The following is a 144,179-nucleotide window of genomic DNA, read 5'->3' as shown; positions in this document are numbered from 1 at the left end:
GAGTGACTTGGATAAGCAGAAATACATCTCTTTCCATGAGAAGAGAATTAGTATTACACTGTCAAAAGAACATAAAAATAGCTTCAAAACCTTTAAGGAAAGCATTACTTTTTTAAAGCAGATTTTAAATGACAGACAGAATGTACCAACACAGGCACTTTCCATAATCAGAAGTCCATGCACAAGATCTCCATGTTAATTTATTTAGCTGAGATAGCTACAGACTGCCTAGCATGTACATTTACATCAGACAGAAATTTAACATGAACTACACACTGAATAATTTTAAGTTCAGGTTTTTTTAAACAGACAATCTACCTATTAAAGGTGCAATGCATTTTACATATGGTAAGTAGTCTAGCCTTTACATTCTCCTTTATAACATAAAAGACTAAAAGGATAAATTTCAAAAGCAAATTAAAAAAGAACTCAGTTGTAACTCTGCACAAAGCTTTCAGATCCAAATGAGTTCTGAAAGAACAGCAAAAGGTTCAAGAATGTAACATTTTCAGTTTCACAAGCAGAGAAATGAAGATTAGAATCTTTTTCTCATACCATGCTACATGCTAGCTAACAGCCATGTGCAAATCTGAGCTAAAAGTTGAATATGGCAACTACAATACTCAAGAATGCTGCAAAGTAGACTTTCTGGAACAAAACCACCACGCATCTTAAGCATATAAAAGACCCAGTAAAAAATAATTTTCCTCTACACTTCAAGCTGTGTAATTTAAACTTAAAGAATCACTTCCCAAAGAAATAGAGCACGCTCAGGAATTTTAAAAGGTAAGTTACACCTAGAGGCACAGGCAGAAAGGTGTTCACTGAATATTTCGTGCTTAAAAATAAAAATCAAAATTGGGATTATAAAACCAAGACAAAGGGACACCATCAACCTAAAGTTAGTATTTCTGTCAGGTTTGGGGTTTTTTAATTCTCTTCTGCTGTATTTTTTTTTCCCTAGTGATCCCCTTAATGCTTAACATTAAGCATTACTTCCTCAAACTGATCAATCTTTTGCATACAGTTAATCATGCTGTTTCTAGGACATATACTTTTTATATCCCATACTGGAAAGGAATCCACTGAGAATCACTTAGAACTTCAGTCTTCAAAACGAATACAAGTAAGAGGACCAGGCATACTGTGTGGAAATTAATTTCAGTTCTGTGAAAGGACTTGATTTCAGGTTGATGATGCCCCTTTAACCATGCTTTAACCCTGAGAAAGAGTCACTGTAACTGCTAGCCACTCACCTTTGCCATTTCCTCCCCATCACCCTTCCAATAAACAAGTCAGAATAAGAATTAAGTTTAAAAGAAGACTTGATGTTTGATAAAACATGTACTCCACATATTAAAGAATTAGCTCAACTTTTCCCTTTACATGAACCAAAAACTGCTCTAGCGTTCACAACCTGGGTTTTATTTTTTGCTTATACATTGCACCTTTAACCTACTCAAAACTTCAAAAGACTTTGAATTCAACTTTCACAATATTCAAATATTTCCCCACCAGCAGCAGAGATGCTAGTGTTTACAAGGAAAAATGAAAGTCCTTTTAATCCCTTTTAGACCAAACCTACTACTTTTATCTTCACCTTTCAAACAAAAGGAGAGATTTAACAAACCTTATCAACTAGTCTATTACTCATTTCTTTCAGCAGAAAGAGGGACTGGGTTCTACTTGAAGACAGCTTCAAAGGGATAAACAACATTGTCAACCACGATCGTTTGCTTGAACAAAACCCCCACACTGTACTGCACAGTGCATTCATTTTAAAGCAGTGGTCTTGAAAGGGTTTAAAAGAGTGTCTAGTGAAAAGAATCTGAAAAGATTCTGTACTTACTCCTCGGCCTCGGCCTCTGCCTGTTGATGGTCCTCCAAAAGCATCATAGTTTCTGCTTCCAAATCCACTTTCAGGATAAGCAGGCGTTCCTCTCCCCCGAGAGCCTACAGGTGCAGGCTTCATATGGGGTGAAGAAAAACTGCTGTAGGAAGAGTAACTCTCTCTTCCTCTGTCCTCCATAAACCCAGGCCTCAATTTTGAACGGGAGTAAGGTGCTTCCCAGCTAGACCCGCCCTGGTTTCTACCTCCGAAAGAGTCAAGGCTATTCCGGTAGGAGTTGTCAAATCGACCACCATAACTACCTCCGAAGCGGCTTTGTTCGGGTTCATTATAACCATAGCCAGATCTGTACAGATCTCGCCCACCCAGAGAAGACCCGGAGTCGTAAGACTCATAAGGTCCAAACCTGGAAAAGTTGCACAGTGAGGAGAAAAAAAAGTAAGCTTACTAATGTTATACATTTCAAAAGACAAGTTATCAGTTGACATTTATCAACTAAAATCAATTCATTACTATACTGATCTGTACAGTTGTGTTATTGTTTAATCTTGATTAGGGCTGGGCAATTCACACTATGACCAGACAGAAAGCTATCTGAGCCATTTTTGCTACAAACAATTCTAAAGTTCAGTATACCTGAACTTTGTTTACTTAAATTTCCAGCAACATTTATTACTACAACATTATTGGAGCCCAGCCCTAGTCTCACAAAAAGAAATCACCTACAGACATTCAAAGCCTAGTCAAACTCCCCTTTCTTCAAAATCATACCCTCACAGTCTAACAGTTAAACAGCAGTTAAGAGGCAGCTTAGTTCTGAACTGAGAAAAAAAAAAAGAAAAAAAAAAGTTTTGGCTTTTTTAGTGGTACAGTTGTGAGTTCCAAGTATCCCACAGTTCTCACTGTAAAGGAAAAATACATATGCTCTTCTGTTCACATTTTTTCTTGCTGAAATTTTTTTTTCCCTATAAAATTCAGTCTCACATCAAAGAAGTTCATGGTCTTCAGTGTATCCAGCTTTCACTTGCAGACCATTAGGTCTAGCAACTCAAGACTTTGAAAGTCTCCCCAACGCATGCACAGCGGACACAAAAAGAGTCCCTGGAATTTCAGAGTAAAGCAAAAGGAGCTACAATCTTCAGCTATTTATCAAGAGTTTGCTTTGCCTGGGACATGGGCAGTGTCAGGCTAGAAATCAATATCTGTAACTGCTTGGAAGGGAAACACATTAGTGTCCCTGCAGGGTTATAACAGGGTGATTGAGCAGCTGGGAAAGACAATCCCCTAATTGATAAAATACAACCTACAAGAGACTCAACTTACTAACTGTATCTACAGTAAACTGAATGCCTTCATTTTAAAATCTGTTCATCACAGAAGACTCAAAGACACAGAGAAAATGACACTAGAAAAAGTCCATGCATAACAGGTTACATAGCAAGAGACACTTTGGTGTCCAAGTAGTCATTCAACCTCCATCATATGCAGATTACTATATGGTAGGTACGGCTCATTCCTCAGTCTCTGCTCAGACTTGCAAATCAATATTAATGTTCATTATTAAACAAGTTATACTTAACTAAATGCTTAATAGAACCAAGCAGCAAGACACAACACTTCTCCAGCCTCCCTCTTTAGTATTGTCCTTGCCCAGTGGCACCACAGTGACTACAGACAGGAACCACACAGTAATCTGGCAGCAGCCAGACAAAAATTCAAGGATGCACACAAGAAAACCATCAGATTATCTACGTTTTCTTCACATTTTATTGCCTCCAAGATAGAATCACTACTCTGAAATGCATGCTTCTTTGAATGCAATTTTAAGACCTAAATCAAATCAGCTGCTCCCTATTGTTTTCATCTGAAAGAGCAAATAGTACCCTAGCATTAAATACACAACTTTCAGACCACTGCATCAGAATTTTTAGTTTTAGAATATTCCATCAAACAAGGCAGCCCAGAACATGCACACAGTTTCAAGTGTAATCAGTACCTTCCAATGGAATAATCTGGACATGACTTTCAGATTCAATACCAAGACCACTTGAGCACTGCACATTTAAACCAAAGGACACATACCCTAAATGTTCCTTGAAAACGGAATGTTGATAGATTCAGTCTAAGACACTAAAGCAATTAGGTCTAGTCCGCTATGTCAGAAATGGTGTGTCAGGCCAATCAGCTGCAAATTGCTCAACAATACTGAAAAAAAACCTTTGCTATTTTCATTAAGACGCACTGTTCCGCTGTCAAACTTTCCCACAAAAATGCTGATTATTACAAGAATCTAGCACTTACAGTTTAGTATTTGCCAGTATTTATCAAACATGAAGACTTAAAATGAAAGTGTTCATACAAAATCATAACAACATGCCTCAGGAACACTTAAGTTAGAAGAATGATTTAAACGTAAATTGGATTTGATCGATTCTTGGGACAACTGAAGGATTATTTTACCTGTTACCACCACCACCACCTCCTCCGCCTCCACCTCCATGACTCTCCATCCCATAGGATTGGTTAAGGTAAGAGTCCATGGATCGTGGGCCACCATAGCCTCCATGCCCATAATCCCGGTCCATGTCTAAAAAAAGAGCAGAAAAATGTTTATAAAGAAAGCAAGTGAGAATTCTTATTAAGTAATCTAGCTTAAATTCTTAAGTAAGAGGTTTACTCATTGCCACAGTGCTTACAAACAAAATACAAAACTGACAGTTGCAAACAAATTTTGACACTATGATTAGAGAAGCCACGTGTCTTTGTCATCATCTGAGCACCTCCTGACTGGAATAAAGTTCCTAATTTTTCCCAATAGCAAGTAACTCAGGATTATTGTTCCATCAGTTGGAATCATCATTAATTAAGAGAATTAAATTAAGATACCTGATGTAGAATATGTCTGAAGTTGTAGAGAATTAAGAACACTTCCAACCCTTTCATAATACAAAGAGCTCAGAGGCTCTCTCTATCCAATGCCCCAAGAAACCTTTATTCTCACTGAGACCCTGGGTCAAGGTTACAAGCTGTCATGCTGCAGTGCAGTCTCTGTATATAGGCTAGAGTCAAACAAAAGAATTTTCTGCCACCTAGCACAAACAAAAATCCACCCAAATCAGCACTGAGCCACAGCTCACTAACTGCGCTAAGGTGCTGGTATTTCACAGTCAAATTGATGTCACTTCATGACATCTCAGCATCTTGTAATAAAGTCTGGCAAAAGAACCAACTTCCTCCTCAGCACTGGAAGGTCTACATAAAAATTCTGGGCAAATAATCACTCAAATTCAAAGCACTAAAACAATGCTGCAGATCTGCATAACGATTATGATCCACTGTCTTCCTGTAATGTACACAATCTGCACACTTCACTGGCATTCTGGAGAACAAAACTACTACCCAGTACCAACCAACACCAAGGTTTGGGTAATACCAAGAAAACCTGGCAAGTCAAGATTCACAGAAAAAGTAACACAGAGAAGGAATGAACACAGGAAGGATAAAAATAAAACCAAGTAGCTGTTTACTCTGACAAGAGAGAGTATTTTATACATTTCAGCATCTCCACATGTTAACCACTGATTTTTCCAGGACAATTAGCTCTCCTGAAGTCATAAGAAGTTGTCCTATTTAAAGAAATACAGTAACTTTCTGTGCATATCATTTCATGAAAATAACTGTAGTGCTGAAAATACACTGAAAATACATATATAAATGTAATCCCATTTGTACCTAGTTCCTGTTAGCACCAAGTCATTGTAATTTATTTTCTTGTATCTGTCAACAATTAAAATTCTGCAAATTATATTAAGATGACTGTATCACTTTTACATAGATATTCTTAGCATGCCTGAACAGAGACTCCAACACATAACGATCTACTGCTAATTTTTATTCTAATGATGATAATGATATCATCTAAAAAATGACAGAATTTTTATTCTAATGATGATAATGATATCAGCTAAAAAATTAAAGATGATACTTCTGGGAAAAGAAAAAAAACTAGAAGTCACGCTGTACCTTTTCATATTCTGAACATATACTAAAGATTTAAAAACCAAAGCACTAAAAAACCTTTTCAAAATACTAATCATGTAGCACCACCCATGATCAACCTAAATTGCAAAAAGTTACAGAAAAAAAAACTGATGAGGCTTCTAATAAAAACATCTAATGCTCCTCTCTGGTTCTTCTGAATAATCTGCCACCTAATCTAGTACATTACCCTCAAGACTGTATACATAAAGATGCAGACCAGCAAAGAGAGAAGATAGTCAACAAAATGAACTGAGTTTCACAGAAATTAAGATTGACCATGGGATCATCTAATCTCAGATCCAGGTTGTTAGGTTTTTTAATACAGGACAACTAATCAAAAGACATACATTCTGAAAACTGACATACCTGACTTGAAAGTACCCAATAATTTACCTTAGTTTCACTGGCTCCCTATTATCTACAGGCCCTAAGATGGCACAAAATCAGTGAGGTTAATAGTTGAGAACTGAATCAAGTCATCCAACAAGGAAGAACACAACATTCTGTCAAGATCCTTGCCACTACAATGCAATTCTACCACAGCACAGGAAGTAGGGACCAATGTTATGCATATGCCAGCAGCTCAGTATTGGAAAAACACAAAAACTTTTATGTACAAAGAACTCTTCTAAAAAGAGGTTTTAAAAGCGTCATTTTGAAATATATTTTTAGTCTAAAGTTTTTAGCATGAAAGCAAACACTAAAATACGATTTACAATCACAAGATAACTTCTGACTTCCACACTTGCTCACCACTCCTTACTCAGTTCATGTTATATAACATCAGCAGTCTTGCTACAGAGCTAGGCCAGTCCCTAAATCCACAAACCCCTGCCTTCAGGACATCAGCATCATCTCCTTCCTACCAGTAAACAATTTATTCATCCCTTTCCAGACTCACTGCCCTGCATTTACCTACATTATAATATACTCACATTTGAAAATGGTTAACACGGGATACAAAAGGTACAAAGACATGAAGAGGGATGATCACTTGAATGGTTTACAGCAAGAAACTGGAGGGAGCAAATGAAATTTAAAAGTAACAAGCTAAAGAAGGATCCAACTCACTTTTCACAAAACAGACATAAAAGTCCCAGAACCAAGCAACAAGTAGTAAGTTACTAATGATTAACAGGGATTTAAGACAGAATCTAGATAAATCAATTGATAAGAAATTCAAAGCATGTCAAACACAGACTATGACTGGGAAAGTCCTCAAGCTGCAAACCAGTGAAGGCATATAAATATACCAAAGGAGTATTTGTACTATTTGTTCCATGCCTCCAAACACAGAGTGACATACAGGACATTGGTGAGGTAGGACAGACACTTTTGACCTGATCTACTGAAGGTGACCTTATAATCTCCTTCCAACTATTTCATTAACTGTTCCACACTGCTGATCAGTTAACCTATCATTCCATCCACTGCCCTCTTGGTTCAGTCATCAGCTGCAAACTTTGCCAAAGATTCCTACATTTTATACTTCATGCCCAGAGCATGACAAAGAAACTGCATTCAACTTAAGAAGTACAGTATTTCTTCAGGTATTAAACTTTCCTCTCAAAGTATGTTCTTCAGACAGGCTTTATCCTTAAAAGGGGGAAACATACAAGATAACAGTAAATATTCATTTAGATAAAAGAAAATAGAAAGGACCTTAGTGTAGTAACTAATTAATAATCACTGCCACCACCAGAAGATATAGAGAAGTTTCCTGTCTGTGCAAACTCAATGTGAAATTGTTTCACATGCAGAGAGAACATGTATTTAAGCATTAGAGAAAAAACACGAGGAACTGCATTCCAGGGTCTTAAACCAAAAATTCAAATGAACAGTAGTTCATTTAAGTTTAAATAGTAACTGCATATTAAAGAAACCTTTGAAGAAATATATCTGTGTATCTATGAAAACCAATTAAAAATAAATTAAAAAACAGTGGTCCATATTCGCTCTTAAAGCTTAAAAACAAGAGAGTGAACCTGTGAGATGAAGGCTTTATCAAAGCATCTGAAACAAAGAATTTATTAACCAAATAAATCAGGTTTTGACATCTGCAGCTTCTTGCAAAAATACCCTGAGGATCAATGAGCCATTGAACGTAAGTAGGGAAATAGTTCTTTACAAGTTCTTCTATCTGGTTTTTAACTTATCAGTTGCATTGAAAAGAGGGGAGAAGAGCAACATCAAAGGTGAAAATAATATATTATCTCTAAATTTAAAAAATTGAATACTAAAACACAAGTTTAATTTAAAAATTAAAATGTTAACGTATATGTATTTCTTCAGATTAATAAAAAAAAAAAAAGCCATATTTCGTGGAGAGTTCATTTAAGATAGCTGCAAAATACATCTCAATAGCCAGTAAAGAAAAAGCAAATTTTTCCAAAGGAAGAGAACTACAAAGTAAACAAACAGTAGGTAAGACTCAGAATCTCTTGGTACAAAAAACTCAATTTTAAAGAAAAATATTCAGAGCAGAGAACATTGAAATCATTCACAGCATAAAGAAATAATTTTAAACAGTGAGCTCCATGTGAAGCAGATGAAAAGGCTAAGAAAATGAAAAAGATCTTGCAAAATAAATGATAAATTAAAAAAGCTAAATTTTGACTACCAGAAGCTTAAGGGTCTGCTGTGCAACAGGAAGCAGTATTCTTTCCAGGCACATCACATTTTCATAACACCATGTCTAGGTTGTTAGCATCACAACCTTGTCATTAGGCCATCCTCCCTTCCAGACTAAAAGGACAATAGCTGCAGTAACTAAAATATTAACATGAATATTTAATAATATTTCTGCTAACAATAGTAGCAATTTATTCCAAGCAGCATGTCAACTCTGGGCTCAAGCTGAGCCGTCAGGAAGGGACAATGGTGCAATTACAGGAGTCAGCAGACATACAACTGAAAGTGCTTCCCACTGGCTGAAAGTTTCCAACAGGAAGAACCCTGCCAAGAGCCCAAATGAAAACTAGGCAAAGATGAGAACTCCCAGCATCTACCCTCTGCTGCCTGTCTACTGAACCCCACAAAACAGCCTTCAGTCCCCTGTATAGAACCTGGGTAAAACAATTTTTATGCATGCCTTGCTCATGTACATAGAATGTATAAACAGTCATGGTAAGTTTCAAGCTGCATACATCATGATTAAACATCTGTAATAACTACAAATAACACAAAGCTTAATTAACACAAAGAAAGCTATTATTACAGAGGTACATGAAAGGAACATTCTAATTGTACACTACACATTTGATTAGTTACTTCCCCTACAATGAGCCTGGATTCACTTTAATATTTGTGTCATCAGACCTCAGAAAAGCAAGTTCTGGTTAACAGTTACAGTGAATATTCCAGTAAGATACTTAAACTGGCACTTAAGAATAACAATTCATTCTAAAAATCAAGTGGATATTTAATTAGTACTCAATACAGAAGATGAAAACACGAGGCTATATATTTATTTATTCACTATTAATTTTGCTATGCAAAAAGATAAACGCAAAATAATACAATTGGGGGAAAAAGCTAAGACTCGAGAAATGTGTAACAAAAATTACTACACTACAATTAAAGATGTATCTAATTCAACGTGTTATTTCCATATAACAGCTAGCAATGGTGTCAAGCGAAGCAACAGCAAGCACTTACTTGACAGGATCTGTAAACGTAGCTTGGATACAGTATCAGCAAAGCTTTTATATTAAGATCCTTTTAACACTTGCTTGCATGCTGGCAAGAGATGTCAAAACATTTCTTGAGTCTTTTCTAAACTCATAACTTTAATCATCTTACCAAAGTATGTGCACTCCGTTTTGGTTTATCTACATAGTATTTTTGACAGTGCAAAAAAAAGAGATAGATTTTGGTCTTGGCTTTGCATATTTTTTCTATACTCCTTTCCAAAGTGTTAGTTAAAGTAAACTTTAGGGGGTCAAAAAGTAAATAAAACCCAAGCAGTTACAGGTTCTGGTTTATATAAAAAAGGAAAACATCCTTCTTTTCAACAAAAACAGCACTCTGTAAGAATATACTGGTTTAGGTAAAAAAAAAAAAGCATAATCTTAAGAAAAGTCTGTATTTCTACCCCACCCCCCCATCCCCACTCCTTTATCTCACAATTTTTCATTTGGAACGTGCAGTTCATGTTGACATGCCCAAGATGAAAATCAAGTCTCACTCCCAGACAGTTACAACTCCTCCAGAAAACAACATGAGCACTTAAACCATGTCACGCACTTTAAAAAACCCGTTTCCTTTTTTGCTTTTGTTAACACTGATCGTTCAGCCCCAACTCTTTTTACAGGTTAGACGTATTTATAGCTCATACCTGAGACTGACCCACTGGGCATGTTCACACCACAATGCATGGGGGTATCTGGGAATCTCCAATCTCTGTCTTCAGCTGGAGAGGATGGGTCAGTGAGAATGACTTAGTGCTTAGCAAGAGCTGGAGGGGAGAGACAGGGAGCCGCAACAAGAGGCGGCTCTCTCTCCTGTCGGATCTCCAGGCTCCTGACACGACCCCCTCAAAGAGCTCGCCCCGAGCTCCCCCCGGCTCTGCCCGCGCCCCCCACCCACCGCCGCCCCCTCGCCCCCCGCTCGCCCCGCGCCCCCAGGGCGCCTCGCCCCGCGGAGCGCCGCCCCCGCCCGCGCTGCCCGCCCGCCCGCACCGCCCCCGGGGAGGGCCCTCCTCCCGCGCAGCCCTCCCGCCGCCGGCCGCCGCCGCAGCTCCCCCAGCCCGGCAGTGGCGGCGGGGGAGGAGGACGAGGACGTGGGTGAGGGGGGGTCCGTCCTACGTGTAACAAAGCGGTCGCTGCCATTTTGAGTCACGGCCGGGACCTGCAGCGGCGGCCGGGCCCTGCCCTTGCAGCGGGGGAGCGCCCTCACCTTCCCCGTAGTCCATGGCGGCGGCGGCGAGCGCTGCTGGCGGGAAGGTGGCGGCGGCTCCGGCGGCTCCCAATGGCGCCTTCCACCACAACGAGGCGAGGCGGGATCCGCGCACTGCACGCACTGCCACGGCGCGCGGCGATTGGCTCCGTCGGCGCGTCACGTGACTGGGCCGGCCTGCAGGGAGCCCGGGCCCGGACCCGCCGCGCACGGCGCCGCGCACGGGGCCTGGCTCGGCCGGGTCACGAGGGAGGCTGCGCGGCGGCCATTTTGAGGCCTGGCAGCCGCCATTTTGTGTTCTGGCGGCGGGCCCTGTCATGCTTGAGGTCGCTGCAGGACGAGTGGCGAGACATCCACACCGTCACCCTCCCACACACGCCCCGCGGGCCCTGGTGAAGTAGTTCAGAGTACGTTCCGCAGCAGTCAGGCAGTGCCCTCGGTGGCACCCCTGCAGCTGCACAGGCCTGGGCATGAGGTGCCCCATCCATGGGCCCGGCCCAGTGTGAGCCGCTGCTGTGTTACGCAAACCAAGCGGCTTTGCGAATAAACTGTTTAAGAAATGCCCTCTGTGATGCCCCCTTTGTTGGACCTAACACCACCGGTTTACCTAAGAAAGAAATTCTTTACTGCATGGATTGTATCACGGTCAGGTGTGAGGTGATCCTGCCCTTGGGGGAGGTTGGGACTAGATGATCCCTAAGATCCTTTCCAACCCCTTAACATTCTATGATTCAGTGAATCTGTGATGCATCAGTCCCCAGGCAAAGCATTTTGTGTCTGTAACAGGCTACACTGTAACACTCAAAATGGCTGATGTTAAACACAGACTTCATTTGAGGTTAGTTGTAAGGTAACACTGTGCTCCTCTACGCAGCTTGAAGATTTGAAGAAACAGACTTCGCCCAGACACATGATCATGAAAAAAATCCTCAACGATCTGTGTTAGATCACATGAGGAGTATGCCACTCCTTAGAGTTTCTTAATGTTTTATACAACCCTGAAATAAACAAAAAGAAAGGGTGGAAAAGAAAAAAGGAAAATACATGAGACGGTAATGAGCAGATCTGGTACATAAAACCTGGGAGAATGTCTCTGAGGACAGGCTGTGGGTGAACTTTCAGGCTGTAAAAGCGAGCAAAGCCACTCTCTCATGGGGTTTGATTTTGCGGGGAATCAGGGCGTCCTTCAGTCTTGGGTGGCAGTAAGAGTTTCTCGCCATGCTCGAAGTGGTAAAAGCTCCACTGCAGGCACGCGTGATTTCATTCCCCGCGGCGGAGAGCGCTCGGGTCACCGGGAGCCGGCTCCCGGCCGGGTGCAGTTGCTCCGGCCGGGCTCTGGAGGGCAGCAGAGGCGAGCGCATGGCCCCGCTCCGGCAGCGCCGCCATCCCCGCCAGGGGAGCCGGCCTTCGGCTTCACCGCCGGCTGCTCGGCCAAAGGTACCGTGTGCTCGGGCAGAGCCATGGCTCCGGTGCTTGGTTGTGTCCTCCGTTCTCTGTTCCATGCATATGAGCTGGTAATGAGCTCCAAGGCAGTCGGCTTGGTGAGTCATGTGAGCAGTCCGGGAGACAAGTGCTGGGAGACCCTGGAAGGATGTTTCCCGATGCACTCGTCCTTAGAAGCAGGATCAGGCTGTGTGCTGCCTGCATGCATGCTGGGGGTCTCTAAAGACCAAGACTGAGAATGGGCAGAAGCAGGTCCACGTCACCTAACACTCCTCATTCCTAGGAAATTATCAAAAGACATATTTTTGTGAATCTCTCCACTATTCTCCTAAAGAACATCAATTCTGTGACTAATCATCAGCAGAATTACTCATTAGAGTATACTAGACTACCGAGGGTCATGGGGTTAAGCCTGTATAGTTTATCATGTTAAAAACCTGTTTTCAAAAAGTCAGAAGCAGCCCCTGAAGACATGAGTGATCATTGAAATCAGCAGTTTCATAGGGACTTCAGAAGGTTCTGAATTGGGCCCATGCACATCATGTCAAGACTATTTGAAATTTGTATGCAGTTCTCCAGTGTTCCTGTGAAAACTACTGCTGTCCTGTGTGTCCCTTTCACAGTCTGAAGAACTTATTGACAACAGAGATGGTTGTTATGGGGACAGGCATCTGGCAAAGAAATGTGCAAAAGAGAACACCTGATTATGAAAAATTTGGTTTCATACAGAAGAGGAAAATATAGCCCTGAAAACATAGAGGTTTATTTGGGCTTAATGTCCCACACCCAGAAGCTCAAGGAGAAGAAACTGGATCTGGGGGCAGATCAAGACTGCAGCAGGTATAACATACAATTTTTTGGATTTAATACAAACAGGTCAGCAAAAGCGTATTATTTTAGACTTAATTATGATCAATGGGCCACTGTTGGTTTCAGACTTTTAAAAACAAAGACTCCTTCTTTCCTCCCTGCAGGACTCCAAAAAGGAAAAAAATCTAAGCTAAGCAAAGTAAAACAAAATGGAGACATAAGAAGAGAAGGGGAACAGACCAGCATTGTACTTCATTTGTTCTCAATGATCAAAACATGAATGTTTCAGTTCAGTGTAAAATCTCCCTGTACAATTACATTCTGCTCTTGTATTCATGTTCTAGTGTTTCCTTGGGTTTGTTTTCTCAGTTTTTTGGGGGTTTTTTGTAGATTCTTCAGAGCAGTACAGGGATAAGAGAACAATGAGTGATTTTTTCCAAGAACAAGCAGCAGCACAGTTACTGTGAAATGCAGTTCTTCTGCAGCTCAGTATCGTGACTACCCACACCCCCTCCTCCTCTTCCCAACTACTGTGTTTTCCTCTGCCCTTCCTTTTAAAGCTTTGTCTAAAACGTGAAGAAATTCTGTCTAATAACTATCAATTGCTGCTAACAGTGGTTAGCAACCAGGTACCAACAATTGTGGAGGCCTAACACTAACACAGTTTAATTGCAGTGGAGTTGATTTACATCTCACTGAAAATAAGAGAGAGGGTTCTTCTGGCCTTTGATGGAAGCTGTCTATTAACCCTGTTCAGAGCAGGTGTGGCTGACATAATGTTTAAACCTACAGGAGTACCTCTCTCCAACAGCACCTCTCTCCATTAAAGCAGTGTTCACAGCATGGCTATATATATGTATGTGTGTATATATATTTAACGTGGATGTCCACTGACACTTGACATTTTCAGGAAGTAGCCTTCTTTGCATTTTAGGATGATGGAGAGTAGGGCAGGAACATGAAAATTACAGTGATTCTTTCTAGAATGTGAAATCTAATCCCCTTTGTTTCTTTTTAGATATTAACATTGAAGCAGATCCTTCCATCCCAGCTTCACAGAAGAACCATGGTAACCATCCAGAGCCACACTGATTTCAGGGCTCTTATGTCTGTCATCACAGCATAAATCAGAGCCATAATATGGATTTCCAAAGCTCAAATATGCTCTCTGAATGCATATATTGAGAACACAATCATAAAAGATACCCTAAAATTCAGCAGGAGGGAGTGGAAACATCCTAATGCAGAAACTAATCATATTCTCCTTTCCTCCCGGGAAAAAAAACCACTTAGAATATAGATTAAAAGTCAACCAAACTTAACAAACTTCTTTATGCAGCTCCTTTAGAGGAAAGACTGTAAGCCTCCAAATGTGCTGTAACAGAGGCCTGCAGGAGCTTGCACGCTGGCTGGTCCTGCTGTAGCCTCCTCAGCATCCCACCGGCAGCAGTGGGAGCTTACCAGAGACAGTCATTGCTGTAACTCTTGGGCCACAGTAGAACACTGAAGTTAGGGTAACAGAACCCATCTCAGGTTTTGGGTTGGTTTTTGGCATGCTTGCCATTAACTGGTTAGTTGGGAATAGAGATAGGCTATCAGATTCATTATGACACAGCCCTAGAGGAGAAAGGATCTTTGCAGAACAACTTTCTAATAATTGTCAAATTATTACTGAAGTGCTTTACTTTTCTTGAATGAAAATACAAAAAAAAATAGCAATTATGCTTATTGCCTTTTATATTTACAACGTGCTTTTAATTTGCACTCCTTGATATCCAGCTCTAGTTATTATCTAAGCACACAGAAAAGTGCTCTAAGAGGTGTGTGGGGCTCTGGCCGGGCTCTTTGCCCTGTAGCCTCCACACTGGGAGGCAGAGCTGCATAGGTGCCCTGAGCAGAGACAGAACTGGAGCTGTCATTGCTCTTTCCCTCTCAGTCAGCCCACTTATGCCCTGGATCATTTCTTTCAGTTCCTTATTATGTGCCCATTTTCTCCCATGTTAGAGATGCCTGTGGCATAACCCTTCCTAATTATCTCTTTCCTTAAAAAGAAAAAAAAGCCAAACAAGACAACAAACTAACACAAACATACATATTCATTGTCAGTATTTTTCAAACCTTCTGTATTGGTAATTCTGTATCAGAAAGAGCAAAAACCCAGTTCCTTTTCTTTCATGCTGCAGTAGGCTGGATATGGGTTTCCTACAGGAACTGTTCACAGAGGTACAAGACTGCCCATGTGCCTGTGCTTCCTTCCTCAAAACTGCCATGGAGTCACAGAGACTTTTAAAATACATTTTAAAAGGTGGGGGGCAGGGGACAAAAAAGGTTGAGTTTGTATATCTATTTATACTTGCAGGCCACTTCTGAGCCTTTGCTCTTGAGTTTTATTCTTGGACTTTTCAGTGTGACTGACCAGTATTTTCCCCCGTTTTTAATTTATAGTTTTTATTGTTACTTAAAGCTCAAGTTTTCATGCTGTCTTGAGTCAGACTGCAGAGGTGTACAGCAAACACTATTGCAAGACTTGTGATAGAATCACCACAATGTCAGCATATGATTTGACATCACATTTCACTTTTTTTTTTTCTGTGTTTCCAAAGTAGTTCATGCCAGGAACAATTTCCACATGGCCCAATACATCATGCTATGAGAGTGCTCAGCATTTTTTCCCTTAAATTGTGTTATGTTGGTGAGTATTACTGAAGGACTAGAAGGGTCTTTCTTATAGTGCAGGAAGAGAAAATTGCCCTGTGTTTTTGCTGGGTCTTTGATACATGTAACAGTTTATTTCCAGGTTACTGACATTTTATAGGGAACTGCTGCACAGTATTATGAAAACAAGGTACATATGCAAAACCCTTCAAAAACTGTAAGAGAAGAAAACAGCTAGAACTTCTTTCTCACGCTGTATTCATGCTTACTTCCCATGCACTTCAAGGATGACAGAAGTTTCAGCAAACCCTTTACTGTTCAAGGCTTATAAAACTTACATATGCTGCACAGGTTTCTGAATACAGATTTTTGTATGTAGTGCAACATGAAAATTTAATGCTGAAAATAATGATTCTCTGTGCTTCCCATTTGTTTTGCTTGGAATTAATGTACAGTGAGGAGCCTCACATACAAATATTGCAGTTTCTGTGAAGTGTCTGATGATTACACACTCTGTTAGTTCAATAATTGTGCTGGTAAACTCACTTTGGAGTCTTGGTCTGGAGACAGGATAGGTTTATTCACTGCAAAAAGTGGCTGCTGTGCCACCCTCCATGTGTCAGCAGCCAGGGCAGCAGCTCTCAGGGTGTCAGAGATATGAGTGCCTTGGCACCGACGGAGGTTTCACATCCCTCCAGCTCTTCCCTGGGAAAGAAACTTCTCTTTATGGTCTGAAAATGACTTGTGCCCCGGTAACTCTACCTGCTCTGCTCTGCAGTGCAGCTCTGCCTGCCAGGAGACAGCTGCTTCTGCTGAGGCCAAAGCAGCTCATCCAGAAAATGATAAAAGCATCTGCTCATTAGCAGCTTTTCCTTCTTCCTCCTCTTGCACTTCACTTGTTACTCTGGGTCTCAAGTCCTGGCATGAATGTAGAGATGCTTGACAGAGCCTGAGCATATTCATCAGTATCAGTACTGCAGTATCTGTCAACATTTCCCCCATAATATTTGAGAGCATTTTGAAAACAGTGCTGGCTGTCTCTCAAAAATCCTTGTGAAACATGGATTTCACTCAGCTCTGTGCTCCAGGGTCATATATTTGTTGGGCACGTGGTTCCAGTGAGATTCATCATCTGTAGTCCCAGAAACACTTTAAGAGCAGATAACCACAACTATAGATCTTAATGTGAATGGACAATATGATTTTTCTGCACAGATGCACAACTTCCCCCTTTTTGAGGGCTTTTGAAAATCTCATTCTTTCATACAGTTTGTGTGCAGTCACACAAATAGCTGAATCAGCACTCCTGAAGGGAATTTCTGAGAGAGGGCAGGAGTGAGTATTGTGGTGATGGGGGATTCAAAGGCAGTTTTTCTCACCTAATTTTGCTACCAAGGGACATGTACTGCTAGGTTAATGGATTCACCCCCTTCACTGCTGAGATTCCCCTGCACAAATCCCAGAAGTATTTTAGGTAGCTCTGGGAGGGAACTGTGAAGATTTGTATTTTTACCTTCTAAGTGGTGTACATTAAGTATTCTGTGACAGAAAGGTCAGATCAGGATTCAAACAAAAAAGAGACACATACACTCCTGCCTCCTGTCAATGATTCTCACCGAGGTCAGTTGTGCCTGTCTGGGCACAACTGACCTGGGTTTTGTTATGGGCTCTGAACCAGATCTAACCTGTGGCTGAGATGCACCTCTCTTCCTTTTTCTTCCTCCTTTCACAGTAATGACTTCAGCAACTACAGGCAAACTAACAGCTACAGTGTGAGGGATATCTGTTTATGTATTTTTCTGTGAGAGGCAATAATCAAATGCAGACATATACATCTAACATAAAGTTAGGCCCAGAGACCCAGAACACCAGGGTTAGTGCTCCACGAAGCAATGGGCTTGCCTTGCCTCCCGCAGCATTCCTGCACACAAAATACCCAGTTTTGGAAATGTACATACCGTGGGCAAAGGCTCACACTGGCCCCAGGCACTCTGGCTGCTCAGCCCACGCCCACAAGCACAGGCCAGTTCAGGCTCCCTGTGGGGCAGAGTCCATGTGGGAGTTGGGAGTTGGCTGCCCCAGGAACTGATGCAGGCTAGGCTGGCCATAGCTTTATCCTTGTATTTCGTTCAAGGAATTCTTCCTGCATTGCACCAGTTCGGTGGAATTTGTATGCAGAGCAAAAGCTGCTCCACAACCACCTCAGAAAAGTGTGATTCATCAGATGGCATTTGAAAGGGACCATCCCAGTGTCTGTCCCCTGGAAAACCCCTGGATGTACCAGCAGAATTCTCTGGTGGCAGTGCTTCTGGAGGTGGAATCCTGTTCCGGTGGGCATTCCTAGCAGACACCCATACACTTATATTGTCTTTTCAGTGTATTACTAACAAACACTTTTAATATACTAATCCAGAACAGGCTTTCAGTATTACAGAAAAAAAAAAAGGAGTTTTGTGTTATTTCTGGAGGCTTATATAATTTTTTCCACTTTCTCCTTTCCTCTGGTCATCACATCCCTTTCCATAATTGCATTAAGATGTATAAACTCTCCAAGATATATACCAGGAGAAAGAGAGCAAAATCAGCAATAACAGAAAAAAACACCAAAATATCACTTTCCATCCAAGTTACACAAAAAAAATTAGCAAAATTCCTTGGCACCAGAAGCATGGGAAATCAGAGCCACCTACTAGCCAGTGAAGGTGGGGTTCCTGTGTGTACAGTCAGGGCTGTGCCAGCAATAGTAGGAGAGGTATTTTTACAGACATTTGAAGTAGAAAGTCTCAAGACCTTTGCTGACATCCATGTCACTGCAGGTTAAAGCAGTAAAAGGCAGCAGCACTGGAACTGTGCTGTGATCATACCCTGCCTTATCATGTAAGTTCAGCTCAAGAAAAAAGGCCAGAGATCTCCATGTGTATTTTAAAACACAGAAACCAAATCAACCTGTTGTTAAACATGGAACGCCTAGGAGACCAATTGTAGGATGTGGGGTTTTGGATTAAAACTTCATGTGTTCTTTGCCTGAGGATCTAAGTAAGAATAGGGAAAAAAGAAAATTAACATTGTTTATGAAGTCCTATAGCCCTGTCAGGTATGATTCCTTCAGCAAGTTAAAGAAATTTGTAAGGTGACCAAAACCAAGGCAGTTCCCAATCTGCTCAGGATTCCTCCAGCCTAATGAGGCTGTGCCAGAGCAACTATCTCTGCATGAACTCTCACCAGTTCCCTCCTGAAAGAAGACATACAAGCTATTAGTTTAAAGCTACTTTCCAGATGTTCTAAGTCACAAGAAAAGCAAAGCTATATATCAGCAACCATGGATATGGCATTGTCAATTCCAGCTCTTGGATTAAATCAATGCGCTCGCCATTCATGGGAATTGAATTGATGGGCTTGGATCTTTTCCCAGCAGGCCAGTGTCCTCTGCTCCGTGCCCCAGAATGAGTACACCATCTGGCTCTCCTCTTCAGCAAAACACACAGAGCAAAGCAAAGCAGTGACCTCCCTTCTGAGCTCTCTGTGTAGCTTTGGATCCAGGTGCCAGGGCAGGGCTGACCAGCCAAGTGCTCACTGCTATTTCCCTGGCTGAGCCAGATCAGCAAAGACAGGGGGACAACATAAAGATTGGACTTTCTTTTCAGCCCCAAGCATGTTTCTTTACTTGTAACTTGTGTAAATATTTATCCCCAAGTGGCACCTGAAGATCCACATTGTATACAGTGTATTTTCTCTTGGTATGCCTGGAAGAGTGAAAATCAATAAAACAAGGTTTCACTTGCAGGAGTGTGAAGCCACGGTCTATCCCCAATAAACCCGTACACAGTGCTTTACTACTTAGAGAACTGCACCAAAGTAAAAACACTGTAGGTACAAATCCTGATCCTAGAGCTTGTAAAAAGATACTTACAGAAGCTGAAGAACTGAGTTGTACAACCCTCGCAGCACTGAGCACTTGCCTGAGCATAACCAGCCCATTGAGAAGGCCTGGCACAGAAATGCTCCCCACAATTCAGTGGTTTCAGTAAAACAGCAAAATAGTTAATGAAGGATGGCAGCATTTCCAGAATGGCCCTGAATTTTAGAGCTTGGGTTTTTTCTGATAAAGTTAGAATAAATGTACAGTAACATCCTTTCAGGAAGAAAATGTTCCCCACATACTAATAGGAGGATGCAGTAGAATGGTTCCTTCAGATGAGAGGTTTTGCTCTAGATTTTATTAGGGAGGAAGAATTTAGCCAGAATTTTTCCTGTTCCAAATCAGCAGCAAAAAAAAAAAAAAAAAAAAAACCAAACCAAAAAAGAAAAAAAAAAAAAAAAGAAACCAAAACAAAACCCGTGGGGAAGAGAAAATAAAAACTGCAAATATTGTTGTCAAACTTTCAGCAGGTTGAAATCAGAGCTACCATGCACAATGGCTCAAGTCTGCAGTTTTCAAAAGAGGCATCTGGAAAAAAACAAGTTTCAATTAATTTAGAATGTGAAGCCAAAGGAATTCAGAACAAATATTTTGGTAAAAGAAAAAAGTCCTTCAATAGGGGTTAGAGCAGGAACAGTTCAGCCCTACCCCAGTTAGTGATGCAGCTCTGAGGAGCAACCCAGGTGTTTTAGGATTGTTTCACTGAAGTTCATTCAACGATATGCTTTGTATGACAGAGCTTCAGGAGGTGAGTGAAGAGGCAGAACAGCCCTGGGAACAGTCAGCACATTGAACTGCAGGACTTCTTTGCTTTCTGTGATGTGTTAGGACCAGTTCCAAACTCCTCATAATCATTGCATTAATCTTACAAGCTGTGCCTCACTTCAACGCTGCAACATTAGAAACAGGAAATTTCCATCCCCCTGGCCTTTGACAGCCACTTTGCCACTGCCTTTGTGCAAAATCTCATAGAAGGAAACAAGAGCTGCATCTCTAAATGGGCCTGCTCCAGGAGACAGTAAGTGTCTCTGTCTGCTCAGTCTGAAAAAACCTTTTCATTTTTAAATCAGCTCCAAAGAGCTCCGAAATGGTTGGCTCACTCTGCCCCAAGATCAGCACATCCCTCAGCACCCCCCAGCATGCAGGTGAGGTGGAGGAGCCCCACCTGGGCCCTTTTATGGACAGGCCTCTGGAGAGACAAAATCAGCAAAAGCCAGGAACCAGCCATCTATCCCTTCCTCTCCGTGTGTCAGACCAGAGGGACATGCCTGTCCTTAGTACAGATCAGGGACAATGGGGGCATCTGGCTGTCCCTTCTCCCCTCTGTGAGCAGGAGTAGAACTCAAATTTCCTCTGCCAGCAGTGACTGAAGTCCCATCCTTGTCTCCTGCACAGGAGCCCATGCTGGAGCCAGCCCTGGAAGGCCATACAAGCTCAGAACACTCGAGATGGAGCATCCTGCTAGAGCAGGGAGGAGAGGGGTCCTGCCAGGGAGGAGCCCCCAAACAGGGAGCATGTACCATTGTTTGGGTCTGTTTGTGTGACACAGTCAAAGCAGTATCTATCAAAGGCTGTGGGTTACACCAAGGAGTAAAGCTTCCCACCTCTGAGCAGGTGGTGCCTGTGTGCCCAGACGACACCGCTGGCTGGTCTGAAAAAAGCAAAATAAGTATGTACTCTGAAGGATGGACAAAGACAAGACAGAGAAGAACAGGGAATTTAGCTTTCCTGTCACAGAAAGTTATCTCAAGCAGCCTGTAATAAAAGTGTCATGATGGGGGAATTGAAGCCATGACTGAGGTTGGTGGCCATCCTGTGTGCCCTGCAGCATGAGCACGTTGTAGCTGTGGTGCCTCCTGATGGGAAGATGCTCTCCACCAGGGCATTTTGTGGGAGAACCTCCCTTCCTGACAGGAGTTGCTGCAGATCATAGGGAAATCAGGGCAAAAGCCAGGGCCTACCACAGCAGAGGTAGTTTCCATGCATTTGTTAATCTTCCCTTGAGTTCTCTCCCATGAATTTCCTTTGCATCCTCTTGAGACCAAGAAAACTTGTATCATCCCAAATATCCTGTAGCAAGGCATTTCACATTAAACCTCCTAAACAGCACCATGGCAAAATACTTTTGTACTAAAATGAGTGTTTAGAGTTGTTTTTCTTCCCCAGAATGTGTAATTCCCAGTTACTGACAGGAAGAGACACCCCTGCAGGCAGTGGGGCTGCTGGGGGCCAATGATCTTGGGGCTCAGGGCATTTTTAACCCAAGTCCCTGTAAACAGCCCAGCCCCACTACACATCACAGCATGAGGAATCCATCCCAGGCACCCCACCTGCTCCACTCTCATACAAGGAGGAGCAGCAGCTCACACTGAGGCCCATCAGCTGTTAAGCACTGGAAATGCTGTGGCCAGCAGGATAACAAGTAGAGAACCAGCATCTACACACTTTTTTCCACATCACACAGGACTGACATAGTTTTATAATATCCAATGCCTAGTCCAATGTGCATCTGTGCATCCTTTAAGCTTATTTGAACTCAAATCTTGCACAGAGCTAATCACACCATCACCACCATTTTGCTAATAATAGCAGCAACCCTCCAGGCTGTCAGGAGCACTGACTGCTGCCTAACAAAACCACAGCAATGCCGCATCTCTGAGGTCTCTCCATTACCAGCCCCTTCTTACCCTGGTGAGGAGAGAGCAGCAGAATGCTCATTTTTGGACCCTCAGAGCCCCAGAAAGGCTGTTCAGTCTTTCACAAGCCCTGCTGTCTGCTGCTAGGTGTTCTGGGGCACTCAGCAGCTAGAAGGCCTGTTAAAGAATGTTAAAAGCATTTAATTAAACAAATCTATTCAGAGTTAAAGATGTTGCTAAGGTTGATCAATGCAAGAAGAAACACAAACAAAGATCCACAGGCACAAGGACCTGTACATAGGACAATAACCCTGCCTGCCTTCCTCTGAAATTACCTTTCTCAGTGGGTGTAATTCTTCTGTGGGGCAACTCCTTCAGAGACAGCCTGGCTAGAAGCATACCTGCTGTTCTGGGATAGATGTGGCCAAGAGTCACTCGACTTCCTGGCAGGGAGGAGAAAGGCAGGTTTCAAACTATGCTGTAGCTGCTGTCTACATGATTATTTTACAGTCTTTTAATTACTTCAGTAAAATGTTTTAATTAAGCCCTCTTCTGCAGAGTTCTAGTTCAAAACTGCAGCCTGTCAGCTTTACTGGTCCTAAACATAAAGAAGAGGTCCGTGAGAGGGGGGCATGCTAAAGGGACATCCTTGGTGCAATGCCTGTGTGGACTCCTGGAGCTGACCTCTGTCTTGCAGACATGACACTGAATCACTGGGGTTTCAGATCAGCAGCACCTGGGGAAAATACCCCTGCTCTGGGTGAAGGCTGAAATCTGTGGTGAGAGGAACATGCACTCAGGCACAGATAGCTCTGAAGGATTGAGGAACATTCCCAAGTACAGTTATTCATCCACACGAGTGCTGACTCGCAGGGACAGCGCCACTGCACACACACTCAACTTTGAAGCCAATTTACTTAAGGAGATTTTAGTACAAAGACAGCTAGAAACCTGTCTCATTCTCCTGGGTCAGATCATGCTGGCATTTTCTTAGGTCTCAAATACACAAACTGATACTGACAGTGAGCAATTTCTAAACCAGCTGGCCTTTGCTTTTTGTTAAGCACATTTCACAGTTTCAAAAGCTTGAAACCTGAGGCTCTGAAAGGCACCTGGTTTCCAGCTCTGCTGTGCATTACAGCCCTACAGACCTGGATACACACTTGAGTCCCCACTTGAATATCCCCACAAGAATATCCTGTGGATGTAAACATCCACAGGATAGTCTTGCAGCTAGTGTGGGAAGAGCTCTACCATAAAACTCTCATTATAGGTAATAGCCTGGAGGGCTTGGAGACCAACCACTGCCTTCAGATGTATCCCCTGGACCTCAGAGAAGCCAAACAGCAAACGAGGGCAGCAGACCCTGTGCAACATCCTGCCACTGCCTTGACCAGCCCCCAGACCAAAGGCACCTTGCAAATGGCCTCAGAATTCCCTTCCTGTGGAGGGCACCAGGAAGTCATGGCCAGATGGAGGGCTGGGCAAACCAGACCTTGGGTGGCACTGTCACTCCTGGGGAGAGTCCTTCTGGCTGTGTGTCCATCCTCAGGGTCAGGGCTCTTCACTGGGAGGCCTCAGCCCACGTCCCACATGCAACACTACTTTTACCAAACTTGTTAAACAGAGGATAGAGAGGAGAGAAACAGGAGTTACAAATTACTGAAGGAAGAGGTTTAACCCAGGGCAGAGAAAAATGAGAAAGGTGGAGAAAAAGCACTCACTGCAGAACAGGCTGTGACAACCATCAGGAGTTCTCTGCATCCTCCCTGAACAGGGTTAGAAACACACAGCCCAATTTCCAACAAAGATATGGGAGGCTCTTGAGACACAAAACTGCAGGAGCCATGGGGATGCCTGTGGAAATGGCAGTTTAAGGATGTTAGGGCAACCCCTTCCTTGGAGGGCTGCAGAAGAACGTGGTTCCCCCAGCACTTCCATGGAGCAGCCGGGAGTGGGAGGCTGGGGGAGCTCCCAGCCGGCTGTGGCAGAGCTCTGCCCCGGCCGGTATCGCCTGCCAGCCAGAGCAGGGACAGTCCCTCCACGGGGGAAGCTGCAGCTCCCAGATTAGGCTCTGGCCCTGCCAGTGCCGGGGCTTCCCTGCAGGGCAGGGCTGCAGCTCCGGGCAGGGCCCTGCTGGGAGAAGTGCCAACACGAGCTTATCACAGACACTGGCGCTGAGCAGGAGAGGAAGGAGAGCATGTAAGCAGCCAGCTGCACAGGCACCCTGAGGCCCTGCTCTGAGAGGCAGAGGGGACAGATATCAGGAAATAAAATAGAGAAAAATGGCAAAGTCGTGCAGTGCCCTGAGAATTTGAACTTGCCTCTAGGCAGGAGCACTTGTAACTTGCGTTCCAGATTTTACACTTATCTTTCTGAAACTTCTGAAATTTCAAGCCAGATGTGGGGTCTCTACCTCTTCTCAGGACCATTTATTTCCACTCATTCTGAATTTCCTCCTATTATCACAATCCCCATTTTTCAGAAACATTGCATGTTTCATTCAACAGGATTCCCTCTATTTTGTGGTTAAGGGCACATTCTTTCTTGTATGGCATCTCCCACAGATGCCTCAGGAAGAGTAAGGTAAATCTGGCTTCCCCAGAAGAGTGAACCCTCCATGGGGTGCTGGCAGCAGCCACAACACCCAGACCCTCTCCCACCTCAGCTCTGCCAGAGCACCTCCAGCAATCCCCTCTGGGGTAAGCCTGCCTTCCCCAGGCCAGCAACGTTGGCTCCAGAGTTGCTGCAGTGTGGTGTTAGAAAAAATGGTTTTAAAATCCATTTTTACAAACCACGTGAAGCAGCAACAATACCCAGAACTGGTTAGCAGAACAGCAACATGTCCATGCGTTTATTCCTAATGGTCTACACAACCCAGTCCTAACTTGAAATTTTATTGTTTATGGGCACAGCATGTTCATTTTATGGGAACAGACCTGCTCTGTGCTGGAAGACTTCCTGCAAGCAACTGTGGTGTTAATTTAGAAGATGGCTTTCTTCCCAAATAGTCATCATTAAACCAATAACCCTGTGTTACCTCCAGCATCAAGGGGCAATGTGCTGTTGGAGGCAAGACAGAACAAAGGTCCCAGTGATAGTAATTGCAAAAGGGCTTAGAGGCTGTTCTCTTCAGGAAAGGGAGAGAGATGCAGCTGGCCAAACTCCAGGGTGTGTGGTTTTAAAGATCCTCACTTGAGTTGTATTGTGTTGATATGCAGCATTACAGAGCTCCCACTTCTGCACCCATGCCTGGCTATGTTACAGGAACTATTTTCAGCATCTCAGCCAGAAACATCTCTCATGATTTTTATCATGGAACGAGTGCGTGTTTGTAATCAGCTTGGAAAATCTGTTTCTTAATTCTAAAGCCTCATTTTGCTACAGAAACAACTGTACTCAGTGACACAGCGTACCCTTCCTTGAGCAGCATGGGGAATGATTTGCTGTCCTGGGAAATTGGTAACAGCATAAACCCACAGGGTTTTGCAAGCTCAGTGTTTGATGCCTTTGGTTTAAGTGCTGAACACGCTGTATAAGCACAAGCAGCCAGCCTGAACTGGGAACTCTTCTGTAGTGCTGAAATGCCAACCATTTGGGTAACGCTGTAAGCTAATCATTAGTTTGTGCAGTCATTTCATCAATTCACAGAGGGAGGCAAGGCATTAATGCCAGGATCAAAATCACTACAGAATTAGTCTCAAATCTTTCAAATTTGGTAATCGTAAGGATCAACTTGCATGTTCCTACAGCAAACTTGCTCAAGAAACTTTATTTAAATGCCTTCATAAAATGTCATTCTGAAAAAACAAAGCACCCAGGCTTTGCAAGGGCAAGGACATCAGTCTCTAGGCTAAGACAAGGCAGACCAGTCATGGATGCACTGCACTGTGGTTGGCCCTACTGTCACTGGAGAACAGAACTGTTTGCGCTCTATCTGTAACTGAACTGATGCAAGCTGTCCCTCAGGGCTTTTCTCAAAGGAATCCTAAACTTCAGTCTGCCCAAACTGCTCGGGATGCAACACATCCACATAGTCTGTTTGTCTGTACTTCTGCAAGCTAATAGGTCAATATATTTCTAACCATTTTGTTTGGCTTAAACAGAGTATTAGCAGTTCTCTTGCTGTGTTTCTTCAACACAGAAATGACTAAGTAAACAGCTTGCCTAGAGAGGGTAGAATTTCCATCACTGTCTAACCCATTCTAATATTGACAAACATCTGGCAGTAATGAGTTAGGGAACCTTATTTCTGCATGAGGCAGGGTGGCAGGCTTAAAGATATCCTGAGGTATCTTCCAGTCCTGCCCAGACTGATGATGATTTGCTGTCTAAATCAAATTGTGCTGGAATCACACATCAGAAACATCTTGACATGGCTCTGCTATGCAGCTAATGATAAGACTGCCTCTGCCTCTTGAATCTTCCTACATGACACAGTTTCTGCATGATTGTGTTTTTCACAATCATTCAAGCATTTTACCTCCCTCAACAAATCCACAGCTTACAGACAGGAAATGGTCAGCCTCCCTCCTTGCTCTGGACTGAAAAGCAGTGCCATGGTGGTTTGAGGCCATCTGTTGCTTAGAAAACAATCCCATCACACTGGTGACAGCTGCCCAGATGAGCTCCCCTCAGCCCAGCACCACTGTGCCCTGTGGCTCTGCTCCCCTCAGCTCACTGTGCCCTGTGGCTCTGCTATCAATACTGAGATCCCTCAGCAAATCTGAGACTTCAGTTCTCATGTTTAGCACCTCGCAGAGTCCCAACCCAAAGACCCAACAGAAGCCCCATTTGTCATGTTCACAACAAGCTGCAGCAGTTACACGTGGGACTGTCAGGGTTCCTGCTCAAATCCCTATCTGGAGAACCGAGAAGTCTGAAAGCCAGATCCTGTAAGAAATGTGAATGACAGTCAACACCACAGGTGTAGAAGCACCTGCACTGTTCAACGTGACTTTAAGTAAAGGAATCACAATCCAATCCACTGCTTTCATGTAACCATACAGCGCTGATTTCTCTGCACATCCATGCAAACACATATACAGCTATTTCTGTAAGATTTTTATTAAAAATGCAGTCCACAAAGCAGACCCCCCTACTCAGACATGATGTACAGTGCCTGGGCACCCTGCTTTGCTACCAGAGAGGGCAGCTCAGGACTGCAAAGCCGTTTATGTAGAAGCAAAGAGCCTTTCACGAGTGTCAGCATCTTCCATTACACCAAGAGGCTTCATGCCTGCCCAGAAATGCCATCGTTCAGTTTCCATCTTTGGAAGCAGTTTCCAAAAGGTCAATTTATTGGAAAACTAAAGGATCTTCACCAAAACAAGTTACAGTGGCAGAAGCAAACAGAATGGGCAATTTCCTACTTCCTCTCATTTGAACAAACACAGGTTTTTCTTCCAGGGCCATACATGTGTTCTGCACAATTTGATAGCCACATAAAAACATTTAGGTAGGTAATTTAGATTGTGTACATGAAAAAAAATCCGAAGTACTGCATTCTAGATAGAAACATTCTAGAGCAGCAACTCATACCTCTTCATACTTCTTAGAATACAGGCAGCACAGAACAAGTTCAGCATGAGGTACTTGAAATCAGAGCTTTTACTATGCAAACACACTTTTCACCCATTAAAAAAATAGATTAGAGGAAGATATAAACATCTTATTTATTAAATCAAATAGAAATGCAAAATATATTTCACATGCCTTACATGGAAAAGAGATGAACTTCCAAGACTTTAAAGCAAAACTGTGTCAGTTGACACGCAGGAAACAGGAACATTAATAAACAGTCACAAAGAGGAGGAAGGACTGGGGGGAGGTGACATGGGGGTGCTGGGAAGGTCCTCCCCACTCTAAGAAAGATCTCTTAAAAACAAGAATGGAGTTTATGCTAAGCAAGCGTTAGAAGTATGTTAATTTTAACATACACTTATTTTGGAGGAAATTGTCTAAAGACGTACAGTTGGCTACTAACTAGTCAAAACAGTGGTCTAAGTTATGTATACCATACTCATTAAGTGGACATGGGTTTAATTTTTGAGTATACCATCGTCATATGAATTAGACATGGGTTTATTTTTTTAACATCAGTAGGGCCAGCAGGAGAATCAGAAACACCAAAAACACCTTTTAAAAACTAGATCAATACACAGCCACATTCTGTGCGACTCTGCTATTAAAAAAGGGGGGGAAAAGATTAAAAATAGAACTATTTTTCTAAATATTTTAATCATTTTGTCATCCTCCAACTCCTCCTCCCTCCTACACACAATTTCTTGGAAACTGAAATGACACTCAACAGCAAATACAAAGCATACGCCAATAGTATAGTCCACAGTTTTTCTAAAGAGTCAATAGTCCAGCAATTTTAAAGTGATCTATGTGCAAAAAATAAACAAATGAAAGAGTTTCTTAAAAAAAGAAAAATCTGCTGCAGCCTTAACTTCTACATAAAATAAAAGAATCTGAGGATTTGCACTAAGTTTCCCAGTGGAGAACAGATCAGTAACTCCAAGTACTCTACCTAACCTGTGACTTGGTGTTGCAAAACTGTCAACATCCCAAGTTTACTACCTGCTGGCAAGTGGAAAACAGACTGTATCCCCATGAGAAATAGGAAAACCACTATTCATAAACTGGTCTTCTGAGATACATAAACATGTGGTGCAGGTATGTATTCAGAGACTGCTACCTACAGCTGAGAACAGTCCTCCCAGCATGACTAACAGTAAATTATTAACAATAAAATATGCAAAACTTCTAAGAGCAGTATTTGAAATGTTCCTGCCTGCTCAATGCCTCTAGGCCTAAACTATCCGCTCGTTAATAGTGGTGTAAGTCAGGGCAGCTCTGGTGAAGTTACAGTCGAAATCACTGTGCATGAGGATTTCTGTGTGAGAAGAACAGTCCCTTGCACTACAGACTAGTTCAGTCCTGACCACACTACAATAGGGAATTGTGTTTAAACCATGAGTAATCATGCAATCATCTCCCAGCATAGTACTTCTTTTCTGCACACACGGAATGTAAATGACTGAGATTTACAACTGATGATTTTGCAGATTTAATGGATTATATTTCTCTAAAGGTTCTGGCAATGCAAACTCAGTTAAAAAAACACCACCAAAAAGGCCAAAAAAAAACCAAAACAAAACCAACAAAAACCAAACCCAAGCTCACTGCTGTCTGCTGTTTTCTTTATTGGATGACTTATCTGGCACACAGTTAGGATTTCTAACAGTGAGTAAGTCTTCAAAGACATCAGATTAGTTGGGCTGGGTATGGTAAAGTCCAGGTGCGGAAGACACCACAATAGAGGATAAAGCTCAATCATGGTTGAGTGAAAAAGCAGATGTCATGTCTGTTATTAGTCTAGTAAATGGAGATGACGCCCCACATCCTTAGCGAGGGCGGTGAAACAGAACAATCACCAACTCATAAAACGCCTTGAATTTTCCAGATAAAAACTCAGAAGAGGAAAACATGAACAGTAAAGTCACTTGGTGTTTAATGGCTTTCAAAGTCACCTTCCAAAAGAGCTCAAACATCAAAACTATCTCCAACTTGAAAGCCACATGGCAATAGTCTCCCTTTTGCCACCCACTGCTGCATGGGACAGAGGAGCATTGTGGAGGCTGAGGGGGGACCAGCTGCAGGAAGGTGACCAGCCTTTGCCAGGGTGAAGGACTAGCACACAGGACCAGAGAAAGAATCTCACCCAAAAACACGAGGCCTTGAGGAGAATGAAGGCAAACACACTTGGCCTAATGCAAAACACAGAAGTACTGCAGCGTGTCCAGAGAAGAGCAGTGGAGCTGGAGAAGGGTCTGGAACACAAGTCCTGTTAGGACTGGCTGAGGGAGCTGGGGGTGTTGAGCCTGGAGAAAATGAGGCACAGGAGGGACCCTTATAGCTCCCTACAACTACCTGAAAGGACGGTGAGGTGGAGGTCAGTCTTTTCTCCCAGGTAACAAGCAATAGCACAAAAAGACACAAGCTGTGCTAAGACAGAACATTAGGAAATTTTTGTCACTGAAAGAGTGGTCAAACATTGGAATGGGCTGCCCAGGGAAGTGGTGGAATCACCATCCCCAGAGGCATTCAACAAAAGCACAGACATGGTGATTAGGGACATGGAGGACCTGGCAGTGTTAGGTTAATGGTTGGACTCGATGGTCTTACAGGTCTTTGCCAACCTAAATGATTCTATGAAACCACATGCCTTAATGCAGGAAAATGGTGGTTCTGGTGCAGCTCAAATCACAGCCAAACTGGTTTTATTTGCCAAGGATAGGTAAACTCTAACAACACAATTCAACCTGTGTTTCAAGTGCTGTTAGGCCCATACCACATACAACATTTAGCCTTGGTCTGTCTCCCCATAAAATGCACTAAAGTAAAACCAGACCTTAAGGAATAACTTGCATAGTAAGAAAAGGTCATCAATTTAATCATTTACTTTAAGCAGGCAAGCAAATTTGTAAACATTCAAAAGCGGCAGCATCCAAGTTACAAACAATTTAAGGAAAAAAGAATTGAGATTATTAAGGTTCTTTATCCTCTTGAAAATTTTGGAAATGAACTTTTAAAACACTGCAAACATTGAACACTCAGTTGCACTTCTAATCCTGCTAGTAATTCTGCCTTCCGAGGAATTCTGCTTTCTAAAACACATGATCTCACAGTTGCCATACTTTTTATCGTTTGCCATTTGGAAGTCAGCTACCAGAGCAATTCACCTCAGTCTAAATCCCATTAGGAAAGGGAATGCCTGTGTCTTGATTTAACACCTCTTTAACTTCTGAGGGTAAAGTGTCAAAGAGGTGATCTTCCACTACGAGCCCACTTTTCCTGAGAAGCTGACACTGCCCCAGTGTAGCTGGCAGACGGTCCAAGCAGTTTCCCTTCAGTTCCAGGTAAGTCAGCTGCAACAGCTGACTTACTTTATCTGGGATTGAGGTAATACAGTTTTGTCCCAGACTCAAAGTCCTCAATTTAACACATTTAAACAACTGTTTTGGCAAAACGTCGACTTTGTTTCCTGTGATGTGAAAATGCTGAAGATTTTGAAGCAAACCTATTTCCACTGGAATCACCGCAATTGAGTTGTAGCTTACATCCAAACACCGAAGTTTCTGTAAACTGAACACTGCGGCAGGTAAGGTTTCAAGTTTGTTATTGGAGAGGTAAAGAGACTCCAAATTCTTTATGTGAGTAATGGATGAAGGAATGCTGACTATTTTATTGTGCCACAGCTTTAAACAAGTCAATCTTTTTAGATGCTGGAAACTGATAATTTCTTCAATTGTGCGTATGCTATTTGACTTTAAATCCAGTTCCTGTAAGTTAGAGAGACTGAAGATGGCATGGGGAATTCTCTCCAGTTCACAGTTCTGCAGTTCCAACTCTGCAACATTTGTCATTTTCTTAAGGCTATTGAGTACCACAAGCTTAGTGCCATCATTATGAATGACTAGTTTTGTCAGATGTGGTGCTACATCTGTGATATTGGGGGGAATTTTGGTCAAATTGCTTTTCACGTGGAGAATTTTAAGGTGTCTCAACTCTCTAAGAGATTCAAGCCCTATCATTTTATTATTTTCAGAGTTCAAATTGCCTATCAAATACAATTCACGGAGGGTTTTGAGCAAATACACCCACGCAGGAATTTCTGCAACATCTGTGAATTTCACATGAAGGCATCTCAAGTGGTCCCGAAGGAAGCTGAAGGCAGTCTGCTCGACCTTCGCAGGGCAGTGGTACAGATGAAGCTCCTGAAGATTTGTCATCTGGGAAATTTTGGCTGTAATTTTCGCTTCAGGAATCAGCTCCAGTTTCAACACATCCAGATCTGTCAGATCAAACACTGCATCGGGGACTCCTGACAGCATGAAGAGATGCAGCTCCTGCTTGTCCTGGGCATTGCGGGAGACGTGTTGCCGAAGCTTTTCGTAAGTCCATTCATGGTTCAAACTAATCCCGCGCAGTTTGTTCTCGCTTACCTCCGACAAAAAGACACCAAATCGCTTCGAATACAGCTGGTCATACTGATCCACCATGTGCAAGAGAAACGCAAAATCATTTTTGACATCTGGGATATCGCTGAAGCTGCTCTCTTCTCTGACCTTCTCAAAAGAGTATTCTTTTAAAGGTATCCGGAACAGCCAGAAGAGCGTGTAAAGGCAGATAAAACCATAGACACAGATGAGGGAAATGTAGCTGATAAGCAGCTTCTTCAACATATAAGCCATGTTGTGTGTACATTCAAACTGTGTGTAGCCAATCAGGTGTTCCACCTTCGGGTTGCAGATGTGTTCGAAACTGATGGTGTTGACAAAGTTTGCGGTATAGCAGAGAATAAATATGAACTTGACAGTCTTGATGACAGTCTGGCCAACATAGAGCTTGTAAATCAGATCGCTGTCTTCCACATGAGCCCGGAACTTCCGGACTTTCTCAAACAGCGCCTTGGCTTGTTCTCCATCTTTCTTATCTAAAATTGTGACACTGGGAATCTCGATCATTGGCTTGTCGGCTGAAAATTTGAAGCCAGATTTGGTTATCATGGGAGTACTAGCACTTGGGCTTCCTTCATCACTGCTAGTGGAAACATACTTGGGCAGGGACTGGGCACCAGTTAACCTTTGTTTGTTCTCCTCAGAGTCCTCACATGCCGTTTCAGACAACGCTTTTGTAGTCCAAGGAGACTCAAAGCACTTTCCCAATATAGACACAAAATGCTCAATTTTTGAGCAAGTCTTGGGATACTTGAACCAAAAATTACTACTGACTATCAAAATAATAGTATGGATGAGAACAAGATAGGGAAAATACTTTGAGTACCAAGGAAGAGCCAAATGATAGCACATCTGGTTAATAAATACATATTGCTGAAAATCCAAATTTGTTTTACGGCCTGAGGAATCTTTCTGCTCCTTCTTCAGCTCTTGGTCTGATTCAGTGCGTGGATACTGAGAAGAGGTAGCTCTGCTCAGAGGAATGTCAGGTGTTACAGTAGGGGCAAAGGAAACAGTTCTCATTGATGCTTCTTCTTGACCAGTGGTTGTTTCAACAGTGGTGAAGTCAGCCTTCCCTGCTGTATCAGGCTGCACTCTTGAATTTACAGTAGACTGCAGAACTGGCAAACAGACCACCTGGTCTTTTGTCAGCTGCATGGTTCCAGCAAAAATGGCGACCATCAACATAACAACAGCGAGATAATCCATAAATACATCCCACCATGGTTTCAAGATACGGTAAGTTGGCTGGATGTCACTGAGCGATGCAACTTCTGCAAGGGTAAACATTCCTACAAGAGAACAAAGACAAAATCACTGTTGTTGACTGAGGACATTAATTTTACCATTTAAAAACAATCCCAGCTTGACATAAAACCTCAGCAGGTTTAGCTTTTTATGTTTTGTTGCCTGTCACAGATTGTCCATCATTCCACTTAACTGTTTTTCCAGAACCAAAACAATGAAGTATTTTAGTAAAACAGAAGGCTTCTCACTTCAGGCCACACCATGTTTATGTATCTTTGCCACTTCACAGCACTGAAGCCTGCTCTGTGCAAGTGAAATATCTGAAAGGTATAATACTGCAGCTGATATATTAATAAAAGGAAGAGCAACAATAGACTACAGAGCACAACATCCAATTCTGTAAAAATGATTGCTTGAGTCTGAGCACAAAAAATCCAGTACTAACAGTATTTTGTAGTACCTTGCATTTAAAGAGAATAGCATTTCTCTAAATACTTTGCAGTCTGCTCATGACTTGGACAGCACATTTTAGGTCTTGTTACGTCATCAGCAAGGTCTCTCTTTTCATCTAGCACAACACAGTATCTTCCACTCCTTCCTACTGAGCATCCACATGCCTTATCAGATTGATTGGCTCCTTTCCCTTTTAAGTATCACTGCAGCACAAGTGAAAGCCTTCCAGCCACTATGCGAACATTTGGCACAATCCTTTTTAGTAAACTTGGATGTTTTAAAAGAAAAAACAGTTGGACGGGGACTTGAGCAACCTGATCTAGTGAGTGGCATGCCTGCCCAGGGCAGGAGTGTTGGAACTAGATGCTATTTTTAGGAACCTTCCCACCCAAACCTTTTATTCTAAGATTGGACCAAATATTGGTACTGTATACATTTTTCTCCCCAAGAACAAACCCCACAACTCTTTCTTAATATAATAGGGAAAACATTTTTTCAGATATTATCACATCCTAGTGATCACAGGAAGTCAGTTAGTACAGGTAGGATAGGAGCTGACTGCAAGGCTTTCACTTTGTCTTAAACATCTGCATGTGAGACAAAGCAGCAAACTGACCACGGGAGAATCCAAACCTCTCTGCAGCTTTAAGCAACTTGCTTTGCTTTTTGTTTTGCGAAAATATGGAGGAATCAACTTATCAGATTAAAAAAAAAATAATAAGCTTCCTGCACAAGCAGGATGTGGTAAAATCATCATTTTGCCTGCTGAACGTGTGACTCAAATTTGCCATTTCTAAAGAAAAATATCTAGCTTGTGTGCACACATGCAGCTGGGAAGGAGACAGTATGTACACTGTCCCACAGAGTCTGTCTCCCTTTGCTTGGGAGAACAGCTTACCAGAGCACAAGGAGATCAAAGCAGGCAGTAACAAGATGTGTTAGATTTATTATTTTTAACTTGTAGCAGAACAATTCATACAGACCTTCACCTTACACATCATAAAGGACAGTGTCAGACGCAACGTATATACAGGTTGATAATTTCATTATTTCCAGATAACAGACATTTCTACACAGAACTTAAATACCAACAATTGCCTGTATGGTAGAAGCCATGCACTAGCACCCCTCTTTCCCCACACCAGTACAAGCAGCTCCCACATCTCGGTCTGTGGGAAAGGCCAGCACTTGTCTTTACTACCACAGAGCTCATGATCAAAGTGTCTCCTCCAATGCAGAGAGATACCCAGCCCCTGCCCTCCCACACTCCTCCCAGAAGCTTTTACCAGTCTTGCATACCAAGTCTAGGATCTGGTGGAGACAGCCAGAGAGGAAAGGACTTTATCTCACTGCAGCACTCATCTCTGTGCTCTTGGCAAAGCTGCCAAAACTTAAAAGTTAGGGCTGAGTTTCTCAGGGAACCAGCAGAAGGAGCTTCCAGTTCTCACTTTCTTGGGCAAATGAATGTCAAATACTCCTCCCTCATTAGAAGTTTTCGAGGTCTTACAGTCCCTCCCAGCTCCACAAGGACCTCCTTCCTGACAGGTTCCTGAACCTGCCCCCAATACACCTGCCCAGGGCTGCAGCTCCTACACAAAGTGTAGGTTGGTGAAGGACACCAACCAGTAACACACCCCAGCTATCAAAGCCTCGCAGTGCCTTACTTGGAAATTAGCTACAAACTCCCATCTTTAATGTCTTCCAGTGCTCTACCTGCACCGAGTCACAGCATGGACTGGAGTTGCTACCTTGGACATTTAAACAATAACAGTGTGCACCTGATCAGCATTAGTCATTTGTGCTAATGTGAGCAGATTGATATAAAAGGACCCTCCTAACTCCTAGGGCCCAGCTGCCTGTCACCTGCCCAGAACAGGAGAACCACAAAGCAACAGCAGAGGTGACTTTTTCCCCCGAATAGATTTTTTTTCTTTCTACGATGCTCTCTGGAAGGCATCCTCTCCATCTCCACGCTGTTTTCACTGTGCTCTCACCTACCTTGGCTGCCACAAGAACTCCTTGCCCAGCAGGGGCGTTCAGCAGGAGAGCACCAAGCCAAGGCAGACAAGGACGAGTCCCGTGGGCCAGCCGTGCCCACGCAGCCACGCATGGTGCAGGAGAGCACCGTGGGGAAGGAGGGGAAGGAGGAACCAGCTCCCTGCCGGAGCAAACAGGGGTAGGTAGCTGCTACTGCCTGCTCCTCTGGGGCTAGCCTTTCTCTCAACTTTGCACTAGCTAATTATGTGGGAATTACTTCACTGCGGTTTGGGGCACGGCCTCCAGAATTCCTTTCACAGAAAGAAGGTGATTTTTTTCTTCTGCCATGAGAACACGTGGATAAAGCATGAAAACCCAGGCACTGCAGACATGACTGCTCTGAACAACTGAAATAATGGAAGAGAAATGACAGAGCGCAAAGTGGTTCCAGCTGAAGACTTATAACGAACAGCGATAAAAGCAAAAGTGATTAACAATCACCTCTACCAGACACAAAATCAGTCCCAAAAAGGTTAGGAGACACAACCCAGCCTGAGTAATCCTCTTTGTGAGGCTGTAGGCAGCATGGTGTAACAGGAGCTTTACACCAAGAAGTCCCACATTCAGTGTTCTGAACGCATCTTTTCTTTCAAGTTACTGATACTCAGAGAAGAGCTCCTGTTTTGGCAGAGATTAGCAGTCATAAAACAAAAAACTCCTCTGTGGCACTACTAACACTGTCTCATAAAAGACCTTTTTCTAGCTAGCAAAAATCAGTTCTGAGAGCTGAAAACAGATTTGTCTCCTTACTTGTCCAAAATGTTTCGTGTTCTGAGTCTTAAAAAACAAAATGAAAAACTATAAACCTACACACAGTATAAGACACATTCTGACAGGGTGCAAATAAATTTGGTATTTTTTCTCTTAAATCCATCATAACATGTATTGGTGTTTGATTTTACTAAACTAATAACCACAGACGTTAACTTTTATTATATTTCTGCACACACTTAGAAATCAAACAATTAGGAGGCATTCAGAACAAGAGGACTGTACAGTATGGTAATGGGTTTGGATTCTCTTTATTCCTTTTGAATTTAAACTATTCAAAGCTTTTGAAACCTACTGTCTGGAACATTACTTAGAGTAGGTGGAGAGTATTTTCACTGCTAATTTTCAACTCCTTTTAAGAGTGACAAATTGGGCTTTGAGTTTCATTGTAAGTTACAGTGATAACCCTGTAAGGAAGTAAGGGAAAAAGAAAGAAAAAACAAAGATACAAATGTCAGTCTGTGTCTGGCAGGCAGAGCCTGCAAGACCCTGCCATAGATGGTCTCCCCTCAAAACCAGTCATGGCATGCTCTACTCACAACCCCAATGCAGAAAATGTCTGCAAGCAGATGGGTCAAACTAGAGGAACAGAGTCCTGGGCAGTTGAAATGTTAAAATACCTGATTTCTCATGTGAAAACACACACTTCTTTCAGCCCTTTTCAGGGCTTACAAGGCACCAAACGGACGGACCTGGAGGGCCAGCAGAACATGGGGCTTTGACATACCCAAGATTCAAAGAGATCCACACTAGAAAAGTGATATTTTTGAAGAGAAATTCTCATTTCCAATATGGAATATCAGGATAGACTCCTTTTTGAAATAGCACATTTTTGTTTAGTTTAAATAAGCATAGATTTTAATTCAAAGATATTGCAGTATGATCCTTAGGGCTGCACAGCTACATAAAGGCTTTAATTTTAACAAATAACATTTTTTCCTCCCAAACCCTGTCTCCAGGTCTGTTACATGGATGACATTCTAGGATATTATCAACTTCTTTTAGCTCCATCTATCACCTCTAGCTATCTCCTGGGTGTATTCTTTCACTGGAAACAAACAAAAATTTTTTAGTCTAAATAAATGCAACTGTTTAAGCACAGCTGTTTCTTGCTACCTTCTAAGATTTTAGGTGGAAAAACCTGTAGTTCTGAAAGTAGTGCAGAAGTGTGATTTGGGGCTCTAGAATTAAACCTTAGTTTATTTTGCACTTATACAAGTTACAGTGAAACTGGAATATAAGAGAAAAAAATTAACAATGACAATAGAATTGTCATAGGTCCACATCAAATCAGCAAGGGTAGCAACAAATTTAATAAATCATTCTTCTTAACAATTATAATTTCTTTAGTCTTAAAACAAAAGCTGTAATAGAAAGAGGTCAGAATGCGATTAGCCCGGTGAATTTCTGACACATTTCAGACTATAAATGCTGAAATACAAACTGGACATATTTGGGATATTTCCTAAGAAACTGCTCTAGCTTAAATACAGAAGTTAGCAGAAAAGGAAGCAGCAGATTGGTATGCCACTAATGTTTATTTACATCCTACTTCTTCCTGTACTTACAGATAAAAACTGTCTGGCCCTGGCCCTCCTGTCTTAAAAGCATATTTAAAGTTAAAGCAAATTCAAAGTCAGAACAAACAAATAAAAGGAGAAGTGTAGGACATGATACACTCATTTACTCTCAGGTTCCCAAGACTCCAAACAAGTCCACTTTGTTTCAGGAAACAAAAAGATTCTTGAATCCGCCTTGCTACTGCATCTGGTAAAGAATTTCCTAAAAAAACCTCAACATTTCTAGCTAAAAAGTGCTACCATGAACAAAATTGCTTTCTCCCTTCCCACAGGAAATTAAGGAGAAGAAAAGTTTTCCCATAACTAAAAGGCTTTGCTAGCTTGTTTTTGATCAAGTGACCATAAATTTAAATTTATTTCCACTGTATATTTTGTTGTCTCTTTCCACTAACCATTTCTACTTCTGCAATATCCTATTAAAGCAGACTATTAGACCATAATGTGATAAGAACAGAATATGAGATTCCTGTTACGCAGGACCCTGCCAGTATTAATTGTTCCACGGACAACCTGCAAAGGTCAAAAAGATGGCACTATCCTTTTTTTCCTCCCTCTTTTTCTTCTCCACAGAACCAAGCACAAGGAGCCCCAAGACCCTTGCGAAATAATGCACAAAGACATACAGGAAAGTCTACAAATCAGGTGAGGCATTCTGAGCATCCAGACACATCCATATCTGCATTGGTTATTCAGTTTCTGAGATGAGAAGTCTAAAAGAAACAGAAGGTTTAACCACCAGCAGGCTCTGTGATTGAGTAATAGAGGGAAAGTGCAGGTGGGAATACTACAACTATCCCTAGCCCGGTCTGCAGCTCCTCATAGCTTGGCTAAGAGGACTTAGCTCTCTGCTGCTTTATTTCCCAAGGGATTATTGTGCTTTACTCTACCTGAGCCCACTCCAGCTACACAACGAGCTGAAGGTACATCTGGGACTACAGCTCCTCCTCTGAACCAGCCTGCAAACCAACCCCCAAAATTCAGCTAAGCACGGATTTGTGCGCTGAGTGCCTCTATTGCCTAAGAAGTCCAGGAAACATTTCACTGGAAGACACAACACAGGTGTTTTTGTAGTATTACTCTACTATAGGAAATTTTTTGGTGCTACTACAGTAATGGAAGGGATTGCAGAACATTAACACCAGGATGGGGCTTATGTCATCACATACTTCCTGATCCATGCTTTTATTTCTGGAAAATCAAAACCAGATTTAATATAAAAAAAAACTGCATAGAAAAAAATTTCCATTATTGCTTTCCACCCAATCAGAATGACAAGAATTCCCACTCACTGTTTCTTCCCTAAACACCTGAGAGCAACCAAATCTACCTATTTGAAATTAATCTGCAAGATATAGTTTGGTTTATTTTTGTATGGCTACCCTGTAATGGATGATGACTGGATAAGGAAAAGCCATGAACACAAAGCTGAAAGGATATTTCCTATAGAGAAAAACATTTCAACTAAAGAACAAAAGTTCTATAATAGCTTTTAATTAAATAATAACTCATACACTCATTGTTTGAGAAACAAAAGCAACCAAACAAAATCCCCCACATCTAAGCCATCTCCCCCATGCCACTGCCCAAACTGCACAGCTATAATTTTGGACTTTCCCTCTCTCTCTACATGTCTATATTTTTATATACATAATATATATAATCTCTAATATAGTCTGTAAATACATTCTCCAGTTAAGGTAGCATCACCTTGATGAACAACATGAATCTCACTGACAGTAACTTGCAAAACAAAAAATTATCAAAATCTTATTTCTCTTAGACTGCATAAAGAAATATTAGGGTTCAGCAAGTTGGAGACAAAAATTAGATGCTTTACATAATGTCAAATTAATACCATTTACAAGAATTAAATCTATAAAAAACACTTTTTTCTTTTTTTAAAATCTTCAAAAATGGGCTCTTTCAGGTTGTGTAACGCTCTAACCTACTTTTAGATGCCGCTATTTAAGTGTTTACACTGAATCTTCCTTGTTTACCAGTTCTTTGAAGGTCTAGTGCCATACACCACTCCTACACAAATGGTTTTGTAATCAATGTGATATTTAAAAAAAGCAGTATTAGCAGCCATTATTTCCCTAACAATAAACTGTCAAATCTTACCTCATTCTTGCCTTGCTGTAAATGACCGGAAAGGTCTGTTTAAAGATGACTGTCAAAACAGGAGCCGTTTTTACATTTCTGAGTAGTTCCCCAAAGCATCCAATGATTATTAACACAATTAGCTCTGTATTTGCTGCACGCAAATTCTGTGTCTACAGAGCACAGAAAATTAATAACTTCTCACTTTGCCTAGTGCAGTACTACTGAGCATGCTCTTATAAAAGAGCTGCTTTGACAAGAAGTGCTAGCTTCAGGTTTTATTGACATTTATCCCCAGGCTTCAGAGTGCAGAGCAGGTGCCCAGTATACCTCAGAAAGCTCAGGGAGACCCAAAGCTGGATGTTCAGCAACACCACTCCATCCTTGCTTCTCACAGGTTAGCAGGGTCAGAGACCATGAAGGGCAGCAGAGAACAGATGGGAGAAGCAAACAAGACTTGAGAGAGTGGTCCTCTCTGGTAAAGAGATCAGGATTAGATGTGTACCAGCTGAAGTCAGTTAACCACATGTGATTTTACAGTTACAAAACAAACCACCTAGCAAGGCAACATCCAAGAAACCAGAAGAGGTGGCTAATGAGACACCAGCAGGGTGTATACTCAATTTAAGATGCTCTTCATACCTGTAAGCAACAGTCCATGAATGCACAGGCATTTCAGGGGCACAGCTGCCAGAACCAAAATCCTGCAGCAGACTGGCAAGGACCTGGCACAGAAAGGCAGAGAATATGCCTTGGATGTACCCTGCACATGCACTCCCATCCTTACACTGCTGCTGCAGCCCCTCTTATTTATGCAATGCCAATTCATCCTCCTTTTATCTGAGGCAGAACATTCCCAGCGATCAAAGTGATCAAAGTCGCAGAGCCTCGGCTGAGTAACCAAACCTGCTACAGCATTTTCTGTTTCACCTGGCCGGAGAGAAAAGACAGTGAGCAGACACTTTGTAACTCATTTCACAGAATTCCCAAAACAGCCAGACCAGTAATATTGAAAAGACAGCCCAACTTGTGTGTGCAGGAGTCCCAGTTTAACACCAAGCACTTTTACTCAAGTGCAGACACAACTGAAGCACATTTAATCTGCACTGGCATGGATGTACAATGCAATCAGAAGGTACACCATCCAATAAACTAACAGCTGCTTGAGCTCAAGTGTAAATATTTAATCCTTTTGCCATTTCTAAATCTGCTGTTCCCCTAACTTTTAGGCCATGAGGTTTCTGCAGTGTTTTCATGACCACTATCAGAAGTAGAGGAACACACAGTAAACATCTGGCACTTCTACTAACCAGAGCACTTTGGGAATTTATCAAGTTGCAAAAGCAAGCTGCACCAAAATAAAAGCACATCTGGTAACTCTTGTCCCTAGAGGCTGCTTTTTATCATTAAAAATAACCCAGCAATACAATTAAAAATAAATTTAAAGGATTGGAAGAGGAAAAAAGTAAAAAAAATATAACAAACTTTTATTTCCTTTTTAGTTTAGAAATCTGAAAAATAGAACAGTTAAAAATGGTTTACATCCAAGTTATTCAAATTTCCTCTTACATAAATAAATCCACATGGCTATAAAGCTTGTTACATGAAATTGCTTTATCTCAGAGACAGCACTCAAACTCATGCAAGTCCTCTGAAAAATACTCCTCTCTGATGCACAGCCACACACACTGCCAGTCTGTCTCCTCCTTCCAAATTCACTTAGAACTAGGGCAACTTCAAAGTGGTAAGAAATTGAACCTGACATACATGGAGCTGATAGTTTGGTGATCTTGAGCCAAAGAATGTAAAGACACAAATCTTATTACAGAATATATTAGTAGCTCTAACTACACACCCTAAATGTACCTGAAGAATAAGGAGGAATGCCTATCAAACAGAAGGAAACGTGTTGCTGAAGTTCACTTTACTGCAGATTTTAATAGCCCCTCTTCAGAGCAAAATGAAGTCTCCTTAGTACCTTAGCTCACGGTACTAAAGTTTTACCTTACTTAATTTCTAAACTGCATTCCCATCCATAGAAGCAGGTTTACTGAGTAACTGAAGTAAATGATTTTCAACGAATACTTTCTCCTTCCTTTTACTTCAATGGACATGTGAGCAACCTTGAACTGAACACTTACAGCATCCTCATGGAAATCCAGAGCCAAGAACAGACAAAAAGTTCCTTTAACTAAAGAACAGGCTCCATTGTTCCCTATCTTAGCCGGTTCATCTCTTCAGCCTGCAAACACAGTGACTCTCACTGGGTTACATGTTGAACAGGAGTTTCATAAAGATTTGCACACATACAAGCTACTGTATTTTCAAATATCTGCAGTGGCACTTTCATTATATCAATTAGCTAAAAGCAAACTAGGAAAGGTCATACTTAAATTAAAAACTTAAACAAATGACACATAAGCATCCACACAAATAAGTGCCCAGTGACACAAGAAGCTACATGTAAACACAAGCCTCCTACTCACACATCAGAGTTCCTGTTTCTGCCAAGAGCTCCTCTGTAGCAAGAGCAGTAGGAAGGTGCATTAAATGCAGCTGAGAATCAGGATATGAAAAAAACACACTCAAAGTCCATCTTTCCTTTTACCCACTCTGCTGCTTTGATGAAAAAATTAAAATGCTAGTTTACATCTCAACAAATAAGCTGCACCCTCAATTTTCAAATACACAGTCTCTCCACTCTCTATGGGACAACAGTTTAACTTTGTTCCTACTTAAATGTCACACAGCTTCTTTGATCCCCAGGGAGAAGGGGATACTTCCTCACTCAAGCCAAGGTCCAGCTGTAAAGCCCTGTCACAGAAACTACTGGAGGTACCAGCCAAGCAGCCCCTGCCACCCCCCAGCACATTGTCTGCCCCAACCAGGGCAGGCAGCACACAGCTCACAGCCTGCTGCCAACCCTACCTGCTCTTTATCACGCACAGAGATCTTCTACACCTCAGACATCCTGCCAGATGGGTAACAAGGATGACTTCTCACATAAAACTCTGATCAGCAGATGAAGGATGAGTTATTAATGTTACCACATTCCTGCCAAGCTTCCAATAGCTGAACCTCCAGTGGTTTCATGCCAGGAAAAATGCCTGCAGCTGAAGCAGCATTTATCCTCAAAGGGATTTATTTAAGTTTACTATAATTCTTTTTCCTCTTCTAAACTTAAGCTGCTTTCTGTAAGAGATAAGCTATTTGCTTAGTCCATCTAGTCCCATAATTGTTTGGTTCAGGGTGTGTACTTCAGTACTTTGACATAAAAAGAAATTGTGCTGCAACACATTTTTGGGGGCTCTTTTGAAATTTTGCTGATGAGTTCAGATCACCTCCTTCCTTTTTATGCTTTATTTTCTCAAAACATTGCCTTAAGACAAGAAAGAATGTTCCAAGACTTGCTGTCCTACCAGTAATTGCAGCATTCCTGCTCTAACAAGCAAGCTTTCAGCTCTCCAAAAACATTCAGTAAGGTTCCGTTGTATTGTTTGGTGCCATTCACCAGCACTAACAGATCCATACAACCTCCAATTTAAATATTTACTATTGCTATTATATTATGATTTGACTCAAATGCTCTAGCTGGAATTGTAACCTCTGCACTGAGGGCCCTCCAGCAGGGAGTGGGCAGACAACCCTTGCCCCTGAAGGCTCACAATCTAAAAGTGATTATTTGTTAGGCAATGATAAGCATTTGTGGCTGTAACATTCAAAGCAAAAAACCAAACTCCCTCAGGCTTCCAGAAAAAGATAAAAAAGCAGGATAACAGCCTGATTAAAGTATAATCAAATTTAACATTTTAATGCACTGCAATCTTTGAGAAGGCTTAACATTATGTCCCGATAAATTCCTTTACAATTACAGCATTCCTATACACTTAGCTATACTCCGTCCCACTGGTTTGAAGATGATGCTATCTCAAAAGTAAGGCACTAAATGTAATAGCTCTTGAAACCTACCTTTCCAGTGAAATGGACAATGAAGCTTTCCTTCCCAGTCAAATTCATCTTAAAATAGATAATGAAGCTGAGTGTACACTTTAAGTAAAATAAAAATACAGAAAGGAGACATTTACTCAATCCCATTTACAGACGATACCACTCCTGCTCCAGCACTCATGACTTTTCCATGATTACTCCACGCTTCCACACACACTTGCAATAAAGTTTTCAGCAGGCACCTTCACCCATGGACCATGTCACTGTCTGACTTTTACAGCCAACATCTGCTTGGATGGTGACATTGGAAAATCAGTGCAGAGGCAGCTTTTTTATTTGTCAGGCAGCTTCCCCTTATCCCAGGTGCTCTCCATTTGAACTCGTTTTAGCAAGTTTCACATCACTTAAGGGTAGCACAATAGCTGCTCCCCAGCTGCCACAGAAATAAAAACAGAGTGCCTTCTAACTGGGGGAAAACAAAACAATCAGGTTTTGTTGTTGCTGCTGTAAGCAATTTTCACATCCTTCAGCAGGCCCCAGCCAGGTCCCCAGGAGATTTCTGTGCAAGCATGAATAACCAGCAAGGCAAGTTCAGGACACAGCACTACATCATACTGACCAGAAAAAGGGTCCTTACCTTCTAAATCACCTTCTAGCCCTTCCACCAACATGCCAAGATCTCAAAAAAAAGTGGAAATGGAACGTCTGAGCTTGTGCAAGTACATCAGTGATTTCAGCACCCTGGCTCTCATTGTGACTTCCATCAAGCATAATGCAAGGCTTTCAGAAAGAGGTGCAATCCAGCCCTCTGACTGCCCTGGTGTCCTGAGCAGAACAAGAACCTGTCTCAAGGCAAACTCTTAACAACACGTGCAGCAGTATTTCCATAGGCATGTGTGATGGACTAGGCATCACCTATGCACAAAGCAGGGACAATGGAGCAAAAGAGTTTCTGTCTTGTAACACCACCAGAAAACACCAGTTTGGTGAGGTGGTGGTGGTGAGAGAGTGAACAACTACAGGGTTCTCCTCCCAGGCATGCAGAGATCTCCAGGCACTCACAGTGATCAGGTGGCAGGGGCCTGCAAACACCCCTCCCAGAACTGGGCAGCCTGGCCACATCCTGCAACTACCAGGGACAGCAGGGATTATTTCAGCTCTTGGTTTGCATTTCAGGTTGTTGACTCAACACAAAATAAAACACAAAATGGCCACAATTTCCCACACAGTGACCTGTATCATGTTATAGCTGAACACAAGTCATCTTCCATACAGACCTATGTGTAAGCCTGACTAGCATTATTTTCACAAGGATATAGTCAAGAACATTAGGACAACTAGCCAACCACTTTATTTACATTTTCTTGTTATCTCATCACACACTTGGACAACTGCCTGCGTATGTGGGTGTACAGCAATAATATACATATGACTACATATCCATCAGCCATCAGCCAAGAGTTTAGGATTTGTCATGGCCAGACTGAAACCATCCATTTAAGATAAAGTTTTGTAACAGCTTGTCTTTGACCAAGAGTTCTGCCTGCACAATCATGCCTGAAGTACATTTTTTTTAAAATAACAAAAATTTTATCAAGACCCAGAACTCAGCTATAGTTTTTGTTCCCTTTTAGACTAAACAGCAATTCTAATCTCAGTTTCAAGTTCCTCAAAGGCTAAAAGAAAAACCCTTTCTCTTTGATATAAAACCATGAAGCAACTTCGGATCAACGAAAATTTAAGTAAATTATTCCTTTAAGTCTGCACTGGTTTTAATTTCCCAAGAACATATTTGCTTTAGAAAGCCAGATGAAGTACTGCTCTCTACCCCCATCACAAAGCTTGGGACATCCACACAGAGCACCAACTGACCTAGGAGGTAAGACCCAAAATGGTGACTCTAAAAAGGCAGGTGATGTGCTACTGCTGCGAGCTCCAAATTCTTGCATATGGACACAGCCATGTCCATGCTCACTGTGACAAAGCCCTGGATCACAATACCAAATCTGAATCCTTGCTCACCACACATAAGCAGGCACTGTTGTTGCAGCCTAGTCTTGAAACTTGGCTAATAGCTTATTGTGCTGCCTGTTCTGCTGTGAGTGGCAGAGCTCCTGTTGGGTTAAAGCATTCTGTATGAGACAGAGCACTATGACAATCCTTCTCTTGACTCAGCAGGGACACTCTGTCTCATTGTGCCAAGCCTCAGATGCCACTCACTACCTTCCACAATACTTGAATTGGATGTTCCATCCCCTTGCATCTGCAGCTCCTGTGTCTTGGTCAGTTTCTTCAAATTGACAAAACAAACAAACAAAAAATGATTTTTTTTTTACTTAGACTCTGCTAGAACTTGATATTTATAGTGCATAAAAGGTTCAATTCCCTAATCTATTGCAAAGCCTTACTGCATTATATAGTGCGTCATCCTGTTTCAAAAGGATTACGGCCCAAAAATTCCATTGAATTGCATCAGATTTCATACAGCAGAGTGTTTGAGGAAGGCAGAGTTTCAAGACTGACCAGTTATGAAGAGGAAGAACTTTAAGTTTCTGCCATGGGCTAGAAATCGGAATAAATCTTTTATTCTCTACATTAGCAACACTTTGACTTCAGGATAATCACAAAGTAAAGTCATCCTAAAAAAAGTTTTCAAGTATTGGCAGTGTGTTGGAATTATTCCTGACCATGCATCTCTACTATGAAAAGTGACTGAACAAATGTATTATTGAAAGATACAAAGTACTGGGGTATTTTGGTATTTCCATGCAGGTGTGCAATTCGCAAATAAAGCCATTTCTCTCCAGTTACTGAAACTCTTCATTTGGCAGTTTAGCCAAGTTTTCCACACACAGTTGGTCTGGGTACAGCGCTTCTTAGTGCTCTGCACAGAGTCGCTGAAGCCAGCCATATTCACTGCTCCTTGCTCTGTCAAATTACGAGAAGCAAGATGTAAATAAAGTTTTACTTCTACCCCTAAAGCGGGGAGAAACAACTGACTGTATGGAATGAGTAATCATGAAGTGGTTTAAAACAGAAACAAAATCACCATCAAAAATTAAAAGTCATGGAAGTAAAGGCCAAGAGGATTAGACTACAAGATCTCAAGTTACATAAATAAGAGCAATAAGGCTATTATGACTCATTTATTAGAGAATCTTTATTGCCTTCAGTTTGCAAAAAAATAATGTGACGATGGCACCACTTGAAATTAACTTACATAAAATGATTTCTTGCCTCTAAGTTGCTGTTTGTGAATAGCCTGCAATTTGAACAGAGATCTCAATGAATCTTCAGTCTAACACAGTCTCAAAATCAGAAGTTTTTTAGCAATGAGCAAAAGCATAATCATATTAACATAAAATATTCAACTTTTCCCAGTGAGACTTGCACTTGAGCTTTTTAATTACAAGGTCTACACCTCTATCATCCAAGGCAAGGATCAGCAAGGAGCAATCAACCACATCGCAACACCACAGCCAGCTACTGTAGCTTTCTCCAGTCCTCCTCTGGGTCATCTGTCACTGTCAAAGCCACAAGACACTACAGGGCTGATCCTCCACCTCCTAGAGAAGGTCTCCCTGCCAACTGTAACACCATCTCACCAACCACTTCCGGGCAAACTACTACTTCTTAGTAATTCGAAGTCACTGAAAACCCACAGGACATAAAATTATAAATTCCTATAACCGTGCCAAAACCCAACATGGCCAAAACACAGCAGCAAAGTATAGCTATTTCTCTGTAGATAAAAGCCAAGGGATTTCTAGTGTTTTATTTCCTCTAATGCACAAAACCTAAATGCCAGCAGCATGCTACTTGATAGAAGCCCAAAGACCACTTAAAAGTCTCCATTTTCAAGATGGCTTGGACGACATAACTTATTTCATTACCTTCCCCCCCTGAAAGTACAAAAGCAGCTTCAGTTTCCTCTATGATACCCTCTGACTCTTGGAACTCCTGTGGGTAGACAAGAGCAGCAAGAGTTATGAATACAGCTTGTACTTGGCATTAACTGAACATCTTTAATTTATGATTACAATTACAAAATGCACATATACACAAATGTGTCTTACAGATCAAGCCATCTTTCCACAGTCAGCAAATGATGCAATTTATTCAGTCATCACAGTCCAGATCAGACCAGTGACACTGTAAGACATCACACAAACAATACAATCGCATGTACTGAGGAACTACTGAAAACTCATTTAACAAATAAAAGCCATCTCGTAAAAACATCCCATGAGAGTCTTTTGCTGCAGTATATCATCTGTGTTTCAGACTCAGCATTCAAAAATATTTAGCTTTTCTACAACAAAGAATTTTACTTGTGTTGGAATGACTGCATGCAGGGAAAAATATGGTAGTCATACAAAAACCACAAAATACCACAATTCACTGTGTTTCTTGATGCAGCTCTTGAGAGCCAATTCATAGCATCTATAACTTCAACACTGTGTTCTCCTCTGTTCACAGGCCAGTATCCTTACTTGATTCTTTGCCAGATTAGTGCTACATTAAGCTAGAAGGGCAGCCTGTAGAGGTAGGACTGATGTGCTCCTTTTATCCTTGCAAAGAACTTCGAAGAAAGTCTGCTCACTGGTCCCCATTTTTGGGCCACAAATGGTGTGACACCAAAAGAACATTCCCATCTACAAGGACAGCAATGCTAAAGTGCTTCATCTTTTGAACCTACTCAAGTTTTAAAGCTTTAACTACCTCATCATTTTCCTCATGTTCTTGTTCTATAATCCTGCAGATTGCTTTCCACCAGGACTTGGGTGGTAGACAGACGTGGGTTGCAAGACCCGTGCAGAGCTGACCTTCTTTCTTTGATCACATACATGTGTTTCTGTGTGGACACAGTGACAAACACAGAGGAGCTCTCTGCTCTTCAAGTGACATCTCAAGAGCACACTGAGGCAAACACTGCTAACAGTGCTGAGCAGCTACCTCATGGCTTGGAAACCATCGAAGGGAAGCAACAGTGAAACAACCCTCACAGTCATTATGCCTGTACCAGCCTTCCCATCAATAGTTTCTGGCCACTTGTATTTACCAGATGCAACTGTCACACCAAATAAAGTTCTGGGTGTGCCTGTCTCACCTATATATAACCTTGGGAAGGGAAAAAAGGGAAAAGAAAAAAGTAATGAAGCTTACAGCATTTGTAACTCTTCATATAAGAACAAAGAGAAGCTTTCTCCAACACAAGTGTCAAGAGGTAATTAAAAAGGAAATTAGTGACTTTTGCCTGACAAAAACACAGCTAAGCCTTCTTTCCAAAACTTAAATCTCCTTGCTCCATTTCTCTCTCCACTTCTGATGGCATCAATCCTCAAAGACACTTCATTTTCCCTGCAGATTGATTACATTAATACAACAGAAAAATACTGTACAACTGTCATCAGTGAAAAGCTGAGTGTTCAAAAAGCAGTTTGCTACTCTGATCCATGCATATTCTGTTTGTGTATCAGCATGTATGCCCTGCAATCAGAGGCACAATGACACATTTTAGCACACAGGGTGCGTTCTCCCTTTATCACCACCTCCCCTTCATACACACACCCTCAGTGTTCCTTCAGCCTGAATTATGCTCCTTCTCATATTAAATTTAGAAACAGAACTCTGAATCACCAGTTCCTGTTGTGAAAGTAGCTAGAAACAGATACAGCAAAAGAAGTTTCCTAGTAAACAGCTATACAATAATCAGTCCACCAGAACAGAATCATATAGATTTATGTGAAACTAAACAAATAATTTCCTGGGTGTCTAATCCTTCTTTGAATCCTATCAATTCTTATCCATAATGGTATCATATAGCAGTGAGTTTCAGAAATTAACTGTCCACTTTAAAAAAAAAAAAAACCCACACCCAAACATTACTCAAACTTATTGCTTGTGAGCCTGGTGCTGCACTTACTCCATTTTGTTCTACTTTTCCTCAACCCTCCTTTAGATGCTCCTTGAAGAAGAGGGGCAGAAAGATCTAAGCTGCTGCTTTCCAAGAGAAGAGCAGCACAAAGATTCCAAAACTGGCAATATGCAAGAAAGGTCAGTTCCAGACAGAAAGGCATTCAGACAGCACTACACGCAAGTTAGTCCGCCCTACAGTCAGCAATTATTTCCTAGCATAAGCAGAGTGGAAATGCATTCATGTTTCCCAGTTTGAGTCCAGGAAGAACCATATGTATGGTTAGGAAACTCTTGGTCACCACTTGTGGATTCCAGTTCCTTCAGTTGCTCTTGAAATATTTAACAAAGGAGCCACGTATCTCACACCAACAGGCACCACCCATGTATATGCCTCTCCTGAAGTATACACACACACATATGCTATATATATATATATGTATATATATATATATATATACACATATATATACATATATACACACACACACTTTCTAGCAGAGGGGCCAGCAAACTATGCAGCACATGTGAAGAACAGTTTGGTTTGCAGGTTTGTATAGTCCCATCTATGACTTACTGAAGTCAGTCTGACATCACATACCACTACTCTCAGTAATTCCTGTATTTAGCACAGAGGACACTTTCAGAAAATCTTTCGGCTCTGGGAACATTTCGGATGGAGTCCACCACTTTCTTCTGTTATTTATTTGTTCAAGCACTTATGCTCTCTCACCATTACAAATGCATTTATTTTCAATTGCTTGATTGCAGCTCCCAGCCATCAGTTCTACCTTGTGCCTGTTTCTGTTTGCATTTTAGCCTCCAGCATGCTCTCCCTCAGAAGGTGTTTCCCACCAATTATTAAGTTCCTCCACTTATCTATCAAGAAACAACAAACACAGCAAAAGAATGAGCCTTTCAGGCTCGCCTTGTGGAACACCGGTCAGCCTTCATGTATCTCCTCTTAGGTGAACTCACTCCCATTTTCAACAGGCTCCTCTCAATCTCAGAACTGTACATGATTTACCTTCCTTTTCCCATTGCCCCTCCTACACCCGTTATACCCCTTTGCTGCCCTGCAAGACAGCAGTCATGTCCAGTTGTTGACTCACTGTACCCCAAGCAGTCTTCTCCCCAAGCTCCTATTCTGTCACTACACTGAAGTGCAACACCTGCAAGCCCCATGATATTACAGATTATATGAAATTGCACCTTTGATTGTGGCAGCTCACCAGGCTGTGCCAATTCCAGTGTCCAAGCTGCTTTGTCCTTGTTGACCACACTGCCTAGTGGGATATGACCTGCCAACTATCAGTACAGATCCTGCCCTTGTCTCTAGCTACGTGATGAAAAGGTTCAATAGAATATGCCCTCACCTCAATCCTTAAAGCAACATTTCTAGAAGCATTCTCATTTGACAATGATTCATCACAAGTGACTAACTTTCAAACACTGGTTAGTCAGTTCTTAATTCATTTACTTTTGCAATAACACAGAGCAGTAACATGTCAGGACAGGAGTCCCTGAGGGGCACAGCAGTCCTCATGGACAACTCTGCTGCTGCTGAGAAGGGAATGAGAGACAGCACTTGGAAGGAGCTAGGGAGTAGCAGAGGACCATAATGGGTTGAACTGTCTCCATCCCCCTTGCATCAGATGCCTTTGAAGACACAGCTTTACTTCATTTCAGAGTCCTGGCCGCTTTAATTTTTTTCAGTATTTTGGTGACTAATAATTTCAAGCTAGCTGGGTTATGATTAAGTCAGTCACCCACTCTTTCCTTGTCTATTCCAGCACAGTTGGTTTTAAGACCCCCAATCCAACAGTTATGAAAAACTGTCTGCATGCCTACAGACTCTTCATCAAGGTCTTTAGATCAAGTCACAGCACTGCTGATTTTGCAGCAGAATTATTAAATCAGACTTAATTCTTTGGAATTGCACTGATGGTATCACATTCCACACCTTCCCAAATATGGAAGAATATTAACAAATATTTATACTTTTTTGCATTAGCTACTTTATTATCTCTGTCTAGTAATTTGAATTATTTCTAACATAGTTGAGCTGTAGAAAATATTCAGTTAATTCTTTAACTTACTTCCTTAACTTCTAACTTCATATATCCACTTTCCCCTAATTACCAGCTTTTCTTTTAAATTTCTACATGTGTCATGAAACCAGAGGGCTGTTCGTGTAGATGTCTTTTTTTCTTTAAACCAGAATTTCAGATTCTGGACTATTTAGTATCTTCTTACAAGGATCTCTTTTCCATTTATTTTTTTTTCCTACAATGACATTGAGTTCTCTGTAATAACAAATATGCTCTTTTGAAGCATTAAGTGCAGTTTCTCTGGGGCTGTTTGCTGTTTGCCTATCCTTCACATAAATGGGTCACACTCAATGGTCCCATGGCAACCACCAACTTCTATCTGTGTGATGACAAAGTCCACAGTAGCTTTGTCAGCTGCAGACCTGAAACAAGAATTGACCTGCAGTGGGCTAAATTTCCATGGCCCTGAACATCTTTCCATGATGCCAACAGGATGTTCAGCACTCCAGAAGCAACAAAACACAACTAAACAGAGTGTACAAAGGGAAACAAACCTAACATTTGCTGATCAGCCATTTCAGTCATCTCTAAAAAGCACCTCAAAATCTAGTCTTTGACTGTAAAGATGAAGTATTTACCAAGGAACTAAATTGTTAAGTCAACCAGACTGGACAACAAACAGCTTCAGACTCCTACCATCAGCCTGACCCTCACTCAGGTTAACAGCTTCTGCACAGCCCACCACCTGCTGCTTGTTTGATGAACAAGGCAAAATGAACTGACCTCAGTCTGGTCCCAGTGGGACACTGCCACAGAAACTGCACTGCTCCTCAGCCAAGAAAGGCACTGCAAAGCACGAGCACTCAGAGCATAGATTCAACATCCCTCATCTGCCCAAGGTGAAGGCATCTGTGCTCTGCCTGACAATTGCCCATCCTGTCAATTCAATCTTCATGCAGAATCAGTCCTTAGCCTCTAGAACAAGTCTTTCACAGGGCAATAAAAGTATTCAGCAAGAAAATAACATTTGACTTTATAATTGCCTCATAAGAAAAACATTCAGAACCTTCAATTTTCACAACCTTATTTGAATAATGCCCTAACTATCCACACACACAGATCTGTTGTGTTCTAGAAGCATGGCAGTAGCAGTCTACAGATGGAATTCTGCAGTTCAACATACATGGACCTTCCTACTTAATCTCACATGGCTGCTGAAACATATACTTGCATGAATTTAGTTAAATTAGAAATTCCTTCCTATGTTTCACAAGTCTACATTCAGTAACTGAAAAGGCAATAATCTGTGCTCTTGCTGTACACCAGCCACTGCAACTTATTTTGCACAACTGAAAATGACTAAGGAAAAATAGCTACAGTAATTCAGACATTCCTCTTCTTATTAAAAAATGAAGAGAAGAAGGAAGAAAAAAAGACTTCAGCAATACATTAAAATGCAAAACAGAGAGCTCTGTCCATAACTTCTCCAACAAATTCTTCCTGAATTAGGCAGCAAATATTCAAAACTGCCAGTCTGCACAGACAGTTCAGTCCGAAGTGCACAATCCCTGTGCCAGATTCCTCTATCCCTTCCTCTCAGGCCTGAGGTAAACAAAACTATGCAGGTTGCCAAAGCCTCAGATAACAGAACACTCAGCTTTTTTCTACCAGATTTTGCTAAAGGCTTCTGTTTCATACACACCTCTGGAAAAAAAACTTTGTATGGGATGGGAAGAATTTCAGTTTAGGGTGGACGTCCATATATCTAATTGTGTATATATCTAATTTCCTTCACCCTCCTCCCATCAGCTTAGAAAATCTCAGAAGAAATCAGCAGCTTTAGCCACTAAAGTGCATTCCATTCACTATAAAAGATTAAATATGTGAACTAGAAGTTTCTACTGAAATTTTCAGTCATTACATGACAGCTAGTGACAGCTTTAAGGATGCCATCAGCAGCACTTTAAAGGTTTACTGCAAAGACTAAAGTCAGTTCACATCCTCTCATAATTTCTGCTTAAGGTTAGCAGAGTCAGAAGGTTGAAAAATGAATTCAGATGAAAGTACAAGGTGACTTTAAAATACAAGTGCTATTCCTGACTAGTAATACATCCACATCAACCCTCCCAAATCCTTAAGAAGAGCCTTCCCATATAATATAATCCACTTTGAGGCTTTGTCTGCATAAGTCACTTGGGATTAATTCTTAAGACAAAAACCATGCAAATTAAAAAACTGATTCGATTAAACTCTTTGAGACCTTCTTCAGATGCTCTTCTTCAGAATCAGAGTGACTCTCAATTATTCTGCCTCAAAGATGTAGAACAGTTGAAGGAATTCACTTTAAATTCACACCTTCAGCTGACTTGAAGGATTTCTTAATGGCATGTGAAAACAAGCCCTTAACTCCAGAATGACAGAGAGAATTTACTTGGGAGTAACTGTCCAAAATAACTCCCTTGGGAGACAGGCCCAGACAACACAACATATCAGGATACTGGTTCAACACCAAACCATTCTAAGAATGCTAGAAGCCACATAATCAGAAAAGCTTGATTTCTGGCAAATGGAATTCCTAACTGTGTATTTGCCAGGTTTTAGAGAAGCATTTCTAGCAGGCACCTAGCCTTGGCTTGAAAAGCCTTTTATTCTGACACAATTATCCATGATTCCTCTCCAGCCCTTGCCTCCCCATCCCTACCCTTTCTCCCCAAGCTGCATTCCCCAGCTGGTCTTCCAGACCCCAGCCTGTTGCCCTAACAGCTTGACACATGGGGCATAATCTAAGACAAAATGTGATAGCCCCTTCTTTACAAATTTTAAGCATCACCTGCCTACAATGCAAAGCAGCTTGGAACAGAAACTGCAGGTGCAGAACCAGCAGAGAAGTGCTTTGACTTCAGATCTTCCCTCCCCCATAGCTAAGCTCTCATTGTTTTTTCCTGGGGATACATCTTCAGATCAGAGCACAGCCTGCTGCAGATATAGATCAGCTTTGCTCATCCCACCATTCTCTGTCACTGGCAAAAAATAGCTCTGGAGGGAGAGGAGGAGGTTTTCAGCTGTTTTCTTATCCACTTCTCTCTCTCCTCCCTTGCAGTGAGGGAGAAGCCATTTTCTCATGTTCATGGCTTGATGTCAGAGTAACTTTTCTTACTCTATACAGCAGTAAATCCCCAGATGTGCCTGTAAAAGAAATGTAATAGTAGCCACAATGTTCCAGCAGCATCCTCAGCAAGATGATCACCAGGCTTTCCATGCAAGAGCTGAAAGAAGCTGGCTGGCATATTACTTGTTTCCTTATCAAAGGCAGCCTAGAGGAGTGGCTGGAGCTAAGAGGAGAGGTCTGCACAGATGCTTCTCCTAGGCATCACCGATACTTTACAGGGTTCAAGAGAACCACAGGAGAGGGACATTTTCCTAGACAGGGTCAAAAATAGATAGAGGAAAAGCATGTAATATACTATTCTTTAATTTTCTCATAAACAGTAACTTTATTCTTCTTGAAACAGTGATTGACATTTGATCCTGTTATGAACAATTCTGAGGCCTCCCCCACAGAGCATCTAAGCTGCATCACATTAAAGCCGTTCCTTTCTCCTTGCCTCTAGCATATTCCTAACATGTAAACAACTCTGCTGTGCACACAAGCAAAGGCACAGCTAGCTAGTGAAAGCTGCAGCACTAAGGGCACCGTAGGAACCCATCCAACCCTAATAACCCATTAATTTCACAGGGCACTGTATTTATTAACTAGAAGTCAACTGCTATTAATGCAAACGTGCATGTGAAAAATTATCCCAGTGGAAAAGCCGAAGGAACACTACAGAGCTATTTTTCACGGACTGTCATGTTTCACAAGCTTTGTTACGGGGGTAACCCGTAACCCAAACATACAAGAAATGCCAGTCTGAACGGTGGAAGAATTGTGACAAGGAGAAAGGCAAGTGTCGGGAAACCCAGCAGCCTTGCTGTCTGAAGATTTCAGCTGATGTGACACCACATGATAAGTAATGTTCTTGTGTCCAAGCCTCAAAACCCAGAGGGACTATTTCTAGTTCAGCTTAATAGACCCTCCCAATCTTCCACTTCATGTATTCAACAGCAAGATAATTAACAGGAGACACCTCACAAAAGTTACCAATGTTAATGCAGAAGGATTGCCCAGCCACATACTTTGTGTATGTTAACTTCCACTTCACAGGCTCTGCACCAAGACACTCAGGCATGCTGCCCTGGTGAGTCTGGCTCCTTAGGGCAAGTTCCAGTAGCCAGACTCACCCGCTCTGCCCTGGAATCCTCTTACAGCATCATTGCTCAACTCACAAATCTCCCTCCGCAGGCAAATCTGATAAGGCCTGGAGGAAACACCAATCCATCTATGACCCCTGTCTCACCCATCAGGGGTCCTGCAGTGATCCCAGAGAAAAAGCTAATGTAACTGCAACTACTTCTCTTCAGAGACTTCTCTGCCTTAGGATGTTCCCAATGGCAGTAATTCAGAGCAAAGTGGCTCTCAAGTTGTGAACTGAAAACAAGCTGCACTGCCAGGCTCCAACATCAGGACCTAGAGCAGCTCAGGGTGCCTTGGGTGACCATTCCATTGGCAATTTTTTGCCCCTTGAGTTAAAACAAAACCTGGTGATTTCTTGCTGACCTGGTGATTTCTTGCTGACCTTCTGATTTCTGCTGTCCACACCTACTTTGTAAACTGGAGCAAATCAGTCATGTCCCAACACCCACTAGCTTCCTTTGGCTTCTTTCCCACACTCAAAAATGTCAAACTATGAATTCCAGACCCTGCTTCTTCCTTCCAGAATGCAAAGTATCACCCTAGTCACACACACACACTCCTCCCCTCCCACTTCTTGTCAAATTCCACTGCCCATACTGACACCGGAGCAAGCTTTATATACTTCAGGCTGTGAAATCATCCACTTCTTCCCAGCACCTCTCAAGAGCAAACAGCATTCCTGTCCTCCTCTCTCAACAAACCAGCAGGTGAACACCCACTCGATCCTGCACATGACGTCTACCAAAGGAGGTTTTGCTGGAGTAAAACAAGCATTCAAGACGGTCTAGTTTTATAAATCAGATTACATACTCTTCCCTGCAGCTAAAATCTCATCTCCATATTTCCTACTTTCAATGCTTTTAACACAAATTAAAGAGGTAGTGAGAGGGAGAGCTTTCTCCTTCCATATTCTGTGCACAGGCAAATGGTAGTTGTATCACAAAGGTCAAGAAACAACCTCTTTTTACAAAACTTCCTGAAGTCTAACCCCAATACTATCCTTGCAAAAGCCAAAATCTCTACTCATAGTAACTCTGCAGTATGCAATAACTATTATGCAACATTTATATAGCAGTGCAACTGAATCTTAACTTTTGACTACAGTAAAATAATGTTCACAGTCAAAGAAGGCCAAGTATTTCATTATCTGCAGGCTGGAAAATTTAGACAAGTCTTCAAGGACTGAGGCTTTGCAAAGTGCAAGGCGTCAGCTGCTGTACCTTACATATCTGACAACATGCAATGTCACAAACACCAGCACCAGAAGGTTGTAGCTACATCTTGGTACCAGATAATATGGCAGCCTTTTTCTTTTTACAGAAGCCTGATCAGAAGACTACAGCCAAGCCATAGTTCAGAATTTAATAATTAAGAGGATCATTACACTGAAAATGTGAAGCATTTCAGGTTTAAATTATGAATGACAGCAACAGCTCAAGGTAATGTGTATTATTACACATTTTCATTCACCTTTCACTCTTATAAATACATTAATGAAACTTTCAACAGTGGCTTTTTGTACACTGTCAGCAAATAGATGTCTTGATGTACGTTCACCATGCACTAAATATTCAAGATTCTGTACCTAAATTGCCCATAACTGCACATAGCGTGCTTTTAATTAACCAAGACAAAACACAGGTTATTACCTCTTCTAACATTAGAGTCACAAGACCTATCTTGTATCAAAGATCTGCCCCACACAGGAGCACTCAGAGAGTATCAATTCACCTTAAAGGATTCCAAAAGGTTGCTGAAGCTTCTGTGCCTTTCATGGATTGGTTTTGATTGACCCCACATCGTTGACCAACTGCTGTTGAATCCCCCTAGATAGACATTTATGCTAATTTAACTGAATTCAAAGGGCTCGTTTTGAGGGTTACATCCTTTCAGGGTTACACTGCAGTCAGCAGCATCTTCACTTTTACCACTATCCTAGCACCAAGGCAGAAAGCCCCCTGGACCCAGGGTTTCCCATTAGACACCCAGCACAAATGCAAACCTGTAAAAATACAAATCCTTGACTGACAAATGTCTACTGAAAAAACGCAAAGAACCTGTATGAGAGAATTCCTGAAAATCAGGAATGCCATTACCCATGAAGCACCTGGTCTACCAGTGTATCTCAAAAAGGTCATGAGGCAAGTATAACCCTAGCACACCAAATGGGAACATTTGGCTCCTTCTAAGTGCAGTAACCTCATCAGAATAGTCATCAGAACAGTTGAATCAAATCTGACATTTATATCTCTATAAATAATGTGTGAGCAAAAGTAAAGACAAAGCAACATTTGCAGTTCAGGGAAAGACATCAAAGTAAACATGTCCCTAGTACTCAAATGTTAAACTACATGTGGGAATCTGATGATCTTTTGAATGGCTGAAAGCTAGGACACAGAGGAAAGGGCATCTTGTTTTTAAATTAATTATTAATCAATCTTTTCAGCCATCAAATCCGTGCAATGACTCATCCACTTGCTTTACCAAAGTCTAAACTGTTATGGGGAGACTGCAATTCCACTGGAACATTACCCTCCTGAGTAATACTTAACCCTGTACATATGAGAAAGGATTTTAGTAATTTCGTTCCTCTCCCACAAGCTCACCAAGTCCTCATTATACCTGGAAAGAAAAATTCCTCCCCCACCAAAACAACAACAGCAACAAAAAAAACCAAAACAAAACAAAAAAAAAATCACCAAAAACCTCACCCAAAAATGTCACCAAAAAAAGCCCAAGCCAGAAAGAAAAAAAAGAGAAAAGGTAAAACAGGATGTAGAATTTTACATTGAGAGAAAAAAGAGAAGATAAAGTCCACTGAAGTCCACCTCAGTTATTCATTGCAAAGCCACTATTCTTCCAACAACAGCATGCACTGTAAATAATAAGAGGATTCACATATTCAGAAATCCTCAATTATCATGTCATTGAATTATACAATTCTTCTGCGCTCATTCAGACAGTTTCTACTGTCTGAAGGCATTTAAAGAACTGTGGATTGATAGAAGCTACTTTTTAAGTTTACAAAATTATGAACTTGATCCTACACCCCACATCCATGCAAATCTCTTTTCAAAGTTTGACAGCTCTACTAAATAAACTGAGCTGCAAGACTGCAGCTCCGTTAGTGATACCTATGTACAGAGCTTGCTCTTTTCCTGTGCTAAAATTATATCAGAACACTACAACACATTTGCATATCTCCCACACATGTAACTTTTTGCCAGCAGTAAGAAGACGACATCAAGGCTTAGAAAACGTACCAGAAAGAGATAGAAGGAGAGGGTGGAGTTTCCTGCAGGAACACCCAGGCTGAAGTCCAGCAGCTCCCAGGGAAGGTGCTGCGTTCTACCCGCCCGATGCCTCCCGATCAGGCTCCCGCTTACCAGTGTCAAATGTGAAACTCCACCCAGGAAACAAAAAGCTTCCTATTGTTTCTCCCCTCTGCAGCCTCCTGGCTACTACCAGGAAAACCAGCATCACTTCACCCTTTTTCCCTAAGAATGATTTACATCTTTCCCTTTTACTATACTCAGCCTTGGAGCTACCACAGAATATGAGGAAAAGGAAAAGAAGTCACCGCTGGGTTACCTCCCCTAGTCTCTCCTGCATGGCTTTTCTGGAAATATTTCTAGTAGCAGCCGAGAGTGCTGCTGTTGATTTTAATCATGCGGAAGTAATACGAAATTCACATGACTACTGTCAGGATTCCAGACACACAAGTTTTGCAAAACATCAATTAAAACAATCTGATCTTCCAGCTTTTACCTAGGAAAGCTATAAAAAATATTACAAAGGTAGCAGTACTTCGGGATAAGTTTGATTTACACATTGGTGCATAGTTATTTTCAGAAAAGCTTTTCATTAAAAAATAAAAATCATGACAGCACTGAAGATTTCTGGCACTTTACTTCCTCCAAAGATGCCAATGCGGAAAAAAATAATCTAACTGAGCCAAATAAAAGCAAATAATAAAAAGTCATAAGAATATACCTGACTTGCCATGAATAATAAAGTGTTACTAAGGTGTGAGAGTGAGTTTAGGTGGTTTTGGAAGTCAATAATGGACTCTATTGTTATTCAAGGTATGCTACACACTAAAAATTCTAACTTGAATGCTCAAATTATAGGGAGCCTTCAAGACCTTCCTTCTGTATCTTTCCAGTGGCCCATTTTTACCAGTCCCATCCTACACGACATCCCAATAGCTAAACTCAGTTAAAATTCAAGTAGAACAAGACAATTCATCTGAAACTCAAGAAAGTCAAATATTGTGCAGGAGAATTTGTAAACAAGCCCCTTCAAGTGTGACAGTGTAACAATAACTAACAGACCAAATACAATTCCCCGCAAATCATTAAAACTTGTTTTGTTAATAATCATGTATGTTAGCTGCATGGGAAGTGCCTTTGTAACATAACTTGATTAAGACCCAACTAGAAAAAAAGTGAAATAATCAAAAATTATTTTTGTTAGTATCAAATTAGGCCAAGTACACATCACATACACAGAGATAAGATCAACTCCAGGAAGCAGGCTTTTTAACACCAGCACACTTAAGATCTAAATTGCCATGGACTGTGAATGGAAAAATGCAGAACCGCATAAAAGGAAGGCAAACCCTGCTTACAAAATAGCAGTGAGTCAGCTCCTGAGGACTGCTCTATGACTGCTGTGAAAACAAGATGCACATTCCTTATGCACACTCTGACTGTACAGAACCAAAACAAGCCCATCCCCTAAATATGCTGTTAATGGGGTACATGACACTGCAGAAAAGATGTCAAGAAACATCAGTAACAGTTTAACCCATGCAAACTTCAGAAAATATTCTCAGCCAGTGCTGATCCACAAAGCCTTTTAATCATACACACATCTGCACACGTTTGGGGCATTTAATAAGCAATAAACACTTGTATCCCTGGCCTCAGATCAGTAATAGCTTATCTTGGGGACACCTAACTCTAAAAGGTCCTTGAGATATTCATTTAAAGAATCACTTTCTAAGATGCCATGACCCTTGAGCTTGTCTAGTTCCATCAGCTGTAATCAGACTATCTAGAAAACCAAGAATAAACACCAAGGCCTTTTGCGACAGACAAGCTATGAAACTATTAATATTAACAAGCAATTTAATACCATAAGAAACAAAACATAACATCACTACTGCACTCATTTATTTAGAGAACACAATTACATTTTCCCTCATTCAAAAATCCAAGATAAATGGTGGGCTTTCATAAACTATCTCGCTCTTAGCAACTGCCCTTGGCTGCAAGCAGCTTTCCCCTTGACCACACTATAGCTCATTTTTTTCTTGCTGTTTAGGGATATCTGGGGGCTTTCTGGTCTTCTGCTCTTTTTACTGTTTTCAGATGTTATTGGTGAACAGGGCTTTTCCTGGTATATTGATTAGTTAAGAGAAAAAAAATACATTCAAAGAATTAACGTGGCACACATGCTGGGAAAAAAATATGACCACGGAATATCATGCCAGTACACACTGAATAGAAGCACACTGTCCAAGCCCTCTGAAAAAACAGAAACCTGGAAACCAGCTCATTTCAGGGAAAGGATTAAAGGTTGTTTTTTCAGGTGTCCTTGCACACCAAATCCCTCTGCCAGACATTGCAGTTTATCATTGCTGAACACTTATACTGCAAAACTACCTAGAGACCTCAAGTAGGTCAAGACCTCAGCATGCAAAGTACAAAATTGATGCATAATACTTGACAGCCCTTGCCTCATCATATTTTTCAATTTTAAGTGTTTGTCTTCCCAGTAGCAGAGCTATTTGAACAACCCATAAAAGGAAAAGAAACTCAATAGCACTGTAAAAAACCCACCCAAGTTCCATCACCAATGTATGAAAGTGCTATCCAACACACAAGGAAAACAGAAGTAGCTCTGCCCCTCATTAGGATATGACACAAAGACCCAGGTGAAAGTTAAATCAAAGCAGGTTTGGGGCTTTTTAGGTTGGCATACTTCCAACTACTCTAAGAAAGACAGAAGAGGCTGTTGAAATAAGCTTTGTTTAATGTTTATGGATGAGAGCGCCAATTCTCATTTTCCCATCTCCTACAACCTAGAACTTACCCTCTCAGTGAAGGGAATAGTTTCTCAGTTGCTGCCTTCAGACTGAACCATGGTTGAGACAGAGCAGGGGTGCAAAAGCAAATGAAAAGAAAATTTAAATGAACTGCAGGGAGTGGAACTAGTGTGCTACAGCTCACATTTGCATCCCCTGAATTAGCTCAATTAAAGGTGAAAAATATGCAATAAATCTGAAATGAAGCTTAACAAAATGATAGAGTTCCTGGCAACATGATTATTTTAACAAGTTGACAGCCAGTAATTTCAAATTGCCTCAGTTTAAATACACATACCAGGACAGCACAATCCAGAGGAGTGGGCCAATACACTCCTGCAAAATTAGCTGTGCTTTATGTATCAAGTTCTCCCTTCTGATACCTCCCAGCTCCATCATGACCCACATCTGCCTTCACAAATACTCACCCCGATCCTGCAGAGGTTACCTGCAGCTCTCCATCCCATTCCCCGAGCTGAAAAGGAAAAACTAGTACTGCTGTGAACTTGACTGCAGGTTACCACCAATCAGTGACTGTGCAAGGACTAGAAAGCACAGAGACTTAGGAAAAAACAGCCATTAGCCTTCAGCCAAAAAGTGGTGACTTGAGAGGTGGCTGTCTGGTTCTATCACAGCCCACTGCTTCTTGCGCCTAAAGAACAACCCCATGCAGCATCCCTATTTCCAGTCCTTCCCACCTCACCATGCCTCAGGAATATCTACTGCTCCCAGCCTTCAGCAGCACTGCCAGCATCTCAGCCTGGTGTCATGGCAGGCAGCAAGTCATCAAAACACACGACCTGCCAGAAAGGCAAAGCCTGTGGGACTGCCAGATCCAGTTCCAAACAGGACAGCTGGACACCAGAGTGCAGCTCTGGTACCAGCAACAATCTGGTGGGGTGGGGGGGAAATAGTGGAGTGGCATTTGAGCTCTGCCTTTAAGCCTTAAACTACGATGCTTCCTCCACAGTAAACATTGAAAAAAACAAACCAGACCCAAACCTGTGCAGTGCTCCCCTCAACTACCACAGAACTTCAAACCAGCACATGGTAGGGCCAGGAGGAAGGGGCTGTATGGTCTTTTCCTCTCTCAAAAATTTCTTTTCATGGACTTGTTTTTCCCCCAACATTTAAAATATCAGTAATGTTAAAAATCATTATATTCCTTAAATAATTACTTGAACCACCCATGAAAATTGTTTTGCAGTCTGCCTGGAAAAACATTTACCTCAGAAAGTAGTAGATTCAATTTATGAGCAGAAAAATAATCCCTTTTTTTTCCCAGCTCCTGCAGAATGTAAGAGTTAATGAAATGGAAAAGAAACTGATGCTTTATTGATCAAAACAATTCTAATTACACATAGAAGACTTTTCCATGTTTCCAGTAATACACTGAGCAAAACCCACTTCATGAAATGCAGTCAGATAAGCAGAAAGTTTGGGAGTTCATTGCTCAGCAACAAAGGCCAGATTTTATATCTCCAATCACCAAAGGCAGTGGAATGTTATAATTGCAAGCATATTCTAGCACTTGAAATAATAAATAGAACTAGAGAAATGTTTTATTCATGTAAATTTAAAATTTTTCTAAAAGAGGCCCATAAAAAGCTGTGGACAGAGTAACACAATATAACAGCTAAACCACAGAAGCACTAAAATAATTGAGCAACAAAGAGCTGTTTGTTCATTTTTTCCTTGCAAATCTCCCTCTCTTCCCCCATCTTTACTATCGGAGATGCAAGGCAATAATGTCACCAACATCTAATGGTAGGTCCGCTTTACCATCATGTGCAAATACACCACTACGAGTCATGTTGGGCTTTTCTAGACAAGGAAAACCTGGTGTTGAAAAGGTCAGCTTTTCTCCAGTCCAATCTCTCCTGTGGTTTCTCAATTGCTGGGAGTGTTTCATCTCTCCTGAAACCAAATCAGATATGGACAAGGACAGGCAGACCTTACTCTTTGATGCTGCACCTCACTACACCGATTCAGTGCTCCAGTGTGCACTCAACCTCTGAGAAAACAAGAACTGTGATGGTGCTGCCTTCTTCAAAACAGCAACACCTACCAAAGACAACAGACGAAGCTTGAGGGAGCAACATATTGAGAATCACTTCCCATCTATCCAAAGGCACCTCCTGAGATTCCAGTCAAGAACTGTGAGCAGGTAGGTATTTCAAAACAACATCATAATATGTCAAAACACATAGCTAAGAATACTGCAGCCCACTGAATTTGATACACATCCAGTAAAAACAGGTCTGTGAACACAAACCATGCAACAAGACATTACTCCAAGGAAGGCTGACAGAGAGCAGTGCAGCATTTTGACCCTGCTCAGATTTTTCTCTGCCATAGCAAGCTGGCAACAAGCCCTGCCAGGCCATCCCCTTCCTCCCCCGTGCTGTGTCGGTGCCACTGCCCGCAGCCAGGCTGGGCTCAGGCTCCAGAAGGACAAGCTGGAAGCAGCTCAGCTCACTGACCCGTTGCTGTGAGGACTGGCTTTTGCTACCAGTAATGGACAAGTCTCCTGTCTAGGCAAAGAAATACGAGAGCACAGGGAAAAAGCCACCAAAGTGGGGCTGTTCTCCAGCTATTTTCCAGTTATTTTCCAGTTTCAGTCTCTAATGATAACACTGAAAATTCTGCTGGAAGGAGAGGAAGAAAGAAAAGATAAACCAGCATGAAAATTGTAACATTGGAGCGAGATACACAGTTCTTTTCATTGCAAAGAATTACTCAAAATGACATCTATATCTCTACTAAGGAAAATATTGCTTCTGCATTGAGGAAGCCTTGGCAATAACACCAATGCAAGCAAAAACCAGTTCACCATTTTGGAGGGAATTCCAATCAATTTAATTTATTTGTCAGTTAATAAGCTTCTAATTACTGCTTCTGGCATTGAAACACACACACAGGAAACAGCCCTTGCTCTCCAATCCCCTCACCATACCTGCTTCTGGCAGTGGGGCAGCAGGACCAGCAGTCATTCTGGTTTCCAGTCAAAGGTCAGCATTGCTGCTTCTTATGTGCGTATAGTAAACAAATAGCTTTATACAGACAAGTTGTTCTTAAAACAAATCAGAAGCACATCAAGTGAAATGTGATCTAAAATAAGCTAGCAATGTTTCAGAATACCACTATTTCCCCTGGCACTTCAGGATGCTGCAGTTGCAGAAATTCCTCTAAAATAATTCAAGACTTAAAGCTTACGCTGCCACAAAAAGAGGTTTCCAGATAGAAATGTTTTATAAATACCCACACACTCCATCACAGTAACCAGACCAGAACACTTGCACAGCAAAGCCCCTAGCCACACTTTAATATTTTGTTCATTGAACTGTATCAGTCAGTATTTTTTTTCTTGCTTCCCAACTATGCCAGTAAAAATCTTACCACAAAAGTCCTTCTAAGTGATTACAAAATTTTTCTGCCTGCATAAACCGTTCCTTTCACAGGACATGGTATAAGCAGTACTAGCAAAAAAAATTCCTCTCATACCAGTAGAGGAACCTGAGAAGGAAGCAGTGAGACCAGGTAACCAAAGTGAGCAAGCAGGAAGGGTGAAAGCAAAGAAGAGCATTGCATCAGTCTAGCTTATGTGTACAGAAAAAGGCAGGAAGCAGTAATTGCCCTCACACCACATTTGTGCCAGCAGAAATGAAGCTGCAAAGTCACAACACTACTACAAGAAGTAACAGCAGGAAAACACTGCACTCAGGTCAGACTGACCAACTTGACTGTAACAGACCTGGCATTTTGTTTTCTATTTGGATTTTTGTGTCGTGTTTTGTGTAATGTATAACCTTGAGAAACAAACATCGCAGAGAAACTCAAGCATAAGCCTTTCCATTTATGTCAAGTGGATGCTAATCCTATTTTCCTGAGGAGTTCAAGTGTCAGTTGTGTTAACTGTTTCACTACTGATAAGATACTTAGCACAGTTTCTTTACTAAAACCTATCTCACAACTCCAAGCCACTTATGAGCAAAACCATCCACGTATTCCCCACCCAGGAGTAAACATCTCCACTTTTCCTAATGAGCATCCTTATAATGCAGATCCATCCTGGCTATGGGAAAAACACTCAATACTAAGAACAGAGAAGCACGGGTTAGAAAACAACAACAAAAAAAACCTTAAGACCAATTCAGTACACTTTTAAAGACTTGCCTGTCTGTGCTTCCACTCAAACATAAATCTTCTCTGTACTCCCTCTGTTTTGTTTTTTTTTTTTAAACCCCAGATCTGCTGCAGGTTATCCAGCCTGCCACATCACATCAACACAGAAACCAGTAAGGCCTGGCTGAAGAATTTAGGTCAGCTTGTCTGTGGAGTACATAAGGTCTTCCACAGAGCCATGAATTTCCTAGTAATGCTTCAATAATCCCTCTTCATCCTGCTATGCAGCTATTACACCAGGAACTGCTAGCTTTCCTCTAACTCCCCAACAAAGACTCTCCACAGGAGGGATGTTTGCAGGCAAATGAGCCACTATCTCTTGCTTGGGAAGCAGGAAGCTGGTTGTTCAATCAAATAAATGCTGATTCTTATTTCCCAAGACAAAAAACAAAAACAAAAAAAAAAGTGAAGTATTCACAATGGATGCTAGAAAAAGAGTCTCTATCTTTTAACCACACCAGGAAAGATACAATCAGAGCTGAAAACTACCTCTAGAACATGAGGAATAATTTTCTTAACAGATTTTAAAACTATCCTCACTTCTTCCACCTGGGTCAATAAATAAAAAAATAACAAAAATGTGACTAATAAATTCAGTCTAAGCTATAGAAGCTGGTATTTCTGCAGAGAAAGCATCACTTGAGTGAAAAGACATTATGCCGCTGCATAGAGTGCTCCCTCTAACAGCGAGTTGCATGCCACTGCCATCCCAAGCATTGTACAAGCCCACATAAGTACTAGTCCTGTTCATAAAGGATCTCTAACGGCACACAAAAACATGCAAAGTCTTTACAAAACATGGTCCTCAGAGCAGGAGTTCCACATAAACTGGAGGGCACCGTTATGTAAGACAAAAACCCCAAACTGAATACAATAAATCAAAATCTTGAACTTCTGTCTTCATACTAGATGAACCTAACTAAATCTTCTCAAGTATGACAATCTGTAAGATGTGAATGCAAGAATAACTACCAGTTTCCAAGAACAGTTACAGACATCTCAGCAAATAAAAACATAACAAGAAAACTGAGAGTTGGTTTTGTCTTAAAACCCATCATAACTACTAACTCTGTGCTTTACAGTTCCTACATAACACACCCCTCATCAAAAGCTAGCACTGAAGTCTCCCAACTAGAACAAAGAATAAAGCTGAGGAAAAACCTTTCCTCAAGACATCAAACTGCTCTTCAACATTCAAACATTTGTTAAGAGCATTCCTAGCCCATTCTTCACAACTTACAGAAAGATGAAAATGGTATTTGCAATCACATACTGAGCAGTACTGCAAATTAGATGTAGCAAATCAAGTAGCCCAGAAAACGTGCTGCATTTGTTTATGTTCACCTCAGCTCTGTTAGAGAGCTCAGACACATAACACACACCCATGTGTGTTAGACAGGATGGGGCTATCTTTACTGGGCCTCCATTGAACCACACATGTTAACAAGACCTTCCAAAGAATGTAACTTTTTGTAACTAATGACCACCCATAACTTAACTCTGCATCCAACAACCCTTCCCATGACTGGCTCAGTACCTGATCAGGCTGTGCTTCTCCGCCCTCCTCCTCTGGCTTCAGCAGGGCTGAGCGCTGGCTCCTGAAGGCTCCAGCAGCAGGAATACCAAGCCACACTCTGATGATCACTTTCTCATTTTGACAAGCGCCACAGACTCCTCCTATACGAAAACAAACTCCTGTGAATCAAACTGGCCAAATGAAGTGGTCATGGTGGTGGGGGTCAGAGGAATGCCACTCTGCAACACAGAAGACAAAGGTTACTCATCTTTTGCTGACTGTGCTTCATCTCTAGGGAGGACTGAGCACATCCTTGTTTTAATAACTTTGGAGCTACTCTAAATGAGTTGTCCTATTCTCAAAGGCCATAGATCCCAAATGAGCAATTTGTCATTTCCCACATATTTTCTTAAACATATTGGCTCATCCTAACTTAACCAAGAGCACTGCTATTTCTACATCATCATCTCCCTACAGCACCACAAAAGCCAGACCAGACCCCAATCATGTGGTAGCTGCACAGTGCACATGCTCCACACAAACACTTTGATGACGCTTCAACTACTGCATTACAGCCCTGTGCCAGGCAAGCAAACCACTTTGAGTCAAATGAGCTGCTTGGAAAAATCTCAGGAAAACACCTCTGTTCTCTGGGATGAACAAAATAGAGAAAAAGTGGGATTGTCCCCCTCATTCTTCAGCCCAAAACTTCCACCAGCTAAGACCCAGCACGGCTGCCTTCACCTCCAGAGACCCAGAGGTTCCAGGGCTGTGCAGAGCACACAGATGGAAAGCAACAACTCAGCAAAAAGAACAGACTCCAGCAGGTAATTCATGAATATTTATTTTAGTTTGCTGCTTATTAAGTATGCCTTGTTATAAATCAAGTATTTTACAGTAATTGCCTCCAATCAACAAACACAGGGAAAGCTGCTATATAAACCAGTGTTGCTCCATATGCAAAAGGAGTCCCTTAGCAACAGGCAGGATTCTACAGGATTCTCAGCGTGCAGCCAGCTGACTGCCACTGCCTCACTGCCCTGCTGCGTGCCCAGGGCAGTCCTAGCACTGCCAACCACAGCACCCTGTGCCAGGGTGCCAACACCAGTGCTGCAGGTGCTCACCTGGGATGGCAAGCCCCAGGTACACAGGCAGCCCTCCAGAGCAGAGGATGCTCCACAGGCAAGGACAAGCAGCTGCATCCCCTGCTTCAGCCCCCAGCCCAGTGCCTGCAGCAGAGCTGTTCTGCTTAAGGGTCTGCAGCCAGCACCAAGAGCAGTGCACTCGCCCACTTGAGCTGCTCCCAAACCACTGCAGAAAAAATGCAAACACATCCTCCCCCCAAATCTCCCTTTAATTTTCTTCTGAGGCTTTTTCAGGAGTGGCACCCACTGGCACTCAGAAGCACACAGGAACAAGCCCTGTGTCAGCTTTCCACTGAGATAATTTTAAAGGTCAGCAGGAACCTGCTGTTCCAGGTTTCTTCTTAGCAGTAGAGACTCAGGATAAGGAGATGGGGAAAACACTGTCAAATCCTCAAATAAAATATGCCTCATAGACTTTTCTTCTTGAAAGGGCTCAGGGTAGTCAACTGGTCTCAGGAGAAGCAAATCTTTTTATGCAAAACTGGAGTTTTCAGAGACTCTAGGTTTTTAAATAAATGGAGGAAAAAAACCTGTGACTAGATACTTTCCAAGGGTCTAGAGCAAGCAGGCTTCAGAACAGACCTTTGGATCATACTTGAGGTCTAACAGAGAATGCTCACACAGCCACGGGGCCATTCACCTTGGTTGTTGCTGTAACCCTTGTTTTTCATGAGGTCAGGGAGCCATGTAAGAAGGGCCTGAACAGAGTTCACCATGCCCTCCAATCCCTCCTCAGCAGCACTCCCAAAGGCAACAAACCATTCCTGAAAACAGCAGGCAAAGGCAGCTCCCACCTTCAAAGTAGGACTGTGGTTTTTGAGAGTGTATCAGCATTTAAGGGGCCAGGAGAGGCTGAACAGCACCACCACCACACTTGGCAAGGCATGGGAAGAACAAGACAGCTTGTCTTCAGGAGCTGTATCACAATCTGAAATACTGCTGAGGTCCATCACCACCACCCTCCCCTTTCCATAACAGGCTAAACACATGGATTGGATCCTACCTGAGGAAATGTAAAGGATGACAAATGACAAAATACTTACAAATTTTTGGTTTAAAACAAACAAAAGAAAACAAAACCAAACAAACAACAACAACAAAAAAACCCTAAAACAAAAACCAATCTAAAAGCAGAAAAAGCAGAACTTGTTATATAAATCATAGCCGCGCATAAGTAGATGTTTGGGCAATGCCAAGACCAGCGAAGGATTCTTCCCTGCAGTTCTTACCACAAAAATTCTCATGGAATTTGTTCCAAATCCCATTTGTCAAATTCTCACTTTATGCTACTTCCTTCACCTCCCTCTCCCACTTTTGAAGTGACAACCTCAATTTATTAAAACAAAGCAACATCTTCCTTACAGAAACATCTGCTTCGATACAAGAATACACACCCACTGGTATAGTCAGTGCTTGGGACTGTGGCTATGAAGGAGATTAAATAAGGAGCACATGCACCACTTCTCTTTTAACCTTGGCCCCTCTGGCACTCATTCACTTCAATACTTTTCTTTCAGGGCCCTACAGCATAGGGAAAGACACCACATTTACATTGGGGTGTTGGCAACAGCCAGTGCCAATTTCATCTGAATCACAGCCAAGCACTTGGCACTTCAGGCATAACACATGCAACCTCCAAATGCCACGTCCTATATACAGTGGCTGCCTCCATTTGTACAGTCACTTGATCAAACATCTTTTCCATTAAGGAAAACAATACTTCTGATGCTTTTAACAGGGAAACAATCATTGTTAACAGACTGAAAAAAACCCTCGACAATTCACTTAGAACAAATCATTATGAATTCTATAAAGAAATGAAAAGGAGGGAAGTCACAGTATTTTGGGGAAGAAGTAGATATTTTGGAATAAAAAGCCCAAACTCCCAGCTAATTAAATAAGTAAGCAGTTCCAGTCATTAGAGGTTTAATTTCAGCACAGCTCAATAATTGTCAGTTCTACATATATCTCAAAGTACCCAGACAACAGCAGACATTTGACAATCTCTTCAGTTAAAATGCCATCTTCCTCCCTTGCTGCTGCATAAGAAAAAACAGAAACCAGCACACAAGAAAAGTGTCATACCATCAAGAGAGAAGAAAAGCCCCCAGCACAGATACCTCCTATAGAAATACTGTCAAAAGTAGCACGCAACCTAACCAGATAAATACCAGATTTTGTTACTATCTCTGAGTAAGTTTTGCAATTAGCTGAAGCTCATTTGTGGCCACCCTGCTACTTAACATTCCTGCTCTCTCCATGGTATGTGCCTGGGAAAGGCATCTTGCCCACAGCAGAGGGTGGGCTGGAAGGCAGGACTTCCCTTTTCAACAGCAGTGCAAGCTCAAATTTGCTCCAGCTGGTCTTGAAACCACACTGCCCTTGGAAAGCACCTTAGGCACTGCTCCTGCTACATGGGAGCCTACAGGATCCCACTGCCACTCCCCGCAGAGCTCATTGTCCATTCTAGGCCTTGCTTTTCACATGACACCCAACACCCAGATTAATTTGGGAGCTCCTTGTAATTCCTCCCTTCTCTTGGTGGCCACCTCCTCTTCCCCCATCCATGAGCCAGAGGCTATGTGCAAACTCCTCCCCACTTCCTCTCTTCTGCTGCAGACAGCAGGAATAGAGCAAATACATCAACAAATCAAACCTTGCTGGTCAAGCAGGCAAACGCCCTCACTGCTGCAGCTAACTCATTGTTTGACCACAGGCAGTAGAGAGGGGGCTGCTGCTGCTGGAAGCTCTGGTATTACACTCCTCAGCAGATAGCAAACCAGAGCTGAGATTTTACAAGTTCAAACAGCAAAAAGGTAAAAACAATCAGACACTGAAGAAGTCTTATCATGAATGAGGTGACAGAAATCAGCAGCTATGAGAGTGTGGAGGGCCACCATCCTCTCTTAACACACAAAAGAAACAGCAGAGAAGGGGCACTCTGCTGTTTCTCAGCTGCACACTGCCTGTTTCCAGGCTGCCCTGGGCCACTGTGCACATGGACAGGCTACAATCTTAAAATACAAATGAGGCACGTGCAAACCATTAGGCAAAACCAGGCTTGTATTAATTCAACCCATAAGCTTCAGGCACCCATTACATTTCATGCAATAAATTTTTTCTAATACTTTGCTTCAAGCTGAAAACTTGGCCATCCCCCTGTGAGCACGAAAGCCTTGTTTCTGGAATGAGGCACCTTCAAACAGAACTCATACACTTTCCATTTGCAGAACAGCATATATAACCTCATGCTTTATAATTTCATGTTATATTTACTCACACTTCTCTCCACAGCTTTGTTATCTCCTTTTCTTTGCCACAATACTACTATTTTCTTTTGTAATTTTGCATGTTCCTCATGTTTTTATTTTCAGGCTCTACTATCTTTTTTCTCCTGTAACTCGGGCCTCAGTGGTTTCTTTCTTTAAAATCAGTTTGGGTTAAACTGATCAATGCTAATAAAGACACTCTTAAATTCACCTTTCAATATAAGTACATGCTAAATTAACTTTCACTAAAAATAAACATAGCATAAATACAAGTTTTAAACACTGGAAAAAAGTTCTTGTCCAAACCTGCGCATTTTTTACTTTTCTGAATGAGTATTAGCACAATTTTGTTTCTCTCAGTCCACTCCTTTTTATTTTTTCCTACCTGCTTTTCATAGGGACACCAACACTGGTTAAACTCACAATTTCTGCAGCACCAACAAGCCTTTATGTATCTGCATTCCTCCACTTCCTTGTTTCCAGAGCCAATACATTTGTTGTCAGAAGGATAGAAAAGGAGAGGAGCAAAACCATCAAACCAGTTTTTCCTTCCTCTCTACTATCAAGGCCAACAAGGCAAAACTGTGAAGAAATTTAGTACGGGTTATAAACCATCAAATATTACTTTAAAACACTCAAGTGCATGAGAAGTTTCATTTCCCTTTTGTCAGTTCCTCTGCTAAACTAGGTAGGTTATACTTTGTTTCTAATTTAATTAGTTAGACAGTAAGTACATAAAAGTTTCTGTAGGGCAGCCATTGAGAGGAACCCTGTATGTGGACTTCTCAGTTTGTATTTTGAAACACCAGTCAGATTAACTGTGAAGTCTGGCTGCTCCGTGCATCCTTGATGAAGGCAATTGCTAATGCATGTGGAAAGTATGTGTAACCACAGTGGTGCCTGGAAACAAAGCAAGCCAGTGCACTACCTCTAACACTGCTCCCTCAAGTTTTAATGCAGAGACTATCAGGCCAAAGCAACTCCTAACCTCCCTTTCCATGATCTGTACACAAACCACCATTTACAAATATGCAATAGGGACCTTTTTTTCCCCCCTTATTCATTGATATTTGCATTGGTTTAGTGGACAAATTTATACAGAACAATCCAAACCACATCAGCTTAACACCATGTTCCTCCAACAGGACTGCAAAGGCAACAAAATGTCTATTACATAACAGTTCTGTATAAAATATTAATTCTCACAGAGGAAGCTCTGGAACCGAAAGGTTATTTTCAATGATTAACAAATCAGTGTTGTATAAGCTTGGTTATTTAATCAGTGTATTTGAGACAGACAACAAACCATACATTTTACTGACACAACGTGAAAAAAAATCAACTTTTTATGTGCACACATCAAAATATATCCATCCCTAGCACACTCAGATTCAGCAAGCCTGCACTAGGGTAATTGCAGGCATCCACATTTTTTATACAAGTTCTCACACCAGCTGAAAGCATGTAATTTCCTTTCCTTCCTGTCCTGCAATGGATGAAGAACAGGTAAATATTCAGACACCATATTCATACACACATCCTGTGGACTTGTTCTGTCCTTAAAGCTATAATCTCTGGTTGGAAAATCACTACAGCAAGAGTAAAGTGCTTCATTTTTTTTTTCCCTACAAAAAAAATCCCTGCTTTTAACAGGCATGTTGGTATCTGCACAACTGGCCAGACTTGAAAACATCATAGGTGGGGCAGCCCTGGCTTCTGTAGGACCCAAGGGCAATCAGGAATACCTTTTATAAAGAAACTAATCTCAATGCTGACTTGGAAAGAATGAAGTTCAAGAGAGGAAGAAAAGACAAGCCTGTATCTTGGCTGTGACTTTGTAGCCATTAGGTTGCATGAGGACAGGCAGGAGCCTGTCTCACTGCTTCATCAGGACTATAAAGAACCTTCATGTAGAAGGTTTTTCCTTTCTCTGTGTATCTTTACATAACGAATGCAGGGAGACGGCTCACCTTGAGCACCACTGTTTCCAGCAGATGGTCTAATCATATTTACTAGCCCCATGTGAGTGTCACAGGTAAGACATCTAAAACAGCAACAGACACTTTAGTCTGCCTTATTCATGGTCTAACCATGCAGGGGAAATAATCAGGAGATACAACTCAGAAAAATCCTGAGCAAATGAATAGAGAGCTTTTGAAACTCCAGTCTGAGAACTGTGCCTTTTTTTTCCCAAATTTATAAGCACAGCAAACAGTCTGAAGAGATATCTGATAGGAAAAGGTAACAACAGCCTTTAATTATCTATAGTGGCCATTCCTTAGGTTTGAGAAATCTTCCACTACAATTTTCTGGTCTTCAAAGTAGACCATAAGATAGAACACCTGAGATGCCTAACTTTTGACAAGAAGACCATATACAGAGGGGTTTTGTTTGGTTTTTTTTAACACTAACAAGGAGCAAGGCAGATCACAAGAATCAGACTATTTCTTTTACTGATCACACAATACAAAAAGCAAGACCATGATGAATAAACACAAATGCTACCCTCACTCACTGCTGGATGCCACATGCTTTCAGCCTTGTTATTTCTTTCTACTTCTTAATCAGAGTTACCTTTAACAAAAGAGGGCATCCAAAAAAAAAGAATATCTGAACAACAACCATCCTTCCTCCTCTTTAAGGGTAGTTGTATTTTACACCACGATTGCTTCTTAAGTCTTGAATGTCGCAATTACTTCAGTCTCAGAATAAATCACTTCTGAGGAAAGAGCTCAAGTGGAAAGAAGGAAAATTATTTTTGAGGCTACATGAACAATATGGTTTTGTATCCTGATTTATACTCGAAGAGGGAGAAGAGAAACTAAGGTATTTCTTTTAAAACAGTTCTAACAAAAGAGTCCTTGGTGCAGCCATACTCACTTCCCATACTACTGCTTGCCTCCAAGTGTTGGGCAAAAGTGGCATTTTGCTGGCTTGATTTCAAGAAAACAAGTTTTCTCCTTCCAAGGATATCTCCCTCAACATTCTGGCAGCTACTACATGAATGTCTTTTAACTTCTCTTCCTATCCATTTCCAGATGGGGGATAAGAACCTGTTCTTACTACAGCTGAAGAGAATACAGAAATAAATGAAAAGAGTTTCAATCCTTTTAATTAAATAAATTTGTGGTAAGAGAAAGATTGAAGCAGCGTCAGTTAAAATTAATGATGTGGAAATTAGTATTACTGACGGCATAAGGTGCCAACTTGACTTGTGACGCGCTTTTCTTTTTCACATGCCAAAACCAAGATGATTCTCAAGAAGTTAAACGCTAGAAATCCTAGCTTTGTTCTTTCCTAAATTTGCTTGTAATCTCTGAGGGGAGAAATTCTTTGGCAAGCAATTGGTACCTAGTCTTTGTTATATGTTTAAAAGAAAATTGCACTCAATTTGCTCCGACCAAAAGATCTTGAGCCAAACCCATCCCCAACGCAAGCAAGTCAAACTTTTAAAATGTAGCTCAAAGTGTTCTCAAGGTTAGAAGCATAGAATAGCCTTGAAACACTAATTACAGTTAGTACTAATTCCTTTCACAAAACATAATGCTGGTAACTGCTAGAGAACTGCATTTCACAAACACCTTTCTTCATATCTCAGCCCTGTGTGGATGCACAGCAGCTCACCATCACAGCCAAGAATAAAAGCATACGGATTCCAAGATCAAGCAGCATTAGCGTGACCCCAGAGAGCCTCATGCATGCATGTGGACTCATAAAACTATACATATGTGGAAAATTAGTCATGGACACAAGTCTTTGCATGGTGAAGTCCACAGACTTTTCACTGCTTGTTAAAAAAACATGTTTAAAATGTCAGTCATGCAAAAGCACAGGCAAGTCTTTACCTAAATGTAATATTCCAGGGGAAAAATATTTCCATTTTTCTTAACACAGCAATAGCTTTTTAGGTTAGTTAGGATATAATCTCCCCAACACCAAGAGACAAAAAATAAATAAATAAAACAGAAAGAAAAGAAAACCACAAAAGGAGAACTGTGCAGCCCTATTTCAATGCTAGCAAGAAATGGAAGAATTTAAATAGCAGAAACTGAAATAACAGGTTTTGTTCTTTCCACTGAATGTTAGTGTGCTGTTATATGTAACATCTAAGTATAACAAAAATTGCTAATTGTGTTTTAAGATATTTAGGGATCCACAGCAACTTCATGAATTGGAAGATAAAGATTGCTTTTTTGAAAGGAAATGAAAACCTTCAGAGTTCATTATTTCGTAAAATACTTATGCCAGAACTCTTTTTTTTTTTTTGCATCCAGTTGAGAAACTTGTTTACTGAGTTCCCTCATGTTCCCCCATTTGTGACTCAGGCTACTTCTCAGCAAAACAGCCTTCAGCCGCCCCACGGAGACAAAGTGCTTTAAGCCTCAGGACACCAACTCAGCAATCACAGTGCCCATGTACCTGTAGCTAATGTCCCCTCTGGCTCTTAGAGGTGCAGGAGATAGCAAAGGGAGAGGCTGGGCTGAGGTGCTGAGTCAGCACTCTGCCAACCCTCGGGAACCCCACGCAAGCAGGACCTGAGGCAGCCACTGGTGTCATCAGAGAACACACAGCAGGTAAGGAACTCAGCCTGCCTACAGGGCCTGATTCAAAACCCACTTACTGCTACTGGCTTTAACAGACTTTGAATGGGACCTCAATACAGAAGAAATGGGAAGACCTAGAGAATTTAAAAGAACCAACTTCAATCCAGGAAACTTCCCTTCTTATAAAATTGCACCAAGCCACAACACACATAGCTGCAAGTGCTTCTGACCACAGGAATGGACATATCCTTTCCTCCACCAGCCTTTATTCTCTTATCCTTTTGTCACTGGCAGGACTTACTGCAAGTCTAGCACAAAGCAGCATTAGCTTTTTTCCTCCCTATCCAGGCATGTAGTCATAAACAGGAGGCAGAGCTGTGGTCTCTCTGTACCACCACTTATGTATTGCTACACAAGAGGAGGAGGCAACAGGCACAAAGGGCTGAGAAAGAAGTGGAATACAAGAGCTACATTTCCGGTGTACAGCTATGTGCTAGTACAACGTTCACTAGTTAATCTTTCCAGGGCAAGCACCCAGGTGCTTTCACTCTCTCTGCTTTGTTATTATAGAGGTTGGCTCCTATTAATAATTACCTTCCTCTGACTGCAGCACACAGTCTTTCTTCAATGCTGGTACTCCTGGTGAGAATTCCTTTTCCAGATCTGAACACACCGGACAGATTACCATCCCCTCAAGGATGTCAAGACTGGAAGAGATATCTATTGTGCATACCTGGATCTTACAAAACAAATGACAGCTTAACACTGCTCCCTTCCCTGTATAATCTCACACAGCCATTGTAAAGTTTTAATACTTTTTGTTGAAATAATTACAATTACAAATAACAGCATCTATTTAATATTTCTACTATTATGTGCAAGAAAACAGACAGAGCAAACAGACAAGTGTTTTTGACACTAAGCAAGATACAGTCAAAGCAGCAAATGAGTTTACTATAAAGGCAATGCCCGCCTAGAGACACAGGAGAAAATTGTGTAAAAAAATATAGCCACAGAAGTATATTCCTAGGTCAGGACCTCATAAATAAGTTTCAACTAACAATAAAAGGTTTATAGGGCATTTGTAAGGCACAAAGAATGAATAGGATCCTGGCCCCAAGTAAAGCTTGGTGAATTAATTTAAGATGGCAATTAAGAGCAAATAACACAATACTAACCTTACCCTAAGTTCGAAGAAAGATGGTTTCCTTTTTCTCCAGGAAGAGGTGAGGGGAAAAAAAAAACCAAAACAAAACACCACCACGAAAAACAAGAAACAAAACAGAAATAAAAGAAAAAAAACAACACAGAGAAAGGGACTTAGCTACTCCATCTGGCACAAAAGTGTTTTTTTGATAGTTCAGAGCTGTGGGTTTAAAATCTCAGCCCTGTTCATGCAGATTTCTCCCATCCTAAAGTCCTCTCTCCCAAACAAGCGGGCATTGTCACTCCCCACCTTCAGTTTTACAGGCAGAGAATACTATCCTTTCCTATCACGGTGACAGACATAAGGCTGAAAAAACACCAAACACTTCCCTTAGTGTTTGGGGACTTTTTTTAAAGCTGTAACTGGCAAAGCTTACAAGGAGCGGGTACCTCAAAATGCTTTCTGCACCAGCAGCTAAAGTCAAGTAAAACATCACTTTCAGCACCACCATTACAGGAAGTACTGCTAAGACTTATCCACCAAACAACACCACCACCACTACCGTCCTCCATTTTCAAGTCTGAGTAACCTATCTTATAGCTCTTACACACTGGAAACATGCAGAGGAGAAAGTGCCACGGGCTGCAGGCGTGCTGTAAACGCAGAGCCTGAATCCCCCCAGTGACCGCAGACCAGCTCCCCTAAAGGATGCTGGGCAAGTCACAAGCCTTCTGTTCCTGAATTCGTATTTGTTTAAGAGCGGTGGCAGCACTTGTGACGGGGAGGGGGGGAATGCAGGTTGCAATACAGGAGCGGCTGTGCCAAGCTCAGGGATCCTAAAGGAGCAGGAGTCGGTATTGCCACGTACTGGGGAGCAGGGGGAAGGGAGGAGGCGCGCCTCGAAAAAACGGAGATGGTTATCTGACAAGGGCTTGTTCTGCCCTGAAGATGTGCTTTATTGACTGCCTTGGGCCTCTCTAATCTGCGTGAGCTGCAACACGACGCACAGCTGACCCCATACAAAAGCCGCACAGCTGGCGGCCCTCAGAGGGGCCGGATCCAACCCCACTGGCCTCGAAAGGGGCTCACAGTTCCAGCCGCATTCCCCAGCACCACGCCGCACTCCCAGCCCCGCTCTCACCGCTGCCCCTCACTCACGCGGGCACGTCCTGCGTGGATGCGCATCCCGCGGGAGAGCAGCGCGACGAGCGCAGCCGCCCCCGGGGTCCCGCCGAGGCGCACCGGCGCTGGCAGCAGCACCAGCGAACCGGCGCAGGCCGGTCTGCACGCGGAAAAAGATAAAGAGAAGCGCGAGGGAAAGCGCGGGGAGGGAGCGGCGGGGCTGCCGGTGACGATGCCGCCCCCTCCCCGCGGCCCCTCCACCGCCTGCCCAACCGCCTGGCGCCGGCCCCGCGCACGCCTCACCTCAGGGACGGCTCTGCGGGCTGCGGACCCCGAGAGCCGCCCGGCCGAGCCGAGCCGTGCGTGCGGCGGGGGCGCAGAGCGTCTCGGCGGCGGTCAGTCCCACGGCGCTGCCATGCGGGCGGAGAGGCGGGGCGGGCTCAGGCTCCTAGCAGCGTCCTGCAGCGCGCACCCGCATGGCTCAGCGTGCGGACAGCACCGGCTGCCGGCGGCGGCGGGGCCGGCGGGGCGGCGGCCAATGGCTCCCGCGGCGCCGCGCATGTGAGGGCCGGGCCGGGCCGGCCCCGCCCGCTCGCCCCCCGCGCAGCCGCCGCGCTCAGGTGCCGCGGGCCGGGGGCGGGACCGCCGGGGCTGCGCTGGGGCGCTGGGACGTGTCCGCGGGGTGCGGCGGGAGCGAAGCGCTGGGCGGCAAAGCCCGGAGGGTGCTCTCTGTGTGCAGGTGAATGGAACGCAGTGTGTGAGCCAAATAAAGCAGCGACAAGTTCACACTGCGTAGCTTAATTATTAAAATATTATCATGGGGAAGGAGGAAAGTTATTTTATTTGTCTGTCTAGAGCCCTTGAGGGAACCAAAAAGTCAAAGGCAGCTTTAGCTTGGACGGGGGGCGGCACCGCTGGGATCTCAGGGACGGATTCCTCCACGGCGGCTCCAGAGGCTGAACACAGGACACTGAGGAAGAAGCCGAGCTAACCCTGATCCTCACCCCGAAATCCACTAGAAATTTTTTTTTTCCCTTTAACTGAAAAGCCACCGATATCCTTAAATACTGAGCCGACATGTGACCAGACCTGCGGGTCTTTTTAACTAGATGTAATCTATTGCCTTTGAAAATATATTGGTCTTGATGAAGAATGGAATTTAAAAAAAAAACCTGCTTATCTTTTCCATATTTTATTTCCTCCCCATGTTTTCAAGAACTGGAGGAGATGGGAAGTGATTTTTGGTGCTTGTTCAGAATAGCTTTATGGCCCTTTAAAGACTGAGAATTTCCCCTTTATATTTTTAGATGCATTTTTAATCAGACCTTCTGGTCTAAATGACTGTATGATGTATCTAAGGTTACAAATGAAAGCACCTCTTAGCAACAATTCACTATGAGACCAGAAAAAATCAGGCCAGCTTGTCCTGCTCTCAGCTGTTCGGCACTATTTTCATACCGGAGTTTTCATCTGGTGGGGAATTTTAGCAGAGCTCAGATTTAGTCTAATGAGCTAATGAGTCAATTATTTTAAGCTTTGATTTTTATTACCTTCATTTGGCCTTTTAGCTATTTTCTTCCCTGAGATCACCATCCCTTGAGTTATTTTTGGCCAACATTTTAGACCTCACTGTTTTTTCAGTAAGGTGATTTTATTATCTATTTACTTATTTCTGCTCTGACCCAGTGGCCGAGGCACATAGGGTATGTAATACTGGGGCTCCACAGTGAGGGAGGGTTAATAGAGATAAAAGCAGTCCAATCTGGTAAACATCAAGGCAAGTGAAAACAGATAATAACAAGAGCTGCTGGCTGGGAAATCCTGACTCGAAGGCAGCTGGCAGAGAAATTCAAGCGGAAGAAAAAAGGATTTTTTCAGATGCCAGAGCTGGTCAGAGCTGGCTGAATCCACATTCACTTAGCAATCAAGATACTTTGCCAAGCTGAGGCACACCAGCAAAACAAACAAATGGCTCTGGGGACCTGAGAGAGAAGACACCTGGAACTGGGCAGATCCGGATCCAATTAAGATTCCCTTTCCGACAGGGCAAACACAAGTGTGAAGGACTCGCCTCCTACAGAACATATGCTGGGTTGTTTGGTTTGGATTTTTTTTTCTACTCGTTTTGGTATGTATTTAAAGGTAACGCAAATGGGTTTCAATTTAAACCTCTCTCCACCATCTCTTTCAAGCTTTTCTAGTAGAGACCTCTCCCACTGTTTCAGGTTTGGTCTTCCCAAGGCTCAAGTCTGAGTAATTTTGGGCAGCTCTTTCTACATTGCTGTTTCTGGCTCTGACCACCTAGGACATGCTGAGGTGGGACAGAAAAGAGAGGAGGGAAATTATAAATCTAAAAAAGCTCTGTTTGGGGCAGATAAAAATCCCAGCTGTTCTGTTATCCTGCTGTAGTCTATAGGAAAAAGTACAAGTCAGCCAACTCCAAGATACTCCATGTGATAAAAAAGATGCAAGAAAACAGAGGCTGTGGGGGGAAAATGGCTCTTTCCCATTTGCACAGTTTTGATGTTGGCCCTTTACAATTAAATAAACTAATATTTTTATTTTGATTTGTGGCTCAGAGAACTGAGTTAGTGATTACACTAACAAGCAATAGCAATGCAGCCACATGCCTCACAGGATAAACCAATCCTGTCTGGATTTACAACTGCATTTTAGTTTCAATTTTTCAAATTCCACAACCTTGAGTAGCCAAATATGTCATATTTTTCAACCTTATTGTTATCCTCATTCTTATAATCATTAAAAATTTTTAGAAAATATCAGCCCTCCAACAGTGCTACCATTCTGGCCAGGTTGAAATCTGACCATTCATACTGAGATGATTTCCAGTATTTTCCTTCTTTCACTCAAACAGCCATACTGTGCATCTCATATATACCTGCATGAAATTGTCCAGCAGATGTCCAAGTTCAGTCCACGGGAGCCACCTGCAAAAGAAACACCAGCAGAAGGTGAACATAAGGAAGAGATGGTGTCAAAAAAAGAGTGCACCAGTGTGTCCTCAGAAAACAGTGAGGAAATTCCATACTGGGAAATATTTCAGTCCTGGCTTTGAGTGGGCTGACAAACTTTTCTTCCAAGCAACTTTAAGATGAAAGGGAATTTTTATATAGTGGATTAGACAAGATAACCTTTAAAGATGCCTTCCAACCCAAACTATTCTATGATTCTATGATTAAGAAGTAGTGAGGTACCAGTAACTCGGGAAGAAGTGCGGACAGCTATATAGAAGAGGCACAGGCAGGGAATTGGCTTTCCCCTCTCCAGAAACGGCAGTTTGGCTTCATGGAATGGGCAAAGCATGAAGGGGAAGACTCCAGTTTAAATAAGGAGGAGGATGCATATGAGTCACTTCTCTTGGCTACTGGCCACCTGTTTTACAGAAAGAGTGTTTCTCAGTGCTGAACAGCTCAGCCCGTGGTGCTCACCCAGGACACATGGGCAGGACGATGGGGCTGGGGCTGCAGTCAGACTTGTCAGCCCCAGGGCCATTAGGGTCACCATGGCGGCAGCAAGGATGACTTCCCAGGCAAAACTGGGTGATGTGTTGGCAGCTGGTTTATTGTCCTGCAAGCAGATGTTGGCAAGGGCCTGCTTTGCATATGCCCACAGCTGGCTGTGGAGAGCCTGTTGCATGGAGAACTGGCCATGGGGTGTGGGGCTGTGCTTCCAGAGAGGAGAGGGAAGGAGAAGCCCCCGGGCTGTGATCCTGTGCTACCAGACTGTTAGAGCTCAGTCTGCCCCATGACCAGGACAAATTGCCAAACCTTTCAGAAAGTCTAATCGAATTATCAGTCTTCCTTTTCATACATTTTTACTGACAATCCCAAAGATATTGAAGAAAAGGAAAAAAATTATGTTTTTCCAATTTCAAAAGCATTGCAAAACCCTGTCCCTACTAGGTTCATTTGTAATTCCCTCAATTTTTTTTTTAAATTCCTGCCAACCAACTTTCTTTGCCATTATATAACTCCATATAACTCCATTATAAACAATTATCCAGACCCGTGTTACCACTTTTTCTGAAGATACTTTGCTATTATGCTTATCTTCAAACACCTGGCACAGCAGCCTCTGTATTAAAAACCCAGTGACTCTTAAAGGCCTTGCAAGCCAGCCTATTCTGGCTGGGATTCTCCCAGCTTCTCAACTTTCTGGATGGAAAAAAAAAATCACTGCTTACCTCGTCTTTGTGCTGAAAAAAGGAATGAATGACTGTTTTAGATAAACAGCAGTTTCTACTTACACCCAGAACTCCACAATGTGCTCACCAGTTCCTTTGTTTCATTTGTAATAGTATGTCAGCCACCCAATGTGCAGTTCCATTTCTAAAAATTTGGGGGATGAGGCCTCATTCTTAGCAAGTACCTTTGTATTTTGAAACAAGAGCAGCAGCCATGATGGTGTGCATTGCAAGCAGTGTGTGTTATCACACTGCAGCTCAGCAAAGTTTTTCAAGTGATGGCAGGAACACATGCTGGCTGCTTCTGATTACACAGAAGACCTAGTTTTCATGAGTTTTAAAATGTCATCCAGTGGATATACAAACAGATGGCCAATCTGTTTCATTCTGTACTTATCAATAAAGGACTATAAAGTCACAAAACACACAGCATCATATGAGATGGGAGGCATGGCAGGAAGGCCATAAACTGAGCTGCAGGCAAACCTGCCCTTCACCCTGGCAGCTTGCCAGGGCAGGACTTTACTTTAGCAGAAGCAAGAATATGGTTGTGCATTGCTTGGCCAGCCCAAGATAGAGCCTGTGTCAGTCAAATGTACTTTGTGGTAACATGGGTCTGTATACTCAGTGCCCAGGCAGGAGTCACTGCTGAGATGCTGAGTACCTTCAGATCTTTAGAGCCAGCGGGCTGGGAAGAGGGGTCAGTCTGTACCAGTCTACTTAATCTACTTAGCTCTTCCTGTTTGCTTAATTTTGCACTTTACTGCTTCTATGATCTCTGCCTCTTCCGCTCAACACCATTTCCACAATTACTAAATGTTAACATGGAGACTGAACAGGAAATAAAAATTTAAAAGTTGTCATAATCAGAATTAGCAGTAAGACCAAAAGAAGTTTTCAGGTGTCACACTTTGTCTAGCCCTGCTCTCTGGAACAGTTTCCCTGCTTTCCCGGGGACATTTCAGTCTGTTATTTCTTTCTTCAAATCATGCCTGAAAGCCCTTCTTTCCCCTTCAGATCTCAATTGGCTTTCTCAGTGAAATGGCTGTGGCTCCATGTGCGAACGGAGTGACACAAAACCTAAGTGCCCTACCTGGATCTAGGACAATGGTGGCCTTTAAAGAAATGGCAAGCCAGTTATCTTCAGAGTGCTGAGCTGTGCCTGTGCTAGCACTTAACCTTCACTTCCCCAATCACACTGGTACAATAGTTAGACCTTGCTGATTTTGTTATTCCTTTGGAATAAGTTTCCTTAAAATAGCCTAGCCACAAGGGCGTAATGAGGTGCACAGCTGGGCAAAGCTTTCTGAGCAGCAGGAGGAAAAAGAAAGAACATATGTGGGACCAAAATGCTCTGAGCCTGCAAATGACTGATCTCCAGTCATTCAAATGGCTAAAGATTAAGGACTCACCCAACTAGATCAGGAAAAAATCCAGACAAACATCCCCCTCCCAAAAAAAACTAACCCAACCCAACCCCAAACCGGAAAAAACCAGCAACAACAAAAATCCCCCAACCACCAAAAACTAGCAAATTTGAGGAATACCAGTCAAAAACAGCCTGGAAAAAAAAAAAAGGGATAAGGGTGTGATATTTATATCTTATATGCTGCATTTTCTCTCTGCATTCCTATTTTACCATAGAGCATAGAAACCACTAGTCATTCTGTAGAAGGAGACTATAGAACTCTTATTTTAAAATGGAGCTCCTTAATCAGGGACCAGAGGTACTTGGAGTTCTTTTCCCACCTCAAGAACTGCAAAAGGGCTGCTTTTTTTTTTTTTTTCCTTTTTTTTTTTGTGCCTGGGAGCCTACAGGACGCAGACTTGCCAACACAGCACTAAAAGAAGTTGATTTTGCTTGAAATGGGCTGTATTAATCTTCCTACCTTAAATGCAATGCATTCTGCCAGTTATATGTACATATTATAGATCAAACAAAATCAATTGCTCCATTCTATCAATTCTACCCAAGGGAAAACATAGCAACAACATGATATAAATTCACCTCTGAAATCCTCTTCCCAGCACTTTTTCAAATACAGTAACTGTAAACCAAAGTATTTCAGTCACTAAAGCTTCTACAATTAAATATCCACTGTTAGTCTTGCATCACACTATCCAATCTAACATTACACACCTTAAAGATTCCAAGTACTCCTGTGATTCCTATGCACAGCCACCACGGCATTCAGCATGCTAATTTCAAAACCTGCTTCATCTCCTGTTCCAAACACTGATACAAAGGAGAAGTGTTGCACACACATGCAATGACAGGGAAGAAGGTTACTGTAATGTCCAAAAACTTTGTTTTCTCTGCATTTAACTTGACTATAAATTAATTGGAGAAAGCACTGGCAATATTTGTATATATTAGAAGGCATAAGAGCAGCAAATTCACTGCCAACACTGTATAGCCACCACAAAACATATACCTCCCCCAGCTTCAAACACCTTCAACTTATTACCATTTAGAAATAGGTAGAGGGAGAAGGAAGGTCTGATCACGCCTTAACCTAAAATAACGTTTTGCTTTGTCAGGTTAATTATACATTCTGACATCAGAAACTGAAATTAGCAGGCGATTTTCCCTTGGGTTGCCCAGACACAGTAGAATGAATCATGCCCGCTCTTGTGCTGCACCTGGGACCATGGAGAACAAGGGATGGAAAGACCAACATATTTATTTCCTTGCTCTGATCTCTGTGGCTAGAGTCATAGCCATGATCTGGCTTTGCAGGGGCTGTGATGTGGCTGGCTGGTATTGCTGTCATCCCAAGTGTGGCAGAAATGGCCATCAGCTACCAATGGGTGCATTTCCACTGCCACAAAGGCACATTCACTGCTGTCCTTTGATCCTGGTGTGAACCCATGCACCAGAGTTTCCCAAAGTGTCACTGAAACTTTCTGAAATTAATTTGATGTGACAACGGTGTTCAACACAGGGCATTCTCCTCAGAAAAAAATACAGCCAGACTTTTAGCACTTAAATACACAAAAAACACTCTCCAAATAACTAAGATACCCTCTTCCTCCTTACAGCTATTTAGGACAAGATGCCCTAAGTTAGCCTAAGTCTTCAATCTTACAAAGAGCACTCAGACACATCTTTTGCTTGTCTCGTTCATGGTTTTTTTATACCTAAAGTTCTCCTGGCATTTTGTTTCCATGGTGGCTGCTTTTCAACTACTCCCGCTCTCAGGCCCCACTTCCCCTCATCCATTCACGCTGTTAAAAGCTCCCTACCTGATGCAGCGGAGCAGCCTGAAGTTACCTCCGTCCACCCCGGGGCTGCTCCTGCCGAGCTTCGCCTGCTCCTCTTCCTCTCCCGGAGCTCCCTCTGCTGTTGGAAGCGAACCCGCGGAAAGCCCGAGCGCTGCTGCGGGGCGCGGATGGGTCTCCGGCGGAGCAGCATAAATGGAGCTGCATCCTTGCTGCTCACCCCGCAGGGGTTCTTTTTGTCCGAGCGTCAGAGCAATAGGAAAATTTGCCTTTATGTTCTGTCTCCAGCTGTTTGGTGTAGGACATGAGCACAATGGTGTGGAGTAGCTGCAGACCCAAACTGCTGATTAATTACAAGAGATGCTATAGGAAAGGAAGGGAAAACTCTGCCAGAATTTATGAGTAAAAAATAAGGCCCCAGCCTGTGAAAGCCATGTGCTTTTTCTGCCTGCTGTAGGCAGACTGGCCTCACACTATGACAGCCTTGTTAGAGGGCACCTACACACTGCAGGTGCCTGGAGGTATGTGCCAGCTGCAGCAGACCATGCTGAGCCAGGTGATGGGAGATTTAAGCCCCCAGCCCCATGGCACGTGGGCATGAGGAGGAGGGATGCTCACTCTCCCATCACTCCCTGCAGAGCTATCCCCTCGCCATGCGGCACACAGGCGCCTCACTGCTGGCAAGATGCTCAGCCACTCTCACTCTGCTGTGCTTTGGGATTCCTAGGATTGGAGAAAGAGAGCACAAGACACTCATTTCACAGAAGTGAGGGGGCCAGGCCTCAAAACCTGCCAGTAACTTGTGCTGGTTTCTGCAGGGGCAGAGACATGCTGCCCTGGTGGCCAGGGATGGTGCTCAGCTCCACTCCCACCCTGGGGAGTGTGACACAGAAAGGCACCGAGCTGTCCCCTGCAGCCACGTCGGCACACTTGTTGCATTTGCCTTTGTATGTTGCCATAGGAACTACAGCCCCAGCATCTGCTCCTGCTGCTCCCTGCCACACTGCCTCTGCACCCCACTGGGCTCAGCCCACTTCTGCTTCTCTGCCAGCCTGATCATGCCTCCCCCTCACTCACGAACTCCCTGCCTCATCCTCTTTTTTGGGTGACAATCAGATTACTGCTGTAGTAGTTAATTATTGCATTAGTTATAATTTGCCTATTCATTTGTCTTTCTTCTTCCCTCCCACCTTCGAATAATTCCATCTCTCCATCCTTTCCACCTTCACACTACCGCTGCTGTTTGACTCCCATCCCCTTTTCTCTTGCACTCCTCATCCACACAAAGCTTTGCTACACTGCTCTACCCTTTCCTTCCTCTTTATCTCCCTACTATTTACATCTTATGTGCTCTCTCCTAACACCTCTTGCTCCATCCTCTCTCTCAGTTCTCCTATAGTTTCCTTCCCTTTAGACCCCCTGCCTACCACCTCAGGTTACTGCTTCACACAGGTCTTCTCTTTCTTCTACCTCTGTGCAGGGGTACTGCTAGCTTCTCCCAGGTCTGAGCCAGGCTTGTTCCTCTCCTTACTCTCCCTGGCTCTTATACAGTCAACAGCATTACCCATTCTCTGCTCCTACTTATCCAAATACATCAGGAACTGTATCTTCTGCCACCTCCTTTAGCCTTACTCAATCTTTTACAGCTCCAAATCTTCACTTTCCTCCAGGCTCCTTTATCAAGACTTCCAAGGTAAGCACCTTATAATTTCTCCTTGTCCCTAAATCCCACCCTTACACACCTTTTATGTTCCTTGTTCTCTGAATGGGAGAATCCAGCCAGCACCACAGCTAACTCTCCCCTCAGCCTAACAACCCTGATCTATACCTTTATTCCACTGCTTGCACCATTAAGTTTTACAGCCTCTCACTCCTCTATCTCTGTCCTCATCCCTCTGATTGTGTTGCTGCTTTTACTGTCATTAATTGCAAATTCCCTTTGAGGCTGTACTCCTTCCTGTCTTATGGAATTGCTTTTCTTCTCTGCTGTCTTCTTTCTTTCCACAAAGACCCTTGGACCAGGACCCCAGTGACCTCCATCTATTCCCACAACAGGCACATTATTCATCCTTCCTTGCCCTCATCTGTTCCCTGCCCTCTCCACACGGGAAACTCCAGCAAGCCTATCTTCTCCTTCCTCCCCTGCGAAGGACAAAATGTCTCCTGGGTGACCTTCTGGAGACCACCTCATCTGTCTGGAGGGCTTCAGCTAACATCTACAGCTCTGCTGGTCCCCACTCCTGATGGGTGTCTCTCCACCTTGCGTCTCAGCCTTTTCTAGATGAACTGAGTGCTGCTAACATCACCACCTCTGATTCTTTTACTTTTCCTTGCAAGTCCCTTGCATTTGCACACTCTGTTTTCCTACTAGAAACATCACTCTTTCTTGCATTGTTTCCTTTGCTTCCACTTCTCCAGCTTCATTTCACCACTACAAAACCAACAGTGGTCATGAAATTTCAACATTTAAACTATTGCCGCTGGACATGCAGGAGGTGCATATGAGAGAGCACATAAGGATGTTCTAAAGGCATGGAATTTTCCATTTGTATTATATTTTCATACATACTTCAGACCATCTGTGGAAAGCTGTAAAATGACTAGTTGGAAACATATTATAAAATTGTGTTATTTTACTTAAAACATTAATTTAGCAGACTCAGATCTGAAAACTCAGCAAAACATGAACAGTTCTCTTGCATTTCCCAATTTTGCTCATCTTTTAACAACAAGATCTCATAGTTTAATGTGACCCAGTCTTCCCCTACCGTCTGTGACTCTTGAACCCACATTTGGCTGCTAGCTTGGCATGTGTTACATTTTTTTGTAGTCTCAGGTACACATGTGCTTGTTAATGCATCCTGCAGTAATCTGCATGTGTGTTCTCAAGTAAGGAGAAGTGAAGCCACACTTCATTATTTTGTAATGACACCTCTGGACCCTGAGATCAGTACATTACCAAGTCTTTTTCTGGCTCGTTTGCAGTGTTCCTTTAGGTGTTTTTTGCACACTGTGTTGTCCTGCTATGCATATATTTGGACTCAAATTTCCAGCTTTGAACACTACCTGTCCATTGGAACAGCATCCTGGATACACTTGAAGTTAGCTTTGTGACCATCTCTGTCCTGCTTCCCAGTATTTGAGAAAGCTTCTTATATCTGTTTAGTTTCAAAATGCCATTTTGTGGCAATTCTGGCCTGGAGGAGACTGGCAACTTATGTTCCTGGTTTTCTGTATATGAAATTTCTACACTTTAGTTCTAAACTTCTGGGAAAATAGACTGTCTGTGCTGTTAGCTCCTAACCACCTTTTTTTTCCCCCCCCTTATATAGAACAGCTTGTCTTACCTGTGCTTACTGCAGAATTTCTTCTTCACATCTGAATACCAGTTGTTGAACATGTCTTTAAAAACTTCTTGCACACCCTCTATGTGTGTGCCTTTTCCCTTGTGCTATCTTTTGTCTTTCCACTTCAAAACCAGCCATTCCTATCTTTCCTGTGTGAGTTCCACTGCAAAACAAATTCAGATTAGCGCAATAGGGATGGATACCCAAACTTTCAAATTACGCAACCCTATGCTTGATGGTGCTGTGGCATGAGATCTCCTGGTACTCACAATAATTGTGCCCCCAATCTGCAGTTGTGTCCATTGCAAACCCCTTTGCTTGGACGGCTAATCAGTAAATCTGAATATTTATAAAACGACAACACAATGTTACTAAATCCACAGTAAATTCACTGAAAACAGCCTAATTTTTCCAATTTATGCTCACTTACTATGTCACTTTTTCTAGGTTTCCTGCAGTGACAGTGGTCCATCACAATACCTCCAGAGACACAACCTTCACATATGTTGAATTCCTACACATAAATTGTGGTGGGAGTAGTTGGCTTCAGCAGGCAAAGTTTTTCATTCAGAGCTTGTTTGCAGAACCAGAAATTAATCTCCAGGGGTTTAAGACAGTCCCACAGCCTCATGCCCAGCCCCAGGGAATCCACATTTTTCTCTTCTTTTATAACTAGGTTTTGTTTCACTCATAAACCTCTTGATAATAAGCACCAGCTGCACAGAGCAGTGGCAGCTTGTGAGTAAACGAGGATGTTTCTTGTGCAAGAGGGAAGAGCCAAAATGCACCTAAGGGAGAACTCCAGGAAGGACTGGACAGTCAGTGTCTTGTGATTAAATTGTACTTCACATCAGGACTACTCAGAGGAGAAGCACTGTTTAAATTTGGAAGTCTGGAAATTGGGATTGGGAATGGAAAACAGGGAATGACTGGGGAGATGCTGTGACCAGTACCCTCCTCCAGGGGGAGGAGTGTGCTGGAAAAGGACAGGACAGTTGGAGTCTATGTTAGGGAACAGATAAGCCCTTCAAAGCACAGGCTCTATTCCTGCAATATTCCCCATTAAATTTTCCATAGTAAGTCCAATATTTCTATTTGCACTGGCCAGCTCTTTGTGGTAACATCAGATATCAGACAAATGTTTCCTTCTATTGTCTTTGCGTCTCCCAAAGGACCTTTGGTTTGAGTTTCTTTGCCAGCAAATAAGCAGCAAAAGGAGTTGACAGATCAAGATCAGTGATGATGGTAGGAATGAGCTGACCATGTTAGTGGTTGCTGTTAATTCTTCTCTGAACAAAGTACAACTAGTTTTCCCAGAGCTGCATGAACAGGAAGGAAGAGTTGATCTCTACTTTAAGCATGTAGTGAACTGGGATGAACTCCCAACTTGAGAAACTGGGGCTGGGGGTAGCTGAAGATCCCTTAAACGAAGACCCATTTCACTCTTTTTGTCTTACTTACCCTTGTGTGGAGTTCCTAAATCTAGGTGAGCAGAATGTGTCTCAGAATAGTGGCTGGTTTGCTTGGTTTGCCAGGAGGAAGGACAAGGTGAGCTCCACACTGCTGGTGTCCAGGCTGTTGGAGACACAAGCAAATGAGGGTGCTCTCTTCCCCTTTTGCTTGCCTGCACACAGCAGGTAGGCTGTGTCCTTACCTCCTCCTTTTGGGCTTGGAAAGAACAGGAGGAGCAGAGGGGAGATGGTCTTTACGACTCAACTCAATTAGCAGAGACACTATATACAGCAAATTCCCAGATCACTGAGCTCACATTAGTGTAAAACCCTTATATTTTCCTTTCCCATCCAGCCGGATCATTTGGAAAAGAGGAAAGTCACTATACCCATGGACAAGTTTGTTGTGTTCTCTGCAGCAAGTCCATGGCTGGATTGGAGTTTGCAGTTTGTCTCAAAGCTAATACAAAATCTGCCTTTGAAGTGCAGTAGGCATTACAGGGGAGTGGTACATGCACCTCTGGGATCCAACCTGCCACATCTCCCCTGGTTTGGACACCGCATCGGTGTCTTTGCTCAACGTGGTACAAAATTTTTAGAACACAGAAAAGCAAGAATGGATCAGACACACACAGTTCTTGGATCTCCACTTCAATTTTTCAAGATTTTTTCCCAGTCCATTCACTTGAGTTTTGTGGATGTTTTCTTACTGTTCCAATTCAAGTGTGTATAGGCTTGAAAAATGCTGATAGAGATCTTTGAAAACCCTGAATGCAGCCAGTGGAGAGAATTGAACTCTCCCACCTGTATAGAAACAATTGCATGTTGACACCTGCAGACCAAAGCTTATGAATTCATTTTCTTTCTCTAGGAATTTGAAGGTAGGATGCAGCACTTTACTGCATCTCTGGTTAATCAGTGCCTGGTACAGCTTCATGAAGGACATGGGTCATTAGCCAGAAGTGCTTGCAGATATGACACAGGACCATGGAAGTCCTCTCTTCTGCTGGAGTAAGAACTTGAGGTAAAGCAGGATATTGTCAACAGCAAGACTTTCGTGATCTCCGTGGAAGTTGAACAAACCTTGAGTTGCTCTGAAAACATCCCATGACACTGTTTATGAACTGCACTTGCAGAAGCTCTACCTTTATGTAATACAATGATAGTTTTGTTACAAATCTGGAAAACCCCATGCTTTGAAAGAATAGCTCCTTTTAGGTCAAGAAAGCTTCTTTTACTTCACGTGGGGTATGCAAAAGAACCACAGAAAACTGCATGGGTCCATGATCTAGAGAGATCACATGGAGAGCACTGAAGGGAAATACAGGCCTCCCTTTCTTCCCATCATTGTGTTTGGAATATGTTTCCAATTGCACTAGTCACAAAGCAATCAAAGAAACTTGTCCACAGTGGCAAACTGAAGATGCCCTATCAGACCACATTACAGGGTGCTACACAGTATTGAATCCTTAGTCACAACAGACAAAACAACATCCACATGACTGTAGGCAACAATGTACTCAATTTCCATATGTCTTAACAGAAAAGAAAGCACAGCTCTTCAAAGAAAATGAAATTTGTCTTTGGAGGATGCCCATGAACATGTTTCTTCCCCCTCTTAGATCCTTTCCCACCTTCCCTTGCATGTAATGGGGAAGAAGGGAGGCCATCCCCTGCAGCGCCCAAGAGGCAAAGAGCTCATCAGCCAGACACCCTTGGCCCTTCCCAGACTCCCAGCAAGCTCCAGTTCCTGCAGCCCATCCTTCATCATTACCTGTGTTAGCAGGCTGTTCCCTAGGTTTGAGGGCAGGAAAATGCTTTGCTCATATGGTTTTGAGTGTGCAACATTTAGCATTCCCAGTCTTGGTCTTGGTCTGCTTGCCTGAATGTCTGCTGGTTTTAACAGTTCTGCAAAGGAAAACAAAAGCAAAATTATTAAACAATGCAGCCATGGCCTCATGGTAGCACAACAGCTGGGGCTGGCCACCACCACAAGGAGCAGCCTGGCCTCAGTGGGCTCGCTGTGGGGGCCCTGGCTGTGAATAACTTATCTGGAAGAACAAAGAGAACCAGTAACAGACTTTCTGTCAGAGATGACTGAAGCCTGTTACTGCTATCTTCCAGTACTTGTTATAAAACGACTACTATATCTAGCACTAAGAAACACTCTCTTTTTTTCGTTAGGTCACTCTTGCAGCATGAATAGAGTAAGTAAAAACTGCAAAGGAAAAATGTTTCCTTTTTATTACTGCAAAGACACTTTGAAGACGGTCAGGCTAGGGAAGTAAACTCTGCTCAGGCTGCAGCTGTTCTCTGACCTGAATGAGGGCTCCACGCAGAGCACCCCAGTGAGCGCTGCACAGCCGTCTGCTGAGCCGCTGGCAAGGTGTCTGCACAAATGAGTGCCTTTGCCTAACGGGCCGGCTGAACTGCCGCTGGAAGGGCTCGCAATCCGACCGAAATCCCATCAGAGGGTGGTGGGCAGAGTGTCCCGAAACGCCGGCAAATGGAGTTTAGACCCCGGCGCCACCCGGCCCCTACAGCAGGTGCCACTGCGGGCCGCTGCCCGGCCCCGCCCACCCCGGGCTCGGCACGGCCCCGGGCCCCGCTCACCCCGGGCCCCACAGCGGGACATGACCCCTGCGGGCGCCGGGAGGCCGCGCCAGCCGCTCCGCCGTGGGGCTGCCGCCCGCGGTCGGGGACTGGAGCCGCCCGCCGGCAGGAGGCACCCGGGAGCCGTGCGAGGGCAGCGACACAGGGACAGGGGAGTGTGGGAGCTCCAGCACCCCGCGCCCAGCGCCCGGCGCCCGGCCAGCCCGCCCGCTCACGGCCCGGGCACGGCCGGGCTGCCTCGGGGCCTCACAGGGCCGGGCCGTGCAGAGCCCGCGGGCAGGAGCCCGGGCACCGCCCTGGTGCCGGCCATCGCCGCAGGGCAGAGTGCGGCTCCACTTGGCGGGCACGCAAGGCTTTACGCCTTAAAGATCACCTTGAAAAGGCACTCCGGGCCCGTCATTGCTACTGACCAGGATTCATGATGACGCTCTGGAAAAAGCCAATATTCTCCTCTTTCCATGACCAGTGAGCGAGGCAGCCACGGGAGAATGTGTGCCGTGTTGTTAAAGCTGAGTCTGTTTACGCTCACACTATGAATGAACTTCAGAATGGTGGAAGGTTTTTAACTTCTCTTTCCTTTCTTATTGACTTTTTTTGCCAAAAAAGCATTACACGTTGGAATATTACAAAAGAATAGCAGAAAGAAGGAAAAGCAAAGGCATGGAGGGGAAACCCCACCAAGACCAACAAAAAACCCAAACAAAATTAGGGACAAAAAGAAGTTGCAAGGACTTCTCAGTTCAAAGAATTCCTTCCCTCATGGGAGGTCCCCTACTGGACCTACCCTGTCTAGACCCTTGGCCTCAGTCACCTGGTGGGGCTGGATAACAGCAGAATCAAAGTGACACTGTGCTGTGCCCCTACCTGCCAAAGCTAAGGAAAATTGCTTGTGCCAGGCATCTGAACCCACAAAGATTCCTTCTCCCACAAACATACTTTTCTAGTTGGTAATTTTCCTTCCAGCTCTTTCCTTTCAAGGAGAGGAAGAAAATGCTCTCTCAGTGTCTCAGTGAGCTATGCCGTTCTCAGACCCAGCACCCAGCCCTCTGCTTGCTTCACTGCTGCAGTAGTTGTGGCTTTACCAAGAACTCTCAGCAGTCACAACTCGAGCAAAATGCTTGAAATTTTGGCGATTATTTTCAACTTCTTGGTATGTCTCCGAGGCCAGGATGGAAGCCAGAGTGGGAGAGACAGGAAGGGCCCACAGGCAATGGAGGAGGTTCTGGCAGCAGGGCAGATGAGCAGTTGCCCACCAGCCACTTCAGACACACCCCAAGGTACCTCAGACTGCACAGAGCTTCCAGACACAGTGTGGAGCCTCAGGAGATGGATCTGTGCAGCAGCAACCACCAGAGTGCAGAGGGGCATGTAAGGATGTACTGGAGACCTTTAGTCTTAGAGGTGGGAATAGGGGACAAGAGATGGTGAATTCGGAGATCCATAAGGAAGGAAAAGAAAAAAGTGCGAGCAGGTGCTGTGGTTCTCTAGATTATCCTTTCTGTCTCTTTAGAGTCTCTCTGTGCTTGCAAAGTGACGATGAAAACTGGGCGCTACTCCGTGCTATCAAAGGCAGATGTGCTGTGACTGACCAGAGCAGCGTTACCCCCTCTAGTGCTGCGTGCGGGGTCTGCGCAGCACTCACCTGCTCAGCCTGAGCATTTCAGGAAGCGGTGCCTGCCCATGTCCTTCACTGCCTCGCCAACAGCACTCTCTGCTGCTGGCCAGGTTTCTGCAAGTGCATTATTCTGCCTGTGCTGTCACCTACCTCAGCTATGTCTGTCTTTCTCCTGAGGACAGCTGGTGGATCCCTCAGTACTTCTGACATCTTCCTAGGTGTCACACAATGCTCAAGCTTCAGTGTCTCCTGATGCTTTCTGTAACGTGAACAGCACAAGCAGCCCCCTCTGCACACACATACCAAGAGCCCCCTTCACCTTTCCCCAGCACTGCTTTCTGCTTCTCTGGCACCCAGCCTGGGGAAGTTAGCTCTCCCCACCAATCCCATCTGTGCATAGGCAGGGGTGAAAGGGACCGTGCTGAGCAAGGATAGGCAGGAGGGTGCCCATCACACACAGGGGGTGCTGGGCAGGCTGCAATTTGCAAGCACAGTCTGCCCTCAGCTCATGACAGGGCAACAGGAACTACTTCCCTGCCAGAAATGAGGGTGCTAGAAAGAAGGCAGCTTGCAGGTTAAGGCACAGAGGGACTGGTGGCAGCATGGCTACATGAAAGGACTTTGCTCTGAACATTGCAGATCTGGCCTCAGAGTTCTGCTTTAAACCAGCTGACTCTGATGTATATCGAATCCAGATAATGATAACCAGGTTTAACTTGCTCTTTATGTCCATAAACACAAACTAGACAGAAATCTCTCCAGTCACTCTAGTGCAAGGGCATCCCCTTGAGGGTTTGCATCAGTGGAGTTCTGATGGTGTGCTGCAGCCTGTGCCTTCCAGTCATTCAGACTCCTTGTTTCAAGGCCTTTCTGGGCATCATGAACACAATCTCCAGAGGAGGAAAGTTTTTCCTTTGTGGAACTCTATTCAGATCTCCACCCATTGTTGCTAGAAATCTATGTATCTCCCTATATTAATGGCTTAATTTCAAACTACTTCCTTTTTAGCAGCAAAGAAAATCAATGGAAGATGCCCATATGATATGATTACAGATAAAAATGATATAATTATTGAATGACCCAATTCCCAGGCTGCACACAGCTCTCCATAGAGTTAGGGCACAGCTGATCTTAAGGTGCCTGTCTCCACCTGCCTTGGCCACATGTTGAGGTTTGCCTGCTGGGTCTGCTTCTGTGCATTGCCCAGCTGAGAAACTTTCTGCTTGTTCAATTGAATTATTTTCCCAGTGTTTTGGAAAACCTCAGCTATTGTCCAGCTTGACCTCAAAGTTGCTTTCTCAGACAGTGTCATCCTTTTTCTCCTTCCAGAAAGCTTTGGTGTTGTATGAAGGATCTCCAATTTCTCCTCAGTTTCTAATGTGAGTTTCTACTGTGGTTTTTTTTTTGTTTCTTTTTGTTGTTGTTGTTGTTGTTGTTGTTCTTTCAGGTTTGATTTTTTTTTTTTTTAATAGCTGCTCAATTAGACTCCTAGCCTTCCTGCAATTAAGTGATCTGAGAATCCAGATCACTGTTTCCATCAGAACTGCTTCTTCTTCCTTCTTCACTGAGGTGCTCACAGCTCTTCCTTCCTGGGCAGACCCCTGTGTTCCCAGGCTGTGCCTGCAGATCCAGCCCCTCCCTCCTGCTCTGTGCACCCTGTGCAGAGCACCCTGCTCTGGGCACCCTGTGCACTCCGGTTCCTGTCATGGTTTTCCTCCCTGAGTTAGAGACAAAAGTCTTGACTTAGGGTTCAGTCATGCAATTCTTGCTGGAAACTTTTCTTTGCTGCCTGCAGTTCCTGAGACTGTATTTTCCATGGGCCTCTAGGTCATTGGGACCCTAGGCTGTCTGGGAGGTGGGAGCCATGTGGGCTCCCTGGGGCAGCAGAACAGGACCCAGCAAGCAGGATCCATCCATCATCCCAGCCAGGGAGCAGGGCAGGCCAGGAGGCAGAGGGACAGCCCCAGTCCCGGTCATCAGTCACGTTCTGGGGAATAGGACTGGGCCAGGATATCAGCCCACAACTGAGCAGTCTCTGTGACTGAAGGTGGAGGCTTTGTAGACCAGTGGGGCCACCCCCCATCCTGTATCCTCCACCATGGGAGGCAGTCTTCAGCAACCTCAACACCTTTCCTAGATCCCTAAAGTAACAGCAGCTGCTGCCACTGCAGGTGGGGCCACATCCAGTCCCAGCTGGTCCCAGCTTGCTGGCCTGGGGCAGGGACTGACTGTCCAGGATGGGCAGAGCCAAGAGCCCTGTGCCTGTTGCCAGCCTGGCTGCACTCTGCGGGTGTCATGACATCCTCACCTCTGCTTGCCCTCCTGCCTGTGGCTCCACAGCCACTTGCAAGGCCCATGTGTTTCATTCCATAGATCTCCCCAGTTCCACAGCTGTGACAGCCCATCCTGGCACATCCTTTCTCCAGGTATCCTGGGCACATGATGTGGAGGAAGCACTGGAAGGGGTACAGCCAAACCCACAGCATCTGGGTGCTTTGTCAGCCCCTAATATACTGTTCCTTGGGGTCATGCCCTCCATCCCATGACAGCTTTGGGTATTCCCAGTAGTCCTCACACTGGTGGTGCCCATGGAGAGCTGTGCAAGCTCCTGCCTCTGTCAGCACAAGATCAGTGTTCCATTGCAGCATCTCTGCTGCACCAGTGCAGCTGCTGGCTGCTACAGGTGAACCTTCGCATTTTTACCTCTCCATTTTTCCAAGGGAAGGAAGCATTTCACCTCTTGCAATTATCTATTGACTGTTGTGTGATAAAAGCCAATTCATAGAGAAGGTTATTCCTCATGCCTCTCCTCTCTGAATTTCCCATTAATAATTACTCAGTCTGCCAATCAGGTTTGTGGGGTTTTTGTTTTTTTTATTTTACCTACAAGATGATTCTGTGTCTTTCTTGCTTCTCTCTGGTTTTAATATGATAGCACACAGAGACTGCACTGTGAACAAGTGAAACTGCATGTTCACACTTCTATGGAAACCACTGACAGGCTCTATATTTTATGATTTGAAGGTATTCATAATTCAACAGGAAGTTTTCAAAGTGCATACATATGTACATACATTCTCCTTTTTCTTTGATTTAATATTTTACCTGCTTTTCAGAGAAAGCAGCTGCTCATCACATACCTGAGCCATTATAAAGAACTGGAAACCTGACAGAATTTTGTGTGGTGGTTCTGGGCACTGGAACCACATCCCATAGCCTGTGGGTACCTGTTTTCCATTTTGTGCAAATGCAAACTCTGGTTGAAGAGAGAAGCATTTCTCACAGCTGAAACACTCTCCCCATTATGGGCAGAGCTGCAGCACAGAACCTGTAACCTTAAACTGGCTTTCTGTGTGCTGGCTGTTGTCACTTGTGCTGTGCCCAGCATCCCTCTGTGGCATTTTCCCCATCCATCTCCTGGCCTGAGGGCAGGCTGGGAGACCCAGCTGATCGAAGCAGCTACCAGCAAGAGGCAAGAAGTCTGTGTGAGCACAGTTTTCTTAGGAAACTGCCCTAAACACTGAGGTGAGACAAGTTCAGTCTTATAAAATAAATGTGGCTCCCCAGTGCTAGGGAATATTTATGTTACTTGACTCAAAACCAAAATAAACAACCCCCCCCCAAAAAAAAAAAAAAAAAAAGGAAGAAAGGCAGTGGGAACCCTCAGCTGTAACATAACATGTGCAATGTCTCCTGCCCCACACTGCCCCAGGGCTGAGGTGGACTCTTCGAAACTGAGGGGCATCACAGGACTTCTAGGGGAAGTGTCTCTGTTTTAATCCTGACATCAACCACTGAAATCTGTAATTAGCAGAGTGCTTTTCTGGAGCTGTCTCTATATCTGTAGTAAGGCTGCTCAAAGTGTGTAATTACTCCGGCCCAACCATCCCACAGGTGCCAAGTGAAGGCAAACTCCTCACAGCCATATTCCTGCAGCACAGGACAGACAGGTGGGGAATAGAAGCACCCAGAATGCAGCCTCAGATGCTCCCAGGGATTTGGGACATTGCTGCCACCATGCCCTGAGCCCTGGTGGCAGCATCCCATGGCACAGTGAGCTAGTGTGGTGTACTTTGCCACTGCACTACTGGGGATTTTGCCCACTGTGTTGTCCTGCCTGTGCCTCGCTGCAAGGTGCCTTACTGTGTTCTGAGTGCATCTGCAGCCTTGAGAGAAGCAAGGAAAATGCCACTTCACAGATATTTTTCCTCTGACTCCTTTCCTGGATTTTCTTGGATCCTCTCTTTGTTTTCAGACTTGCATGTGCTGAAGCAATTTGCAGTCATGTCTAGGTATTACATTGCTACTAAGTCCATTATTTCATAGATTTCTTCTCCTGTGGAGTTCTTGCAGCTGCTGCTGTCTTGCCAGTTAATTTCTTATGTATTTCCTTTCAAATCTGAATTGAATTATTGAGTATACATAATGAGGCACAGTAGGAAGAAAAAAGGCAGATAAAAGCTGACACAGACCAGATGCCTCTACCAGCCACTGCTGCACCAATAGAGAATGTGGGTAAATATCAGGTGAATGATAAAAACAAGGATATGGACAAATAACTTGCAAGGATTTTATCATCAGCTGCTTATATAGGGGTTTTGAAAATTCCCTGCCCTCAGAACATCACCATTTCTCTGAACTTCCCAAGTATTATGCAGTTCAAGGGAGATTTTGAGAAGGAGCTCATTTACATTAGAAAAATATTGAATACTGTGGGAACCGATGGTTGAAAGAGTTCAGCAAAAAGACCATCCTAAGGGAGCACAGCACATCAACAACAACAACAACAACAACAACAAAAAACAAAAACAAAAAAACAAAAACAAAAAACAAACCCCCCCCTCCCCAAAAAAAAAAAAAACCAAAACCCCAGAGACACAGTCAGTCTCCCTTCACCTCCCCAGCAGGATCACCTATCACCTGCCCATCCTTAAGACTTCTTAGTCTCAGTTTTACATGCACCTTTACACTGCCTTAGTGTTGCCCCTGTGCTGCCTGGAGGGGATCCCACACATTTTCTGCATCCTCTTCTTCCCAGCCTTGTTCAAAAGCACTGTGAAATTGTTTGTAGGCTTCTCTGAGTGTAGATATTCATCAAAAATGTCACCTTCACCAAGTAGTTTCAGCTTGTTTCAGGGCTTCCTCATAGAAATTCCCACAGTGAATAGCTCCACTGGCAGCAGCTTAGTTGACTGCAGTGGAAGAAGATTTACACTTTTAAAGACCTCTCCCTTTTTTTTTTCTTTGAATCTTTGTTAAAGTGATAAGAAGTTATTTTGGAAGAGTCTACAAGCAAAGGCTTCTTGAAAAAGTGAAACCACAAAATTTTTAACATAAGTGGTTTATCACTACTGTTTGCCAGCTATTTTATTAAGTGTTAGGAAAATAAGCAAATTAAGTTTCCTACTGGTTATATTATAAATAGATCAGGCACTTGAAGCCCTCCAGTTGTTTGCAATTTGTTTCACTAAGAGCAATCTGCCTTTCAATTCTGATGTTCTGCATAGTAACAGAGAAGGAAGGTACAGGATTTGTAGTTTGGTTTTTAGATCCACCTTCTTCCTTCTACATGAGTCACTTGTGGCAGCTGAGAGAGATTTCTCCCCCTCTGTGCACGAAGGAGGAGTTGCATGATACTTTGGAGGAGAAGCCATCCCCTTGGCTAGCCCCTCCTCCAGCAGCCACCTGTGTCCCTGGTCCCCCTGTATAATTTCATCCCTGTGCTATTCCTGACCTCATCTGAGCTGTGATTCCTATAAACATTGTGTCCCGTAGGCATTGCAGAAGACCTTTCTTTCCAGCTCAATAGCAGAGGAAAGATGATGTTTTCAATCCCCTTTGACTGCAGGCTTTCTCACAGTCCCCCAGGGAGGTAAACAGTAGAGGCTGTTTATTAACAGAGGATCCAATAGCAGAAAAGCTGCAGAAAGCAAACTGGAGTGAGGCATTCACTGAATGAGCCATGATAATCCTGCCTAAAAAACTGGTTTTGCAGAAAATAGGATCCAAATCAGGAAAAAGAACCATGTAGGTAAGCACTTAGAAACAGTCATAGAAATACAGTATTTCCTTATTTTACATGTTAGTTGCTCATTTTTATGTTATCAGCATGGGAATACTCCCAATAAGGTGATGTGATATCAGGCTTTTATGGCCCAGTTTTTTGGGTGACCTGATTTGGTGAGGATTTGAGCTACTGCTTGTGTGCCCTGCTTGTATGAAAATTTCCTGGTTAGCCCAGGTAATTCCTTTGCTTTTTAAAACCAGCAAACCCCCCCTTTCCCCATTCCCTCAGGGAAGAACTTTGACCACTCAATGAGGCAGCAAGGTGAGTGTGCCCCAGGAGGGTCCCTGCTGGCTCCCACTCTGCACCACTCCAGCTTTGCCTGGGAATGTGCCCAAGCCCAGAGGTGGGTGGCAGGAGACACTGGGCATTGAAGGAGTCAGAAAAAAAGTCAGGCAGAGGAAGTTCAAAAATAGACAAGCTTTTCCTGTAAGTCTGAGTTCTTTATTTAATTTGTTGTTGTTGGTTTGCATTTAGGAACTTTTTTTTCCCCTCAGTGATAGGGAAACAGAGAAAAGGAAAAGCTTTGGGAAACAGGCAAGGGAACAAAAAAATCTTTCAGAGCAAAGACAGGGGGAAAGAGAAGGATTTAAGAGGATCAATATCAAGGATAAAACCTTCCCCTACCCCATCAGATTTTAATTCTGAAGAAAGAGCAGAAACCAAGACAGCTGGAAAACTTCCTTCCTCTTCTATGCAGGCTTTCACCACTGCCATTTGCAGCTGGGTCCCTGTGGCCCTTACTGTTGCCCACCCCAGGGCTGGGCATACCTGTGATACCCACATCCAGGCAAGGACACCCTAAGGGGCAGGACCTGGGCTCCATGCCCCCAGAAAACCACATAGCCCTGTTGCCTTGGAACCCATTCAGTGCTGTGCTCGGCCTTTCCCTGACCCCTCCAGCTGCTGCCCTCCTCGCCCATGGGATCCAGCCACAGCCCCTCACTCCATGGAGCAGTGAAGAGCTGCACACAGACAGGATTTCAGCAGCAGAGGCTGATGGAGAGGAAGCAAGTCCAAAGGCAAGCCAACCAAACTCATGTATTGCTGACAAAGGGTGTATCTACACTGCCAAGGTCTCCTGCAGTGCAGTGTCACCTCCTGGCTTTACTTACTTTAGTGATCAGGAGCTTCTCTCAGCTATAAACCCCCAGGGAGGAACACAGAATAATTACTATTTGCTGTATAACTGTCACCAGGATCAAATCAGCATCTATTTCACCTGGAAAGTGGAAGACCCCCTAACCAGCACCGCTGGCTGCATACACCCCTGCATCATTCACATGGAACTGCCAGGATGATTTTCAGGGATGTCTGATGAGATGCACAGCAATAACAGGTTATTACATCAGTGGATTTTATCTGAGGATCTCAGAGTATTTAATATCACCTCTTGTCAGCTTGACAAACTCCTTTAAATGCTCCCCCCATGCCATAGGTGGGCATGGAGATGCCAGAGAGTCACCATGGGTTTCTACACCTGGGGCCAGACACAGCCCCTGTCCTGGGGCAATAGCTGGCATCATGCTCTGTGTGTGCTTAGCAAGTTAATTAGCAAAGAAAAGAGAGAAACTTCCCCAAGCCTGTCCCCAGCAGCATCTCTAGTGAATTCTACTTTTTTCACCACAAAAAGGGGCACAAGCCAGAGAGGGAACATAGCCCAGCCCCTGCTGCACAAGCCAGCACTATGGGAGGGCTGAGGCCTCTCAGCTCCTGCTAGCTCCAGCAGCAGCACTGCTCAGTGAGCTCCTCACCTCAGACCCTGCCCTGCACCCTCATAAAACCTTGTTTGGTGTGTTCCCAGTTTCCCCTGGCTTCTAGTATCTGCTGCCTGTCAGTGACACTGTGGAAAAGGCTCACATTCTGAGGTCTCACCTCTCTTTTTCATAGCCTTAAAAGGAAAAGCAAAATGTTTAAATTTTAATGCTTTGAAGTTTTGCAGAATAAATAAACTTCTTCATGAAGATTGCAATGGGAAAAAATTCACAGTGTGTCTGTAAGACATAATAAATCTGGCATCCATTGCATTATCTGTGCATCCATGGCAAATAACACATTAAAGGCCTGAAAACAAAGTTCTTGGGGACACCATGCAACTAAAAAAACAGGGAATCAGTTTTGTTATGTTGGAAGGCAACTGGAGCATCCGAGGCACGTGTAAAGATGGAATCAAAACCTACCGAGATGGCTGCCGGACTCATAGAAGCATGACATTAATGGAATTCACTTTTAAGGCTCCTAAACTGGAAACACTTCTTTATAATGGGAGGTGTTTTCATACAGGATGCCCTTGGAGGACTGAAGGGACTGTAAATGTGAACTTAAGGAGTGTTCTGGGCCTTCTGTGCTGTAGAGAAAAAGGGTGTGAAAAATGGAAATACGTTTGGCATGGAGGCAGCTTTGGGCCATTTGTTTGTACTCTGTCTGAATTCCTTGCTGGCCTTGTTTCTAAATCATCATTCTAAATCATCATTATCACAGATCCCCAGCAGCTGTGATCTCCAATGGAAAAATGTCCAGGCAGGCAATGTGTAAGGAAAACACCCTCATACATTAGGCAGATCTCTCAGGCATAACTTCTAAACAAGTACTGGATGAAACTACAGCTCAAATGGATGGATTTAGATGCACTTTCCAGCTACTTTTAAAACCTTTCTTGGATAGCTGGTTAAACGAGATTTAAATAAGGCTAAGGCTCAAATGTATTGCTGTCAAGGGAAAACATCCACACACACATTTAAATTATTGACTTGGGGAGACATTGTTCACTTTTGTTTGGATAGTGTCTCAGCACATATCAAAATCCTGGCAAAAAAATTCAGCTGGCCTGTGCTGTATAGAGGGTTGTACTCAGCTACTGGGACCAAGCACCCTTGAACACCCAGGGATGGTGGTTTGTGCTGTAAGTCATCTGGGTAGGGAACTTCTTCCCTCCTTTTAGCTGCTTGGGATCGAGCATCCCACAGTTGGTGCTGTTCACCTTCCAACCAGGCAAAGGATGCAAAAAGGAGCTGAAGGAGGAGGAAACAGCCTGTGCCACCTGAGGGATCTGAGGCAGAGTGACCTAATTGTACCTCTGAGCATCCTACCCCTGGAGCCTACTGATTAGTTCAGCCAGTGATTATTCCTTTTCCTCTAATCCCTGTCTAAAATATTCTGGGCCAAATACTAAGACAGACAGGACCTCTTCCTGCCAGGACTGGGCACACCTGCAGCATGGAGAGGAGAGCTATTAGTGACACTGGGAGCACCTCAGCTGGCCTCACCACATGCCACATGTCACAGGCCTCACCTCTGCCACATGTCCTCATTCCTGCTGTTTTAGAGCTTGCTGCCCTCTCTGGTGAGATGATGCAGAGGGACCCTTGGTGCTCTCCCCCAAGGAGAACAAGGGGAAGACTAGTTTGGGGAAACTCACCACTTCAGTCATCTACTGATCCACTAAATATTTTTCCTGGGGAAAAAAAATAATAAATTGCAAAACCTAGGACACAGAGACAATAAGGCTTGGAACCTGCAAGTTTTGAGAAGATACATGCTTTGTATTTAGGTGTAACTTTCCCCAAAGAGTGTGACTTACTTCTTGCCCCCTTATGACTGAGGACTCTTGAAACCTACCTAAGGGGAATAGGAGTAATGAAGCTGAGGTGAAAAAAAAAAAGACATTTAAGTAAACAAAGTTTTTTTATTTTTAATGAAAGCCCCAAGTGTCTTACTGGCAATTCCAGTGCTGGTGGGCAGCAGGGGAGCCTGGCTGGTGGTGTGGATGCTGCAGTCACCCTGTCCCACCCGTCTGCCCGGGGTCAGAGGGTGGCTGTGGGCCTGCAGGACTGACTGTCCCTGATGTGGGCTCTCAGTGTGGGCTGGAACACAGCAGAAAAGGAGGCTTGTGCCCATGGCAGCTGCTCCCTGCATTGCCATGGCAACACATCTGTTTCCTCCATTTCCCCATTCCTGCCAAGGGAGAGCCCCAGCCCTTCTGGCATTGACACAAGCCCAGGAAAAATCCAAGTCTCAACAAAACACCTTTTCACTGGTCCCTCTCTCTCAGGCCGCAGCCCTCTCTGCAATGACTGTAAAAGCCTTTACTCTGTCATGGACAGAACATTCTCTCACAAAGAGTTTGCCTTGCTGCTGCAGCCCTGTTTTTGAAAGAGCACTGTAACCCTTGAGCCCTTGGAGCATAAGGGCCAGCAGACCCCCAGCACCCCTCCCCACCCTGGGTATCATCACACCCCACAAGATGCAGCAGCCCCCTGCTTTACCACCTCACTTTTTTTCAGGCATGCAAGGTTTTATTTGCCCCCCTCATAAATCTTTTGCTTTGCAAGATTTATGGCAAAGCTCCACTTGCAGCAGGTACAAGCTTTAGCTCCTGTTGATGCACAAGTTGGACTCACCAAGTCCCAGCCTCATTTCTCTGAAGAAAACAGCTACAAGTACTTGGGTGCTCACAGGTGAGTGTGGGTTATGATGCTAAGGAGAGAGTCCCAGAGCTCTGGAGGAGCTGTGAACAGCACAGGTACTGTGGCAGAGCTGGATCATTGATGCTCAGGGTGCCTGAATGCTGGTGCTGGCAGGGATGAGCCCCTTGTGCAGCTGGTTTTTGCTAATGGATGCTCCCAGCAGTTTGGAAGCAGTGCCTCTCCATTTTCACAACCTCTGCAGCAATACTGGCTGGCAAAGGTGAAGCACGTGCTCAGCAGTTCTTCCAGCAGACTATGGGGGTGGCCAAGCTCCTGGGAGGGGCTGCTTGGGCAGGAGCAACCAGCCCGACCTGCTTGGCCAATCCAGCCCTCAGCTGGCAGGACCACTTGGTTGCTCCTCATCTGTGCAAGTGCCAGGCCTTGCAAAGCCATTTCCATCAGCTCAGAAAGTTTCTTTTCTTGTCTATTCTACTGATTCATGCCCCTGATAAGCTCTCTAGTTTGAAAAAATATGTCCAGGCCCATGACTTTGTAGAAATCTTCAGCTCATTAAAGGCACAGGGGTAAAACCCCCCAAAGGTTAGGCTGTGTTTCCAAGGAGCACTCTAGCAGCACATCTCTGCTGGGATTCATTTACCATGTCCTACCCCATGCAGAGTACAGTGCTGACGAGCTGCTGGTGATGGTGAGCAGGGTCAGGGTTTCCAGGATGACACAGGTGGCACAATGAGATCTTGCAGTGAGGATGTAGCAATAGATTTCTTATATTTAAAGAATATAATAAATTCTGTCCCTTTGAGACTGTCAGTTCTCAGTGCATCCAGCACAGAGATGCTGCAGTCAAGTGGGTAAATCAACTGCCTCATGGGTAGCATCACCTTCAAAACACAGGTGAGTAGAGCTCTGCTGCTTCCAGCTGTCTTGCATCCAACCCCAGAAAGGATGCCCCTCTCACTCTCCACCTCTGCACTGCAGAGGATCACGTGCCTTGGGAGAGGGACAAATGGATAAATGAGGTCACAAGTCTCCCAAGCACTAATCCTGCCTGTATTTGCTCCTCCACTTCAGTTTCCCAAAGCTACTCTTTGCATAGAGTATTATTTTGCTCTGTGGTTTTGTTTGCAACTTGTTCTGAACTCATCTAGCTCCTAGATATAGCCAAAAACTTGATCCTAAGGATAACCTTGTGACTGTACTGGAGTTTTGTGCTACTTAAACTACTTTCTTCTCTCTGCTCACAGCAAGGAAACAGGATGCCAGAGCTTTGCCAAAATATTTCACTAAATAAATAGAACTGCAGGCAGTCTCCACAAGCCAGTCCAACAGTGCCACATGACCCCATCTGGCAAGAGACAAGGGTTACATTTAAATTCAATTTTAATTCAGAAAAACATCAACACTTATTTACCACAGTTCATAAAATTCATGTGACAAAATTCCTCTAACAGACAGTTTAGCAACCCTCTTACTCCAGCAATGTAAAAGCACAACAAAACAAGTTGGCCTGTGCTCTGGAGTATCATACCAGGCCAGCAGCAACACAGGCACTACAAAGTGACTCCTTGCTGAAATCTCTGGGAGCTCTGCTGAAATCTCTGGAGGCTCTTGGTGCATCTGGAAGTCCTGAATTCCCTTGCCACCTCTGGTTCCTGAGGGACCTTACAGCTGTCTGAAGTAGCTCAGGTCTGCCTTTTGTGTAACTGCAGCACTGTAAAGAGACATGGTCACTCATGTCCCTTTGGCCCATCAAGAGAGGTTTGGAAGGAAGCCCCATCTTGCCATGACCATTCTCAGTGTCCATGCCGCTGCCACCTGTCACAAGAAGGACACTCCTGGATGTGGTCCCCAAACCCACTGCTTTAGGTGCTTCATGAGCTTGGCAGCAGGGGAGACGATGGACTGATAAAATCATTCTTGACAGTAGAATGGTTCAAGAGTGCCTTTAATGCAGGTGTTTCACTCCACACCCCTGGGATCACCCCTTGTCAGTGCTCCCCATGGTGGTACCTGGGAACCTGGCCCTCACCAAAAGCCATCACACCTCACTGCTCATGATTAATTCACTCTTTGAAGTATTGCATTTTTGAAAACAACTTCCCTGCCAGCATAAGCTCCTTTAAATGTGTGCCCGGGGCCAGAGGACTGGAGTGAGGTCCTCATGCTGGTTTGGGCTTCCTTATGTGGAAGCTCTGGTGCCATTGCCATTCACTGCATGTCTGCCAACCTCATGTTCCCCCATGGCACACCAAAGTTCTCAATTCCAGTGGGAACAGGGCAGGTCCAGCCCAGATTTGTCCCTCAGATGCTCTGCATCCAGTGTAACAGAGAAGGGCACGATGATGGGCAGCCTGTGTGATGGGAAATCAGGAGCTGAGTCTGGTGTGTCAGGCATCCATGGGTGGAGGTGGAACTGCAGAGAGCTGCTGTGCTGAGCTGCCCTGCTGGTGGGACACTGCCTGCCTGCCCCTGCCCTGCCCCTGCCCCAGCAGGGAAGACACTGAGGAGCCATCCTCACCCTCTTGCCAGATCTGTTCCTGTATCCATACTCCTGCAGTGTTCCCAGCTCTGCCTGTGTGCCACTGCTCCCAGGCCCTGCTCCTCATGGGGATGGAGGCAGCAGTGGGGGAGACCTGCACCCTTGGTAGGACGGGTATTTCTGAGGCAATCACTGAGGAAAAATAAGGAGACCAGAAAGGAAAAAAAGACAGACATGCCATTTTTTTACCAAAGCACATAGTGCATTTCTCAAATGTAATATATGAAGATGTACAAACAGACTCGTGGCTACAGGGAATTTCCAGTAGCTATTTGGCATGAAGTGAAGCACTGTTGCTTGCTGGCAAGGAGAGGACATAGCTGCTGGGGGGGCTGTGCCCTGGCAGTGCCCTGGGCACAGTACCTGCTCCAGTTAATGCCCACTCCCAAGCACACATATTCAGGGAACTGCAAGAAGAGATTTTCAGGGCTCAGCTATCTCAGGCCACGAACCTCTCCTACTACCAGCACACTCCATAAACAGGGTGCCATCTTCACCAGCAGCTGACATTGCCACAGGATCCCCTTGGCAGTTACACCTGTGCCACAGCTCCCATCCTGATGGGTGTGGCCCTGAGAGAGTATCTCCAGGTTGGTGGGAAGGAGCAGTGCTGTGAGGAGTGGACCAGCTTTCCCAGCCCTCCACATTTTCAAAAGGAACAGCATGGAGGTAAAAGCACTGTCAGGAAGTATCCTTTGACTCTTCTGTGAGGCCCACCATGCCCCAGGGGCAGCATACCCCATGCCAGCTCCCTGCCAGGGCTTACCCAAAGGCAAAGCCGACCCAGGCTGCTGTGTTTACCACTCTCCTTCCTCCACTGGGACCACAAGCACCAGAGAGAAGGAATTCCTGCTCCATCCTGGCAGGACAGCGCTGTCTTGGTATGAAACACCAAAACTGAAACACATTATTCCTTACAACTTAAAAAAACAGAAATGAGGAAAACATCCTATACCAAATGCAGGCAGCCTAATTGCCTTTGGAGCAATCTCCAAATCTCTTCAGATTTATAGGGGAGTGTGTCAGATGCAAGGACTAACAGCACCATTTCCCTGGCAGCAAGGCACATGACAGGGGGGAGGAAGGAGCCCTCACACCCCTGGCTGCAGGCTGGCGGGGCTCCCAAAATACCCCCCAAGCCCTGGCAGAGCACAGAAACCAGAGTGGAGGAGTTGCTCCAGTGGGAATGGCTTTTTTCCTGACCATTTTGCTGGCTGCTGGAGTCAAGCAGTGGAAGGAGGTGCACAGGAATGGAGATCATGCAGCTGTAAATCCTGTCAAGTATAACGATGTATTTTTAAGCATATTTTCTTGATTTCCCTCCCAAGGGACCAAACCCAAAAGATGGTTTGATCTTTAGGTAACCCAGAAACAATTTCCCAAACAAATAATCACATTGCAGTCTGAGAAAGGTCATTATTACAAAAGAGCATTTTATTTCTGGTTTTTCTGGGTGTACTATATTGCAAAGTAACACTATGCAGGTCCATTATGATATTAAAATTCTTGCTACAGAATTAAGTTTCTCCATTTGGTCAAATTTCAAAGTTTTTTCTTGGCATTCCTGCAGGGCTTGTCACCACTTAAGCACACGAATTACTGACGTGCCAGAAAAGTGATATAAGACTTGGACCAGGCGTTTTCCAATCAGAATTTGCAAAAGTTGTTGGGCTGGCTGGATGCACGAGGTCAGCACAAATATCCATTCTAATTTTGACAAAGGGGGAGATGAACATCTGCAGATTTTGATCACAAAGTAGATTTGCTTGTCAGGCTCAATGTGCTAAGAAGGTTGTCTTCTTACTTTGGATGCAATCTTTGTCCTCTCTAATTCTGTTACCAAGGAAGATTTTTATTATTTTTGAACAATAATGAAAGAATGCCTTGCTTAAATTCTGGAACTGTCATACTTGTTAGGCACCTGATTAATATAAGTAGTTATAGAAACTCTTTGTATATATACAAACCATGCTAAAGTATTGTCCACAAAATGTCCATCCACTCTAAGTCAAATACTATTGGTCACAGAAAAGTCTAGTATGAATTGCATGTGAATATACATATGAGCAGTACATGATTCACTGAGTAAATATGGCACTTTTACATATTTTCCTGGATGTTACAGACAATTAGAAAACAATCCCTCAGGTGACTCATTCCTAAGTTACTGTAATATGGGTTTGGAAAATACACCCCAGAATAGACAGTAAGAGGTTTAGAAAAGTCAACAGTGCAGCTACCTGAGTTTGGTTCATTATGAAATTAACAGTAATGTGATATTTTATCATCCACTGTGAGCCTGAGGGTTGTCTACTCACAAAAGCCAAGCTGCCTTACCCGGCTATACATACAACAGCACAGTTCTCAGAGCACATGGCTCAGCAAGATGATGAACCGACCTAGCATCTCCAAAGGGACTTACCCTGCCTTCTTCTTGCACAGACCCCAGCTGAGAGTCCTGTCCCCTTGTTACTCCCATCCTAGTGTCCATCCAATCCTTTAGAGAGCTGATCCAGCACAAAATTAGTCCCTTTTTTAGACTGGAATAGTTTTCTGCTGGCCTAAAAAAGCTCATTTATCCTGTGGAGGGATCAGACCAGCACCAGACCTGTAAAGGTACATGAGAAGCAGCTGGAACGTGTTGGCAGGAACAGGGAGCATGGGAGGAGGAGGAAGCTGCCCCTTTTCGGTGACAGTGAGCTATCAGACTGAGGATGCTGTCTCAGCTCACCAAACCCTTGGAGGAGATGCAGTTATTAGTGTGAAAGTGCTTAGACTGGTATAGTTTATTCCTAGCACAGTGAATAAAGATATGCCAGCACAAGGCACTTTATACTTGTGTAACTGTGTCCGCATGAGGGGTTGCACTGGTATAATCAGTTACAAACAAAACCCCACATCCCCTAAGTGATGTATTTACAAAAATGGCATAAAACATGTCTCCAACCTTCAGTTATGAGATGTGCATAACTTCCACTCAGAAACAAGACCACAAACTACACATGAAACAATATTACACACCAAATAAATTAGGGGTTTAAAATGATACATCTAGGAATATAAAGACTTTTAAAAAAACTTTAAATGTAAATCCCGTATTTAAAACCTAAGTAAGAGAACTATACAGCTCCACCAATTACCTGGACATTTCAAACAGTTTACATTCATCAGGGACAACAGCACTTTGGTTTACACAATTAGGTTAATATGACCAATGAAATGTTTCTCTTCCCCACATAACATCGAAGTGAAATACATTTAGAATATATATACTGCCAAGCTGTTCCAGCAAGTGCATTCCATACAAAAGTAAGGGTAGCTCTTACAATAGCTACATCAATTACAGGTCTTAAATAGAACTAAATCAAACCCCTTTAAAAAAAGTTTGATTTGATTCCTTCATGCCTGACCCATTTTTGATTAATCTGGATCTTCTCCAGAACATAGCCAAGCGCAAAAAATAAGTCTGACCTGATTCTGTGGCAAGCTCACACACCAAATTGCATAGCACACCCTGGATTAACATGGAAGTTCTCATTGTAGTTTGTCTCCCCACCTTTGTAAGTCATAGTCTTAAACCAACTGTATGCTTTTGTATCAAGCTCAAGAACTCAGATTAACTGTAGCTCAAGACACACAATGGCAGTTAGAAAACATTTAAGAGCAACACATCTGACAACTGTCAAATATTTTACATAAATTTGAGCAAACAGTAATTTAACCTCTGCAATTTATGAACAGCATTGCCTCCTAGGGAAATAAGGACTTATTCCTAGATATTCTTGCAAAACATTTATCAAGTGCCTGCATCTGACTCAAATATGTGTTGTTGGATATGACGAAGAGATCTCCTCCCAGCAAAATATTTTACTACTTTTGATTAGCTTAAATTAGCTTGTGAGCAGCACATCCCTTTAAAACCTGACTAAAAGAAATCAAATGGCTGGATTAAATAAACAGCTGAACATGGCTTCAGAGGATAAAGTTCCCAACCTGATGCACAATCATCGGAGATTACATTATTTTACAAAGCAAACTTCCAACTGTAGGATTTCCAATTTAATTACTCTCAGGGAGATGACAACATAGCTTCATCACTGTCCTTGGGTATGCTGGGTAGGCTGACACTTGTGAGAAATCAATGTATTCATTTAATCTCATTTTTGCAAATCTGCAAATGTTCCTGTGCTGAGCTTGGTTTTATGCTACCCAGGCTAAATCAAGGAGCACATTAGAGGCTATTTCCCTGTCAGAAGCTTTACAAACTAAGTATGATTGCACTTTTTCTGGATCCCATTCCTAGAAGGTGCCAAGCAATTTGGTGGGAAGTGGGCTGAGGGGGCAGAGGACACTTTCTCTCTTGCAGCACTGGTGTTTAAGAGAGGATGGGGTTTTTCAAGACAGCATTTCATCTTGCTGAGTTGACATTTCCAATACAGTGAGTTCATTGCACCCCTTCCACTCAAGTTAGTAGGAAATGGACAGCCACATCCCTTTGCACTGTTAAGAAAACCTTTACATGAGTCATTTTGGTCCTGATTCCACTGTGAACTGTGACCTTACTCTTTCTGCACCAGAGAGGAAATCACAGTGAGTGCCTCCTGCTTAGTGCACTGTGTGAATGGCCAACAGGCCCTGAAGGAGTTCTGCATGCTCCCTCTCACCTGTTAAAATACATAAAGAATCTTTTCTACTTGCTTTGACCATCTGAGAAAACCCTGTTGTAAGTAGAGGATTGTCAGCCTAGGTTTGATCTTGTTAGATGTTGAACACCTTCTACTGCCACTGAAGAAAAGAAGAAACAAAGGCATTCAACACCTGCAGCACCACCTGTTGAAGACCATGTCCTAAGGGATTAACAATAACTAGGAAGACAATATAATAATCTCTTACAAAATATGCAACCTAAATCATACATCTTAAACACAGTTTCCCTGGTGGGATTAGGAAATGGAAATAAAAACTAACAGACAAAATCATTTACTTTTACCAGTAAAAATTAAGTTACAGATGCCCTTGTTCTCAGGGCAAAACAAACTAAAAATATCATAAAACAGTGAAAAAATATGAGAAAATTTTATTTAAAAATATATGTACTCCTTACTCCAAATTTGTTTGTACAGAAAGGATTTGAAAAAGAAAAAATAACGACAAATTAAATGCATAATCAGAGTATGCATTCTCTAGAGCGTTTTTGGTAGAAGTGTTATTTCTGTAAAACTGAGCAAGAAGAAGTTATTCAGCTTTCATTTGCTCCCTGACATCAGAAGGCAAAGTTTCAAACAAGTTGTCCTCTACAGTGAAACCAGTCCTCTTCAGAGCTCTACACTCACCGAGCTCAGGCGGGAGGATTTCAAAGTGATTGCCTTTTATATCCAAGTAGGAAAGCAATGTCAAATTACCAATTTTAGGTGAAAGGACTGACAAGTTATTTTTCCCAATTTTCAGAGTCTTAAGTTTTTTGCAAAAGTACAGTTCATCTGGCACACTCTCCACTTTGTTGCAAGTAATGGAAAAGTACTGTAAACTCTGAAGAACTCCTATTTCAGGTGGGATAAAGCGAATGTCATTGTAAGACAAATCCAAGTATCTGATTTTGTTGCATAGGAATAGGTGGGACGGAAGAACCTCTATTTTGTTGTGGCTGAAGGAAAGCCGCTCTAGACTCGTGAGTTTCTTTATATGCTCTGGGATGTAGGTTATACTGTTGTACCACAGCTTTAGAATTGTCAGCTTTCGCAGATGTTGAAAACTTACTATCTCTTCAATGGATTTGAGGTTGTTTTCCTTTAGATCCAATTCCTGAAGACTGAGAAGGCTGAAGACTGCATGAGGTATGCGCTCTAAATCACAATGAACCAATTCCAGCTGTGTCAGGTTGACCATTTTCTTCAGGTTGTTGAGCATCACTAACTTAGTGCCATCATTATGGATACACAATTTCTGCAGGTGACTTGAAACATCAACTGCAGATTGTGGGATTTTGGACAAATTACTTTTTATGTGTAGAACTTTTAGGCTTTTAAGCTCCCGAAAAGACTCCAGTGTAATGTTTTTAGAAATATCATGACTTAGGGAGCCAATTAAATAGAGCTCTTCCAAATTTCTGAGGCCATACATCCAATGTGGAAGTTCTCTGATGTCATCAAACTTGACACTCAAGATCTTGAGATTCTCCTTCAGAAAAGCCAAGGCGGCACTGTGGATCTTCACAGAGCACTGGTGCAATGAGAGCTCCTGGAGATTGTCCAACTGTGCAATGGTTGCTGGTATCATTACATTATTAATTATTTCAAGTTTTAAAGACTGCAGCTCAGTAATTTCAAACACTGTGTCTGGTAGTCCGGAAAGCATGAAAAGCTGTAGCTCCAAATGGCTGTGGGAGTTTGTCTGCAGCCTCTGTCGCAGTTTATCTGCAGTCCACTCATTGTTCAGGTTCAGCTGTTTCAGCTTATTTTCACTGACTTCAGACAGGAAGACAGCAAAGCGCTTGGAGTAGAGAGGATCATACTGATCGATCATATGAAGCATAAAAGCAAAGTCATTCTTGACATCTGGGATATCATCGATTCCTGTCTCCTGCCGAACATACTCAAAAGAATATTCCTTCAGTGAACGGTAGAACAACCAGTACAGTGTGTAAAGGCATGTCAGGCCATAGATGCTTACAAAGCACAGGTAGCAGTAAGAAAGTTTAGAGAACAGATGTGCCATGGTGTGATTACAGCAAAAGTTCTTGTATCCTGTCATGTCTTCTATATCAACATTACAGACTACTGTAAAATTAACTTCAGAGACAAGTGCTGTGTTGTAAGCAATAATAATGAGGAATTTAATTACCTTAAGTACAGTCTGGCGAACGTACATGACATAGAGTATATCACCCTCCTCAACATGCAGTCGAAATTTCTTCACCTTCTCGAACAGTGCTTTGGCCTGTTCACCTTCTTTTTTATCTAATGCCCCAGGAGTTCCTTTATCCACAACTAACTTCTCAGGGATTGATTTTAAAGACTGTGTCTTGACCAAAGTGCCTTCAGTGCTTGGCTGAGTAGTATTAGACTTGTTAATGTTGTTCTTCCTGTTATCCTTCTCTTCAGAGTCTTCCCCTGACACTTCGGATAAAGCTCTTGTTGTCCAGGGAGAATCAAAACATTTCCCAAGAATTGAAATGAAGTGTTCAATTTTGGAGCTTGATCCAGGGAATTTGAACCAAAAGTTACTACACAGCATGAAGACCAGTGTGTGTATAAGGACAAGGTAAGGGAAGTACTTGGCATACCAGTGCAGAGCCCGTTCATAGCACACCTGATTTATAAAGCTGTACTGCTGAAGGTCCAAGTCAGTCTTGAGTCCTTTCATTTCAACTGTAGCTGGAGGGGTGGATGGCTTCGGTGGGGGAAGGGGGGTGGTATCTGGCATTGTGTTAAACACATTTGAACTATTAGATTGGTTCTGGCAAGGCTGGACGCGCTTTGGAAGGCATATTATCTTGTCTTGCATGACCTGGAACACACAAAAAGATATCTTTTGAACTGATGTACAAACAATGGTGCCAGCACCAATGGGTAGCTGTCCTTGGAGTACCTCCAGCTGCCAGGCATTCCTCCACACAGCCTGCTACTTGTCCCCACAGGCTGCACTATTATTATTCTCAACAAGACACTTGTTCTGTGTGCCAAGAACTAGGCCACCCCTTTCTATCTACAGCTAGCTTTCCATAATTTGAATAAGAGGGCATTGACACAATCCAGGAAAAGGAGAAATGTGGGGAATGTTTCCAGAAAAGACCAGGGATTGCCTGCTCTGCCCTCCCCAGAGACAGACTGTTTCTGCCAGGTGTATTCACCCTGGCTACACGATGTTCAGAGATAGCTTAGGCTTGACAGCAGCACAACTGCATTCATGTGGCTATACTCTCACACTGTGATGTCTTATCACACCAAAAATTGCTGACAAAGGGCTAATGTGAGCTTATCTATGCAGGGACATTACTAATCTTCAGTCTTAATAAAGACAGATAAGGACAGTTCTTTGATGGCATTTGTGTGAGCACAGACATACATTTTATTTAGTTTCTCACACATATACATAGAGTCTCATAGAATTATAAAAATATCTGGGTTGGAAGCGACCTTAAAGATCATCTACTATTCCAGGGATGGGGCATCCACAATTTCTCTGGGAACTTCAACCTGTTTCACTGCCTCAACATCCTCACAGTGAAGAATTTCTTCCTAATAGCTAATCTAAACCTACCCTCTTTTGGCTAAAAGCCCTTACTCCTTGTCCTATCACTGCATACCCTTGTCCGAAGTCCCTGTCCATGGGCGCTTCTGTAGGACGGACTACACACCTGGGGGAAAGACTGGGGGAAAGAATCTATCTCTGTTCTTGAGTCTGTCTACAAAAAAAACCAAACAAGAACTTTTCTTAATCCAGGATGGTCACCCATGTTGACAAACTGAGAACAAAGTGCCTCTAGGGACCAATCACCTTTGGTTTAATTTGGGATAACAGTTCTCAGTTCAATGCAAGGCTCCCTACAGGTCTGAATTAAAATGCTAATCCATGTGATAAACCAAGGAGCTCTCTCACTTGCCTGAATGACTACCTGTGATTAGCCCAAACTAAGAATGTGTGTGTAGTGTAGATTTACTCTTTGACATCATGGCTGTTGAAAGCACTAAATATAAGGTATGCAACAAAAGCTACCTAAATCAGATGATCCTTGATGATCCACCCTGGAGTAGGGAGATGCTGAGATATCGGTGCCACAACTGTTGACACATCAAAAACTTCTGTAGTTAATCTAGGTCTGTAAAATGTCTGCTACTGTAATATACACCCTCAGTTACATCCTGGATTTATATGTCTCACAATAAATTGGAATAAAAAACAATTTGTCTATTATTTTAGTCTTTCCACACATTATTTTTCAGTGTGCTTTCTCCAATCAGGCAGGTAAACGTAAAACAGATAACAGATTTAACAGATGATTTACTTTGTGTTAAGCAAACATCTACTAATGAAAAATTTAGCTCTATATAAAGAGATTTTTAAACATGAATGTTGTATCAACTGAAAATACTTGAGAATGGAGAATACAGGCAAAACTACAGTGGATTTCATGTGAAATTTGAGACATAGTATATCTAAATCCTAGGCCATGTAAATGAGCAAATTTCTCTGAAATAAGAGCTCTGTCAATGTGTCCCTTTAGGTCCATTTCAAAGTCATGCCAAGAAATGTGAGTTCCATGTTTGAACTCATACTGTAACTTTATATTTTTGTAGAGGCATTCCAAACAGTATATTTCTTTTCTGCTTTTGGCTCCTCAGCAAAATGTAACTAACAGTGACTGACAGTAATGTCAATTGTTTATGTGTAAGCATCCTCAGAGACATTTTGGAATGGAAGAGACATAATATTAGCTGTGGGTTTCATTAATAAAATCAGCACATTAATTTCAAATCTCTTAAAAGCATAATAACAGAAATGATATTAACATCTGCCAAATAAAGAAAAACAGGAATTACAAAATTCCATTTTTTAAACTTTCAAACACCAAAATGGTAACAAACAAGAACTGAAGTTGATAATCTGTTTTGTTATGCCAAACTGAGGTGAAAACAGTGATGCAGACACCAGCCAAACCAACAGTTCTTATCTTAGCTGGCACAGTTCCACTGACTCTATGCAAGTCTGCTGATTCACAGCTGCTAAAACTCTGGTCTGTGTTATTTGATGTTGCTACTTAAACAGCTTTAATCCCGGGACCAGCACATTTTTGCTTTGTTCATGGTGAGCCCAAGAGATAAAACAAGATGGGACAGCATCCTTCCAAGGCCCCTCCTCATTTGTGGTGTTCCTTCAGCAGCCCCAGGAGCACCCAGGAGTCACTGTCTGTCCCTGTGAAGTACCTGCAAGGTGCAGCCGAAGACGCCGATCATCAGCATGGCCACCGAGAGGTAGTCGGTGAACACATCCCACCAGGGCTTCAGCACGCGGAAGGCCGGCTGCTGCTCCGAGAACTGCCGGAACTCGGTCACGGGAATCATCCTCCTGCAAAACAGCACGGCCAGCTCAGCCTCCTGCAGCTCAGAGCCCTCACCCTGTGCCAGCAAGTGAAAAAACCTCCTCTGTAAATGGAACTCCCAGACCTGGCAGAGAAGTTCCCAGCCACTGACACCCCACCTCAGAAGAGGGATGCTCGTGCTGTCACTACATAGCTCCTGGAAGGGAGGAAGGGAGAGCCTGCTATGCCATCCATGCAGGCAGGCAAATCCCTCTCTCTGTTGACTCCAGCCATCTCTGATGGGTCAGTGAGGCCTTCTGCATCCTTAAAAATCAGCCCATTCTGTAGATAGAGATGTTCAGCATCACACACATTAGCCTTGATCTCAAAGGTCTGGCTGAAATGCTTGTCCTGCATTCAAACTTCACCCACCTTTTTAGCTATCATGTTTCATTCACTTCCATTTTATTCACAGTGGTTTCAGGAATGCTTTGAAATATTTTTGTGCATACTCACTGCAATTTTAAATCTACTATGTTTTGAATGCAAGTTCCTAAAGTGGTTTAGGTAACCAAAACTGCAGCCAGAACAAGGGCTTTATCTTCATCTCAGATGTGTAGGCTTACATCATCATATCCTCTGAAAAATCAGCTAACACATGAGCATGTACAGGCAAAGCAGCTGATATTAAAGCCTATGTAACTGAATCCCTAAGATCAAACCAGTAATGAAACTCCTTAGTAAGTTACAGTGGAAAGATAAATTCAGATGGGAATGTAACAAAAATACTCCCAAGGGCAATTAACAACATTTGTCCCTTAACTAACAACAAAAATGCTCATCGCAATCAGCTCATATCACAGGAACACTGGAAGTCTATAATCCTGATTCAGCTGCACACTGGGACCTATTAATGTGGGCTTGGTGACATCCATTTCTGTGCAGGTAGTGAAAAGCACACACTTGCTGAGAGGCTGCTCAGGAACTTAGGGGATTCAGTTCATTCAGAGCCAGGGAACAGGAAGGGAATGATTTAAGCCCTAATGGCTGCAATTCATTGCAATTGTACAGCCATCCTAAGGATTAAGAACTGACCCCCCACTAACCGGCCATTTGTGTGTGGAAGGATGTTCCCTTTGGCACCTTCTCAGGGACTGCTCTGTCTCTGCTGCCCATCTGATCCTCAGGAGGTACTGCAGTCCCCAAAGGCACAAGGTGAAGTCTATAAATGAACTTGTGGTCATAGCTAGGCTGGGGCTTTAAAGCATAGCTGAGTAACATAAAAACTCTTCTTTCTTGCCCCGCTGTCCTCTTGCAACCCTTCCATGTTGCTTTATGCACTACTTGGCCAGACAGGAGAATTCTCTCTCAGCCTCCTGTCCTTCTGAAGTCTGTCCCCAGGACACAGGCTACAATGCCAGATGACACTCACACACACCTCTTGCACAACTGGCAAGCCCCAAGAAGGCAGGCTGTCCTATATACCACTTTCAAATTAATAGACCAGCAGTAAAAATGATGGCAATGCAAGCCTGACATCACACAGTCAGGTCAGAGGCTTGACAGCATCCTTGCCAACAGGCCTGAATTGCTGCAGTGCTGGAAGAGGAATGCAGCATTTGTTATCAAATGGCAGGCAGCCAGGGACCACAGTTCTGCTTTTTGTGTGCTTGAAATGTTAGCAGATATATCAGGGAAGATATACCTCTACAATAGAGAAAAGCTGGGGTGGCTGCTGGGACAAACCTTTGTTGCCTTTCACTCTTCTTTTATTAATACTGGTGGAAAAAGTGGATTTCATCAATTAGAAGTGCACCATGTAGCTTCAAGTACATGCCCAGCTCTCCTTCAGCTAAACCTCTGCTGGCAGCTTCCAGGGCCACCTGAGCTGAAGAACATCATACACAATCTGTCTTCCATTCCCATATGCATTTCACTGCCATTGGTAAGGAATCACCCTCTATTTTTCATTTCCACATAAAATGCAGGTGACTTGAGTAGCTGCTGGTAAGCTTTTTTTTTTTTTTAATCAAGCACTGAAAAACTTAAAAAATTCTCAAAGGAATCCACTAATACAAATGTTAGCTAAGCAGTTGCCATGCAACAGTCCTGCTCAAAGTTTTGTCACACATATACTACTGTTGGCTCAGGTTTTGAGGCCAGCTGGCTGACTGAGTGGAATGGCATCAGTATACCTAAGAATACCTATCAACAGATTGCTTTAAAATCACCACATTTTCTTCCCACCCCTGCAATAATGGCTTAGGAGTCCTTTTTCATATTCTGATGGCACAGCCTCTAGAAATCTTATTTGTAACACTTTTTTTCAAAATGATAAACAATTTGAGTGTCAGGTAAGGACAGAATTCTATTTCCTGCAGTGGAGATTCTTGACAAAACACAAGTGCTCACATGCACAGAAGTGTGGGGAGACCCAGGAGTCCCTGGTTAGACACCCAAGCAACTGTGGGTCTAAGCCACAGTGTTATGAAAGGTGGCAGCACTGAATCAGGGGCAGTGCCTGACAGCAGATGGGACTGGAAGCTATCTGGCAAATTACTGTGCAGGGACAGCTTTCAGACCAAAAAATCCTTTGGCTGTTGTTTTTCATAGGTATCACTATGTATTTTTAGGAGTCTTTGTTGTATCATATATTTACTTTATTTCTCCTAAGCGAAGCGTGGGAAATTTAGATGAAGGCAGATAGGTTCTGATACCACAAGCACATGCTGCCCTGATCCCTTGTTCCCTTCAGAGGCTGTTGTTTGCATAGCTTGACTCCTCATTAGTAGAGTGCACATACTGCTACCCGATTAATGGGCCCAGCAGAGGCAGAGCTGCACACAGAAAGGCCCTCTGAGCCATCTTAGAAAACCCATCTCTGGGGGTGGAAGGTTTGCTGTCCAGCACCAGACACCAAACCCTGTCTGCCACTAATGTTTTCCTATATTGCTATAAAAAGAAAACAAACATTACTGAATGATGATTGTAGTACTACACATAAAATAACAGTAAAAAAACCAACAACGTCTACTGACAGATGATATTTTTTAGCTTTGGGGAAAAAGATATTTGCAGAAACTTTGAATGGCAATTGAATGTGATGAAGTAGGAAAACCATTTTCCAACACTCACTGAGGGAACCCTATTGCTTCTCCCCTTGCTGTATAAACAATCAAGGAAAATGCTGGAAAGAATTGCAGAGCAGCCTAGGCTAACCAGCACTGCTGACATCTGCATGCAGAACAAAATGACACCAAATCACTTTTTATTTGTCTCCCACTTCCCTCTAGCTTTTTTTTCCTTTCTGGCTTCTCCAGGGATGGAAAGGATAACTATCAGCAGCAACTCAGACCTCAGAAAAGACACAGCAGATCCCCCTGGCTCAGAGCAATCTTGAAAAATCCCTCCTGGCCATGTCCAAAGCCCAGCTCTTTCCCACTGCTACACCCAAAGGTGCACCACTGCCAGACTCCTTTATAATCACACACAAAATAAAAGGATTTAATCAATCATCAGTTTGAAGAAATCAAGGGATGCTAAAAAGTCTCACTGCAGCCCAAGTCACAGCACACCATTTACTCTGGGACAGCACACCATGCACTGCAGTTTCTTATCTCTCCTTGTACAAGGAGATAAAAGACAAGGAGTTCAACATTTCAGCTGGTTGAACATTTCAGACTAAGACTGCATTACTAATTTGCATTCACTCACATTCAAAATGTTATTTAATTGCACAGTACATTGTAGCCGAAATGTGGCATCTGACTTATCATAAAGTATTATTCTAACCTACTTTAGTAAATACTAAAGCTCTAAATATTGGAAATTCTTTTCAATTAAAAACAGAACGTGTTCTTTTTTTTCTCTTGCATTTTAAATAATCCTCAGACCCTAGAGAAAATAAAATGGTACATTAGATAAATCATCTGCTATTCAGCTACCAGAAGGAAATAAAAAAGGAACTTGGATTAAAAAACAGTTGTACTGGCTGTTAAACAGTGTTGTAGAACAGAGCTGTGGGTTTGCCAGATTAAATAAAAATAATAAAAATAAAAAATCGAACTAGAAAAAAAAGTAACAAAAATCCCACAGCAAACAAAAAAAACCCCACAAGAACACTGGAGGAGAGAGAAATCAGTATTGATCCTTATTTAAAAATTTCTAAGAAATGTAGAAAACTTGGTGTGTGAAAATGAGTATGGCATAATAAGATTAAATACTTGAATCCAGGTACTAGTGTGATACCTACTCTATCAGAAAACCCAACTACAGGAATCAGCTAATGCATAGGAGATTGGGGGCGAGACACAACAAATTAATGTGACCTAGAAGAGCCAAGGAGAATAAATAGATCCAAGTCAGAGACAAAAGTATTGGAACCAAATTAGACTTAATAAATCAAGAGATTGAATCAAAGGCTGATTGTGAAGCGCTGCAGCGTGGAGCAAACCAGCCTCTCAGCAGTGTTTTATATCAGAGGGAATAAAGGAAAGCAGTGAGGACAGCCGGGAAGTAAGGATGGCTCCTGCCAGCGCGGCTGAAGCGAAAACCGGGGCACGGGCAACCCACGTGATGTCCGCTGCAGAATAAAAGGAAATCAATGCACGAACCTCCTGCCCACCGAGGGCTGAGGGGCAGCTCGGGGGCTCTGTGGGCCCGACGGTCACCAACCAGCCCGACTGCCACCAGCCCCAGCGGCCCAAGGGACCGCGGTGCCCGGCTGGCACGGCTCGCTGACACAGCACGGGGGACAAGCCCTGGCCTTGGCTTAGCGCTTCAGGTCGGCACTGAGAGCTGCTCGGCACGGCTTCGTGTCCCTGCCTCGCAGGGACACACAAGGGACGCGGTCAGGGCCAGGACACACCGTGCCGGACGGACAAACACATGGGGACATGCAAGTTGACACGCCCCCTCATTAAGCTGCATTCAGCTTGTGTCCTGAGAGACTCTTCAAAAGCAAAAACATTAATGCACAGAAAACAGCCCCTCTGGGACAACGCTGAACAAAGCTGCCTTTGGCTTGCAGCACCTCCCAGGCCCCAGCTCTCGCTAGGTGACAGTGGCTATTTTTAAGCGTCTCTCACAGAGTCACTCCATTCACTCCACGGAGCGGTCTGGAGCAGCCCGCAGGAGAATTCAAGGGTCACGCTGCTGTGGAGAGCCACACCACCAGCGACACCAGTGCGTGGCACCGGGACGTGCCGCTCCCACTGCCCCACCCAGGCTCTCAAGGCACAGCCTGCAGAGACACGGCAATGAAGAGCAGCACAGTGAGCAAAACAAAGCGAGTAACTGGGAGGCTCTGCCTTTCTCTCAGCCAGGCAGGTCTGACAGCACGTGTTCCTCACTGAGGCACAGCCGAGCAGCTCCCACCACCGCTCCCCACCATGACACGCTGGCCTCGGGCCTGCCAGCACCGTGCTGTCAGAGCTGCCAGCTGCTCTGCACCCCTCCCTAGGCACTGCTCGGTGTCACCCTATGGGTGACAGACAGCAGCCACCCCATGCCCTGGCCGTGGCCTCCCTGCCCAGCAAAGCCCAAGAGCCTGTCTCCGTGCCCTGCTGACCCCCATGTGACAGAGAAGTGGAGTCACTGCTGCCTCGTGTGCTCAGGCAGGAGACCAGGACTTGCCAGAGTTGTGTTTGCCATGCTACAGGTGTTACTCACCAAAGTCAAGCCCTCGGCTATTTTGTCTTTCCACTAGTGGTTACTCAATCTTGTCACACGTGTTGAAGCAATCAGCATCATCCATTGCTTGTTTTGGGGGAACAACCAAAGCTGTGCACCAGAACCGGGGCCCCTGGATGTCAGACGGGCAACTATCATCCAGAAAGTGCTAGTATGGCAAGGGCAGGGTATGAATTATACACCAGAGGGAAAAAGGAGGAGGAACATAACTGGAGGAGAAAGAAATAGTGATATTGGCAGCTGGGAAGCACAAAAAGTTGGTGGGATTTCTTAAGCTGACTAGAAAAGATGTTTAAATGGTTAGCCAACTGACATTTAACCTCATTTCCCTGACATCCCATCAATCCTCCTCAGATGCAGGATCAGCATCACCACCTCCCAAGAGTGGCCAGAGTTCAATAAGGCCCCAGATGGTAGGGGAACAGCCCTCATCCCCGCTAGGGAAGGAGCTCTCTTCTTGGCATGAGGAGCCTTGGGCTGGAGGCTGCAGGACCATAACTGCAGCCCAGCTGAGTATAACAGAAGGGTCAAGGCTCAGATGTCCTCAAGAGCCAACTCAGACTAGCACTGCTTGGTCTTTCACATCAGAGATCTACTGGAAGGAGAAGATGCTAGGCCAGTGCTGCTCTCCTGGCTGTTTTAAACATACTTCATGTTAGGGTAAATTATGAAATGCCTTTCAGATATAGTGCTGCAAGAAGAACTTTGCGTTGGTTCCCATACATGATTTACTGCACATCCATCTTCATCAGAGGAACAGAGCACAGCTCATATTTAACCCTAAACAAACTTGTGACCTGGCAGCAGGGACTCAGCAGAGCCCAAGGGCTGTGGGCCACATGTGCAGGGGCTGCATGCCAGAGAGTTTTTACTTAGGACAAGGCATTGCACACTCCAAACCCCACCATCCTTCATTGTAAATATTTGTTACTCTGCACAAATACCATAAAGTCACTTTTCAAGTGTTCTGTGCTGTTTGGTCTCTGCTGCTGTGGGCCAGGAGGTGAAGTTAAGCTGGAGTGTTTCTCAGCACAGGGCCTGAGGCTACACTGAAAAGCAGAATTTTGCATTCTGATTTTACCTGCTTTGGAACTGCACTCTGAGACAGTTAAATAAGCATGAGTAAGGGAGTTTTGCAGTCAGGTTGATGGTGATGTATGCTCAAAGAGGATATTTAAACAAAATCACTTGTCTGTGCAGAGCCCAGGGCTTAGGGCAACAATCTCCTCTAGACAGCTGATAGGCAGTCTGGCATGAAAATGGCTTGGTGCTATCATCAGTCATATATTCTGTCAAATAAAACTTTGCTAAATTTGTATTTTTTTTTTGTGAGACTGGGTGCCCAAAACCACCATAAGGAAAAACCTGTGTAATTTAACATAAAATTTGAACAAAGATCTAGCCAGCAATTGTTAAAACCATTCTAGAAACAAGCTTAGCAAAACAAATTGGATGTGAACCCTACAAAAATTGTGGTCTTTTTATTTAAAACTTTTCAGATCACCCATGCCCCAAAATTTGACCTGTCTATTGGGATCACAGTTTTAGTGAACAGCTGCCTACAGCTGGCTAATTTATAAACCTTTGGAAACTGTGGGTTTGTGTCCTTTGATGTTAGTAGATGAACACTTCATTTTCAGCATGTGCCTAGAAACCCCTCACAGCTCCTGGCACTGCCCGTGTTGGCACCATAGATGACAGATTATGGACCTGCTTCATTTCATCACCTATCCAGGAGAGGACTAAAAGAAGATGCAGGGACAAGACACCAAGCCAGGGAAACTAAGATTAGACTAAGGGGGAAATATGATGATAATAACTGGAATTACTAACTCCTAATTCCTAAGAGGCTTATGTTCCATTCTTATCTGTGTATTCTCACACACATTGAACACATAGTGAAATAATGTCTGAACTACCCTGACATTCAGTTTTGGTAATTATTTTGCTACATGTTTGCAGTGACCAAAATATGCAGCATTTTGGTAAGTGTAGGTGCTTGGTCAGTTCCCATGTAACATAAGATAAAACCCCTGCAACTGACTAATTGCATTTGCAGCATTTCAGGAGACCGGCTTCCTTGCTAGGTTTTATTGCCATTGGTGTTTCCTGTAATATAGAATTCAATTTAAAAAATAATTTTTAAAAAGGCATAAACTTTTTGGCTGGAAAAACTGCTTTGAACGCTGGCTTGTGTTGCCACTGTTTGAAACATGATGGCTCCCATTTTGTTCCGTTGACTGCAAGGGAGATTTTCATAGGAAGAAATACCATCACTCTGAAGTAAGAAGTACAAACAAATGATGCTGTTTCTTAAACATAAATCCCATGTAAAGGAGCTGGAAAGACATTAAAAACAAACCATTTGCATCCAAACAGTTATTTTTAACAGTCCATGAGTTTACAGTATTTTCAAACAAATTCATGTCCTTGTGGCTGAGGCTGGTGAGGAAACGTGACCTGGAGGAACAGAGAGTGAGTCAGGAGTCCCCACTGGGACATGGACAGCCCGTGCACGTCACATCAACCCGCCATGCCACCACTTCTCTAGCTGCAAAACAAAAAGGTATCCACTTTCTTTAGTACCTTTGGTGGGAAATATGAATGAATAGTACTAAAAAATCATAACATAGCTTTTTTCCAGTTTTCTGCAATGCCTGAATCCAAACTGATAGCATGTCAGAACTCCCCTAAAAAGCCACTGAAGTGAATTTGATTTCATACTACACATTACCAAAATTAAAGGTCACAGTTGGTATTAGCTTACCAATATGGAGAACAGACAAAATACAATTAGCTCACAGAAGACATTTTTCCAGTGCCATAGTTTGGTGGTGTGTCCACCAAAAGGCGTGTCCCCCGTGTGACAGCTGTTCAGAGTAGGGGAGGCGTTTCATTTCCAGGTGCACTGATGGGGACAGCTAGGCTGTGCCACCTGAACTCCAGCAAGGTCCCAACCAACAGCTGGAACAGCTGTGCTCCATTATGTCAGCTGCCAAAACCAAGCTTCCCCAGAGCTGCAGCTCCGCAGGACCACAACCATGGGCAAGATGCCAACGGGGAATTTAGTGCTGGAGAGAACTGGAAAGGGTGTCACTTCCAGAAACATGCTGAATACCTAGTCCACTCCTTTCCCTCCAAGTCCCTGAGGCCCATCCAATTCGGTTTCAGCTGCCCACCTGCCTAAGCCAGGAGAGAGCATGGGGGGCATTCAGAGGCAGCAGTGAATGCCCCTGCTCTGCTCTTGGTACCATCTGCTGTGGCAGGGGAAGCTCAAAGACCTGAACCCAGAAGTCAGAGGAGACATAAGGGTTGTAAGGAGAGAACATAAAGGACATAAAGAGGAAGTGACTTTAATAAACTGCATTTCAAAATATATGTTGCAATTTCCACTTACATATACAGTAAGCCCTGCTTTGGCAATGAATCCCAGACAATAACCTTGTTAGCTCCAACTGAGTCATAGCACTTTTTCATGTATTACACACCAAAAAGACTTCCTATTGTCAGCAGCTCTTTGACTTCAGCTTCGTTGGACTAAAGACAAAAAATGTTCAGTGCAAGATTCTGCCAGATAAAGTCTCGGTGGAATCAGTAGGAGTTCTTTCCATACCAAGCACATGGGCCTGTGTGGAGCCTTGGCTTTGCTGAGCTATTTCTCCAAATCTAAAGAGAAGTACACTCCACGCATTTCCATGTCAAAGACTACTTCAAAGGCAATACTTATCATTTTTCAGCTCTGGGAGTAACATTCTTTGTTTATCAGGGCTATCACTCAAGATGCCTGCCCTCTTTCCAGAGCTGCAAAATGGTTTTAATGTGAGTAAAAGCCTTTAACAGCAAACCAAAGCACCAAGCAAGTAACAATCCAGTATTCCTGAAATAAATCTAAACAATTGAGACAAACCTAAACAATAAAATCACATCAAGCTTTAATCAAAGTTATACCAGGTTTTCCACAAACACTAACATACTCAGATGATGAAGACAGAAACAATGCTGTTAAAATGTCTCAGACAGTATTACACAAATCAGTGCCATTCCTCATCAAAGAAATAGGTGCCTGAGGCTACTACAAGTGCTCATATTTAAAAATGTTCAGCTAATATAATTAAAAATTAATTCCTAATTGGGACAGGAAGTACAAAAGGTCCATTCTGAGTCTTAAGCAGCTCAATCACCTGACAAGTTAGTTAAAAACATTTTATGCAGTGAGTGAGCCAAAAACATTAAAGAATTCCTGTTTTCATTATTTGGGAGACTTTTTCATATAAAGAATCTTTTTTTCTCCTACTTGCATGCAACACAAAAGAACTTTATAAAACTCCATGATAGTCTCATAAAACACAGATCCCAAAACACCTTGATAAACATACACGTATTCTCAACCTGAAGCAGTCGGTGGATTTTCTTCCCCCAAACCATCCTTTGTTACAAAAAATCCCTGACAACAAAAATAAACTTATGGTCTCATCCACATCCCTGAAAGAATAAGACTAAAATAGATAAATTAAAGCACATAAATTGCACATGATCTACACACACTCAAAGAGATACACTAGTAACTACAGAATCAGAATTGGTATTCACATAGGATGACTTTTAAAGATCATGAACTGGAAAACTAGGACTGCCTTCTCTACTGGACTTTTTCAGGACAGTGTCCCTCCATAGACCACCAAAGAGGGATTAGCTGTTACCTCATTCCACCAAAAAGTCTGTTGCTGCATAAAACAGAAAAAAAAATGCAGTTTCCATCAAGCCTAAACTGTGAGATAAAAGCAGTTGCTAGAGGGGATTCTGACAACACTGTAGCAGGTGTGCTATATATGTGTCATCATGGTTAAATGACTGCAAAGAGCAAATACTCTTTTTAGTCACGGTACACTTAAAAAGGGGCTTTTCTGAGCATACTGTCTGTGAACACTGGTGAAAACTACCTACCCCGAGACAGCTCATGAAACATTCACATCAATGGAAAATGTCATCTATAATGGTCCTTGCTCAGAGCACCAAACCCTCTGACAGCAACCGGCACTTCTGAGCTGTTGCATTCTGCTGTAAACTGCACATGTATCAGGATCTTACACTGCTGCACGCTCAGGGCAGGGCTTGATCTGGGCTCTGCTTCACCATATGCTCCAGAGCAAGCAATTAGTCCAGACTCCCACCTTCCTTTCAGTGATAAGTAAATAAAATTGGAAATGTTCTCAGCATGTTGGCAGTCTTACTGCCGGGTTGTTGAATTTAGGAATTCAGGTTATTTCATCAATAGAAAGTCACCATGTACTATTGCCACTGAAGGGAGGTGAGAGGTAGCATCTCCATTTTCAGCAGATGGTAGGTCAGCCCAGGATTAGAAGTTGGTATAAAAGGCTGTATTCTGCTCTACTGGAAGTCAGTGGAAAAGTTAAGGTTTACTTTGACAGAGAGAAATGGATTTTTAATACTGTGGTACAGAACCAAATGTTTTTACATGTTCTGGTTCAGATTCAGTGGAACTTTATACGCTTGTCATAACAGCGGCATTAGCGACTTGCCCTGGAGAACGGTGCCATCCTGTGCCACAGGGGAGGCCTTTCCTTTACTTGAAAACCAAGAGAAAACATGCACTGTATCTTAAGGCAGGATTCTCCCAAACAAGTGGGAAATGTGCAAAGCACATGCATGGCATTATCCTTTCTACCTTTTAAAAATCTGACCAGATCGAACACCAGATTGTAAATCAGTCCTTCAAGGGAGAAGGAGACTGTACAGAAACTCTGTACTGGAAAAATTCCAAATAAACCCTCATCCTGGTCCAAACCTATGGCTCTCTGAATGATACAGGTGTAAAGTTTATGCTGTGTCTGATTAGCTGCATGTGCTAGGCACAAAGATGTAAAATGAATACAGTGACAGAAAGTTCATCTAGGGTCTGACAGGTCGAAAGATAGCTCTAACACACTCTGTCTGCCTGGGGATGGGAAGGCCCCTGTGTTATGAATGAAAGCAATGGAACAAGTTACATAATCACACCTGGCCAAGAGGCTGAGTCAAACCTAGTATCTTCCTAACCAGAAAGAGGTCCTACAAACACAACCAACAAAAGTCACTGCACTATAGCTTGAATCTGCAACAGAGTTTTGTTGCACAAAATCCATGGGTGAGCAGATCAAGGATGATGAAGAGAGTAAAGTTTCCATTATGTTGAACATCTGAAATCCAACACTTGTTAACAGTCCTTTGACAAATTACTTTGGAAGGAGAATGGCTTCTTTGACTTATTAAGAAAGGCTTTAAAGTATTTAGAAGGTTTCTTTTGCCTGAGGCCAGTTGTTTCATTTTCAGTATTTTCTTTACTATCCAGCCAGCCCACCCCTGCCCTTCACAACTCTGACAATGAGGACAGCATCTTTCTACCAAGTTTCCTTAAAGAGGAAAAAACTATAAAATTAAACTCTAGCTCCTGTTATTGTGAATTGTTTGGATGGCAACAGTTTTTTTTTTAGTTCCCACAGCTCTCAGAAAGCCTCGGGCTGGGAAGTGCCTTTCTGGCGGTGAATATGGCCCACTTCAACCAGTTGCAGCTGAGGTCAATGGACAATCAGGGGAACTGCTCCTCCCAGCACTCTGACCCAGTCCATTATTCTGGGTCTCACTGTGCTGTCCCTGGGGTGCTGAGGCCACCTGAGTATTGTTCATGGCTCCGGCCTGCCCAGCCCGGATGCGTCCCCCCCACCCTGTCAGAGCTCCTTGCTGTGGGCCCCAAAAGCCAGATACCGAGGTGGGATGAGGCTGCCTCAGGAAATCAGCTTCAGCCGGTACAGGAACTGACTGTAAGATAGCACAAAGCACTCAGTGAGCGCTTGTAAGGAGAATTCTGCAGTCTCTGATTTCATTTTTCACTGAAATCCACCACCAGCCTTTTCCAATACTGGACATGCAAAGCAAATAGATTTTTAGCCTTTCCATCAGAAAGCTTATTTCTAAAACTGCTTACAAGAGTAAATAATAACAAATAAAACACACAGAATGTTATACTATGGCAAAACCTCTAGCAAGGCCTGTCAGTATTCAGACTGGAAGAAAACAGCAGCACGGATGCAACAAATTTAGCAAACTCAGAAAGTAACTGGAAAAGGAAATGATTCAGAAACCACAGGTGCTCAGCACCAGGCTGCTGTGCCTTGCTGGCAGCCCTGGGACACAAGCACTTGTGAGACAGCAGGAATAGAAGGCCAGGTTAAAATTATGGATCATGTCCGAACTGTGCTCGGCCCAGCTCTCCACGTTGATCTGCACAATAGGAACAAACAGGTTTTTCCAGAAGAAAAGTGAGCCCAGGGGAGTGCTACCCTCTCGACTGCTTTCATCATATCAAAAAGAAAAGTAAAAGCAGCTCTAATACACCCGGAGGCAGGAGGGGGGTGATGGGTGGGGAGAAGGTAAGATGCTTAATTGGTCAAATTGGAAAGGGAGATTTTAAAAGTATTATTTATTTCCAATGTTGTCATGTTCTTCTCCACTATCTTGCAAAGCACATTTCTACCTGTACAATCTTTTACAGCATCAATCAAACCTACAGTGCTTTGTGTGAGTAAACATTACGTGGTTGTCTTCAAACAGTGGTGCTAATAATACTGAATCTCTTGTCACAGGAAGTACTAACTCCAAAAGTAAAAAAAAAAAAAAAAAAAAAGGAATAATTAAAAAGCCAAACCATAACTGACATATTATCTGAGCAATAAAAGTCCTTACTTTTAAACACTTTAACCCTCATGAAATTCTGGTTGGATACATTCGGTGGTCTTTCATAAGCGTCTCATTTTGCTTGGTCAACTCTTTCTAATGAACTGGACAAACTGCACTTGGTGAATAATCGGCAAAACTGCCCATCACTCTGCGACAAGACAGAGCTGGTTTTAAACCGATATAAAATCGGGCTCTTTTTTTTTCTTTTTAATCTCTTCAAAACCCGAGATATCGACGCCGGAGCAGCCCCTGGAGAAGGGACCGACGGGCGCGGTGGCAGCACGGCTTGACCGCCGCCTCTCAGTCCTGCTCGCATCCTCCCCGTAATGCGGGCTGGTCTGGGGCTTATGATCGGGGAAAATAAGGCCATGGGCTTTCCCCAAGCCCTCTTCCCCGAAGGCTTTCCCAAGCCGCCCGTCTCCATGGCGACTGTTTCCCACCAGTGCCCCCTCGGCGGCCCCGCTCCCGGGAAGCCCCGCTTGGCTCCGGGCCGCTGCCGTGCCGGGAACCCCCGGGGCTGCCCCTCCCGGCAGGGGATGGGATGGTGGGATGGATGGGACGTGGGGGACTGCCGCGGCCGCTGCCCGGCGGTCCCCCGCGGGACAGAAGCCGGCGGCAAGCCCAGATAAAGTTTGGCTTCTCCGGCGCTGCCCCGGTTCGGAAGCGGCAATGCTGGTGCCGCCGGCGGGGAAAGGGGGGCCCCGGCGGCCGCGGGCCGGGCCGGGCCCCGTCTCTTCTCCCCGCGGGGGCGCAGCGCCGGGCCCTGCGGGGCGGCTCCGTTCCCGCGCGGCCCCCCGGGGCCCCCTCCCCGTGGCGATGCACCGTCCCCGGCGCGGACAGCGGAGCGCCCCGGGAGAGGCAGCCGGGCGCGGCAGCGCTTACCTGGTGCTCGGCCGGGCGTGCGGCTCGGGGTCACGGGCGGCTGCGGCCGGGCGGCACCGCGAACATCCCGCGGCGCGGTGCGGGGCTCAGTGCGGCGGGCAGGGCAGGGCCGGGCCGGGAGGCCGCCCGCAGCCGCGCTCCGCCCGCCGCCGCTCCGCCCCCGCCGCCGCGGGGCCACGTCTCCGGTCTGACGCACGCGGCGGGTGCCGGGGGGCGCCGGTCGGGCCGTGCCCGGCGGCCCCCACGGGCCCGGCGGCGGCGGTGGGCGGGACGGCCGCGCTCCGCCCGCTGCCCCGGAGCCGCCGGTAACGGTACCCGGGAGCCGCGACCTCAGGGCGGGCCCGCGGCATCCACGACCGGAGGAGCAGCGAGGCGAGGGCTGGCGGAGCCGCCACAGCACGGACGGGCCGGGCTGGGGCTGCTCCATGGCCGCACGGAGCGCGGTCGGTGCCGTGGGAAGCAGCGGCGGGCGGGGGGAGCCGCGAGTCGCCGTCCCCGCGCGGGCGGGCGGCTTCGCGCCGCGTCGGGAGAATGACAGCACAAATTGTGATGGAAAGATCTCGACCTCAACACGCAGGGCCGTGGAACGACTATAAAGAAACCAGGCTGTAAAGCGCCTGGAACTGCATTAACAATGGAAAAGTGTCTCAGAGAGTGACAATTGGAAACACAAACTTCTGGCCCAGCAATTCAAAAAGCGCAGTCTGAAAGCTGCTGCTGAAAGAAACCACATGTTTAAAGGGACTTTGGTCTAATATTTCCAGAAAGATTTACATCTCTGGCAGAGCAAAGAAACAGGACAAATTCTGCATCAGAGGGAGGTACTTGCCCTCCAATAACTTGCCCCTAACCTTAGGGGTAGTGTGTGAATCCCCCTAGGGACACTACAAATATGTAAACAAGGCAATACAAATATATAAGCCCACTGGGGAGGAGTTAATGAAAACAAACACAACATGATGCCTCACAGCTGTTTTGCTGCAAAAATATTAACTACTTTAGGATGTGAACCAAAGGTCTGCCAGGGATAGCTGTGGGGAATTCTGACTTAGTGTATTTTGTGACCGTCTGCTACAGGGACTGCTGAGAGCAGACTCAGGTTCCTCATTTGGGAGTCATGGATGTGATTTATAGCTGTGGGAGTTCTGTTCATCATTTGCCTGAAGTGTTTGCTTAAGTGCTTTGTTGTGCAGAGCTGCTTTTCTCAGCTGAAACCTCAAGGCTTTCTGAGGCACCTCAAGAAATAAGGGTCTGAGTCTGACAGGAGCTGGAAGAGGATGTCAGTGCAGCTCCCTCACAGCCCTTCAGAGCTGTCAGCCTAAAACATTTCAGCAATATTGCACCATTACATAATTTTAAGTGTTCCCCCCCCATACTTTTTGGGATATGGCTAAGAAATAAAATAGGACAAATGAGCAAGGTTTCTGTACCGACAAAAGCACTGGGTTTCTTTTTCTGAGCTGAAGAAATAGTTATGGTGACTGCTGTGTTCATTTTATTGGTTTCTTTCCATTACTCTTAACTCCTGGCAGCAGCTTAGAGAATCCCTCCCTGTCCTGGATGGTTTCTTCTTTCAAACATTTGGAGGCAGTTGTTCCATTCACCGTTTCATCATCCCTTAGCTCATTTAATCTTCCCTCATAAGTCAGTCCCTCCTTTTACTTAATTGTGGTGCTGCTTTTCCCTGAACTCCCTCTCAGTTGCTCGTTTATTTTACGGTGACATGGTGGCCAGTAATCCTGCCATTGTTAACGTTTCCTGTTGTGGACTTTTGAGTTATTTTTGTTCAGAGTTACTGCAGTACTTGGAGGACTAAGCTAAGCTTCCCCTGTGAAGAATAATTACAGGCAAGGTCACTGATACTGCAGTAGAAAACATGGTCCATGGATAAATATAGATGCTGAGTTTGGAGATGGAGGCTTACTGCAGTTCTAGTGGAAGAAGGCCCAAAAATACATACTTGATAGTAAACACACAACTGGGGCTCCAAATACCTTTGCTCTAGTGGAAAAATTCTGCTGCCTGAAGAAAACTGTAATTTATTTGCGAATTCCTGCATTATTTTAAGACTATCTAGGCCAGTGAAATCTGAAGTAGCTTTGGAGTATTGCTTTTACTAAAATGGTAGGCAACAGTAACTGGATTCCACCATCTGTATGACTGCAAGTTTTTGACATGCTTTGATTTCACTGTTGCCTCTTTTTCATCGACTCCAGAGGAATGCAGGACAGATCACATAAGAAATGTCATTACTCCTAACTTAGTACCTTTGCCTTTTAGTGTCAATTGGCTTATTCTGTCATTCATAGCTTACAGATTCTCCAAGTGTCATTGCTGCTGCTGAGTGCTACCTTGCAGCACTTACACTGCAGCAGAACCAGGGACAGGGTTTGATTTGCACCCAAGTTAAACTATCACAGACCAGCCTCCAAACTCAGCTGAACACAGGGACAGACTGCACTGCCAGTGCTTACACTGCAGTTATCCTCTGTTCATGGAGCTATGGGCTGATTCATGTGTGATCCAGGTTCAGGATGCCTAATCCTGAAGTCCTTTTTCAGCACCAACTGCCATGTACCGCCCCCATCTTCTACTGATTCCTGCTCACAGTCCTGGGGCTTTTTTTTCCCTCTCCAATCCCTTCACCATTTGAGGATGCATGCTGAAAAAACACAAAGCCATCCCATACACTGAAGTCTGGGGTCCCAAGAGCTGCACTGAAGCTGGGTCTGAGGGAATAGTGCTGCACAGAGCTTGACAGACCATTTACCCACAGCTTCAGGAGAGATCAGGGTAAGAAACCCGGGGTTTGAGTGCCACAGCTCCGTCTGTACTTGGAAGCACACCCACAATGAAAATTCTTTTCATCAGTCATCTCTCCAACAACTGTTGAAAACAGCATAATCTGCTAACATAGAAAAGCTAAATTGCTTTCAGATGAAGCACTGAAAAAGCGCCTCTGATTTGATTCAGCTCAAATCCAAAATGCATGACTTGACAGCTCTAGTACTTCTTAGCTGCTTGAAGTTTCTGTCAGAATTTCTTTTCCCCAGTTTGTTTTTCTCTAGTTTCACATATTAACCCTTCTCCCCCCAGATTAGTGTTTTTGAAATATTATTTTTAATGCACCAGATGTTTAAAGAATAGCAGTGCACTGGGAATACAGTGCTTCTAAAATAAATTGCATGGATGCTATGGGCTAAGTCTGGGAAGCTGAAGCAAAGCCTCAGAGCAGGATGAAGAATACACCCATTTCTTAAGCCCACTGCATTTTCTAAGTACTAAAACTTGCTTTAATCAGAAGGAAAGCACTGAAAGAATGTTTAATCTCATGAGTTCTTTTGTTGTTCCTAAGTGAAGAAGAGCCACATTCATCACTGGTATGATTACAATGAAAGCAGTGCAACTACGTCAGGGAAGAATTTGGCCCAAGTAGATGTTTCTAGAGCTATTGACAGCTGTCCCCACATATTGTTGAGAAAATAGAGAGCTAAAGTCATAGCAAAAGAAATAGAACTAGCTCCCATTTTTCTTTGGCTGAACTGGAGCTCCTGGATGTGAAGGCTGCTTTACCTCTCTAACACTTCTGATCATCATTAGGTGTTCTTCAGTGATCTGTCTGAAAACATCTTCCTAACTGAGGAGCTGTGCATGGTGCCGCTCCTGCAGTCCTGAGCTACTGAGCCCTGCACTTCACAGGATACAGCATCTTACCTAATTTTAGATGTGATGCAACGAGTGGGGGTAGCTCATATGAGGCAGGAGGGATGAAGCCCAGCAGCTCGAGCTCAGAGCAAGCACTTTATAATTATCAACTGCGCCTTTCAAAATAACAGAGGCGTTTCTTACTGCCGATGCACATTTCTGGGTGTGATTGAATAAACAAGCTGTAGCAAGGACAAACACTTCTGGTGGAGGATATTAGGACAAGAATCAAGCAGTAGGCTTGCTGTCCTCAGGTGGCAGCTGAGGCTGCCCCAGTGCTGCCTCCCAGCCTTCTCCCTCTGATATTCTCTACTGAAATGCTGTAGCTGGATCAGACATACACACAGGCTTTCTTCTGCATGGGAACCATCCCTTCCCCTCATTCAAGTGTTTGGTTTTCTCAACAGCTTGCTGCTTCTCACCGAATTAGTCTGCTCATAACCAAACTCATGCAGAGAATCTCTGCATTAGTACAAAGAAGCTCTACTTTTAGGGGAGTCTCTACTTGCCAGAGCAGTGACCTCTCCGGAGGTGTCCTGGCTCGGTGCTGTACTGGATGGAGTCACTGGTTACATGACCTGCTCCCCTGGCTGACATCCTGCAGAGATAACACAGGCTCTTGGAGGTGCTCCAACTTGCATCATGCTTTGGGCTTGAATGTTTTGAAGAGGATTCAAGTCTTTCACTGTCAGTAAAGCAGCTTAGAATGTCTGTGCCTAGTTCCCCTCCTCTGAAATTCCACCATGGAATCACCCACCCTTTTGTCCACTGTCTTTAAACAATTAGTTGTATATTTTTTACTGGTGGCAAACCAGTGTCAATAAATCATATTCTAAAAAGCACAAACAGCACATTCTTAATGAAAATATCTTTTACGCATCTAAATGATAAAGTAAATGTTTGAGAAAGAAGTCTCTAATTTTTTTTCATGGTATTTTAAAACAGTCATCTCAAAATAAACAAGAAGAAATGTTTGTTAATCATCTGGAATTTTTAATTTCCTACTTTGCATGGGAACCTGAGTAATCAGACATATGGTATGCTTGTTAGCTGGGAAAGGGTCAGGATTAGAATAGATTCTCAAAATTAGAAAGCACTAAAATACAGCAGCAGTCTTGGCTGCCTAAACTTAAACAATGTTTTGCATTAATTGCTAGAACAGAACAACACTGGAAAAACACCACACATCTAAATGATTCCCTGAAATTCCTCTTGATTAGCAGGAGAGGAAGTCTCAGGGGACTGGGGATGAGCTAGTCCATAACTTACCTGCACAGGGGGTTATCTGATAGAGACATAGCTGATAAGGAACAAAATATGTTGGTGGCTTCTGTACAAGCTCAGTAGCTGTAAGAGTTGAGAGATTCCTAAGACAGTAGAGGCTGTTCAGACCAAACTAACAGCATTTTTGGATTTATAGTGCTAAGCATCACGGAGGCAGTCAGCAGTGAGTGTGCCCTGGTGTCAGTGAAAGCAGGTACGGGGGAACGAGGCCCGTCAGCCTCCTTGGGGACCAGGAGGAGAGCCTCCTTGTTCTCCCAGTCAGGAGGGCAATCGATGGCAGCAGCCAGCTCCCAGCCCTTCCTGTGTCATGGGACAAGGCCCACGCACAGAGGAACGGCTTCGTGTTTTGCTGCTTGTCCATGACACAGATCCGGATCAGCTCCACTTCCGCCAGCGGCAGTCGGTGTGGATCCTGCACTGCGCTTCCTGCCTTTTCGTCAGCCGCGCAACGTGGAACGCCCCTGACCCCACTGCAGTCATGTCTGCTGTGTTCAGACTTGCCTCCATTTCAGTGCTCACGGGTAAAAGGGTTTTCTTCTGCTGTTGTTTTTCAGTCATGTATTTCCTCCTTGCAGTTCACTAGGAATCAATTTGAATCCAACTATGGGAAAAACATCCCACCAAAAAAAGCTTTGGGATAGTTTACAATTTCAGCTCTGGCTACTTCCCTCTACTTCAGTGGGGGAGCAGCCAAAAAGACCACGTATTTCATCACAGGGTTTGGGAACACTGTCTGGAATAAGCTTTGGTGTTGAGGGGGCATAAATAATAGCAGTCTGTGGCCTGCACTAATTGTCAGTCCAATGTCATGCTTATTCAGGCCTCATACACAGAGCATGCACCTGATATTTTTATTTTTACTCTCACCCTTCCTTGATTGTCAGTGGTTTGGTCTCTCCTGAGACTACACCAAATTCAGCCAAGTCAGTGACTTCACATTTAAAAGTATCATTTCTTTAATCATTAATTCTCTATCATTATTTCTTTCCTTCTCTTTAAGTGCTTTTGTATCCTCCATGTTCTGGCTGTAAGCCCTTCACCCAAGTAAATTATGATAGTCTGAGGGCTCCAGTCTTCCCTTGTCACAGCTGGAGGTGTTTCTGGTGGATGTAATTTGCAGACTTGTACAAGCAGTCCAGGCTGCATTGCCAAAACTTTCTATCAATATGAACAACTATCACAACTATTCAGAATTAAGGCTGCATGTATTTCCATATACCTATATAAAACAAGCCCTCATGCAGCTGAGGTAAGAGACAGGGTTGTTCACTATAGCACAAATACAAGGGGATGAAATATCCGTGCAAGCTGTTTGGTCTAGCTGTTGGTTGAAATGGATGTGGTACATTGACTCTTTTTTCAGCAAGAGACTGATTAGATACCTACACTTAAGACATTTAAAACTCAATGCTTCAAACAACTTCCCCTATGGACTGGTCAATAATAATTTAAGAGACAGAATTGTGCCTTTTTCTTTGCCTGCCTTCATCTGCTGTATTGTTGTTTTAGAGCACTGTATATGACAAACCTTCCAGGAATCTCAAACACAAATTGAAGTTCCACTGAATCACTTAAAGTAGCTGAAAAACACCATCAGAGAGGCCACACAACTGTGTGGAATGTGATGAATTTCCAGGAATAGGATTGTTTCCTGGTGATTACTGTGTAAAATACAAGTATAAAGAAGGAACAAAGGTAATGCTGACAGTGTCTACACCACCAGGCTATTTTTGTTTGTGAAAAGAAGAATGAAGAAAATAGACATGCTGTAAGACCTTTGCTAGGCTAACAGGAAGCCTAGATGTCAAGAGCAGACTCTGAAACAAAGCAATACAAACTTATCTCAGCATAAGATATAACTTCTCTGTGATTTTATCTTGTAAACCAGATCCACTTTTAGCTTGAATGGAGTCCGAATAGAGAGGTTAGGAGCTTTATGTCCATGCTTCCATCCAGCAATAATAAAAGAATAACTAGGTAAAAGGCAATAATCATGTAGAAAGAGATGAAGCCTGCAGTTCTGAGAAGAAAGGGGCACAATTGATTTGGGGCACACAAACAACAGAAAATCCGACCATTCATTTTCATTAAGAAATCAGTTCTGCTGACTACGACCTACTCTGAAGCAGAGGTTATGCAGAGAACTTTGAGAAGAAAGTATCACATAGCATGTGCAGAAATTTGGCCTCTGTATATAACAAAAGCGATCCTTCCAGGAGAGCTTTTTGCTCTTTTTCTTCAGAGAGACTCTGCTCCAACATACTGGAAGAAGCCAGAATTAAAAATAAGTGGACTCTTACAAGTAGAAAATCTGGTATGGTTTCAACCCTGGAAGTGTTTGCTTCTCAGCTTTATCGAGCAGATCTCAGGTCCTGAAACTGGTTATTAGTGAGTAAAGTCTGCAGGTCACTTTGGGGTTACTGTTCATTGTTTGTGTTCCTCCTGTTTCAGGTGGTACTTGAATGTGCAAAGATGCTTAGATGGAACACAAAAGCAAGGTATAGCGTTTCATGAAACAGGTTTTCGAATGCTCTCATATTTCTGTTACTTATTTACTTCTTGGTGCAGCAAAGAGGAGATGCAGGACTTAAAAAAAACCCAAAATAACCACTTATGTGCATCTAAGGATGAGCATCTAGCCACAGGCAGCTTATCAAAATTTAAAGAACAAGGCTATGACACTGGAGCTACTTTTCATATTCACATGTTGCAAAGAACAGCCTGTATCCATGCAGCTAAACTCCCTCATTGCCATCCACAGAGCTCCACCCAAACTGCCAGCAGGACACAGTCAGTGGTCTCTGTGCCCCAGAGTGTGACAGGGAGGGGTGCAGCCCAGCCCAGAGCTGTGCCATGGATGCACCACAACGTGCAGGATGAATGGGGAGCGTGTGAGTGCCTGGGCCCACGCCCAGAGCTGCTTTTTAGCCTCCCCGTGCCTTTCTGCACAGCTGCAGGAATATCTGCAGGGAGGGAAGAAGGGAGGAGAGGCCAGCAGAGCCACCTCCCTCAGCAGAACCATCAGCTTGTGCCAGCTCATGCTATTCATGGAACTTCAGCTCAGCTCTGACAACAGCACTGTATGCCAGATAGATAGAACTCCTCCAGGCTTACACTGGGAAAACATGTGCCAGCCTACCCAAAGTGATACACCAGCTTTGAACAGAGAACAGCAAGGGATTTTTTTTTGCCCTGCACCTGTATTTTGCCATTACCTCCACAGCATCTCAGTGGTGTGGCCTTTAGTCCATGCATCACAGTACAATGGCACCACTGTGCAGAGGTATTGAGCCAGTCCTGAGGAGCTGGGAGAGCTGCCTGGCACAGCCCACAGGCCTTTGCTTATAGCCCAGAAACAGTCAAGCTGCATTAGCTGAAAAGGAGACAGCAATGCAGGCAGCCCAGCCAGAATAGAGAGCAGTCTGCATTCCCTCTTCTGGAATGTTTGTTAACAACTGAGAACTCCTACAGGATCAGAAAAAAAAAAGTAAAAAAAAAAAAAAGTTGCCAATCACTGTTTAAGTTCCTTTTTCTTCCAGTCTAACAAATAAAACCACACTACTGGCTCAAATTCTATGAATTTGACAAGAACATGAAGTCATTATGAAAAAACAGAAAGACAGGAAATGATGAGCAACTTTCCAGCAGAAGCAACAGCAACAACAAAAACCCTGATTAGTTAAAGCTTTGATAATTACACCCAGGATCACCCAGGCAATCTTGTTTTGTGCCTTTGGATAAGTCCATCTTCCTTTTCTCTTCTCCCATCTCTTTCTGTCAGACTTTGCTGATAAAGTTAAAAGCTGAAAGGAGATTTGATATGTATAGATGCACAGTTTCAAGTGTGCATCTATACACACCAAATCTCCTTTGATCCATCCTCTCACTTAAGAAGAAAGTATTGCTTTCTTCACCTCTTTCAAAGTTCATTAAATGTAGAATGGATTAATTGACTACTGCATTTGTAGTAACAAATACAGTTTCTACAGATTCTTAGAAGGAAGACTATTTACATCATACTCCCAGAGGTAATTCGGTAAAGCATAAACAATGATGTCATTCCTCTAATAAATATTGAATGTGCTGGTTGACTTCAAACAAATACACCAAAAGAAGTCTCAGTTTTACAGGAGTTCCTTCAAGTTGCATGAAGAGATATAAGTGGCTACCTAGGGGAGGAAGATAGTATTTCCAAAGTGTTCCAGCCAAGAAAAAGCCTCAAAAATTAAGTTAAAACACCAGAAAACCTGTAAAAGGGAGGTCACTTTTAAATAACTCAAGTATGAGGAAATCTTCAGGGACACTGATCTGTATACCAGGCTTCATTCCTCAGCTGTTTATGAAATGATGCAGTATTAGACTTTTCCTCCTGGGTTTCAGTCTTCTCAGCTTCCATCCAGTTATGAAATAGTTTGTCAGACTTCAGACTGATTGCATACATCTCCAAGCTAGAAACAGTAAAAATCCTCTTCAGGTAGGAATGTAAAGACAATACCTGTGTGTCTTGAAAATCCCAGGGATCCCCAAGAGTCCTGACACTGGTGAAGTGTGTGTTGTACTGACAGGAGTCCCTGGCTACACACATTAGCTGGAAGACCTACAACTGACACACAGCTATGGCTCCAGACCAGTTCTATTGTTTCTATCCTCTTGGCTTTCCTAAGTGTTCCCCAAGGCACTCACCAAAAGCTGCCTCAGGCACAGAAAGACAAAGGTCTTCCTTCTCTTCTTTTTTTTTTTTTTTTTTTTTTTTTTGGTTCCTGGTGCCTTTAAAAAGCTCCCACTGAGAAATTACTAACTCCTACTCTACTCCTGTCTTCCATCTTCTGTCCTCCTAACCTTGGAGAGTGGCAGGATCAGGAATACACCTTCATAAACATTCAAAGCATTTTGGAGTATGTTCTCCTACAAACAAGCAACCATCCTATAATGATGTGGTAGTTGGTGCTCCAGCTGGAAAAGGTGATGTTGACCTCTGGTGACTGGGCTGGGGATGCCTGGTGGCATAATCAGAGTGAAACATTTCTGAGAGCAGCTAGGCAACAATTTCACTGAAGCTGGCACACAAAAACAGTCACCCTCTTCGTGGAAGTGAGCAGTTACACATCCCTTCCATGGAACAGGAACACCCAGCTGAAACAAAGACTCCCAAAAGGCTGCCTCATAGCCTCAGGTATGCACACAGAGAGATTTAACTGAGATCAGCCTCAGGTATGCACACAGAGAGATTTAACTGAGATCAACTGCACATTTGCTGCAAACTTAAAAGAGTAAATGCACACAGGGTGAAAGGACTGAGCAAAGCAGTCCATGGAGACAGACATCATGGTATAATGTATCCTGAGAAAATCAGGGGGTGAGGAGTCACTTAAGAAAACACCTTAGCTGGCAGCAATGTATTAAACAGATTTCTCAAATCACAGAAATGAAGCAAAAAGTGACAGTTGGGATTCACTGCAAATAAGCAAAATAGCAGAGGAACACCCCAACTAACCCACTGTCTATTTGTTTGCTGACATAACCCAAAAGACACAACATTTTGCCAGATTCTAATGAAAAGTATTATCGGACACTACGAATTCATCACCAGCAAGCTATGCATTTGATTTTTAAATCTCATTCATTTTTCATAATGAAACAATTTTTTCAATTACATTTGAACCTCATGTAGCTTATGCTATTTTGTACATTC

At 43.4% G+C, this 144,179-nt stretch overlaps 3 protein-coding genes across 10 annotated transcripts in view; all 3 read right to left on the bottom strand.

Moving 5' to 3' along the window:
* Positions 1-11,120, bottom strand: part of ZNF326 (zinc finger protein 326) — a 24,226-nt gene extending 13,106 nt beyond the window's left edge. The window contains exons 1-4 of one of the 2 annotated variants that reach the window (XM_009088549.4): positions 10,787-11,120; positions 10,227-10,301; positions 4,310-4,436; positions 1,850-2,255 (exon numbers count right to left, since the gene is read on the bottom strand). In XM_009088549.4, coding sequence (XP_009086797.2) covers positions 1,850-2,255; positions 4,310-4,436; positions 10,227-10,301; positions 10,787-11,105 — 927 coding nt within the window. In that variant the 5' untranslated portion in view covers positions 11,106-11,120. The remainder of the gene's footprint in view (positions 1-1,849; positions 2,256-4,309; positions 4,437-10,226; positions 10,302-10,786) is intronic. The other variant, XM_018912257.3, reaches the window with a different exon arrangement.
* Positions 11,121-27,905: 16,785 nt separating this feature from the next.
* Positions 27,906-82,614, bottom strand: LRRC8D (leucine rich repeat containing 8 VRAC subunit D). Of its 7 annotated transcripts, none has more exons than XM_018912258.3 (3): positions 82,594-82,614; positions 68,489-68,628; positions 27,906-33,569 (listed from the first exon to the last, which is right to left on the bottom strand). In XM_018912258.3, the coding sequence occupies exon 3, from the start codon at positions 33,565-33,567 to the stop codon at positions 31,006-31,008; it is 2,562 nt and encodes an 853-aa protein (XP_018767803.1). In that variant the 5' UTR covers positions 33,568-33,569; positions 68,489-68,628; positions 82,594-82,614; the 3' UTR covers positions 27,906-31,005. The 7 variants fall into 7 exon arrangements, with proteins under 7 accessions (XP_018767803.1, XP_030082527.1, XP_050833389.1 ...); XM_030226667.2 differs by lacking the exon at positions 82,594-82,614 and adding an exon at positions 79,998-80,258; XM_050977432.1 differs by lacking the exon at positions 82,594-82,614 and adding an exon at positions 79,731-79,850.
* Positions 82,615-110,586: 27,972 nt separating this feature from the next.
* On the bottom strand, positions 110,587-133,577 carry LRRC8C (leucine rich repeat containing 8 VRAC subunit C). The gene is made up of 3 exons (XM_050977206.1): positions 133,499-133,577; positions 119,097-119,238; positions 110,587-116,679 (listed from the first exon to the last, which is right to left on the bottom strand). Exons 2-3 carry the CDS (start codon positions 119,232-119,234, stop codon positions 114,409-114,411), a joined length of 2,409 nt encoding a protein of 802 aa, XP_050833163.1. The 5' UTR covers positions 119,235-119,238; positions 133,499-133,577; the 3' UTR covers positions 110,587-114,408.
* Between the last annotated feature and the right edge of the window lie 10,602 nt (positions 133,578-144,179).

The sequence above is a fragment of the Serinus canaria genome, chromosome 8, assembly GCF_022539315.1.
Source record: "Serinus canaria isolate serCan28SL12 chromosome 8, serCan2020, whole genome shotgun sequence".
Lineage (NCBI taxonomy): Eukaryota > Metazoa > Chordata > Aves > Passeriformes > Fringillidae > Serinus > Serinus canaria.
This window is presented reverse-complemented; position numbering and strand designations above follow the sequence as displayed.

What these genes read in the sequence shown, in the direction of transcription:
- LRRC8D (XM_018912258.3), bottom strand. Translation starts at nt 33,567, where the DNA reads ATGTTTACCCTTGCAGAAGTTGCATCGCTCAGTGACATCCAGCCAACT.
- LRRC8C (XM_050977206.1), bottom strand. Translation starts at nt 119,234, where the DNA reads ATGATTCCCGTGACCGAGTTCCGGCAGTTCTCGGAGCAGCAGCCGGCC. An exon ending in TCTTCGGCTGCACCTTGCAG is followed by an intron (nt 116,680 to 119,096) that starts GTACTTCACAGG and finishes TGTGTGTTCCAG; the next exon opens with GTCATGCAAGACAAGATAAT.